This window comes from Gobio gobio (assembly GCF_949357685.1).
Source record: "Gobio gobio genome assembly, chromosome: 5".
Classification (NCBI taxonomy): Eukaryota; Metazoa; Chordata; class Actinopteri; order Cypriniformes; family Gobionidae; genus Gobio; species Gobio gobio.
Genome location: NC_137101.1, coordinates 59,227,058 through 59,371,236, shown reverse-complemented (window position 1 = coordinate 59,371,236; position 144,179 = coordinate 59,227,058). Strand labels below are relative to the sequence as shown.

At 40.4% G+C, this 144,179-nt stretch overlaps 5 protein-coding genes across 6 annotated transcripts; 3 read left to right on the top strand and 2 right to left on the bottom strand.

Annotated features, from left to right (window-relative positions):
• Window positions 1–25,327: 25,327 nt before the first annotated feature.
• Window positions 25,328–46,627, top strand: LOC307127083 (NACHT, LRR and PYD domains-containing protein 3-like). The gene is made up of 9 exons (XM_079818072.1): window positions 25,328–25,446; window positions 29,051–29,326; window positions 29,572–29,634; window positions 34,397–36,182; window positions 36,451–36,624; window positions 36,728–36,901; window positions 39,646–39,819; window positions 44,329–44,375; window positions 44,904–46,627. Exons 2-9 carry the CDS (start codon window positions 29,071–29,073, stop codon window positions 45,443–45,445), a joined length of 3,216 nt encoding a protein of 1,071 aa, XP_079674198.1. The 5' UTR covers window positions 25,328–25,446; window positions 29,051–29,070; the 3' UTR covers window positions 45,446–46,627.
• A 6,023-nt stretch (window positions 46,628–52,650) lies between these two features.
• On the bottom strand, window positions 52,651–82,918 carry LOC307126696 (uncharacterized protein). Of its 2 annotated transcripts, XM_079817340.1 has the most exons (4): window positions 82,862–82,918; window positions 81,074–81,286; window positions 54,466–55,302; window positions 52,651–53,527 (listed from the first exon to the last, which is right to left on the bottom strand). In XM_079817340.1, the coding sequence occupies exons 2-4, from the start codon at window positions 81,231–81,233 to the stop codon at window positions 52,845–52,847; spliced, it is 1,680 nt and encodes a 559-aa protein (XP_079673466.1). In that variant the 5' UTR covers window positions 81,234–81,286; window positions 82,862–82,918; the 3' UTR covers window positions 52,651–52,844. The 2 variants fall into 2 exon arrangements, with proteins under 2 accessions (XP_079673466.1, XP_079673467.1); XM_079817341.1 differs by lacking the exons at window positions 81,074–81,286; window positions 82,862–82,918 and adding an exon at window positions 59,470–59,609.
• Window positions 82,919–84,207: 1,289 nt separating this feature from the next.
• On the top strand, window positions 84,208–97,467 carry LOC307126766 (uncharacterized protein). The gene is made up of 4 exons (XM_079817453.1): window positions 84,208–84,264; window positions 84,498–84,576; window positions 92,703–95,622; window positions 95,737–97,467. The coding sequence occupies exons 2-3, from the start codon at window positions 84,498–84,500 to the stop codon at window positions 94,538–94,540; spliced, it is 1,917 nt and encodes a 638-aa protein (XP_079673579.1). The 5' UTR covers window positions 84,208–84,264; the 3' UTR covers window positions 94,541–95,622; window positions 95,737–97,467.
• A 1,453-nt stretch (window positions 97,468–98,920) lies between these two features.
• On the top strand, window positions 98,921–109,969 carry LOC307127079 (uncharacterized protein). The gene is made up of 5 exons (XM_079818067.1): window positions 98,921–98,984; window positions 99,348–99,461; window positions 106,216–106,584; window positions 107,368–107,847; window positions 108,927–109,969. The coding sequence occupies exons 3-5, from the start codon at window positions 106,263–106,265 to the stop codon at window positions 109,484–109,486; spliced, it is 1,362 nt and encodes a 453-aa protein (XP_079674193.1). The 5' UTR covers window positions 98,921–98,984; window positions 99,348–99,461; window positions 106,216–106,262; the 3' UTR covers window positions 109,487–109,969.
• A 2,042-nt stretch (window positions 109,970–112,011) lies between these two features.
• LOC307126690 (uncharacterized protein) lies at window positions 112,012–118,219 on the bottom strand. Its single transcript, XM_079817333.1, has 3 exons — window positions 118,196–118,219; window positions 117,623–117,823; window positions 112,012–116,261 (listed from the first exon to the last, which is right to left on the bottom strand). Exons 2-3 carry the CDS (start codon window positions 117,780–117,782, stop codon window positions 115,426–115,428), a joined length of 996 nt encoding a protein of 331 aa, XP_079673459.1. The 5' UTR covers window positions 117,783–117,823; window positions 118,196–118,219; the 3' UTR covers window positions 112,012–115,425.
• Between the last annotated feature and the right edge of the window lie 25,960 nt (window positions 118,220–144,179).

Here is a 144,179-nt window from a genome sequence, read left to right as displayed (position 1 = left end):
TAAGATACTTCTTCAAATTATAGTAACTAATTACAGATATTATAAATTATGGCTTTCCTGTAACTCAAACAGTAGAGTGTGGCGCTTGCAACGCCAAGGTCATGGGTTCGATTCCCAGGGAAAGCAAGAACTGACAAAAATGTAAAATGTGTACCTTAAATGCAATGTAAGTTGCTTTGGATAAAAGCGTCTGCCAAATGCATAAATGTAAATTTATAAATGCATATCTGAATTAACATAGGATTAACATAGGTCAGGCTTGGCAACCTAATGTCATTATCTGTACAGATTCTCTCTAGAAGCCAGCACTGGGTGTAAACTGTGTCTTTGAAACCAAAAATCAATCAATGTTTGTTCTTTCCTGTAGGAGTGGCGTTTTGGAAACAAAACGCCAGAAAAATTGTTTCCATCAGTGAAAGCTCTTACAGCGAGCTACAGAGGAGGAGGACTAGGTAATTAGCATTGCATTTACCCAAAAGAAATAGAAATGTCTAACAGATTATTTAAGATTTTACTTGATTTAAAGACCCTGTAAATTGCTCCCAACCTGGTTACCTTAAAAAAGTGAAAATGTGAGAGACAAGGTGTCATTAGGTGTGTTCGACATCGGCTGCGGCTGGAAGCAACTGATCGGCGAGAGTAGCCGCGTGCAGGCGGGGAGGAGCTGCAAACGGAGACGTGAAGTCGGACACTTTCTGCTTCCCGCAGTGACGCTCGCGCTGTGTCTGCACACTTTATCAGCTGAAGTGAAATAAATGCAATATTTGGCAATACACAGATGTTTCAGAGACATTATTGTCATGTAATACTTTATGCACTGCTTAATACAGCGTGTGTTTGTACAAGAATAAAGTTCAACATATAAGCCTACACTATCAATGAAGTGGGGTCTATGTTTTTAATTAGTTATATTTTGATAAACATGACAATATAACATCGCGACTACATGAAATGAGGTTTTACTGTTATAAAAAACAGATTTGTGCGCATTAGTGGAGCTGAAGGTTTTAGAATAAACACGAAACACACGTCATCGCTGTCATGCGGTGAATCTGGCAAATCCTGGAACAGCTGTGTCGTCATCAGAGTCCGTGCAGCCTTGTGCAGCTGCTCTGGAGAAACTGCACGGCTGTAATCGCCGGCTGCTCTCGAATCGCTCTCGCGGCACTTTGTTGACATACGTCACTGTCACGTGGCGTCGGCGCTGCCTCAAGTCGGACAAAATTTCTAACCGGCATGCACTGCTTCAAGTCAGCCGCCGATCGGTCTGCGCATCGCTGGGTGAAGTCGAACAAGCCTACAGTGTCTGGGTTGTCATGTGCTTGTGTTCTAGTTCTGTTTATTGTGAGCACATGGCTTGTCATGTGTTTCCCTTGTGCCATGTGCTCTCCTGTCTATTGTCTAGCCCCTCCCATCTTGTTATTTGATTGTTGGTTAATTTGTCCCACCTGTCCTTCTCGTTACCCTACTTTGTTTGTTCCCCTATTTAGCCTCCTTGTGTTTATAGTCTTGTGCTGGAATAGTAGATATACAGATTTTATTTAGTAGGTCAGAAATTAAATCAATTATTAAAAAGAATATTCTGAAATTATGGCAGCAATATTGGGACAATGAACTAAAAGGTAGACATATGCATCAAATACAGTCAACAGTGGGTAAGGGAAGAATATCAGGTAGGAGTAGGAATGAAGAGAATATGATTACAAGACTAAGATTGGGGCATACAAGATTGAATAGCACATTGCACTTAATAAGTAAGCATCCAACAGGTTTATGTGAGTTATGTGAAGTTAGTGAAACAGTTGAACATGTAATAATGCACTGTAGGAGATGTATGGTTGAAAGGAAAGAGTTGAAGGAGGAATTAAATAATATAGGAGTTAAGTTGAATATTCAAAATGTATTAAAATCAGATAGGACTATAATAAATTTATTGGTAGATTATTTGGGAAGTACTGGGTTAAATAAGCGTATTTAAAATAGGTTTTTATAATTTTTTTTTTTTTTTCCTGTCATGGGGGCTGAGAGTGGACGGAGGAGCTGAACACGCAGCGCCGGATGAAATTCGATGATGTCTCTATGCGGGTAAATAAGGGGAATTTATGTTGGGTATAGAGATATAGGAATGTCAATGGTTCATTTCTGCTATAGGTCGCGGTAATGCACGTATTTGTTTGCGATCCGCCGTAAAATAAGAAGAAGAAGTCTTGTGCTGGTTTCTTTGTCCAAGTTACTTGTTCCTTGTGTTTCCTTCCTGCTTGCTCACAGTGCTTTTTGAGTTTGTACCTTATCTACCTGTCACTAATAAGTTTCCTCTGCATTTGAATTCTCGTCTCAGTTCTGACTATCCAGTGACACAAGGGTGAATTGTTATAATAAACTTACTTTACTTTTCCTTATTTCCCAGTTTCCTAGAAGAGGAAACAAAAGAGAAAATTGAAGAGCTGTTGCTTGCAGCAGAGGAGCTGCCAGCAATTTCACAAGCCTTGCGGGACCTGGGACAATATGCCAGGGACAGAATATCAACTGTGGCCTTGACAGAGGCACAAATCACCTCTGTCAGGGACGCATTCCAGTGCGTCATATGCAGAGGTAAGCTACATGTTAACTCTCTGTTTGCAAATACACTTTTTCATATGTTTTAAGGCAGGTAACAGACTGAACAAACAACTCCCTGGTTCTGCACATAAAGGACAAAAGACACAGCATGCATGTCTTCTCCAACATCCATGCCATGGCGTTGGAAGTGACAGTGTGTAGCTGGAGAGAGCTGTGCAATTTATCTAATTTTAATGACGATTTCTATTTTGTCTTCCAACGATTATAAAAACAAGTTAACCGAGATAAAACAATTAGTGCGGCGCATGCTATTTCGCAGTAACACTCATTTTGTATTGTGTTGTAAATCCAGCGCACCATTTCCTTTACAGTGGCATTCCCCACTCCTCCCTAAAAGCCCAAACTCCATCTCATCCAGGTGGATATGTTTACTTCAGCTGGAGCCAACCCAGCAAACAATATGACGTTGTGACGTCACGTGCTGGTTATTTTGAGTCACGCTTGCGTTAGTATATGACGTCGCCACAACCGTCAAAGTGAAACCCCAAAAGAGGTCGCTACGACCGTCGTGACAACGTCTTCAGTACTTTAAGTTAAACGTTAGTTAATTTTGATTTGATGAATACAATGACTCGACACAACATGCAAGTAGGTTTGATAAAACTTAAATTTTGCTTTCTGTATGAGGACCGCACAGTGATCACTGTTCTGTTATTATTATGAATCTTGCAGATGCCATGAGGAACCCCGTGGCGACTCCATGCTGCCGCAGCGTTATTGGATGCCAACGCTGCATTCAACAATGGCTACTCAATGAGTCCAGCTGCCCGAAATGTAGGGACGGCAGTTTTGCCGAGGGTCATTTTGAAGTGACAGGGATGGGAGATGGAATTAACATTTTAAGGGACACAATTCGGGAGTGAGTTTTCGGTTTTGTTCATACTGAGAAATTGGTAACCTGTTTTAATTAATGTTCAGTGTTTTTTTTTTTTTTTTTTTTTGTATTTCTGCCAGTTTTGGAGTGGGGAATGACTTGATTAAAAATGTTTTGTAATACATGTTGGGATGAAAGGTTCTCACAATTCGGGAGTAAGTTTTGAAGTTACTTTTTTGGGGGCGGGGGGGGGGGGGGGGGGTTTGGTTGTTCATACTGAGAAATTGGTAACCTGTTTTAATTAATGTTCAGCTGTTTTTTTTTTTTTTTTTGTGTATTTCTACCAGTTTTGGAGTGGGGAATGATTTATTAAAAATGTTTGATGAAAGGTAGTGGATTGCGTTTGTTCATGTTTGTATATGTGTTCATTGTTAAAATGTGACTGTTCACATAAAATAACCCAAAGTTTGTGTACTTTTGGTCCTTGAGAAAAGTCTATTACAGATGGCAGCAGGCTTTTAATGGTATACCTCTCTGTATGTTACAATGGTACATAATATAGCTGCTTAATAACACTGATACACAAAAGGATTAGAAAATGGTTTCAGTTTGATAACAAGGCTGTTTTTGTAGCTGATCAGATGTCAGTGATTTAGTTGACCTGTGTGGTTATCCCATTGGTTATACGTTGTCTAATCTTGATTTCTTTTTTACAGTGTTGAAGTCAAACTCTTTAACATGCATAAAATATATACAAGTACACATACATGCGTTCATGTACACAGTGTGATGGAGCATAGTGCAAAGGATGTTGGAATAAGTATTATGTGCAAGTGTTATGTACTTGAGGTAGGTGGGTTTGGTATATACAATATAACAATCTGAACAGCTCTGAAATAGAAAATGATGAATACATTAGTAAACAGGTGGCTGATTAGAGCCAGAGTTACTGGGTTATAGCAAAGGAATTGTTCCTGACACAGAGTCAGCTGTTCATCGGAGCGATGGCTTGTGGGAAGAAACTGTTCCTGAGTCTGTTGGTTTTGACATATAGTGCTCTGTAGCACCTACCAGAGGGGAGAAGCTGAAACAGGTTGTGTCTGGGGTGAGATGGATCTGCAGTGATGCTTCCTGCCCGTTTCCTCAGTAGCAGTTTGGAAATGTATAAGTCCTGAATGGAGGGCAGGTTGGCACCAATGATTTTTGACTAACGGTTTGAGGGGAGTGGTTAAGCGTTTCCCGAACCCAGAGCCATAGAGAGAGAGAGTTGCGACAACGGAAATTCAAAACGCTTGATAGTCACGTGATTCATGTAGACCGCGAATAGTTCCAGGAAGTGCTTTGGCGGGCAATTCAAATTGTTCAGTCACAGTGACAGAACTGCGATTTTTGGTAATTAATAGTCAATAAATGCATTGATTTTCAATAATTTTATTACACATCAACATGTGTATGTAGCATGAGTATGTAGTTACAGCGATGTTGTTTTTAAAATATAAAATGAATAATCTACACAAGCAGGCTTTAATGTACAAGTTATTAAGATTAAGATGTGCTGATAATTTAAAATTATACTGATTAAACGTCTTACCTTTTAAAAGTGCATCACAAACGGTCTGTTCTGCTGTAACTCTATGGCGCGGTTGCTACTTCCGGGAACTATTGAGAGTCTCCACGAGCCGCCATTGCTGTAAAAAAAAACGTTCCATTGGAGTCTATGGAGTTCAGATTTTGATTAAAGATTACGAAGCCAAAAAATTTTTTTGTGTGGATTGACTTGCATGGATGAATTGTTCACCACAAAACGGTCAATTTAGGCAAATAAAGTAAATATGGTCAATTTTGATTTCATGTGGACTTTAACGAAACTCTGTGTATGCCTCACACAGACATGAGAAATACATCAAATACACAAAACTTTAAATGTCTTTAAACGAAATAATTCGAAACGAAAAGAAAAAGGCTACTCTCTGATTATATAATCCATTATGTGCATAATTTATCTCTATGGGCGCGTAACGCGGGTTCACTATATGGTGATCATCAACTTCATCTTTGCAGCTGACACTGTCAGAAAACGCTAGTTTATTCATAAAAATTAATACACGCGTCACCGGATTTAAAAACGTACATCTTGCTTGTAGCATACACACATATTATGTCGAAATAACGAGATATTATGTTTAAATAACATTATCATTAATAATAGCCTACATCTTTTAGAATATTTGATTGAATGCTGAATGTTGTGCTTGTACAATTTAATAAAATTAAATCTTTAATTGTGATCATTAAAATAATTGAATATTAATTATTTAGTGGACAAGTTTTGAGCAGCTCCCCCCGTAAATGATCTAGCACCCCCTCAGCACATGCGTTAAAAATTCAGTGGAGCCGCCCCTGCAGAGAAGCTGTAGGCAGTGTCATTTTTTTTTTTTTTTTGTTCCGTTACCTCCAACCCCCGTTTTGAGTCGCCGGATCCACTACACTACAAGGGGAATGTGTTGCTATCAGGAGGAGGCTGTATTGGCACAATGACATCCTGGCTCTGGCTAAATCTACATCTGTCCACTGCAGAGGCTATAACCACAACCTGGAGGAGGAACTTGTATAAATGTAAAAAAGTACAGGGAGTGCAGAATTATTAGGCAAATGAGTATTTTGACCACATCATCCTCGTTATGCATGTTGTCTTACTCCAAGCTGGATAGGCTGGAAAGCCTACTACCAATTAAGCATATTAGGTGATGTGCATCTCTGTAATGAAAAGGGGTGTGGTCTAATGACATCAACACCCTATATCAGGTGTGCATAATTATTAGGCAACTTCCTTTCCTTTGGCAAAATGGGTCAAAAGAAGGACTTGACAGGCTCAGAAAAGTAAAAAATAGTGAGATATATTGCAGAGGGATGCAGCAGTCTTAAAATAGCCAAGCTTCTGAAGCGTGATCATCGAACAATCAAGCGTTTCATTCAAAATAGTCAACAGGGTCGCAAGAAGCGTGTGGAAAAACCAAGGCGCAAAATAACTGCCCGTGAACTGAGAAAAGTCAAGCGTGCAGCTGCCAAGATGCCACTTGCCACCAGTTTGGCCATATTTCAGAGCTGCAACATCACTGGAGTGCCCAAAAGCACAAGGTGTGCAATACTCAGAGACATGGCCAAGGTAAGAAAGGCAGAAAGTCGACCACCACTGAACAAGACACACAAGCTGAAACGTCAAGACTGGGCCAAGAAATATCTCAAGACTGATTTTTCTAAGGTTTTATGGACTGATGAAATGAGAGTGAGTCTTGATGGGCCAGATGGATGGGCCCGTGGCTGGATTGGTAAAGGGCAGAGAGCTCCAGTCCGACTCAGACGCCAGCAAGGTGGAGGTGAAGTACTGGTTTGGGCTGGTATCATCAAAGATGAGCTTGTGGGGCCTTTTCGGGTTGAGGATGGAGTCAAGCTCAACTCCCAGTCCTACTGCCAGTTTCTGGAAGACACCTTCTTCAAGCAGTGGTACAGGAAGAAGTCTGCATCCTTCAAGAAAAACATGATTTTCATGCAGGACAATGCTCCATCACACGCGTCCAAGTACTCCACAGCGTGGCTGGCAAGAAGGGGTATAAAAGAAGAAAATCTAATGATATGGCCTCCTTGTTCACCTGATCTGAACCCCATTGAGAACCTGTGGTCCATCATCAAATGTGCGATTTACAAGGAGGGAAAACAGTACACCTCTCTGAACAGTGTCTGGGAGGCTGTGGTTGCTGCTGCACGCAATGTTGATGGTGAACAGATCAAAACACTGACAGAATCCATGGATGGCAGGCTTTTGAGTGTCCTTGCAAAGAAAGGTGGCTATATTGGTCACTGATTTGTTTTTGTTTGGTTTTTGAATGTCAGAAATGTATATTTGTGAATGTTGAGATGTTATATTGGTTTCACTAGTTTTTTTGTTAAGTTGCCTAATAATTATGCACAGTAATAGTCACCTGCACACACAGATATCCCCCTAAAATAGCTAAAACCAAAAACCACTTCCAAAAATATTCAGCTTTGATATTAATGAGTTTTGTGTTCATTGACAACATGGTTGTTGTTTAATTATTAATGTTGTAAAATTAATCCTCAAAAATACAACTTGCCTAATAATTCTGCACTCCCTGTATAATATAACCTTAACATTATAACCAGCCACCATAGTCACATGTTTGCCGGGAGCCAGAGCGCCTGACATCAAAGCAAATTTAAAAGTGCTGGCTAATGCTAATCATAAATTCTCTAAGATTATTATTCATGTCGGCACTTATGATGTTCGACTCCGCCAGTCGGAGATCAACACAATTAATATTAAAGAGGTGTGTGAACTTGCAAGTACGATGTCAAGGGCTGTAATTTGCTCTGGCCCCCTTCCTGTTCGCAGGAGTGATGAGATAGTCAGTAGATTGTCTTCGCTTAACGGTTGGCTGTCTAAGTGGTGTCCGCTAAATAATATAGAATTCATAGACAATTGGAAAAGTTTTTGGGGCAAACCTGACCTGTTGAAAAGAGATGGTATTCATCCCTCCTGGGATGGTGCTGCTCTTCTCTCTAGTAATATGGCTCATAGTCTTAGAGCTCAAACATGACAAATTGGGGCTCAGGTCAGGAAGAAGACAGACTGGCTAAACCAACCGTCTGCTAGCTGTCTCGCGTCACCAAAGTCAGATAAATCCCATCACATAGAGCCTCTTTCACCTAGCTATCATCATATAGAGACTGTGTCTGTTCCCCGAACTTGGAAATCCAAAAAACGTTTAAACCCATCTAAGGTAAAACATTTCATTGATGTTCAACAAATAAAAAACATCTATAATACAGATGAGCAAATGCTAAAGTTTGGGTTGCTGAATATTCGATCGCTTACTTCAAAAGCACTCGTTGTTAATGATATGATTTCAGACTATAATCTAGATGTGCTGTGTTTGACAGAAACCTGGCTAAAACCAAACGATTACATTAGTTTAAATGAGTCCACCCCGCAAGATTACTGTTATAAACATGAGCCTCGTCTGAAACGCAAAGGGGGTGGTGTTGCTGTAATTTATAGTAATAGTTTCAAAACCACTAAGAAATCAAGTTTTAAATATAATTCTTTTGAAGCATTGGTGCTTAATGTAAAAATATATAGTGTAAATGATAAATCATGTTTGAGATTTGTGCTGGCTACTGTATACAGGCCACCAGGGCACCATACAGACTTTATCAAAGAATTTGCGGACTTTCTATCAGAATTAATATTGACTGTAGATAAAGTACTAATTGTTGGTGATTTTAATATACACATCGATAATGAAAAGGATGCATTGGGATTGGCATTTAAAGACATTGTAAACTCAATTGGAGTTAGACAACACGTGTCAGGACCTACTCATCGTCGTAATCATACTCTAGATCTAATATTATCACACGGAATAGATGTTGATGCCGTTGAAATTCTGCAGCAGAGCGATGACATCCCAGATCATTACCTAGTCTCGTGTAAATTACATTTAGCCAAGGCTGCAAAGCCGACTCAATTTGAAACTCGTGTTTCAAATATGTTAGAACTATCACTTCTGCCACTAAAGATAGCTTTATTAATAATCTTCCTGATCAGTTTCATCATCTCAGCATCCCAGATAGCTAGAAGAACTAGATATTGCAAAAGAAACGTTTAACTCTCTCTTTTCCAGCACTTTAGACACAGTTGCTCCGTTGCGCTTAAAGACAATTAAAAAAAATGGTCCAACGCCGTGGTACAACGAGCACACTCGGGCCCTTAAGAGAGCAGCCAGAAAAATGGAATGCAACTGGAAGAAAACAAAACTAGAGGTATTTCGCATTTCATGGAAGGAGAGCTCAATTACTTACAGAGAGGCTTTAAAAGCTGCTAGATCTGCTTATTTTTCAACCCTATTAGAAGAAAATAAAAATAATCCTAGGTATTTATTTGAAACGGTGGCTAAACTAACGAAAAATAAAGCTTCAAGCACCGAAGTTTCCAAGCAACACAGCAGTAATGACTTTATGAACTTCTTCAATTATAAGATTGATAATATCAGGGACAAAATTATAACTATGCAACCGTCTACTACAGTATCGCATCAGGCAGTGCATTGTAGTCTCCCTGAGGAAAACTTTTATTCATACATTGCTATAGGAGTGGAAGAATTTACTAAACTCGTTAAATCATGTAAATCTACCACATGTATGTTAGACCCTATACCGACTAAGCTACGGAAAGAGATGCTTCCAGAGGTCATAGATCCTCTTCTTAATATCATTAATTCGTCTTTGTCTCTAGGATACGTACTGTAGCCAAGTCAACAGGGGGCGCTGCTGGGCATATTTGTAAAAGGTACGCTGGGCCTTTAAATACAGCACTTCCTTTGAAGGCTGGTAGCGCCTGAATTGTTTGGCGTGCAGGTGGTGGTTAGTCGCTGGAAGAACAATGTTCTGTTGATTGTAGATGTGTGCTGAACTCCTACTACTAATTAATTTGGGCTGGAAGAGCAGTAGCTGCTGAATGTTTGGTACGAAATATTGCACAGAAGTGTACTTTAGAAGCCCTCACATGTTGAGTCGGATGAGCAGTGGATGTTGAAACAGTGGTTCAGACACCTGTGGCATACAAAGAGTCTCGTGCTGTTGATCACTGTTTTCACTACCTTTTATTTGTGTTAATTTATTTAAAAAAAAAATTTTGGTTTTGTGAAACATTACTCATTTAGTTTCGTATTTTCTGTGTATTGTTTGGTTGGCCCAGTATTAGTCAATTTGTGTTGTATTTACATGGTTTATTTTGTGTTTCGCCGCTAGGCCGTTCTATCTTGGAATAACCAAGAGGGGACATATTCACTTCCACTTATATGAGTGCGGTGTGGAAATGGTGTGTGGTTGAGTTTGTGTATTATTGTGGTGTACAGGACATTGTCTTTTCTTTTGGGGTTGATGTGTATTTTTAGATTGATGTTTTCTTTTTAAGTGTTATGTCACACCCTCTAGTTACTACTACTTCTGTAACATCAGTCGCCTGTTTGAGTGAAACCAAATGAGACCAGAACTTATGTATTTAAATAAAAAAGGTTTTGTTTATAGTAGTTCTGCCTTTGAGTTTATTCATTGAATTGAATAGCCGTGCGGGGAAACCTTTAAGTGATTTGGGGATCTCCTACCCCAGTAAAATTGGAGTGGTGTAGTCAAGAGTAATTTAACGTAAATAAATATTACTTAGCCCCATTACAGTACCAAAAAACTTTAAACTGGCTATGATTAAACCGCTTGGTAAAAAAACGCAACTTGATCCTACAGAATTAGTCAATTACAGGCCGATCTCGAATCTACCTTTTCTGTCAAAGATATTAGAAAAGGCAGTATCCTCACAACTGTGTTCCTTTCTTGAAAGAAATGATATCTGCGAGGATTTTCAGTCCGGATTTAGACCGTACCATAGTACCGAGACGGCTCTCGTTAGACTCACAAATGATTTGCTCTTATCATCTGATCGTGGTTGTGTCTCTCTATTAGTGTTACTCGATCTTAGTGCTGCATTTGACACCATTGACCATAACATTCTTTTAAATAGACTCGAACATTATGTTGGCATTAGGGAAAATGCACCAGCATGGTTTAAATCATACTTATCTGACCGTTATCAGTTTGTAGCAGTAAATGATGAGATGTCTCAGCGATCACAAGTTCAGTATGGCGTACCACAAGGCTCAGTACTAGGACCGCTGCTGTTCACTCTGTACATGCTACCATTAGGAGATATCATTAGGAAACATGGAATAAGCTTTCACTGTTATGCTGACGATACTCAGCTGTATATTTCTTCAAAACCTAGCGAAACTTATCAATTCACAAAATTAATGGAATGCATAGCGGATATAAAAAATTGGATGACTCGTAATTTCCTACTTCTAAATTCTGAAAAAACAGAGTTTCTAATTATTGGGAAAAAACTTCCACACATAATAACCTAGAATACTGTCTAACACTCGATGGCTGCTCTGTTAAGTCTTCGTCGTCGGTTAGGAACCTGGCTGTGCTCTTTGATACCAATCTTTCATTTGAAAGTCACGTGTCTAGTATCTGTAAAACTGCATTTTTCCATCTTAAAAATATATCTAAATTACGACATATGCTCTCATTGACAAATGCGGAACAATTAGTTCATGCGTTCATGACCTCAAAGCTAGATTATTGTACTGCTCTACTGGGTGGTTGCCCTGCTCGCTTAATAAACAAACTACAGCTAGTTCAAAACGCAGCAGCTCGAGTTCTTACCAGAACCAGGAAGTACGACCATATTAGCCCAGTTCTGTCAAAACTGCATTGGCTCCCTATTAAACATCGCATCAATTTTAAAATATTGCTGATTACTTACAAAGCACTGAATGGTTTAGCTCTGCAGTGCTTGAGCGAGCTCTTAACGCATTATAGTCCTTCACGTCTATTGCGATCTCAAAATTCCGGCCAGTTAATAATACCTAGAATATCAAAATTGACTGCTGGCTGTAGATCCTTCTCCTATTTAGCACCAAAACTCTGGAGCAATCTTCCCACCATTGTCTGGGAATCAGACACACTCTGTCAGTTCAAAGCCAGACTAAAGACACATCTCTTTGACCTAGCATTCACATAATACATTTTAGACTTCCATAGGTCAATGTTAGGCTGCATAGATTAGGTCAGCCGGAACCGGGAACACTTCCCATAAATCCTGATGTACTTGTTGCATCATGAGAAGAATGGCATCTTCGCTAATATTAGTGTCTGTGTTTATCCCGAGGTTTTCCTGCAGCCTGCCGGATCCGGGCCGAATCCAGATCTGATGAAGGACCTTTGCCTGGACCCGATGTCAACGCAGTGCTGAAGTGCCAACTAGTCTCTCCCTATGGAGTATCCCTTTACCACTCTACAGATAAGGCGTTGTCGGGAAAATTCGTTTCGCGTTCCTACCCCAAAGCGACAAAATAAAATAAAATTCTTTATCAAAATCTATATGGAAAGACAAGTACTTTGTTTAGGCTTGGCTTGTAGGGAATTCCAAACCTGCGTATATTCAAACGCACATAACTATAGAACACATTCTAAATGCGCATGTGACCGCCATCAGCGTTTCTCACAGGTTCGCGTTTAAAGTCTGTGTAGAGAGAATGGTGTCGTCTTAGCGGCCCCTAATTTAACAACAAATGATCGTTGCGACGGAACCAAATAAATCAAAACTAACTTTAGATGGAAAATAACTTAATTAAAGTTGTTACCTTAAATTATACGCTTTATCTCTGTAAAGCTGCTTTGAAACAATCTACATTGTTAAAAGCGCTATATAAATGAAGATGACTTGACTCGACTATAACATTTACAGTAGGTAAAAAATAAAAAAATTAATTGCAATAAAAAATATTGCAAGAATTAGATACTTTGTTTCCAAACAAGACTTAGAGAAACTTGTTCATGCTTTCATCACTAGCAGGGTGGATTATTGTAATGGACTCCTCACTGGCCTTCCCAAAAAGACCATAAGACAGTTGCAGCTCATACAGAACGCTGCCGCCAGGATTCTGAGCAAAACCAGAAAATATGAACATATCACACCAGTCCTCACGTCTTTACACTGGCTCCCAGTTAAATTAAGGATTGATTTTAAAGTATTATTACTGGTATATAAATCATTCAATGGCCTAGGACCTCAATATATTGCAGATATGCTCACTGAATATAAACCCAGCAGATCACTCAGATCATTAGGATTAAATCAGCTAGAAATACCAAGGGTTCACTCTAAGCATGGCGAGTCTGCTTTTAGCTATTATGCCAGCCGCAGCTGAACCAGCTTACAGAGGAGATCAGACGTGCTCCAACAATAGTCACTTTCAAATCCAGACTCAAAACACATCTGTTTAGCTATGCATTTAATGAATGAGCACTGTGCCAAGGTTCGTCCGACTGTACTGTACTGTATTTTATTTTATTTTTTTCTAAACTGTTTTAATTATTCTTATTTCTTTTTATTATTTTTTAATTTCTTCTATGTAAAGCACTTTGAATTGCCACTGTGTATGAAATGTGCTATATAAATAAACTTGCCTTGCCTTGTCTTGCCTAGATTTTAGTCTTCACTGACCCAATATGCCTGTAAATCATTTAAGGGCATATATGCAAGTGAAAGAGTTGCAATGCAGAGCCCTGCTTCACTGTACCTTTGTACATTATGATGTACATTTGTATTTAAAGACATAAGTTGACATCATCCAATTCCATAAAAGTAGTGCCACAATTCAAAGATGTGGCTTACCATAAACCATGATGTAAATATCTGAAAGTGACAACAAAGGCCCTTTTATGGTGCCGGAGGAAGGAGTGGTGTCCTGCCAGTCCAGCATTTATTTGAAGAGAGAGTGATGGTCGGTGACTGGGGCCAGTCTTGCTACTATCATCAGTCCTTAAACCCAGCACACAGTGCACAGGCTCACATCCTCCAGGTATTGGGGAAACTCTGGGAGGCCCTGACACGAGTACTAGGGTAGTACCAGAGTACCAAAACTAAATAATTTAACTTCACTTTTATTTTACTTTACACAAGTACCAAGAGTGCAGAGCACTGCCTTTCCCTGGTGGTTCATCAAACAGAATTAAACCCAAAAAAGCACTAAAAGATCTGAAAGTCCCAGGGCTAGAGATAATTTTTGACTGAGTAAGGCTAGGTTTCACACACAAGTAGGTCTACATAACTAATGAGAACTACAAGCTGCATAAAAAATATTTCATCTACTTTACTAACATAATAAGTATATTACACTGGAGAAAAATGTGAATGAAAATAAAAGGTATACAACTTTATAGATTTGTTTTGGAAGAGTTTTGTTTTGACACAGAAGGGGTAACAGTAGATGGTGGAAGCTGAGAGTTTTTAACAGCTATAGTGCCATAGAAAGAGGAGCTGGAAGGCACGTGAAGTTCTGCACACCCTTCAAACTCAGTGATTAGCTTCTGTTGGTAGCAGTGCTTGCCTTCTCTTTGATATAAACACAAGTCAAAAGGTCAAACCCTTGTTGCCTGTTGTCCCACAGAAAGAGTCGGTGCGCCGAAGGGGGTAGAGTGACCTCTGCTGGTTGAGCTTCCACATGGCAAGACATATGTTACAAAACTAAAATGTGAATTAAATAATAGAAACTTATAAATAAATAGGCTTCCTGCTATCCTAAGCTACATATAAAATTAGTTCACTTGTCTTAATCTGAAGTTACAGGTCACCAATGTTCTTACAAATGTTTAATTCTCCCTAACAGCCAGAGTTATTATTTTATTAGTTTTAATTTTTATTTCAGTTAACTTAAGTGTTTTTTGTTTTTTTCTCACACCCAGTGCTACTTTAGTGGCACTAAAAAACGTTATAGTTAGTCTACAATCACCTCGTTAACCATAGTTACTTCTATTTTGAAAGTGTTACCGGTTACTTTCACTTCCAAAAAAGGAATAGACCACGTGACTTCCGTTTTTGGTTTATAAACGAAAAACGAATTGACTGAAGTTCAAAACGAAAAACGGACCGTTTTTAATTGGTTTTTCGTTTTTTGATTCTGACACCAAAAACGGTTATTTGGTTTTTCGTTTTGAAACAAAAAACAGAAAAACGGTATTTTCGTTTTATAACTCCAAACGAATTACGGATTATTTTTCGTTTTTTGATTCTGACACCAAAAACGGTTATTTGGTTTTTCGTTTTGAAACAAAAAACAGAATAACGGTATTTTCGTTTTATAACTCCAAACGAATTACGGATTATCCAGAGATCCCCTGACCTTTCTGACAGTTACAGTTGACCTGCTTCTCTTTTGCATGTTTACATGTGAACTGTACATTTCAGACAACACCCAGTTGAAGAAACTAGAACAAGCCATGTTTATTCGACTTAACAAAATGGACCAAAATGGATGGCTGTCAGCCATCGAAACCCTTTTAAGTGTTGACCAGCCAATCTGAGAGTTTCTGCTTAATCCTTGCCATAGCATGCAATAACTGGGGGATTTGTGCTTGAGGATGAAGGACAGAATACAGGACAAAACTGTAAGCAAATTTAACTGCAGATTATAGTTGTGGGGTTTTTTATCACCTGAAATGTGCTGTGACATATACAAGTGCACATAACTATGCACACGCCATATCGGTTTGCATTGCAATGGTTCAATTTAAACTGTTGTACAGTACAGTTTTGAGCATATGAAGGACGCTGTTTTACATGGATGATAAGGATGAAGCCTCATTTACATAAATAATAGTTTAGCAACTAAATGTTACAACATTAAACAAATATTTGGATTCATGCTGAATGAGAGAGGTTTCCAGTTTCAGTTTCACTTTAAATAAATATAATATTTAAAATAAATGTTGTTTATAAAAGACTGCCACTATTTGTCAATTTTATGTTTTTATTTTTCAGTCTTGTTCTATTCTGAATACCTTTAAATGAGAGGAATTAAAATACACATTTACAAACATTACAAACCAGGGCTGTACGTTAACTTTTTTTGCACATTGCACTGGTGCTACAGAGGTTGAAAGTTTTGTAGCACAGCCCACAGAATTGTAGCACATGTATTAAACGTCTGTTACCATGTCTGAAAAATGTAAAAAGTGCTATACAATACAAATATTTAAGAATAAAAATAATAATAACAATTATTATTATTATTATATTTTACAGAAAACATAAATCATTAGAAAGGTTTAAGGATTTATAATAAAATATTAAATTATAATAAAAAATGTGTGACTGTAATGCCTTCATTTTTGTCTTATTTTATCTTATGTAGTCACTGAGAAAGAAAAAAGTACAGTACACGTCTCAACACCGCGAATCACTGTACTACAGAATATTATAAAATAATATAATTTCTGCCTCATTCTGTGATGTGAAGCCTGTCAGATTACAAGAGTAAGTTATTTCAAACACTCGATTAAATGTTCCCTTTTGTTGGACAACAGGTTTGTAAACACTTCTCATTACAAGTTTGGAAAGAGGTTGTTGCTTTTTCTAATACACATTAAGGGCTTTAACACTGGGCGCGTTTGCTGTGGTCATGTCCAAAAGCGATTGTTCCCGGCGCCCCCCGCAGCGCTGGTCTGGTTTCACACTCAACTTGATTCTATCGAACCCTGGTGCACTTGTTCATCATATGTCATCAAAAATGTGCATGGCGGATTAAAACACACTGCCGTAAAAATTTTGTGTTTTTATTAATTTGGTGCGCAGCTGAGTAAAAGACACTTGGGTTTACTGCATGTGCGTCGCGCGAATACACTCGTATCCAAGGTAAATCATCAACACCATCATCCCTTACATGTGTTTTATTGAACTAAATATTCAATATGCTAAACTAATATGCTAAAACACATATGCAGGTTACGTTTCTTCCTGAACAAGTGCGCACCCGAGTCCATGTTGCTTTCACATTCATGTGAATCATGGCACAGTTCGAGTGCCACCTCCTTCAGATAGTCTCGGGTACTCCGATGCGCACAGAGCCCGCGATTAACAGCTTTTACATTAGCAATTTTTCATGCAAACCATGCCCCTTTTCGAACTAAAATGCCAATGACTCCATCTCACAGTGCATACAGAGATAGCAGCATTTATTGCATATATTTATTTATTTAAAAATTGAAGCGATTTTCATAATTTCATAAAGACAAATCTCGATATTGGTTTAATTTCAGTCAATCGTGCAGCCCTAGATTTACCTCACACGAGCACAAAACAAATTCTCCCTTCACTCAAATGAGCTCTGTCTCACATGCTAAACTGTATCGCACGCGTGCTACTGGGGTAAATGTATTCATCGCACAGACCGATTTTTATATGTTGCACTGTACAGCCCTGCAAACGTTACAAAGATGTCACGGTGTGACTTTTCCTGGGGCGGAACCATAGTGGCAGAGATTTGTTCCGCCCGGATCAAACACCACTACTTCCGGGTTCCCGTCCCCGCGCCAAAAATCATAGAGAATCGGCGGCAGGTGCTCCAATAAACAGCGCGATCTCCGGATTGGGTGAAGGGGAGGTAGGAGGAGTACAAAGAGGGCCTCCAGAAGTTAGTCGGGGTCAGTCGTTGCAGCGGTCACACACAGCCGCAGCTGTTAGTTCCGGGTCGGGCTCAAGCTGAGCGTGGTGGTAGCCGCTTCCAGCCGTTGCGGCGAGAGGATCTGGGCAAACAAAGGATAACACGAGGTGGATATTGTGGACTGAGCGATCAAAGATCCGGAGAGCTATAAAGAGAAGAAAAGAGACGAGGCTGAGTATAATACAGACTGAGTTTTGCATTGTGATTCAAGTGTCAAGTGTGTGTCCGATTCTGAGAAGTTACATGCAGGACCATTGCCGGAAGTGCTAATGAGCAAATCCCTTCGGGAGAGAGAGCACAGCGGTCAGGACGCGAGCCAGACACTGGAAGAGAGAACAAGACGAGCACACGGGTTGATCAATGTGTGAGTACCCTGAGAAACGTATACAGTAACAACTTCATCGGAAGTTTATCATCTGTGAGCCTTGTGACATTGAAACTAGGAAAAGGAGTGGCCCCACCGCGGAGAGTGAGCGTGGGAGAGCCAGAGACGGCGGACAGTGAAAGCCGCCGGGGTGGTGTAGCAGCAACGTCCTTTTCGTGGTTCTTCGCTATACCAGCGCTTCAGCGATCTCCCCCTCCCCCGAGATAAACGACGCGGGAAAAGTGGTCTCTGGACCTTAAGTACACCTGGTTAGTGTGTAGAGTGCCGTGGGTGAGTCAGCATCTTGACTTTGAGAGTGTACACTTGGAATCTGCTGTGTTGTGCTGTGTGTGTGCGTGTCGTCCCAGAGACTATTATCCAGGCTGACCCACTCTCTGGGGAAGGTACGATCCCGAAGCTGGCGGAGTAACTAGCCCTAACCATTCATGCTGTGAACCTCACCCTACTCTCTGTCTCTATGGGGGTAGCACGACCGGAGCCAAGTAAGCACTCTCTTGAATAGCCATTGATACGTGCTTGTGTCGGAGGAAATTGTGTGTGCGTGTGCAGGGCCCGAGGAGAGGAGAGGGGAACGCTACATACTCCCGGAGCAAAGTCATACCTACCTGCACTTACCTATGTGAAACCACCTGGAGAAGCGTCCGATCCAGCACCACCGTCGTGGTTAAGCCCCCTTGAGCCACCGCTATCACGGAGCCTGGAGCAAGGAGAGAGAAACGGATGAATCGTGTCTACGGAGTCTGTGAGTGATATCCATTGAGCAAAGTCATACTTACATGCACTTATCTGTGTGAAGCCATCTAGAGAAGCGCCCGATCCAGCACCACCGCCGTGGTCAAGCCCCCTGAGCCACCGCTATCACAGAGCCTGGAACAAGGAGAGAGAAACTGATGAACTGTGTCTACAGTGTCTGTGAGTGATATCCTTTGAGCGAAGTTATACTTACCTGTATGCCAAACAAAAGTCCCAGTATTGACCCAGATCCAGCGGATGCCCCGGAGGTACCGACTTCTATGACACCAGCCCCTTGATCCATTCTGAAAGGAAGCCGTCGGAGCACGCCCGAGAGAGAGAGGTACCCCTGTCGCCCCGTTCCCCTGTACTTACCCGTTCTACCCCTGTGTTCAGGAGAAGGAGCAAGCCGTGGCGTAAATCCCCCGAAAGGTCCGCCCTGGGAAAAAGAAAGAAAGAGACAAGTGAGCACATAGCAGGACATGGAAGCCAAACATTGAGAAAAAGGACGAAACGACTTATCTGAGGTTCTCCTGCGGAGAGAGCCGGCGAGCTCTGAGGCGGTGTCCTCACTCTCCAGTCCTCTTGGATTTTAGCCCCCTCACTTCCCCTTCCCCCCCAATTTTAAGTAAATTGATAAAGACTTGTAATTTTAAACTTTACTCCAGTGTCCTCGTGTGTCTGGTCGTCTGGGGTATCACTGGGAACCTCCCCGAGGTGAAAAATAAGGGAGGAGCGGGACTCACGCGGTCCGCTCCGACCTGTGACAAAAGATTTATATTTTTGTGTTACGGTATTTGGCATTATTTCTGACAAGTAACTTAATAATAAAAGGTAACTTATACAGAGATGTGACTCATCTCTTTGCCATACAATTTTCACCTGGTGCATCTTGTTTTCTTACTAGTCTCAGGCTTACTTTTCAGCAATTTTAAATGCAAGTGTCCACAGTGGTACATGGATTTGGAATGGAAGTATCTATCTGTCCAAAAGTAATAATTGCATTTATTATTTCAGGTCCATCACCTAAACCTTCGTGGAAGCAAAACCCCTGGAGAAGCCATCCGGAGGGTATTGAGAACAACTGGACTCAACAGTGTTTGGCATCAATACAGCATGAAGGGACGGAAGGGGAATTTTTTTTCAGGGCTTTAACATTTGCGGCGTGATAATTCGTAAGTATTACATTTTGTAAGACTCATTGCATTTACGTCTGATATTAAGATGAGTTCTTAGTGAACAGATCGGCCAAGACACATTACCATTTACACCTAGTATTAACATGAATTTCACGCAACGTTTGAGTGAGTAAGAAGCAAATGAAAAGGATAATATTAGTATTATAAATAAATATTATTTAGATAAATATTCCTATTAATTCCTAATATTTTTATTCCACAAATATTGCATTACTAATACATTAATTATATTCAACAATATGTATAGTAGTTTAATTTAGTAATGTCACTGAAACATTTTTTTAATCTTTTAAGTTTGAGAGGAATGAACTTCAAATGAACTACTTTCTCTGGTTTCTTAAAAAATATCTTCATTTGTGTTTTGAAGTTAAATGAAAATCTTATAGGTACATGATAACAGAATTTACATTTTTGAGTGAATTTATTATTATACCTTATACAGTAAGCTGAGCCTTGGATAAAACTAACTCTATATCGCAAATCATATCGTTTACATCAACAATACATATCGTCGCATTTTTATATCTCGATATACAATGTATCGTTACTCCCCTAGTTTTGGTACAACACTGCAAAGTTTTAATCACCTTTTTTGGTGTGATTTCTCTCAAGAAGTTCCAGAACGATGATGTGTTAGATAAGCGGGCAGTAAGTAGGACGAAAGTTTACACTAGACAATGCAAATAAGGCTGCAAAATCGGCAACAAAGTCAAAATCAGATATGTATCACGACATGTGCCGATATACAGTAATAAGATACATCATGATAATGAACATACACTGTATTACGTGGGCACTTCAAAATACAGCGAATAATTCCTAATAAATGATTCAGTACTGAACTGAATATATATTGAGCATATTTTGCTGAAAGAATCTTATTGAGATTTTATATATCAGTAAAATTTCATAATTCTTGGTAACTATTTTGGTACCACAGCAGAAACCAATTAAAAGCGGACAGAAAATGCTAGACCTCACCTATACTGTCATGTGGTTTCAGTGCCACTTTAGGCCCTGTGTACACCTGTATTCAGCAAATGTTAAAGTAATGTGTAAGTAGGGACTAATGTTCATTGGTCCTTTATTGGCCCCACATTATATTAGGTGGCCTTAAGGACTATGTACTTACATCAAAAAATAAGTATAATTTACTTACTGTGTTCAAATTGTACTGGAAAACACCTTTGCTGATATTGAGGTGGAATACGGGTAGGGTTAGGGACAGGTGTGGTGGTATGGGTAAGTTTAAGGGTAGGGTTACACTCTAAAAAAAAAAGGTTCTATATGGCACCAAAAATGGTTCTTGGCTCGTAATCATAGGGGAACCTTTTTTAGTGCTATATAGCACCAATTTTGGTGCTTCAGTGGTTCTTCAGAGGTTCTTCACCGGTTCTTTGACTAAGGTGCTATATAGCACCTCTGAAGAACCGCTGAAGAAGTAATTACAAATGTAACTACAGAAATTAATTATAGACCTAATTACATGCAGGTATTTTTTAAAATGTAAGTACAATGTAAAAACATGTATGTACACAATAAGTGCATTGTATCAAATGATTGATTAAAATGTTAGTACATAGTACTTAAGGCCACCTAATATAAAGTGGGTCCCATTTATTTTCTTTGAGGTTCACATATTGGTTTACCCAACGTTTTTAATGAAGTTTCACTAAATCGAGATGTAAACTTCTTTGCCAAAAGGTGTCTGTGAAGGTGTTTGAAGTATGGAAGCTTCAAATGATCAATTTGCAATGTGTTACCGGTCTCAAGAAGGAAGAATGAGAGATAGTAACTGTAGAAATTATGAGAAACACAGATTAAAGTCTTCAGCGTTCTGGCACTTTCTTTAATGACTTTGCCCTTTTTTTTTCAGGGAATAGTTAAGTATAACATTTAGAACCATAGCTATAAATAATATTCCTTTACAGATCATGCTCTCTAGACAATTCTCAGCATTTTAAATCAGCAAATGTAATACATTTGAACATTTCCCTTCTATATTACTATTTTAAGCTACTTCAATAAACATCTGGATACACTACTCATGTGTCTTGTGTCTTACCATCACCATATTTGCTCACTCAACACTTCAATTGGTCTTTAACATTTCACTTTGTCTATTTTAGATATAGTGAATTTCTATACAAAGAGAAATCAGAATCACTTCAATTCAACAAACATAGTAAATTTGATAGAGTAACCAATTAAGTGTTTAACACTCTCAATTGATGTATATGCAGTTTTAACCCTTATGAGTGTAAATTTTAAGAGAAAACCACCATGTTAAGTTCAACTTTTCCACATAAACAAAATGGAGTGAGTATATATAACACATCACACTATACAGCTCAATCTGAGAAATCTATCAAGATTACAGAGGAAATACAGTTGATTGTTTCACATCTCTTCCTAAAACATTACACTTTTAAGAACATCATGAATTTTGAACTGTTTACTCAACTGGAAATTGCATTGACTGAATCGCAAATAATATATTCATTTGAAAACTCGACAATCACTTTTAAACTGAACAAACATCATCTTGAAACATTTACGAATCTCTCAAGTCTCACTATTGATGAATATTGGCCCATATAAACAACTTTACATGCCTGTAGAAATGATGAGAAACACAGATTAAAGTCTGCAGCGTTCTGGCACTTTCTAATGACTTTGCCCTTTGCCCAGAACGTAAATTCATCATCACTTTAGTGCAATGCGCCCTCTACAGGCATCTTACAGAAGACACTTAAATTACACTCCATGTAAAATTAGAACACCAATTTTTTTGAGACTCTCTTAATGACTTAAAACTGAAGACTGAAAATTAATAATAATTTTGGGGTACCTATTATTACCCAACACTTTTATCTTTCACCATCACATTTCCAGTCCTTCACATTTTTATTATATGTCCCGCAATGAATGTAGCAAAATTCAATGTGGAATTGAAAATGCAATCCGAGCCGATCAAGTCTCCGCCCCGCCCTGTCAATCATCGCATCAAGGCAGGGCCAGTGTTGCAAACATGGCGGCAGCAGAGCTATTAGAGCGAGGCGTTTACTGGCAGATGAAGTGGAGCAAGAACACAGGAGAAGCACTGCCAGAGCCCTACAAAAGGACTTTCATGAGGTTACTGGTGTGCATGCTTCTGACCAAACTGTCAGAAACAGAGTTAATGAGGGTGGCATAAGGGCCTGACGTCCTCTGGGACATGTGTTCACAGCTCAGCACCATGCAGCTCAATTGGCATTTGCAATAGAACACCAGAACTGGCAAGTCCGCCATTGGTGCCCCGTTCACGGATAAGAGCAGGTTCACACTGAGCACATGTGACAGACGTGGAGATGTGGTGGGGAATGTTATGCTGTAAAAATATATTAAAGGTGTGGGAGGGTGGGCGCCTTGGCGGCTGACAAGGTTGTGGCTGTTCACTAGGTTATACTTACTCGAAACCTTTGATTGCAGCATTCCTCTTTCCAGTGAAGAGGGCCACTCTTTATTAGCCACTCTGCGTGTGTGTTCATCGGTCCCTGTAACATCCAAACCAGATTTAAAGTTAGATCTGTCATTTACAAAATGTTGATGTGAATTTTTTGATAGCTGATTTGTTGGCTTGCTTTTCATCCAACACAAATGATCCTGAGGTTGTCAAATGCAATCTAAAAAGGCCAAATGGATGACATTATAGCACACATACAACACCCACACGGTTATTTGATGTGTTTTCATGTAGAAGATGTATTTTTTAGAGTTTCATCTGTCATATTGTCTACTGTTTTATGAAGGCTGAGGATTCAGACATGCTACTCTTTTCACATACTGTTTTCTTCTACCATATAGTAGGCAAGTATTGTAAGTATTGCAAGTATCTTGTGAGAAATAGTAGAAACTTATTTTAAACTAAAAATAAGAAAGTATACTTTCAGTCTCCTTTTTATATACTTCTCAGAAATATACTTTATGTACTTCTCAGAAATATACTTAAAATTACACTTATTTAATTAATTGTATACTTGACCTATACTGAGTCTAAGTATATTTGGCCTATACTTGTACTCAATCTTTTGATCGAGATATGCTTAAAATACAATTAAGTATTCAAAGAATAATTGGATTGTAGTTGTGTTAAATTTTTTTGATTGAGTAGCCTGTTAAATATACTTTTTTCCCCACATAGTTTTACATACAGTCTTATGAAACGTACATTATTTTAAAATATTGATTTGAATATTGTTATAAAACAGATATGTTCCTAATTCTGCGTATCTGAAGATTGCTCATGCTAATGTAAAATAACGCAATCATCAAACATTAAACAGCATATAAATCAAAACTGCCTAATGTTAGTGAATGAAATGTCGAACCCATGAAGAGGAAACGACTGTGAAGCTTTGGGGTTGTTGATAGACTCAATCTACTCCATCTATGTTTTGATCATCATTCTGAAGGCGTTATCATCCAAGGCGTAGTCTTTGACAAAAAATGCAATTTTCTCAACTTTATGAAACTTACCCACATTCAAGTGTTGATAAAAAAGGATGCATGAAGGTAGAATAAAATGTTTAAAAAATGTGTTAAAGTGCCAAAATAATATATACATAGTAAACTATAAGTATAATGTTCACTTACAAGTTTAAAAACTGTAAACTGTATGTAAAACTTACAAGTATACTTAGCAGTATAAACTACTAAACTAGTAGTTTCCTGAGAGTACACTTCAAAGAAGTGTACTTTAATAATTAAAACAAATTTACTACTTGTATTAAAATGCTCTTGTATTCAAACTAAAACATCTTAAGACATGTCTTTTATACAGGCTTATTTATAATATGTTTTATTGAGTCTTGATTGCTTGTGAGGTGACCTTGGGTGTTGGGCGCCATTAAATAAAATGCATTATTATTATTATTATTATTATTATTATTATTATTATTATTATTATTATTATTATTAACTACTATACTATATATACTACTAGTATACTTATAAGTTCATTTGTATTACAGAAGCAGTACACTTAAACGAATACTTGTATATTCTAAAAGTTGGCCAATTTAGCCCCCCAAGCTGTATTGAAATAGTACACTTACAAGTTTCTACAAGTAAACATTTATATTAGTATACTTAAAGTATATTTAAAAATATACTTGAACATTACTTTAGTATACTTCATAAAATCAACTTTTTTGTAAGGGTACTCTTTTATGAAAACTTTCATAAAAGAGTACCCTTTATTAGGACATGCTAATCATATCTGTCCGTTTATCTCTCTCTTTTTACCTGTAATTTCAGATATGTTGTGTGTGGGTGTTTTGATGACAGACAGTGATTATCCACATAAGTTCACTCTTATGTCACGTGTTCTTACGAAAACTGGTTCTATTCGTTTTCTGAGAAAGTCCTGGTATAACAGGTTTACGCTCTGAAGGAAACTCCCCGCTTCCACCGTCCTTTATGAAAACACACATTTAAAGGAGTTTCAAAGTAACTTCTGCTCAAGACAGTTCAAGTTCAGTGGAGGGACAAGAAACATCCACACCGTCATTATTCATGGTAAGTAAATACTACTTCATAAAATACTGACATGTATAGATTTAACAGTGTCATGTATCCATTCACATTGATCTAGACTTAACAAACATCACTGACACATTGTTTATTAACTTTTGTATTGCTAACAAAACTCAAAGCAATGACTTGCTTTGCAGATTTAAACAATACAGCTTTCTGATGCCTCATATGTCTCTGTATCTGTTCTCTCTTCATAAATGGCGACATTCATCTATTAAAATATAGAAGAAACAAATAATACTATCAGTCAAATTAATGTTTATTATATTTATTTATTTAGCCAGTGAATTACACCATTGCATACAAAAGGAAATGCTAACCATTTTTAGCTTAGCACTAACTATAAGTGTATTGTGATTGCCAAAGTCACGTGATTTCAGTAAACAATGCTGTTTTACATCACAACTGTTTCTAAACGTTTTGAAATGTCATTGGTGAGCTGTTGGGGAAGATCTCAGTGAACCAGTGTTTATGGTTTTTACCTAATCTGGGATCAGTTTTATACATTTGTATTTATTTTTAATAAGACATTTGCAGGGTTGCCACGCATTTGGCATGAGACACACGCTTTCAGGCTCTGTCTCAATGTCTCACTCTGCCCAACTTAATCTCACGCCAAAATGCCAAACCTGCTTTTGATATTAAACAAGGTCTAAGCTTTTAACATTTTTTTTTTCGTTTTAATGCAAAATTCAAACAATAAATACCGTTTTGGCGCACTTAAAGGTATAGTTCACCCAAAAATTCTGTCATCATTTACTCACCCTCATGTTGTTCCAAACCTGTATGAGTTTATTTGTTCTGCTGAACACCAAGCAGAGAGAGCAACCATTAACTACCATAGTAGGGGAAAAAATACTATGGTAGTCAATGGTTGCTCTATCTGCTTTGTTACAAACACTCTTCTAAATATCTTCTTTTGTGTTCAGCAGAACAAAGAAACTCATACAGGTTTGGAACAACTTGAGGGTGAGTAAATGATGACAGAATTTTCATTTTTGGGTGAACTATCCCTTTAATGAGGCATAACAGTTAAAGCCAGAGGCGTTGAAAAACAGAGCTGCGACATGCTCTCATCTTGCGGTGGCGCGCGGTCACATGGTTCATGAGCTCTCAATACTTCTAGCGCTGTGTCAATACATTTGAATGGCTTAAGCGGATAGAAAACAGCTTCACTATACAGGTATTTGCACCAAGTTTTGGTAAACAGTACAGCATATTGTGCATTGATTATTACGTCAACCCTGACCGTTTTATTATGGAGACTTGGAGAGTGATGGAGATGCAATATTGTTAAAGGGTTAGTTCACCCAAAAATGAAAATTCTGTCATTAATTACTTACCCTCATGTCGTTCGACACCCGTAAGACCTCCGTTCATCTTCGGAACACAAATTAAGATATTTTAGTTGAAATCTGATGGCTCTGAAAGGCCTCCATTGGCACAATGCACGGTTCACTCTCAAGACCCTTAAAAGGTACTAAAGACGTCGTTACAAAGTCCATCTCACTACAGTGGTTCTACAATAACTTTATGAATCGGCGAGAATAGTTTTTGTGCGCCAAAAAACCCTAAATAACGACTTATATAGTGATGACGATTTCAAAACACGGCCTCATGAAGCGTTATGAATCAGTGAGCCGAATCAGCAGTTTGGATCGCCAAATTTCAGCAGTTTGGCGGTTTGACACGCGATCCGAATCATGATTCGACTTTTTAATTTAAAAAACATGAAAAACTTTTTACATGATTCGACTATTTTAGAACCACTGTAGTGAGATGGACTTTGTAACGACGTCTTTAGTACCTTTTAAGGGTCTTGAGAGTGAACTGTGCATTGTGCCAATGGAGGCCTTTCAGAGCCATCAGATTTAAAATAAAATATCTTAATTTGTGTTCCGAAGATGAACGGAGGTCTTACGGGTGTCGAACGACATGAGGGTAAGTAATTAATGACAGAATTTTCATTTTTGGGTGAACTAACCCTTTAACATTAATGTTAATGTTTTTCTTGTATTTAGCCCTCAGGTATGCCTTACTAATTGGTCACACTCCAACTTTCTTCTAATATTTTTCTTGTTTATATTACAATTAGTGTAATAATTAAGGTTAAAATAGAGAATTCCAATTCAAAGAGGCAAATTAGAGTCATTTTGTGGCTAGAAAATAAAATAATAATCTTCATTTGTAATGCCATTATCCACCAGGTGCCTGTATGGCTCTTTAATAAATATACATGTAGTCTAGTTGCTCAAAAAAGTATTGCAGATCATAACTGCTTACTTATTTTTAGATTTTGCATTAATAACTTAAAACTAACGTTAATAACTTTATTAACTTTATTAAATAACTAACTTTAATAACTTACATTCTACTATTTTTAATGATACTTATATAAGCACACACAAGTGAATATTAACGAATGCGAGCACATATAATTTAACCCAAGAAACATTTAAAATAGTGCTAAGGCAAACTTATTTTTACTTATATGTACAGTAGGCTATATACATATGAACTGATCGAAATCGATATTTGTGCCATTTAATATATTATACTCTCAATAAAACATTTGCAGTGGTTTTCAAAACCTGTTTTTATGTAATGTTTGACAGCATTTTTTTTTTTGTAATTGGTAATGCTTCGAATCCTGCCACACTCTCATTGGGTTATTGTCTGTGAAATGAACCTCAATTTTCCTTTCTTGCTGTGTATAATGCCTCTCCTCGTTGGCTGTTATACACTATACAGGGCCTTATCATCAGACCTGAAGGTGTAGCTGTGCACTTTGAGTAAAGATTGTATCTCACTTATCATCCAGGGTTGTCATTTCTGGTTAGGAAATACCTGAATCTGTTTGTTGACAGTGACACTGTCTGTACAGTTTTTGTTTTTTTCTGTTATCCAACAGTTAAGAGAGAGCTCCCTCGGGCCAAGTGTTCATGGTCTTTTTTTGTGGCTTTGTTTTTCTCCTGAGTGGGGATGAGGAGCAGTGACTGTCCAATGCAAATACTCCAAAATCAAGGCAAGACACAACACAGTGCACAGTGCTCGGGAACCCCATCGCCCAGGAAAAAATATTGAGCCCAGAAATATCCATTGAATTTCTAGGCATTCATTTGGATTCAAGCATTTCCAGGCTGAATTGCCCAAGGAAAAAAATCAACTAAATAATTTGGGGGATTTTATTAAGGATTGGATTGCATCTCCTTGCCCCCCGCCCCCCTCTTGGTTGAAGGACTTATTGTCCTTTCTACACCTGGAAAAAATTAGACACTCAATTAGAGACTCTTTTAACTCATTTTATGAAAAGTGGAACCCTGTTCTTTCCTATGTTTAGACTGTACCTTCATTGGAGATTCGATTTACCCCTCACCCCCTTTTTTCTTTTCTTTTTTTTTTCTTTTTACTTTCTTGGTTTTGCGGGAGAATTTGGGATGGTTAGGGATACATTTCAGGGTATTTGTATAATTTTTCATGCAAAAAAAGTTTGTCATGCACTTATTGTCATTTATGAATCTGCTCAATAAAAAAGTGTTTAAAAAAAGAGTGAAACTACTTTTTTTCTTTTCTTTTTGTCCTGCAGCAGTGAATTGGTGAAGGGCGATGGCATCTGTTAAAGAGCTGCTCGTGAACTCCCTAATGGACCTGGTAAAAGATGATCTGGAGCGGTTTCAATGGCACTTAAAGAATGATAAGCATATATCATATTCTGAAATGGAGAATGCAAATAGGTTAAAAACTGTGGATAAGATGGTAGCACGTTTTGGACCAGAAGAAGCTGTGAAGATTACGGTGGAGATCCTGAGGAAGATGAACCAAAATGAACTAGCCGAGCAGCTGGAGAACGATCATAAACAAGGTAACGTTTAATTCACTGTGACTGTAATGTTATTAACTTAAACTTTCCTCTTGCATTGCTGATGTGTTTGTGTGATTTATGTATCCCAGAGAATTAACCTCTCTCTCTCTCTCTCTCTCACACACACACACACACACACACACACACACACACACACACACACACACACACACACACACACACACACACACACACACACACACACACACACACACACACACACACACACACACACACACACACAGATCAGGCTGAAGGCAATATGAAGGCATCTGCACCTGTTGGAGCTCATTCAAAAGAGAGTTGGGGTAAATTACAATCACTGCCTATACATGGAAACAAAAGAAAAGCAGCAAATACAGATCTTATACAAATAAAGGTGTCCTCAGTGACACCCAGTTTACAGTGGTCATTGTATATTCCGCCAAGATCAAATACATTAACATTGTTGATGATTACCATGCTAAAAAATCTTCAGAGTTGTCATGATAGAACTATATATCATTGGCGTCAAATAAAGTTACTAAAATAATTATGATGCACAAGGTATTTGTCACGGGGTGACAAAACAAACCTAACGGGACTAAGATCCTGGTGAATGCAGTTGTTCAGGATTTTCCAGTGAACACCCGAGGCCTATTGCACAAAACTAGGATAAGGGATTAAGCCGGGATATCTTGGTGATCCTGGCTCAATTTATCCGTGATCCGGTTGCACTAAAGCTGGATAGGGTGGCAGTTGGAAGTTATGGTATAAATTACCATGGAGATTTATTCTGTGGAGCTAGCCTGCTCCAGACCAGGCTAAATTCCAGGATCTATTTAATCTCATCCCTTATGTCAGTCAGCAGTCACCACAAACGGAAACCAATAGTTATTCCACTGCCCACTACACATTGTTATCACATATAACTAGACCCACTGTCATTATTTAAACGTTTGTGATCATAATTTCAATAATTTTGGATAAATTATGATTTTTAGATGATGTTGCTATCATTAGATAATTTACGGTTTCCCATAGACTATAAGGCTATATATAAAAATGATAGAATATTAGGGCCACAGAGGAAAAAAAAGAAAAGTCACAGACTTCGAAAAATTAAGTCATAATATTGTAACCCGTTGTTTTAGAGGAAGACGGTTGTTAAAATGACAGCTGTGGGGCATTTCGTGGAATTGTTCTTCAGTATGGTTTCACAAACAAGGACATACTTAATCTTTTGGCACATCAGCGTCACATTGTCATAAGTATCAGGACTGTAAAAAGAATATGCATCTTTTCCGCAGAAAGAACCAGCCTCATAAATGTATGACTTTTTCCTTCTTCCTCAGTGTGGCCCTAATACTCGGTCGTATAAAATACACATTCCATATAAATATAAAAACACAAAGTGTAACATTAGGTTCCTTTATTGAATAAGGATAAAACAAAGCAGGTAAACCATCAGCTCCTTTCGAAACTGAAGTCACACAGTGACTCAACAATACAACAAAAGGATAAATACACATTCAAAGATAGAGATTATATATACAGTATATATATATATATATATATATATATATATATAAATAAATAAATAAATATATATATATATATATATATATATATATATATATATATATATATATATATATATATATATATATATATATATATATATATATATATATATATATATATATATATATATATATATAATATATATATATATATATATATATATATATATATATATATATATATATATATATATATATATATAAATATATAATATATATATATATATATATATATATATATATATATATATATATATATATATATATATAAAACACACCCCGCTTGTCTGCACACTGCGGTAAATGCAGGACAAATCCATACACATCAACTGAACAGACAAATGAATGGAAGCAGTAGCCTCCCTGCAAGCTTGTATTACACACAGTATACAGCACAAACATCATAAGAGGCCAAAAAAAAAAAAAAAAATCGGTGGACAGCATAAGAAGCAGAGTACAACGGCTAAGATTAAACTGTAGCCTACTACTAAGCGTAGTAATTATGTAAGCCTTTGATAATAATTTATCAAAGCCTTATACAGTGTGATGGGGTTACTTTACACAATTTCACTCATATCTGTTGTCCATTTCAATTAAAAGTTAAACTGTTTCATAATCAGTGTACAACTGCATTTTTGGAGATGTGAATTAACTATTTGGATTGTAATTGTGATGTTTCAGCAGAGCGGTGAGTGTGTAATTGTGCACTACTTACGCATTCAGGAGGTCTGCAATACTTTTTCTCTTTGCTTTATCACTGTGGCGGTGTTGCCTTTCTTCTTAATTATGTCTTTTACCTCCTCGTATGCCTCCATGAGGATTTATGCCTCCAACGGGGAAAAGTACGCCGCTCTAGTTGCCATGGTGAATCAGTGAATCTGTGATCGGTGGCGGGTCTATTTGAGTGAGCCGTGAGCGCGCACCTATCCAAGATTGGTTTAACCTGGCTTGATGAATCCGTGTCTGCTCATCCTGGCTTGGTCTTTGTGCAACCAATTAAGCCTGGATGCACTTGTTTTGGCTTCATTGAGCTCAGCTCAGTCATTTATCCTGGATGTCTTAATTCTACTTTTGTGCAACGGGCCTCCGGTCTATGCCCTGTGAATCTGTTGCCGTGGCGGCGGGGCTGATTGCCTGAGTGACAGCAGGTGTGGGGCAATTATAGAGAACGCTGTGAGAGGGACACCTATTGAGATGAGGCTTTAAAAACAGGGAGAAAACAGACTGTTGGGGTGGATCTCCTCCCGTATGATGCTGTGTTTGTCAGCAGGTTGCTCTTTTTATTGAGGCTGGGCTGTGGAGTGGGGAAGATTGGAGTTGTGGAAGAGGAAGGAAGGAGTGAAGTATTTGGCAGCGAAGACTTGAGGAATATCGTCCGTAGCGAGAAAGACGCAAGTGATGAGTATTTGATCCGTTGTTTATATGCACTAACACTGAAGTGGTGTGGAGAGTTTGGAAAACGTTTGGCACGAGTGAACATTACACCGAGTGAATTAACGATCTGTCTCCAACTTCTGTCCTCTCCTTGCCGAATGTGGTGATCGCTGCATCATTCTTCTGCTTTCCCGGAGCAAAGTCAAGCCCTGATCGAGGACGAGATCCGATCTGGTGGGAGAAAAGACCGGTGGGTGAGTGCTGGCCTGAATGCACGGTGTGCGAGTGGAATTGCAGTGCCTGAAGTGAAGATTTACACGGTTTGTGCTGTGAAGTGAAATTTGTGTGTGGAGAAGTAATAGAAGTCTGCCGTGCACTCCTCTCCTACAGTCTTCCACCCGCTGTCTCTAACGAAGGGTCTTGATAAAGCAACTGCCCAACTTCCGGCTTGAAAAGACCCGGCCCCGCTAGTGCTGAGTGTTTCATATATCATGTACTGTTGAAACTGTGCTGTGTCTGTTCTAGTGCTCAGCCGAAGTGAGCCTCCCGCTCAAAGTGCCCTCCCCGCCTGGTGGTCTCCACACGCCCCTATTGGAAGCCTTTACCCTGTTCAGAAGAAGAAAAGGTATATCAGTTGCAAGCGTCATGTACTGTTGAACCGTTGAAACTGTGCTGTGTCTATCCCAGTGTTCAGCCGAAGTGAACGTCCCGCTCAAAGTGCCCTCCCCGCCTGGTGGTCTCCACACGCCCCTATTGGAAGCCTTTACCCTGTTCAGAAGAAGAAAAGGTATATCAGTTGCAAGCTTCATGTACTGTTGAACCGTTGAAACTGTGCTGTGTCTATCCGACCCGCCTGGTGGTCTCCACACGCCCTTATTGGAAGCCTTGATCCTGTTCAAAGGAGAGAAGGTATATCAGTTGCAAAGCTTCACACACTGTTGAACCGTTGAGACCTTGCTGTACTGTTCCAGTGCTCAGCTGAAGTGGAGTGTTCCGCCCAAAGTATCCTCCCCGCCTGGTGGTCGAGTGTTCCGCCCAAAGTGTCCTTCTCGCCTGGTGGTCTCCACACGCCCCTATTGGAAGCCTTTACCCTGTTCAAAAGGAGAGAAGGTATATCAGTTGAAAAGCTTCCCATACTGTTGAACCGTTGAGACCTTGCTGTACTGTTCCAGTGCTCAGCTGAAGTGGAGCGTTCTGCCCAAAGTGTCCTCCCCGCCTGGTGGTCTCCACACGCCCATATTGGAAGCCCTGACCCCGTTTGAAAGGAGAGAAGGTATATCAGCTGAAAAGCTTCACATACTGTTGAACCGTCGAAACTGTGCTGTGTCTGTCCCAGTGTTCAGCTGACGTGAGCGCCCCGCTCAAAGTGTCCCCCCGCCTGGTGGTCCCCACACGCCCTATTTGGAAGCCTTTACCCTGCTCAGAAGAAGAAGAGAGTGGCTCGCTTGCCCCCACCTCTGAGTACCTCCCTCCGGAGTAACCCCAGTGACTCGCTTCGCCCTCGCATCGGCATACTTACCTGGTTCCAGTCTGAATGGGGTTCGTATGACCACGGCCTCCCCTCTTGAGTCCCGTAGAGGAATACTTACCCGGTGACCTACCTGGACGGTGCGGGGATTCCCCCCTGATTCCCCTCCGGCGAGCCTCCGGTCCGTCCCGAGCGTCCCTCCCCTCCCGTCCCGGGAGGTCTGTAGACTCTTGAACTGTCCTGGTGGCAAGAAGAAGATTTTAATTAGGACTTATCCAATTCATTGACCTTTTAAAATAAATAAACTGTATTATTTAATTCTCTTGTCTGTCTGGTCCTTGACACGTTCCTCGAGGTGGTTCCCGGGTTTTTCAGAGGTGGGTGCAGTCTGGGTTGGCCCGCCCCGACCTGTGACATATTCATGTAACTTGACATGTTGTCAATTTAAACATATTCTGTGTAAGATTGTGCATGTAAACACAGTTGAAGTATGAATGTGATTTATTTGAATGTAGTAGACAGTGTTCAAGTTACCACACATGTATGTTCGGGGTTTTTTGGTAATAGAAATTAAAAACCAGTTTAGAATTTATCTAAACATGTTATTATAATTTTATTAAAATTGATCTCTTGCTCTTTGCTGACTTTTCACCCTCTTTCTCAAAGGCTCAGCTGCAGAGAACAGAAAGGCCGTTCTTCATGAGATTAGCCTCAGACTGAAGGACAAATTGAAACAGGACTACAAGCGGATATTGATCGGTAATTCACAGACGGGTCATCAGAAATACCTGAACGATATATACACTGATTTATATGTGGTGGCGAATGAGACTGGAGGAAGAGTGAATGAACACGAGGTGAGACAGATCGAAATGAATCATGCCAAAGACACACCGATCCAGTGCAATAACATTTTCAAAGTCCATAATGATCAACAAAACAGAAAGGTGCTGACAATGGGGATCGCAGGGGTGGGAAAAACTGTCTCTGTCAATAAATTCATCCTTGACTGGGCTGAAGGAAAGGAAAATCAGGATATCGCCTTCATTTTACCTCTGCCGTTCCGTGAGCTAAATTTGATCACAAAAAACTACAGTCTCGTGGGACTTCTTCATGAATACTTCTTTAGCGGTACTGAAGAAATGCCCTCTCTTCCTGATGGTGATGGTAAGGTCATGTTCATTTTTGATGGGCTGGATGAATGCCGCTTCCCTTTGAGATTTAAAGAGGGTGACAGAGTTACAGATGTTCACAAAATAACAACAGTGAGCAAGATAGTTACAAGCCTGATCAAGAGACACCTGGTTCCTTCTGCTCTCATCTGGATCACATCCAGACCAGCAGCAGCCAGTCTGATACCCCGTGACTACATTGATCAGGTGACAGAGGTGCGTGGATTCAACGATGAGCAGAAAGAGCAATACTTCAACAAAAACGGAAGACCTGAGGTTGCTATAAATCTCATCAGTCACATCAAGAAATTCAGGAGCCTGTACATCATGTGTCACATCCCCATCTTCTGCTGGATCTCTCTTACTGTTCTTCAGCCTCTACTGGCTCGAGAGAGAAATGACAAAACACCTACAACTCTCACAGAAATGTACATAAACTTCTTTCTTACTCAGCAGCAACAAATGCAAACAAAATACAGTCCTGAAACTAAAGCCAATGCATGGTCTTTTGATCAGATCATTCTGAAGCTTGGGAAACTGGCCTTTCAACAGCTGGAGAAAGGAAATCTGATTTTCTACAAAGAAGATCTTGAGGAATGTGGACTAGATGTCAGTGAAGGGTCTGTGTACTCTGGGTTATGCACTCAGATCTTTCAGGAGGAAAAGGCTGTTTCAGCAAGAAGTGTGTTCAGCTTTGTACATCTCAGTGTCCAGGAATTCCTTGCTGCTCTTTATGTGTTTTTGATGGGCAAAGATGAGAAAGCTGACCTATTTCTTCAATCCTGGACAGAAAAACTGACATGGAAACTGTCCAAAAAGCCACTGTTTCAGCTTCACAAGGCTGTGATAAACAAGGCCTTACAAAGCGAGAATGGACACCTGGACCTTTTCCTCCGGTTCTTCCTGGGTCTCTCACTGGAGTCCAATCAGAGTGACCTGAAGGAACTACTGCCAGAACTAGAACTCAAAACAGAGAACATGAAAAACACTGCTGATTATATCAAACAGACAATAGAGAAGGAGAAATCAGTGGAAAGGACCATCAATCTCTTTTACTGTCTGAGTGAACTGAAAGATGACTTTGTGGAGGAAATTCAGAAGAATCTGAGCTCAGGAAATCTTTCAGCACAGAATCTCTCCTCTGCTCAGTGGTCTGGTCTGGTGTTTGTGCTCCTCATGTCAGAAGAGACTCAAGAGATGTTTGAACTGCAGAAATACAGAAGATCTGATGAAGCACTGATGAGACTGCTGCCAGTGATCAAAAACACCAGAAGAGCACTGTAAGAGTCTTCTTTATATTCATTTATATACACTGTTAGTGTTTAATAAATGGGCCTTCATTTTAAATGGGTGACTTGTTGGCCTAGACTGTTCAGAAAAACTACTAAATGTAATGTTTGTGATGTTTTAATACTGGTTTGATGTTTTAAGAAGACAAAATTATTTTAGCTTTGCTTACATCAGTACAGTCAAAGGTTTTTCCAAGCTCAGATTATAAACTCTACCTAATAATCATTACTGTTGCTGTTTGCTTTGTTCTCAACACAGGCTACAGTTCTGTAATCTCACTGCTCAGTCCTGTGAACGTTTGTCTTCAGTTTTACAATCCTCAGACTCTTTCCTGAGAGAGCTGGACCTGAGTAACAATGACCTGCAGGATTCTGGAGTGAAGCTTCTTTCTGATGGACTAAAGAGTTCAAACTGTCAGATGGAAATACTGAGGTTTGAGTTCAAATACTTTATTTTTTTTTAGCTATAATTTAATTATTAAAAATTGCACTGCTAAGATTTATTCTGTATGCAATTACATTGTGTTTTTCGTCAGATTTCCAACATGTAATCTCACTGCTCAGTGTTGTGAGAGTTTGTCTTCAGTTTTACAATCCTCAAACTCTGTCCTGAGAGAGCTGGACCTGAGTAACAATGAACTGCAGGATTCTGGAGTGAAGATTCTTTCTGATGGACTGAAGAGTCCAAACTGTCAGGTTGAGATACTGAGGTGAATGGTTTTAAAATAATGAACTATATGTATGAGGGGGCGCCACTAAGCGCATATCTGGCACTGATGTTTGTGTGTAAAGGGTGTCACGGCCACCCTAAAAAATGTTATTGCCGCCCCCACTAGTTCCCCCACACTATTGGATCAGAGAACTGTCAATCTGACGATTCCTATATGCTACTATCCAAAAAGTTTGCGTTTGGAGCGCTGGCTCAACAACACCATTAGATCAATGAGCTCGGTCAATGCTTTGGCAAGGTAACACTTTTTTTAACCATAAAATAAAGCTAAATTTAAACTAAAGGCCAATTAAAATAACTGGTACAAATATTTATTTTAGGGCAGTATTTGTGGCAGTCTAGAAATCCCGCTGTGAATGGGCAGATAGCATTGCTCATGTGTGTTAGAGGCAAAATATAACTGCACACTTACTTCAGCATTTCATGATTATCAGTTATATTTTGACTCTATAAAGCTTTCTTCTCTTATTGCTCCTCCAAAATGTTTTTGCGCCAATGCATTGTTAAAAGAATCAGTGTGTTTTGTAATTGTCCCATATAAAACTTTCGCGGCCAATTTAAAAATGGTTTAATAAAATGTGCAAATTCACAACATGAATACATCCTTTATTAAATCACGTTGACAAATTTAACGTATCTTTACGGATGGTGTTGAATGCTGAATCGATTCATTCAGTTCTAATAGTGCTTAATGCAAGCAGTGTCGTACACACAGAGGGCAAAGTGTTGCGTTATTTAAAGGGGAAGTTCACGCATCAATGAGTAACAAAAACCACACTGAATCAGTATTTATTCTTATAACTTTCATGTGAAATTTACTAATAACACATAATAATTATGTAGTTATGTTTGAGAACAATTTCTTAATAACTATAGGACTGGCTGTGTGCACCCTTATTATCTCAGCCAGGGTTCAAAATTAACACCACACACCAAATGGCAATTCAATGAAACACCTTCTTGAGAGAATAGGATATGGCTTAGTATGAATATCAAATTGAAAAGGTTGTGATGCAATCATATAAATATACAATATGACTGTAAGGACCAAGTTTAGAACTTGGTTGTGAGTTGTGAAGGCTGAATGTAGGTGAAGGCAACCTGCAAAAGCTTTGAGTTGAACAAGTCATACAGAAAGCCAAGGCCCCAGTAAGAACAGGACAAAAATGGAGAGTTCAGAAAATGATCGATCAGGCCATCAGTCAACTGAAGCATCAGGAGATAGTTGGGTGGTCGCAGCAGTGAACAGAAGTCATCAGAATGGAGGATGAATCTTTGAAAATCAGAGCTGTGAGCCAGTAGAAGCAAGGAAGGTGGACAAATTGGGAGGGCAGTCATCCAGTCAGACCATAACTTGGGTCGACATGTGGAAGGTTCCACAGGCTAGACTAAGCTCCCTTATTAGGTCCACATACACCATTCTTCTAAGCCCCCAGAACATTCAGCTCTGGAATGGCAAAGAAACAACCTCCAGTCTATGCAATGCCAAAAACTGAAAAATCTGTAAAGCTGCTCTCACCCAAGGCTGGTGGCCAATAAAGTAGCCAATAAAGCTAGTCCACCATCTTCCAAACCAAAAATATGCTTCGTCAGGCAAGGAACTGCAGCAGAAAACATCAGCAGGAGAAAGTAGTCCATTCTGAAACCTGGATGCGAGTGGCAGATGAGAGTTGATCTCAACTAGCAGCTCAAGTTTCCATCTGAGATAATAACAACCTCTCTGCGGCCAGACATCATCCTGTGGTTCAACTTTGTACAGTACCATGGGACAGTAATCATGGCAGAGCTCACAGTACCGTGGGAAGAGATGGAGTCTGTATTTGAGAGAAAAAAATTAGAAATATAGAAAACTAGTGGCAGCGTGTACTGAAATGTTGGAATTTATGTATCCTCCCTTCCAAAATCGATGAAAAGCAGTGAAATAATGAAGCTTGATACTTTGTTTTGAGGTGATGGGGCCGTTTACAGGTTAGCGTGGTTCCTGCGTGGACAATTAGCATGTGAAAGGCTCAAATGCGTGTGGGTGTGGTCACATTACAGATAATGAGGTCAGAAGGGGATGATTGTACCTCTCGTTGGTTTCATAGGGATTACATAAATAGAGTATATTTATTTTGGTATTAATTACCTCATTTAAAAGAAGATACTTCAAGCTTTCTAAAGACATCTCTCATGTCTGTGGTTTAGTATTCACTAAGTTACGGTTCATTTTCAGATGTGTTGCAGAATGACGACAGAACTTGCATCCTTTTTTATTGTTTTTGCAAAAAGCACAACACTTAGTTTTTATAGTAGTCACTTGAAATTACTGCAGGTTATTTAAGTCTTTTAAAATAGTTAATAAATAAATAATACCTAATAAAAGGCTGAAATAGGTATAAATGTTCAAATAATTTCTATAATGCAAATAAGTATAAATGTGTCTGATGACTATATTTAGAAAAGTAAATTAATAAATTTTCTCTGGTATACTTCCACAGACACTTTTGCTACTTTTGTGAATGAATCTACAGAAAATAACTGGTGCAAATACAAACTGCACTGGGCTGTACTTCCCAAAAGCATTGTAAGCCTAAGTTAATTGTAGAACATTTGCCACCTATGGTCTCAATGATCAATTTAGGCTTACAATACTTTTGGGAAATGCACCCCAGGTCAGTGTGTGATAGTAATGTCTGATTGCTAAACTAATGTCATGTGGACTGTTGCTGTATGTCTTTGTAGATTGTCTGGCTGTATGGTGACACAAGAAGGCTGTGGTTATGTGTCTTCTGCTCTGAGTTCAAATCCCTCACACCTGAGAGAGCTGGATCTGAGCTACAATAACCCAGGAGATTCAGGAGTCAAGCTGCTCATTGATAAACTCAACCATCCAAACTACAGACTGGAGAAACTCAAGTATGTAGAGCAAAAAGAGTTTTGATTACACAATCTTCACTTATTACAAACAAGTTACACTTTATTTCTTTCATACATTTACAAAAGTTACATCCATATTCCCCATATACATCCATACCCCATATATATATGGGGTGTGTGTGTGTGTTAGGGATTGCACAGACTAATCGACTTGTTGACTATAATGCTCTGCCATGATGTTTGCTGATCTAGACTAGACTTGAATATTTGCTGATCATGTGATTTTGACACCAACATCATGACGCCATGCAAATTGTACTGTTCTGACTTAATGTCCTACATATTAAATGCACTATATATATATATATATATATATATATACACACACAGTGGGGAGAACAAGTATTTGATACACTGCCGATTTTGCAGGTTTTCCTACTTACAAAGCATGTAGAGGTCTGTGCTTTTTATCATAGGTACTCTTCAACTGTGAGAGACGGAATCTAAAACAAAAATCCAGAAAATCACATTGTATGATTTTTAAAGAATTAATTTGCATTTTATTGCATGGCATAAGTATTTGATCACCTACCAACCAGTAAGAATTCCGGCTCTTACAGACCTGTTAGTTTTTTCTTTTAGAAGCCCTCATGTTCTCCACTCATTACCTGTATAAACTGCACCTGTTTGAACTCGTTACCTGTATAAAAGACACCTGTCCACAAACTCAATCAAACAGACTCCAACCTCTTCACAATGGCCAAGAACAGAGAGCAGTGTAAGGACATCAAGGATAAAATTGTAGACCTGCACAAGGCTGGGAAAATGGTCAAGCACCTTGGTGAGAAGGTGAAGGAAAGAAGTTAAAGATGACGGTCAATCTCCCTCGGTCTGGGGCACCATGCAAGATCTCACCTCGTGGGGCATCAATAATCATGAGGAAGGTGAGTGATCAGGGTGAGGTGAGGCCAGCATCCATATCACCCTGTCGCCCAAGACTGGTTTCCCACTGAAGCTAAGCAGGGCTGAGCCTGGTTAGTACCTGCATGGGAGACCAACTGGGAAAACAAGGTTGCTGCTGGTAGAGGTATTAGTGAGGCCAGCAGGGGGTGCTCACCCTGTGTGGGTCCTAGCGCCCCAGTATAGTGATGGGGACACTATACTGTAACACTGCAAATTGACTCTATGTGGTCATTATAAATCCCAGGATGTCCTTCGATAAAGAGTATGGGTGTAACCCTGGCATCCTGGCCAAATTTGCCCACTGGCCCCTGTCCATCATGGCCTCCTATTGATCCCCATATACTGATTGGCTTCAGCACTCTGTCTCCTCTCCACCAATCAGCTGGTGTGTGGTGGGCGTTCTGGCGCAATATGGCTGCCGTCGCATCATCCAGGTGGATGCTGCACATTGGTGGTGGTTGAGGAGATTCCCCCCTTCTATATGCAAAGCTTTGAGTGCCTAGAAAAGCGCTAAATAAATGTAAGAAATTAAATTTAATTAAATCAGCCTAGAACTACATGGCAGGACCTGGTCAATAACCTGAAGAGAGCTGGGACCACAGTCTCAAAGGAAACCATTAGTAACACACTACGCGCTCATGGATTAAAATCCTGCAGCACACGTAAGGTCCCCGTGCTCAAGCCAGCACATGTCCAGGCCCGTCTGTAGTTTGTCAATGACCATCTGGATGATCCAGAGGAGGAATGGGAGAAGGTCATGTGGCTGATGAGACAAAAATAGAGCTTTCTGGTCTAAACTCCACTCGCTGTGTTTGGAGGAAGAAGAAGGATGAGTACAACCCCAAGAAAACCATCCCAACCGTGAAGCATGGAGGTGGAAACATTCTTTGGGGATGCTTTTCTGCAAAGGAGACAGGACGACTACACCGTATTTAGGGGAGGATGAATGGGGCCATACATCGTGAGATCTTGGCCAACAACCTCCTTCCCTCAGCAAGAGCATTGAAGATGGGTCGTAGCTGGGTCTTCCAGCATGACAACGACCCGCAACACACAGCCAGGGCAACTAAGGAGTGGCTCCGTAAGAAGCATCTCAAGGTCCTGGAGTGGCCTAGCCAGTCTCCAGACCTGAACCCAATAGAAAATCTTTGGAGGGAGCTGAAAGTCTGTATTGCCCCAGCAACAGCCCGAAACCTGAAGGATCTGGAGAAGGTCTGTATGGAGGAGTGGGCCAAAATCCCTGCTGCAGTGTGTGCAAACCTGGTCAAGAACTACAGGATACGTATGATCCCTGTAATTGTAAACCAAGGTTTCTGTACCAAATATTAAGTTCTGCTTTTCTGATGTATCAAATACTTATATCATGCAATAAAATGCTTATTAATTACTTAAAAATCATGCAATGTGATTTTCGAGATTTTTGTTTTCGATTCCGTCTCTCACAGTTTAAGAGTACCTATGATAAAAACAGACTTCTACATGCTTTGTAAGTGGGTAAACCTGCAATATCGGCAGTGTATCAAATACTTGTCCTCTCCAATGTGTATATATATATATATATATATATATATATATATATATATATATATATATATATATATATATATATATATATATATATATATATATATTCACCTAAAGGATTATTAGGAACACCATACTAATACTGTGTTTGACCCCATTTCGCCTTCGGAACTGCCTTAATTCTACGTGGCATTGATTCAACAAGGTGCTGAAAGTATTCTTTAGAAATGTTGGCCCATATTGATAGGAGAGCATCTTGCAGTTGATGGAGATTTGTGGGATGCACATCCAGGGCACGAAGCTCCCATTCCACCACATCCCAAAGATGCTCTATTGGGTTGAGATCTGGTGACTGTGGGGGCCATTTTAGTACAGTGAACTCATTGTCATGTTCAAGAAACCAATTTGAAATGATTCGAGCTTTGTGACATGGGGCATTATCCTGCTGGAAGTAACCATCAGAGGATGGGTACATGGTGGTCATAAAGGGATGGACATGGTCAGAAACAATGCTCAGGTAGGCCGTGGCATTTAAACGATGCCCAATTGGCACTAAGGGGCCTAAAGTGTGCCAAGAAAACATCCCCCACACCATTACACCACCACCACCAGCCTGCACAGTGGTAACAAGGCATGATGGATCCATGTTCTCATTCTGTTTACACCAAATTGTGACTCTACCATCTGAATGTCTCAACAGAAATCGAGACTCATCAGACCAGGCAACATTTTTCCAGTCTTCAACTGTCCAATTTTGGTGAGCTTGTGCAAATTGTAGCCTCTTTTTCCTATTTGTAGTGGAGATGAGTGGTACCCGGTGGGGTCTTCTGCTGTTGTAGCCCATCCGCCTCAAGGTTGTGCGTGTTGTGGCTTCACAAATGCTTTGCTGCATACCTTGGTTGTAACGAGTGGTTATTTCAGTCAAAGTTGCTCTTCTATCAGCTTGAATCAGTCGGCCCATTCTCCTCTGACCTCTAGCATCAACAAGGCATTTTGGCCCACAGGACTGCCGCATACTGGATGTTTTTCCCTTTTCACACCATTCTTTGTAAACCCTAGAAATGGTTGTGCGTGAAAATCCCAGTAACTGAGCAGATCGTGAAATACTCAGACCGGCCTGTCTGGCACAAACAACCATGCCACGCTCAAAATTGCTTAAATCACCTTTCTTTCCCATTCTGACATTCAGTTTGGAGTTCAGGAGATTGTCTTGACCAGGACCACACCCCTAAATGCATTGAAGCAACTGCCATGTGATTGGTTCATTAGATAATTGCATTAATGAGAAATTGAACAGGTGTTCCTAATAATCCTTTAGGTGAGCGTATATATATATATTTAATCAATATTGATCAAGTTGATGTATGTTTTAAACAGTTTATTGTACAGGTCAGTTAATGGCCTAAAAAATGATATTCTGCTACATTGTAATATGCACACACACATACAGAGAGTAGCTCGCACATCACAAGCAGATTGAGCACACACAGAAACATTCAGGAGTGCAGAAACTTACTGTCAACAGTCCTGTGATTTATCAATAAAATATTTCTAGCATATATTTCTTTCTGTTTTTGAAATAAATAAAATTCACTAGGTGAGAGGCGCTGCACAGGTATGATTAATTCACACGCAATCGCTCTCGCACTAATGCATTTAAATAAATGTGATCTTACTGTGCTACTTAATCTGTATTTGATATATAAAACAACCTAAAGACAAATTAAAGCATTTGATAAAAATAAGAAAAACTGATAAACAATATGCCAGAGCAATAGAGTGTGTGCAGCGTAATATACCACACAAGTGACCTGAGTTTGAGTCTCAGCTTGAGGGTCAGGCTTCTCAAACCAACATCAAAGATTGTTCACAATCTTAAGCCTCTAGTTGCAAAGCATTCCCATCACTTTTGTTTTTTATAACATCATCAACGATTAGTCAACGCAGACTCAACTTTAACTACATAACTTCTGTTAACTACATAAAAATCTGTTGTTTTTCAACCCCTTGTGTGTGTGTGTGTGCTAACTGATTAACTATGACACTGTGTGTGTTTTGTAGTGTGGATCATGGAGGAGATATCTGGATTACAGCAGGACTACACAAATGTACGTCTACACACTCGCTCACTCACGATTTTAAACACCCTAGTGTTGTTCCCTGTGTCCTTCTTTCTTTTTCGGACCACAAAAGTAGAAATTTGTCCTGCATGTGCGCCTCCATGTAATGGCAGTGAATTAGCAACCAGGTTCAAACTTTTCAAAAAGTATAGAAAAGAATCTCGCAAAGATAAAAATGAACCATATTATTCAGTCAAAATACTGAGCTCAGCCTTTACTCTGTGCGCGTTCCTGAGAGTGTGTGTTGACTGAATAATACGGTTTCTTTCTCGCGAAACCTTATAGCATTTCTCCTGAACACTTTCCATATATGGCACGCATCTCGTATCATTACGCAATACTTTTCCTATCCTTTTTGGTCGCTATTCACTGCCATTATATAGAGGAGAGCGTACAGGACTTTTCTACATTTTTGGTTCGAAAAAGAAAGGGGAGGACACAGGGCATTGAAACAACACTAGGGTGAGTAAAAGATGCCTTTATAATTAACCCCTGATTTGTTTATATCTTCATCAGTTTCCCATCAGTTCACTCCGGACGTGAACACAGTGAATAAATGCCTCCGTCTGTCTGAGAGGAACAGAGTGATTACTAACACTCTCACAGAGCCTCAGCCGTATCCTGATCATCCTGACAGATTTGATTCAGCGAATCAGGTGTTGTGTAGAGAGAGTGTGTGTGGACGCTGTTACTGGGAGATTGAGTGGAGTGGGAGTGTGTCTATATCAGTGTCATATAAGAGCGTCAGCAGGAAGGGAGGGGGTAATGCGTGTTTGTTTGGACGTAATAATCAGTCCTGGAGTTTGTTCTCCTCTTCCTCCTATCACTCATTCATGCACAATTACATAGAGAGTGACATCTATGTAAAGCCCATCAGCAGTAGAATAGGTGTGTATGTGGATCTCAGAGCAGGAACTCTGTCCTTCTACAGCATCTCTGGAGACACAATGAGCCTCATCCACACAGTCCAGACCACATTCACACACACACTCTATCCTGGGTTTGCGGTTTATCCTACGTTTTCTGTTGGTTCTGGATCATCAGTGAAACTGTGTTGATGATAACTGAGCATGATCTGTCACTCGCTGGCTTGACTAGATAACCCAAGATATGAGGCATGATGCAGAAGTTCATGAATACAGAGACATAGAGGTAAGCCTGACAGTAGCAGTGAGATGTTATAGAGTCTCCGGTTGAGTGCTAGAGCCCTATTGGTTGTATTGGTTGAGTGAGGGAAACAAGGTGAAGAGCAAGAAAACCCCAGAAAAACAGGCAAGGATACTAACAGAGACGAGAGAGCATATATGAGACAAAAGAAGATGGAAATACAATGACACTCATTGCAAACATATCTGGATGATACCAGCAAATCCAAGACTTTTAACTCAAAATTTAAGATGTTCAAAGATGATCTCAAATGACATAGACGTTAAGTTAGAAAAAACAAGGAAAGCGATACAGGAACAGAACTTCAAAGTTGAGGGAATTAAGACACGGTTTGTTGATCAATTCCTGTGTAAATACCTGTGTGTGTGTGTTACTTCCTTCAACCATACCTGTGTGTTGTGCTTTATTTTCTGGTTTTATATTCAGTTCAATCCTTTATAATCATTCGTCATGTATGTAGATGTCATTGATTTACGCCATTTATCATTTTATTAATATTGTCAGCGTTATGTTTAGTTTTGTTGTGTTTTTGATCATATGTTTATGTTCCTTGAGTTTCTTTTTGACCTGAATTACTCCCCGTTTCTGATTATTGTTCGCTCGTTTTTTATTTATACTCTGCTTCTGTTCTCAGTTTAGTCAAAGTTTCTGTCAAGGAAAGTCTGTTCACTCGGCAGCCGTATTTGCTCTAACAGCAGCTGCAGTGGTGCAATCATTTTACCGATCAGTGATATCATTCTGAATTGAAACTAGTCTGTGGAAACACTGAGATTCCTTTAAATATACATCTAAATTTATAGAAGAAAAAATGGCATATAAATAATTCTAGAAACTTTTATTTTTAAGTTAATCATCTGACATGTGAGCGAAATGTGTTGTTTGGCTTTAAAATATTGTAAGAGTTATGGGCTAGCTTATAAATGTGTTACTTCTATAAATGTGTTTTACTTATATGCAATCATAAACCACATTTTAAGGTGAAATTTCAACAATATTTTGTTATGATCTCTGTATCTGAAAATACAAAAGCATTATTATGACATTATTGTGAATAAAAGTCTTATTGTGCTTATATATGCTTATATATATATATATATGCTTGTGCTTATATTCTAGATCCATTAGCTTTTTTTGCATTGTTTTCTTTTGAGATTATTATTAATATTTTATGTATTTTTATTTAATATTATTTTTTATTATTAGTAGTAGTAATAGTATTGTATGTATTTATTACTTTTGTTTCGTGAAAATACATACAGAAATTGTACACAATATATATATTGAGACATAACACAAAAAACTACAGAAAGCAACAACAACAACAACAACAAAAAAAAAGGTTGTGAAAAGAGAGATCTTGTAAATAGAATTTGTCTTTTGGGAATATTTGGATGATATCTACTTATCTAGATTAAAAGAAGGGGGGTGAATTGTTTTGTCAATGTGTCCAGTCGTTTTTTTTCTATTGCAGTTTGTCTTTCATAGGTTATATGATTTCTTAATAATTGAGTCCAGTGTGTGGTGGAGATATTTGTTTTGTCTTTCCAGTGTAAGATAATTGTTTTCTTAGCAATGGCTAGAGATAGGAGTAGTGTGTTCTATTGTATTGGGTATTATTGATGTATCACCTAACAGGCATTATGATGGGGAGAAAGGGATGTTACAGTTAAAAACTATTGAAATGGTTTTGATAACTTCCTTCCAGAATGGGCTGACAGACGGACATAACCATAGCGCATTAAGATATGTGTCCGGTGTGTTTAGAGTACAGTGTATGCATTTGTCTGTTTCAGTTATACCCATTTTAAATATTTTTTGTTGAGTTAAATGCGTTCTATGTATTACTTTGTATTAGATTAATTGAATATTTGTATTTATACTGAAGCTAAATGTATTTGTACAGATTGTGTTCCAGAAATTGATATCTGTGTGTATATTGAGATCCTGTTCCCATTTTTTAGCTGGTACCGAGTGTGTATTATCTGCAGAGGTTAATAAATCATATATTTTCCTTATTAGTTTCGATGATTGGCTAATCGTCCCCAGTTTGTCTGGTACTGGTACCTGTTGTAGTTGTATGCGACCGATTTTAGAAGTAATTGCACTCTTTATTTGTAAATAAAAGTAATTATGTTTTTTATCTAGATTGTATTTTTTTGATAGCTCTGCAAATTGTATAAATGTATTGTCCTTATATAGATGATGTAAATATATAACGCCCTTCTCCATCCAGTGTTTATTGACAAGTGGGATTTTATTAATGGTGAAGTCCGGGTTATTCCAGATTGGTGAAAGATTGTGCGGTGATAGAGATTGACCGGTTATTTTATTAGTTTTCCACCTAGCCATTAGTGTAGTCTGGATTGCGGTGTTTAGAAATAGGCTGTGTTTTTTAATGGTATTATTAAAACGTGGTAAGTCGGATATTGGGATTTCTTGGCATGCTGTTTGTTCTAATTGTATCCATGGGCTGTGGTGGTGGTCGTTATTTATCCATTTGGTTAGGTGTTGTATATGTGCTGAAAGATAGTAGTATTGAAAGTTAGGTGCTGATAATCCTCCTTGTTTTTTAGGTTTTAGTAATGTTCGTAATGCAAATTCTAGGTTTCTGATTTTTCCAATAGAAATTGTTTATTGTGCTGTCTAACGTATTAAACCATTTTTTAGAGGGTTGTATAGGGATCATTGTAAAAAGATAGTTTATTTTCGGTAATACAGACATTTTGATTGTGGCTGTTCTTCCTATAATTGATAGCGGTAGGTTCATCCATCTCTTTAAGTCATTTTCTGTCATTTTTAATGCCGGGGTGAAATTGAGATCAAACAGATCTGATATATTTGGGGAGAAGTGTATTCCTAAGTATGTAATGTTACCTATCCAAAACTGATTATTTTTAAAGATAATAGTGCCGAAGTCTTTATATAATGGGAGTATTACTGATTTATCCCAATTTATGGAATAGTCGGATATATTTGAGTAGTTGTTGAAAAGTTTAATGATTTCTGACAATGATTTTTCTGGTTTCTGTATGTATAGTATAATGTCATCTGCATATAATGATATTTTATGTTCAGTATTGTTTGATTTATAATATTTTTATTTTGTCTGATAGTTATTGCCAATGGTTCTATAAATAGTGCAAAAAGTAACGGCGATAGTGGGCATCCCTGCCTGGTGCCTCTCTGTAATTTAAATGGTGATGATATAATGTCATTGGTGATAACTGAAGCTGTTGGTGTACTGTATAACAACTTGATCCAGTGTATGAAATTATTACCAAAGCCATATTTTTCTAATGTATGCCTTTTCGGCGTCAAGTGAGACGATAGCCGTATGTGTTTTTTGTTTAGCAGAACTATTAATTATATTGAATAGTCAACGTGTGTTGTTGGATGAGTGGCGTCCTTTAATAAAGCCTGTTTGATCTGGATGGATAAGAGTTGGAGTGCTTAATTCTAGACGATTTGCTAATGTTTTACTAATTATTTTCACATCTGTGTTTATAAGTGATATTGGACGATAACTAGAGCATATAGTTGGATCTTTATTTGGTTTAAGGAAGACTAATATTAACGCCGTGTTCATATGTTGTGGTACTGTGGATTGTAGTTTGATATCTGTAGTAGCTCTTTGGAATAGTGGTGAGATTATTGGCAAAAAGTGTTTATAAAATTCTGATTGGTAACCATCCATACCTGGGGCTTTATTGTTTTGGAGTGTAAATAGTGCTTTCTTGAATGCATCTATTGTTAGTGGTTCTTCTAATATTTCTATTTGTTTAGGGCTTAATATTGGCATTTTTTTTTATGTTTTTAAAAAATAAGTCAACTTTATTACTTATTATTAGTTCCCTTTCAGTCGGTCACATTCGACGCCTTTCAGTGCTCGGAACCGACCTGGTGGCTCCTCCCTCCTCACTACCCTCGCGATGCAGCTGTGTCCGGCGTCCGCTTCCAACTAGCGTGGTGGCCCGTATCTCCCGTCCAAGGCCTGTAAGTTCTCTTCCGGTCTGACTGCGAAGGCTTACAGGTTACTCCGGGCCTCCACCCCACCGCCGGTCGTAGCACCTCCGGCTGCTCGTCGCCGAGGACGTCCGCACGCCGCCGCCTCTGCTCCCACCAAAGCCCAGCAGCAGCCTCCACCCGGGCGTTGGCGCGGAGACGGCCGTGGGAAGGACGTCCAGCCTGCTCAGGCCCCTGCCAAGCCAGGTAGCAAGCGCCGTCGCAAGCGACCCTGAGACAGGCCGTCCAGAGATAGAGGAAATTGCTCTTCAAATCCTTGTTTCGCCTTTGATTTCTGTTCCGCAGCTGGCCCCAGTGCCAAATTTTCAATAAAAGAGCAGTTTCCAATATCTCTGGGCCCCAAGAGAGCGCACTTGGCGGTGTTCGACGCTCCTCTCCGATTGCCAGCAGGGGGTGCCGGCTGTGGGGACGCACACAAGCGGCCTTCCCACACTTACACACCCCCTCAGCGGAAGCAGGTAAGTGTTGCACAGCACACTCAGACCCCACTTCGGGCTGCTCCCATGCCGTCCGAGTCGGGTCCCTGCACGCCGCTACGCTCCGGGTACGTCTGTGGTGCCGTTGGTTCCGCTTGCGCGGTCGCTGGGGGCCTGGCTAGTACCCCCGGTCCGCCTTGCTGGCTCATCCGCACCATCAGACTCGGCTATGTGATTCAGTTCGCCTGGCACTCCCCCAAGTTCAGGGGCATTCACTTCACCTCTGTGGCGAAGGCAGACACCCCTGTGCTCCGGGCGGAGATCGCAGTCCTGCTGGCAAAGGACACGATAGAGCCGGTCCCTCCAGCTGATATGAAATCTGGGTTCTACAGCCCGTACTTCACTGTACCCAAGAAAGGTGGAGGGGTTACGACCGATCTTGGACCTGCTGTTCTTGAACCAGTCCCTTCACAGGCTACCGTTCAGAATGCTAACGCAGAAACGCATCTTCAGGTGCATCCGTCCTCAAGATTGGTTTGCAGCGATCGACCTGAAGGACACGTACTTTCATGTCTCGATTCTCCCTCGACACAGACCGTTTCTACGGTCCAGTTGGGTCTTCGGGTCAACTGGAAGAAAAGCAAACTCTGCCCCGCGCAGAGGATCTCTTTTCTCAGGATGGAGTTGGATTCGGTCGCCCTGACAGCGTGCCTCACCAAGGAGCGCATCCAGTCGGTGTTGAACTGCTTGAATTCGTTCATATGCAGGACAGCGGTACCACTGAAACATTTCAGAGGCTCCTGGGGCATATGGCATCTGCAATAACGCCGCTCGGATTGCTTCATATGAGACTGCTTCAACGCTGGCTACACGACCGAGTCCCGAGATGGGCGTGGCACAGCGGCTCCCTCCATGTCTCAGTAACACAGGGGTGCCGCCAAACCTTCAGCCCGTGGTCGGACCCTTCATTTCTACGGGCAGGAGTGCCTCTAGAACAAGTGTCCAGGCATGCTGTTGTCTCCACGGCTGCCTCATTCACTGGCTGGGGTGCCACGTACAACGGGCTTGCAGTTTCGGGTCTGTGGACAGGGCTACAAAGGCAATGGCATATCAATTGATTGGAGTTGTTAGCAATTTGTCTTGTGCTGAGCCGGTTCAAAACGCCGCTACAAGGCAAGCACGTTCTAGTCCGTACGGACAACACTGCGGCCATTGCGTACATCAACAAACAAGGTGGTCTACGCTCCCGCCGAGTTGTCCCAACTCGCCCGCCATCTCCTTTTATGGAGTCAGAAGCATCTGAGGTCGCTTCATGCCATTCACATTCTGGGCCTATTATGACGGAAAATGACGTCATAGGGACGTCATAATTTCAATCGAATTGGCTTGAGGCAAGGAATCAGGGAATTTTGTCTCTATCCCTTATGGTTCAAAAGTTATTAGAAGAGTAGTAGTGGTACCACCACACCTGTCCCTAACTTTACCCTTAAACTTACCCATACCACCGCATCTGTACCTAACCCTACCCTTAAACTTACCCATACCACCACACCTGTCCCTAACTTTACCCTTAAACTTACCCATACCACCACACTTTTCCCGAACTTTAACTTTAAACTCACCCATACCACCACACCTTAAACTTACCCATAGCACCACACCTGTCTCTAACTTTACCCTTAAACTTACCCATACCACCACACCTGTCCCTAAAATATGAACACTAAGTACATTTGACTTATTTTTTGATTTAAGTACATAGTAGTTAATTCCACCTAATATAAAGTGAGACCGATTTCTTTTCTGGTTAAATTTTATTTTCCCCTGGCTCTTTGTTGCTGCTCTTTTCTTGTATTTTAGACTTGCATAGGACGTAGTTTCTCTTTGTTGGAACACCTTCAGACCTCTAGATGGGCGTTAACGGTTGCATATGCTGCGCACCAGTATCGGCCCATAAAGACATGGATGAGCGAGTTTGGTGTGGAGGAACTGGACTGGCCTGCACAGAGTCCTGACCTCAACCCGATATAACACCTTTGGGATGAATTAGAGCGGAGACTGCGAGCCAGGCCTTCTCGTCCAACATCAGTGCCTGACCTCACAAATGCGCTTCTAGAAGAATAGTCAAAAATTCCCATAAACACACTCCTAAACCTTGTGGAAAGCGTTCCCTGAATAGTTGAAGGTGTTATAGCTGCAAAGGGTGGGCTGACTCCATATTAAACCCTACACCCTATGAGGTTTATGACTGGATGACCGTTTTATGGTCCTACGCAGATGATATAAATACATTTAGATCACTTAACTTAGTGATTGCTATCAGGATGTGAAGAGACATTCAACCAGCATAACAAATTTTTTTTTTAAGTAAATCACCTACCCTGCCTTTAAGGGATACAATGATAAGACTACAGGGGGACTTAAAAAAACTAGTAAATCAAGAAATAAACCAAACAGATCATTAGTAGTAGTTTAGTTGGTTGATAAGTTATTAGTTGATATATTACTAATCACTTGATGTCAACATTTTTTAGCATCATCTTAAAGAAAAGTTTAATCATGAACAAACCATTAGTAAATGATCATAATCTAATTTATTGATGTATTGTGAAGTTGTAAGCTGGTTCAAAGGCACAAAGATGCTGAAGCAGTGTTTTAAAGAGGAGTAATTTATTTGTTTTCAAGTTAATAAACATTTAAAAATGACATGTAGTCAAGGGATTACAGTGGGTTATGGTAAATAATCTAAAATATAAACTATTCATCACACATAAACATTTCATATCACTTACAGATCTTCTTGTAACAAGTTGTGTGTAACGTGATCTCATGATCATATTAGTACGTAAAGTCAGTCTGGCATACTTGCATTTGAAGAGTGAATTCTCATGTGGATTTTAAGGTTTCCATTTCGACTGAAACTATTTCCACACTGAGGGCATGTGTAAGGCTTCTTTACAGTGTGAATGTTCATGTGTTTTTCAAGGGTTTGTTTCTTACTGAAACCTATTCCACACAATTTGTAGGTCAAATTCTTCTTTCTAGTGTGACTTTTTATGTGGTATTTGAGATGTTCTTTCTGAGTGAAACTCTTTCCACACTGATGGCAGGTGAAAGGCATCTCTCCAGTGTGAGTTCTCATGTGGACTTTAAGGTTTCCTTTTCGACTGAAACTCTTTCCACACTGATGGCAGGTGAAAGGCGTCTCTCCAGTGTGAGTTCTCATGTGGACTTTCAGGTTTCCTTGTTGATCGAAACTCTTTCTACACTGTTGGCAGGGGTAAAGCTTCCTTCCAGTGTGAACTCTCATGTGGACCACAAGGTTTCCATGCTTATTGAATCTTAGTCCACACAGATGACAGGAGAATTTACTGATAGTCCCTGTCTTTCGAGCCCTTTTTTGTGAGGATGTTTTTTCAGTCTGTGAGCAACTAAAAGATTGTTCTTTAGTTTTTACACCACGAAGTGTCTTGAATGGATCTTTCTCTTTCATTTCATTCAGTTCTTCGCTCTCCTCTTTCAACGGAATCAGGTCTAAGGAAACAAAATGACATAAAAGTTAATCCCAGTTTAATGCCACAAAGAAATCATCAGACATCAAAACATTTAGACAGATAAAACATTAAAATAACATGTTTTCTAGATCCCATACATCAGGTGTGCCAAAAAAAAAGCATTGTGGTTGTGTCTAGGTGCAGGTCCACCATCTGATCTGGATACGACTGACTACTTTAAACCTCTGTATAAACAGAGAGACTAACATTAGCGTAGATGCCCTTCTTCTGATGATGCAATGGGTACATCAGGTGTAATGGGAAGTGTTCCCGGTTCATGTAACAGATTTGAAAAATAGAAATTGATAATGTTCTATGTGTATGCCATAGTAAAGAGATTTTAGTCTAGAATTTGGTAACAATGCTAGGAAGACTGTTCCAGAGTTTAGGTGCTAAATAGGAAAAGGATCGACTGCCTGCAGTTGATTTTGATATTTACCAACTGGACAGAGTTTTGAGACTGCAGTGGACGTGATGGAGTATAATGTGTTAAGAGCTCGCTCAAGTATTGGGGAGCTAAACCATTTAGTGCTTTGTAAGTAATAAGCAAGATTTTAAAATGTATGCAATGTTTAATAGGGAGCCAGTGCAGTGTTGACAGAACTGGGCTAATATGGTCATACTTCCTGGTTCTAGTAAGAACTCAAGCTGCATGCGTTTTGGATCAGCTGCAGTTTGTTTATTAAGCGTGCAGAGCAACCACCCAGTAGAGCATTACAATAATCTAGCCTTAACTGTTCAGCATTTTGGATTGAAAGCATGTGTCATAATTTAGATATATTTTTAAGATGGAATAATGCGGCCCCTCTCCTTGAACTGTCACCTTATCGTGGTGGAGGGGTTTACAGATCTTCTTGTAACAAGTTGTGTGTAACGTGATCTCATGATCATATTAGTACGTAAATCAGTCTGGCATACTTGCATTTGAAGAGTGAATTCTCATGTGGATTTTAAGGTTTCCATATTGAGTGAAACTGTCTCCACAGTGAGGGCAGGTGAAAGACTTCTCTCCAGTGTGAATTCTCATGTGGACTTTGAGGTTTCCATCTTGAGTGAAACGGTCTCCACAGTGAGGGCAGCTGAAAGACTTCTCTCCAGTGTGAACGCTCATGTGTTTTTTAAGGTTTCCATTTCGACTGAAACTATTTCCACACTGAGGGCATGTGTAAGGCTTCTTTACAGTGTGAATGTTCATGTGTTTTTTTAGGGTTTGTTTCTTACTGAAACTTATTCCACACAATTTGCAGATACAATTCTTCTCTCTAGTGTGAATTTTTATGTGGTATTTGAGATGTTCTTTCTGAGTGAAACTCTTTCCACACTGATGGCAGGTGAAAGGCGTCTCTCCAGTGTGAGTTCTCATGTGGACTTTAAGGTTTCCTTTTCGACTGAAACTCTTTCCACACTGATGGCAGGTGAAAGGCGTCTCTCCAGTGTGAGTTCTCATGTGGACTTTCAGGTTTCCTTGTTGATCGAAACTCTTTCCACACTGTTGGCAGGGGTAAAGCTTCCTTCCAGTGTGAACTCTCATGTGGACCACAAGGTTTCCATGCTTATTGAATCTTAGTCCACACAGATGGCAGGAGAATTTACTGATAGTCCCTGTCTTTTGAGCCCTTTTTTGTGAGGAAGTTTTTTCAGTCTGTGAGCAACTAAAAGATTGTTCTTCAGTTTTTACATCATGAAGTGTCTTGAATGGATCTTTCTCTTTCATTTCATTCAGTTCTTCGCTTTCCTCTTTCAACGGCATCAGGTCTAAGGAAACAAAATGACATAAAAGTTAATCCCAGTTTAATGCCACAAAGACATCAACAGACATCAAAACATTTGGACACATAAAACATTAAAATAACATGTTTTCTAGATCCCATACATCAGGTGTGCCAAACAAAAAGCATTGTGGTTGTGTCTAGGTGCAGGTCCACCATCTGATCTGGATACGGCTGACTACTTTAAACCTCGGTATAAACAGAGAGACTAACATTAACGTAGATGCCATTCTTCTGATGATGCAACGGGTACATCAGGTGTAATGGGAAGTGTTCCCGGTTCATGTAACAGATTTGAAAAATAGAAATTGATAATGTTCTATGTGTATGCCATAGTAAAGAGATGTGTTTTTAGTCTAGATTTTGGTAAGCAGACAGAGTATGTCTGCTTCCCGAACAATGCTAGGAAGATTGTTCCAGAGTTTAGGTGCTCAATAGGGAAAGGATCGACCGCCTGCAGTTGATTTAGATATTCTCTGTATTATCAACTGGCCAGAGTTTTGAGACTGCAGTAGATGTGATGGAGTATAATGTGTAAGGAGCTCACTCAAGTACTGGGGAGCTAAACTATTTAGTGCTTTGTAAGTAATAAGCAAGATTTTAAAATGTATGCAATGTTTAATAGGGAGCCAGTACAGTGTTGACAAAACTGGGCTAATATGGTCATACTTCCTGGTTCTAGTAAGAACTCGAGCTGCTGCGTTTTGAACCAGCTGCAGTTTGTTTATTAAGCGTGCAGGGCAACCACCCAGTAGAGCATTACAATAATCTAGCCTTAACTGTTCAGCATTTTGGATTGAAAGCATGTGTCATAATTTTGATATATTTTTAAGATGGAATAATGCGGCCCCTCTCCTTGAACTGTCACCTTATCGTGGTGGAGGGGTTTGAGTACCCGAATAATCCTGGGAGCTATGTTGTCTGGGGCTATATGCCCCTGATAGGTCTCCAAAGGCAAACAGGTCCTTGGTGATGGGCCAGACTAAGAACAGTTCATAAACCCTCTATGAGCACAGTTAAAACAAGGGCCGTGACGTCGCCCTGCATGGTGCAGCCGGGGCCCCACCCTGGAACCAGGCCCGGGGTTGGGGCTCGTATGAGAGCGCCTGGTGGCCAGCGTCCACCCATGGGGCCCGGCCGGGCTCAGCCCGAAGGAGTGACATGGGGCTGCCCTCCTGTGGGCTCACCACCTGCAGGAGGGATCATAAGGGACCGGTGCATAGTGGATCGGGCGACAGTCGAAGGCGAGGCCCCCGACAACCCGATCTCTGGACATGGAATCTGGCTTTAGGGACGTGGAATGTCACCTCGTTGGCGGGGAAGGAGCCGGAGCTTGTGCGGGAGGTTGAGAGGTACCGACTAGATAGTCGGGCTCACCTCTACGCACAGCTTGGGCTCTGGAACCACACTTCTTGAGAGAGGATGGACTCTCTACCACTCTGGAGTTGCCCATGGTGAGAGGCGGAGGGCTGGAGTGGGCTTGCTTATAGCCCACCAGCTCAGCAGCCATGTGTTGGAGTTCACCCTGGTGAACAAGAGGGTCGCTTCCCTGCGCCTTCAAGTCAGGGATAGGTCTGTCACTGTCTTTTGTGCCTACGGGCTGAATGGCAGTGCGGAGTAACCGGCCCTCTTGGAGTCTCTGGGAGGGGTGCTGGAAAGTGCTCCGACTGGAGACTCCATCGGTCTACTGTGGGACTTCAACGCTCACGTGGGCAGTGACAGTGACACCTGGAGGGGCGTGATTGGGAGGAACGGCCCCCCTGATCTGAACCCGAGCGGTGTTCTGTTATTGGACTTTTGTGCTAGCCACGGCTTGTCCATAACGAACACCATGTTCAAGCATAAGGGTGTCAATCAGTGCACGTGGCACCAGGACACCCTAGACCAGAGGTCGATGATCGACTTTGTGGTCGTGTCATCAGACCTTCGGCCATATGTCTTGGACACTCGGGTGAAGAGAGGGGCGGAACTGTCAACTGATCACCACCTGGTGGTGAGTTGGATCCAATGGCGGGGGAGGAAGCTGGACAGACTCGGCCGACCCAAACGTACTGTGAGGGTCTGTTGGGAACGTTTGGCCAAGCCCCCTGTCAGAGAAATCTTCAATTCCCACCTCTGGCGGAGCTTCGACCGGATCCCGAGGGAGTCTGGAGATATTGAGTCCAAGTGGACCATGTTCTCCACCTCCATTGTCGACGCGGCTGCTCGGAGCTGTGGCTGTAAGGTCTCCGGTGCCTGTCGAGGTGGCAATCCACGAACCCGGTGGTGGACACCAGAAGTAAGGGATGCCGTCAAGCTGAAGAAGGAGTCTTCAGGAAAACGGCCTGGGAGGAGTTCGGTGAGGCCATGGAGAAAGACTATCGGTTGGCCTCGAAGAGATTCTGGCAAACCGTTGACACCTCAGGAGGGGGAAGCAGTGCCCTACCAACACTGTTTACAGTGGAGATGGGCACCTGTTGACCTCAACTGGGGATATCGTCGGGCGGTGGAAGGAATACTTTGAGGATCTCCTCAATCCCACCGATATGTCTTCCACTGAGGAAACAGGGGCTGAGGGCACAGAGGTGGACTCGTCCATCACCCGGGCTGAAGTCATCGAGGTAGTTAAAAAGCTCCTCGGTGGCAAGGCACCAGGGGTGGATGAGATCCTCAAGTACCTCAAGTCTCTGGATGTTCTGGGGCTGTCTTGGCTGACACGCCTCTGCAGCATCGCGTGGCGGTTCGGGACAGTGCCTCTGGACTGGCAGACTGGGGTGGTAGTCCCTCTTTTCAAGAAGGGGGACCGGAGAGTGTGTTCCAACTACAGGGGGATAGATAGATCGGAAGATATGGCGGAGCTCAGAGACAATCGTGTTCGTCTGTTAAGAGGTAAAATAATAGCATTAATACTGCTCGGTTTCTCGCAGAAACTGATCGTTTCACTAGATAAGACCCTTATTCATCATCTGGTATCGTTTAAAGCCCTTTGAAGCTGCACTGAAACAGTCATTTGGACCTTGAACCGTTTGGAGCCCACTGAAGTCCATTATATGGAGAAAAACCCTGGACTGTTTTCATCCAAAACCTTAATTTCTTTTCGACTACAGAAAGAAAGACATGGACATCTTGGATGACATGGGGGTGAGTAAATTATCAGCAAAAGTTTATTTAAAAGTGAACTAATCCTTTAAAGACACAGATGACCATGTTGTTTCTTGTTTTACAGTTTCTTTAATGTTAACCAATCAACGTTTTTGCATCCATGTAGATTTCGCTATGTCTGCTATTTACGTTTTCACATATAAAGAGAACACATATTAATTCGGTTGCAAGTGTTTCAATGTTTTGCGATCACAAGAATGCATAAAACAACTCAATCAAGGCTTTTAAGTCCAGCTGCTTACACATCTAGAAAAATACAATATACAATGATACAATATATGTTTAAGTCACAGGACCAAGGTATTCAACGGACCAAAAACCCCTGGGAAACCCCCAGAGGAAACCCTGATGAGGCCCAATTAAGCCCAGAAGTGACAGTGGAAACACGACTGGCCCTAGCAAGCTCGCTTTGGGCCCGACAGTGGAAATATAATTAATGTTGTAGCGTACACTGGCTCCAGCACAGACATTGCACACAGTCCAGGACTTGGCGTCCGACTCAGTAGTGCTGACACTGCAGGAGTCATATCTGGTGAGAGGGCATACACTGTATGTAGACAACTGGCACAACAGGGGGCATTCCAGAGAGCAGGTTATGTGACATAACTGGGTATGGTTTAGAGTAAGTAACGGATAACCTCAACTTTTGGTTCCAAAAACAGAGGTAACTTTCAGGGTATGCAAGTAGTCATAGCAACTCACTCTCTGAACATAACCTGCTCCATCCAGTACAGCTCATGATCCAGGATTAGCTTACTTCAGAGGTGTTCAGTGCATGCGTGCCCTATTGACTTGTGACTCGTCGATTCGTTGCTCTGTTGAGAATGTCTTGTAAGTTAACCAGGAACATACTCTGAGTTGGCTGAACTTACTCCCGGACGTGTTTTTGGAACCAGCATACCTTGAGTAAGCAAGGTTTGGGTTAATCAACCAAGAGGTCAGGGTATATGTGACGGTAAGATAACCTTGCTTTCTGGAATTCCCCTCTTCATTTGAGTACATAAACACTTACGACATCAAGGGCGCAAAATCAGTTGTACATATGAACAACTTGTACAAATGTTTACTTTTCTTTATTCTACTTCTCTCCTACTTCGTGTGAATTTTCATGTGTTTCTTAAGGTTTCCATCTTGATTGAAACTCTTTCCACAGTGAGGGCATGTGAAAGGCTTCTTTCCAGTGTGAATGTTCATGTGTTTTTTAAGGTTTCCTTTCTGAATGAAACATATTCCACACCATTGGCAGGTGTAAGGACTCTCTCCAGTGTGAATTCTCATGTGGACTTTAAGGTTTCCTTGGATACTGAAACTCTTTCCACACTGAGAGCAGGTGTAAGGCTTCTCTCCTGTGTGCATTCTCATGTGGACTTTCAGGGTTCCTTGTTGATTGAAAATTACTCCACACTGTTGGCAGGGGTAAAGCTTCCTTCCAGTGTGAACTCTCATGTGGACCTCAAGGTTTCCATGCTTATTGAAACGTAGTCCACACAGATGGCAGGGGAAATTACCAATAGTCCCTGTCTTTTGAGCCCTTTTTTGTAAGGACGTTTTTTCAGTCTGTGAGCAACTAAAAGATTTTTCATGATGTTTCTTGTACTGATCTTTCTCTTCCATCTCATTCAGATCTTGACTCTCCTCTTTCAACGGCATCAAGTCTAAGGCAGAATAAAGACATAAAAGTTAATCCTAGTTAACCCCCGAGTCGGCTGCTTTTTTTTCTTACCAGTGCCAAAGAGACTCAAATAACTGTCATTTTTTTATCTTTCAGGCAAGTTTTATACATCATTATAATCTGTATAAAAGTCACAATAAAACCACACCACAACCACAGTCACAATAAAAACTAAATGTTGTGCTTTTTGCAAAATAAAGAAAACAAACATGATGCGCGATCTGCAGCCTCTCTCTCAATGATGTCTAATCTGATAGTCTATAAACAAATATTCTGTGTTTATGTAATCTGTTTGAAAACAGAGAGATGTCAGTCGTTCGCGAGCCTCTTCATTATCCGCTAATGCGACCACACCCACTTTTACTTCTGTTTTATTCTCAAAGTCTTATAGTCAATCCCTCTAGAAAAACGCGATTATGCGATCGCATGATTTAATGCATAATCAGCCAAAGTCTGCATATTTATGCGGGGGCCGCATTTTTTCAAATGCGCCGCACTTTCACAGCGTAAATTGCCTATTTCCGCGTGCAAAATATGCGGGGCTAGCATGATTTCATAATCCCTGCATTTACGTTGCAAAAAAGTCATATATATTAGCAGAAAGTTTAAAAATATTAGTTTACTTCACACAAGAGCCGCCATTTCCCCCTATTGCCATGGGAACGTTTTGAAGTGACGTAATTACCCGACGTGAACGTCATTGAAAAGCTGCAAACCCCGTGGTGAAACCATGATGAAGCACGCAAATTCCCATTTGCCAACATAAATAACAGCAAAAGACCGCGCAAAGCAGTTTCCCGGTGTGTTGACCGATTTCAAAAAACAGCATCATGAAGCTTCGAAGCGTTATGAATCAGTGAGTCGATTCAGCGGTTTGGAACGCCAAAGTCACGTATTTCAGCAGTTTGACACGTGATGCGAATCATGTATCGAATCGCTGATTTATAACGCTTCGAAGCTTCATGATGCTGTTTTTTTAAATCAGTTATCACTATATAAGTCGTTATTTAGGTTTTAGCACAAAAACTATTCTCGTCACTTCATAAAGTTATTGTAGAACCACTGTAGTGAGATGGACTTTGTAACGACGTCTTTAGTACCTTTTATGGGTCTTGAGAGTGCAAAGTGCATTGTGCCAATGGAGGCCTTTCTGAGCCATCGGATTTCAACTAAAATATCTTCATTTGTGTTCCGAAGATGAACGGAGGTCTTACAGGTGTCCAACGACGGACGTATCGCCTGCGATAATTAATGCGATATGGCTCAGCTTGCCAGTGAACTACGGCTCTGTGTAGTAAATGCCGCTCTATCTGAAAGCAGGTGATGGCGATTTACTACTTATCAAGGAACCGGCTTTACTGATGAGATGCGCCTAACAATGTCATGCAATATATTGCCCAGCCCTAATTGGAAGTACTCAAATGTCTGTTTTGTATAGCTACCTCTGTAAAACAAGAAGTTATTTATTCATTTTTTCAGAAGTTGTAGCATATTCCTTTTGTAAAGCTGCAGAACTTGTTTGACTCAATGTTTTGTAAATTTGAGCCATGTGTTTATTAAGGTCTTCAATAAAACAAGATAAGAACTTAAATATTCCCAGCACTTTCTGTGATGTAGTGCTTTTTTTCTCTTTTTCATTAAAACACAGTTTTTGCAAGTTCCCGCAATTTTATTGCATAAAATTGCATAAATATCCCACATTTTCCATCGCATTTTTTAAGAAAACGTGCCGCATAATCAAGGATTTTCGCCCGCAACAATCACAAAAAAAGCAGCATTTTTCTGGAAGGACTGTATAGTGGCAGTAATTTGTTAATATGTGTCAGGAGTTATGAATATGAAAACCGGTGTCAGTACCTTTTGATTGTAATATGAGCCTCACCTGCTTTCATTCATAAGAAACTCCTCCATGCTCGTCATGAAGACTCGCGACAAAACAACATCCCTCAGGGCTTTTAGTTCAAAAGTGTGCAGATGAGGAGAAATACTGATTGATTCTCACATGTCTGTGTCAAATTTCTATACAGATAAGTATTATTTATTCAATACTTCCCCAAAATGCACAGATGTAATCATAATGAGCGCTGGATACTCTGATGTGTTGTGTTTTCAGTTCATAATGGCAGCCGGAGGGCGTTCCGTGCACATGTAGTCCATATATAGCACAGACCATATATATACCATGTGACATTCCTGGAACTCCCTGACATAAACAAAGGCCCTGTCCCAAATGGCACACTTCACCCCTTTGAGGTCGATATGCGCCCTCGATGCACACTTCTGCAGAGCCCACGCTGGTGCGAGCTACGCAGCGGACTTCTTCCCGGCAGTCAAAGCGGGATTATGTCGTGAAAGTGCGGACTCAGAGGAAGACCGTGAGGGTTTAGGGTGCCATTTGGGAGAGGGCCAAAGCTTCCCGAGATCGCTGTGTTATTTATTTTGCGTGTCGTCAGTAGATCATGCGCAGAACTTTTCACTCCCTTACAGGTCGACAGCATCCCAGGGGCCAAACTACAGCACGCAGCCAACCTAACTGAAAAGGCCACAATTGCAGTACAGCCTGAGAAGATCATCCAATTCTTTGGCTTTAACAATTGACGACAAATGTATAGGATTGTGGCTATAACTGAACTGCAAAAGGCCCACAAGGCTGTTGCCAAAAGACTCCCTAACACGGGAGTGTTCTTTCCACTGATCAATTTTGCTAAAACACTACCACACAATGAGCAAATTATGATCGAACACTTGAATATTCACATAAAGAAAAATACCAGTTATATCCCACCACTCCTCATTGAACAATTTCAGGTCGAAAGTGATTGGATATACTGGAAGGCCCTTACAGCCAAGGCCATGCTACAACACTGGAGAACACATCTAAACTGTTCATCTACGAGAGTCCAAAACAGAAACAAAAGAAACTCATTGTGAATCTTGGTCAAAATCTCGATGGCTGACACATCTCAGCACTAAGACTTACCCATCACAAACACGTAGACATCTGACCCCTCTCTATTACCTAAACTAGGGCTGGTCAATAAAACGATAACGATATGTATCGCGATAGACACGTCATCGATATCAACAAAACATGCCTTCGACCACTACAAATGGCTGTCCCCTCAAATAGTGCCCTATTTAGGGTCTAAGGGACAATTTCGGATTTAGCCTTTGAAACTACATGGAGAGGTACTCTGCATCAGTCACTGCCTTATGACAAAGCATCTAAACGGTAAAAGTTACAAAGAAATAATGGAAGCACTGCACCTTAATGTTAAGAGATATTTGAAATTTTAGACTTGTTTATATTTTAATTATTTGAGTGTTTTCTATAGTTGTGTTGACATTTCTGCCTTTATCACTGAGGGGATTATAATCAGAGGAAGGTTAAGTTTAAAATAAAAATGTTTAAATGTAAAAATATTTTTCTCCTGGTCCTAGGTCATAAAACATATCAATAATTATCGATATCGACCGATATGAAACCCTTATATCGTGATACAGTTTTCAGCCATATCGCCCAGCCCTAACCTAAACCTACCCATTTTAGCCCCTTCTTTACCATCACTGGACTGACCAACACTACACAGGACCCTAAAACCTACCCAAAACAACCATGGCCAAAACGGCCCTATGTAAAATAGCCCACCTCATTACACCCCTGACACTAAAACACTTACAAATAAATTTAGATCATATAATATTACACAAGATTACTCTTCCATTTTCACCTTTTTACCCATTTTTACTGTCTATGGTAGACAGGCTGACCTCTTGATCTTTCAAGTGTTCAGGGTGGATTTAAAAACTACACACAGGTCTCATTAAAATTTGGGGCTAGCTACCTTTGAACCTTAACAGAAATTAGCAAAAATAGTATAGTCCACCAGACACTTTGGGGCCTCCTCCAGGGGCCGTGCAGTCCATGTACCTACCTACACACTTTTAAGGAGGTCTAAATACTTTTAAATACTAGGGGTCATTAGTCTACCAGATTATGGGGTCTCTCCAAGGATTATACATATGGTTGTACACAGATGGAGAGAGAAATAAATAAATAAGTTCATAAATACATACAATTATATAAAATAAAAAAACAAACACTTTTTCTACACTCTGGAGACTTTATTTAATATTTTAAACCATTCTACAAGCCTTTGCAACATGGTTTTCGTTTAAATGTATGGGACAGATGCAGGATGCATTTTCCCATTGGCAGATCATTTTGCTTGTTTTAAGCAAAAACTCACTCTACTCACATATATATTAAGAATTTTTTGATATTTAGACTGGAAACAAGTAAGAAAAGCAGTGTATTGCAGTGTAGTGTGCTGGGTTAGTCTACTCTGAAATATGAGCTAATTTAGTCCCCCCAAAAGACGTTTGTCCAGCTAAAATCATTCCCAGTTTCTGCAGTCAGAACACTCCATAAAGCAGGTAAAGCGGGTACTAAAAAAGTTCCTCTGGTGTGAAAGCACTTATATTTGTTGGAGCAGGGTTGGAACTAAACTCTGCAGGAACTAAGTTTTGCAGCCCTGCCATATGTACTAATCTCAGAACCTCTTCTCAATATTGTTCAAAAACCTTCTCTTTCTTTAGGACACATCTCAAAAATGTTCAAGTCATATATTCTTACTTAATTTACTTAACGTGCTATTGTTACATAAACTTATACACATTTTACCAATTGGGGTTTTCATAAACTATATTGCCAAACTGAAATATGTAAAATCGAGTGACACATTGGATATGACTTATTCACAGTATGACATATACACAGCCAATTCAGGCTTTTTATTACAAATGTCATACGAAGGAAGGAAAGGTGTGCATTTTATGTTCTATAATACACTGCTCAAAAAAAATAAAGGGAACACTTAAACAACACAATGTAACTCCAAGTCAATCACATTTCTGTGAAATCAAACTGCCCACTTAGGAAGCAACACTGATTGACAATCAATTTCACATGTGTAGCAATTGTGGGCGCAGACATATAGATGAATGAATCTTCCAAATGATTCGATCAAATGAACATCCCTTTTTACAAAGCCCAAATTCAGCTCCAGACCCCAGGAAATCGACCATCTATCACGGAGGCTCCATTCTGCCTGGAGCTACTAGTTGTAGATAATAATTAACCGACTTCCTATGGACTTTTGTCCAAAACTTAGACAAAGAGGACAGAGGACTCGTTGTGATCACAAGACAGAGAAACAATCTTTTCAATGACCGATAAATTAACTCCACGTGACACAGCTAAAACTCCAAGCAAACTCACAGAAACTGTTACATATGGAGTGCATCAAATCACTGAATATTGGACTTTCATTCAAATAGCCTTCGACATAGCTTGTTAGTGTGTTACAACTGATACAAATGACTATTATGCATGTATATTACTCCCAAACTATTGAATGAGTGGATGAAAAGGCACCGTGTTTGATACCTTTGTGTTCGTATTGGTATAATCCAACAGATTAGCTGAATGAAATCTTTATAGAATTGATCATGTCCTTATAGTAAGAAATTAGGTCTAAATTTACTCCCTGCTTAAGAGCAGGAAACTAAATTACTATAGATAACCCAATTTTATGGAAGGGGTGGAGACACAGTTACCCCTGAACCCTAATTGGCCAGAACCCATCCAGGGGCTGGGCAAATATTTGAGTTAAATCTCAGAACACGAACGAAGAATCCAGTTCAGAGTTGTTCAGAGTTGACCAGAGTTGAGTTCTGAACGGAGAGCTCCCAGGAGACGATCAGACGATCGTGGCAGACCAAGATCAGAGAAAATGGGTTAAACAACGATTTCATTCAGGCCATCTGCTCTTCTCTCACTTTCCTTTCTTTTACTTAAAGTTTATTTTCTTTCCGTTAAGTTTCGCCGCAAAAGATTCTCAACGAGTCTCCAACAGCGCGCTTCAACTTCAAACAACGCCCACAAGACTTCCAGCCAGCCGCCAACACGCCACGTGATTGGCTTCCCAAGACGTCGATCAAAAGACACGACCAGTCCTTCAGCAAATCAAAGACCCGGGAAAACCCCTTCTCCAGCGGGGAAAGAGAATCCCTTGTCTAAGACCCTCAGAAGACCATCTGCCACCTCATCAGGAGCATGCCCAGGCGTTGTAGGGAGGTCATACAGGCACGTGGAGGCCACATACACTACTGAGCCTCATTTTGACCCGTTTTAAGGACATTACATCAAAGTTGGATCAGCTTGTAGTGTGTTTTTCCACTTAAATTTTGAGTGACTCCAAATCCAGACCTCCATGGGTTAATACATTTGATTTTCATTGATTATTTTTGTGTGATTTTGTTGTCATCACATTCAACTACAGTGGGGCGATTTCGGATTCAGCCCTTGATTACTGTGGAGAATTCAAACTACATGCTGCGCGCGAGAGAGAGCGGTTTCTGCGCGGAGCGCCGTGATGGGTTTAACAACGCCCACCACATATATCATATAGCACTGATATAGACCGGAGCGAGTGCTTTTAAGTTTTTTATGGACATATTTCATATACTATAGTGCTCTAGACATGAACCAGAAGCGTGTATGCGCGCATTTTTCATCAAGTCTTATTAAAATGAAATGTATACACTGATTACACTGATACAACCGTATGTCTGATCACGAACGTGCTGACACGATGGATTATTCTGCTACACAAAAGACAATGATGTAAATTAATAAATAAACTGACAATTCAAGGAAGAATGGGCCAAAAAGTAACTGCTTTATTCTTTCTGTGTTTAAATGATGTGTGTCATTCGTTCAGAGAGTGCTCTTAAATGTATTGCAAATATCCGCGTTTCTCCTCGTTTGGGCAGTTTGTTGTAGGGTTAGATTTTTAAAATGCTTAAGGTGCCCTCAACTCAACTTTTAATATTCAGGTGTCTGTAAGTCTGACTCTGAGAGTGTTGCAGGTCAGTGTTTTATTGGTTGTTGTCTCTCCACAGCATCATTTTGTGGGGCTTTGCACACCTGTATTAACTCTAGTGTGGAATTTTTCTACAATATTCACTCATCATGACAGTAAAACAGGGTATTCTAGTCAATCTCCTGCAGTATTTCCTCTCTTAATCAGTAGAAAATGTGATTAACACCCGGTCATGCATAGGGGAAAAAATACCATCATATACCGTGAAACCGATATAGTTTAGAAAAATACAGTGATATACATTTTTGGTCATACCGCCCAGCACTACCCCATTCATACTTTCCTTTACACGGATCAGTTGTCCTGGTCCCTTTGCAGAAAAAACAGCCCCAAAGCATGTTTCCACCCCCATGCTTCACAGTAGGTATGGTGTTCTTTGGCTGCAACTCAGCATTCTTTCTCCTCCAAACACGACAAGTTGAGTTTTTACCAAAAAGTTATATTTTGGTTTCATCTGACCATATGACATTCTCCCAATCCTCTTCTGGATCATCCAAATGCTCTCTAGCAAACTTCAGACGGGCCCGGACATGTACTGGCTTAAGCAGGGGGACACGTCTGGCACTGCAGGATTTGAGTCCCTGGCGGCGTAGTGTGTTACTGATGGTAGCCTTTGTTACTTTGGTCCCAGCTCTCTGCAGGTCATTCACTAGGCCCCCCTGTGTGGTTCTGGGATTTTTGCTCACTGTTCTTGTGATCATTTTGACCCCACGGGGTGAGATCTTGCGTGGAGCCCCAGATCGAGGGAGATTATCAGTGGTCTTATATGTCTTCAATTTTCTAATAATTGCTCCCACAGTTGATTTCTTCACACCAAGCTGCTTAGGCTACCTATTGCAGATTCAGCCTTCCCAGCCTGGTGCAGGGTACAATTTTGTTTCTGGTGTCCTTTGACAGCTCTTTGGTCTTGGCCATAGTGGAGTTTGGAGTCTGACTGTTTGAGGTTGTGGACAGGTGTCTTTTATACTGATAACGAGTTCAAACAGGTGCCATTAATACAGATAACGAGTGGAGGACAGAGGAGTCTCTTAAAGAAGTTGTTACAGGTCTGTGAGAGCCAGAAATAATATTTTTTGTAGGTGACCATATTTTGCAAATAAATTCTTTAAAAATTAGACAATGTGATTTTCTGGATTTTTTTTCTCATTCTGTCTCTCATAGTTGAAGTGTACCTATGATGAAAATTACAGGCCTCTCTCATCTTTTTAAGTGGGAGAACTTGCACAATCGGTGGCTGACTAAATACTTTTTTGCCCCACTGTATTTCATTCATTCAGATCTAGGATGTGTTGCTTAAGTGTTCCCTTTATTTTTTTGAGCAGTGTATATACTATGGCACAAAAGTAATATGAAACTTTAAACTGTATCATGATGAATGTTAAAGTTTAAGAATGTTTAGACCAGAGACAATAAAACCAACAAAGTTGAATGTAAGTTCAATGACAGTGCTCAGACCAAAGCATATTAGCTACACACTTCAGCATCATAGACGTTTAACAGCGATTGTGGCATTTTGGAACCCAACACTTCAAACAAGTAATGTTGATCAGGGCCGTGCAGAGAGTTCTTCAGAGGCAAGGGCTCAAATGTAAAAAAGGGGCAATATGTAATATATATATTAGGGGTGTAACGGTACACAAAACTGACGGTTCGGTACGTACCTCGGTTTTGAAGTCATGGTTCGGTACGGATTCGGTACAGCAGTTTTACAAAATTGCTTTTTATTAATTTTTATTCAACAGTGGTTTAATAAAAAAAAAAATTGTGTCTGTCCTTAAATTAATTCAGTTATAACTAAAAGTTTCTTAAAGATAATGCTGTAAACTATATAGGGAGCCCTTACATATTAGTATTAAAGATTAACAACAGAGCCCAAACTATTAGCATAAATTAATTTGCTATTTATTTTTAGATATAATAATCAACACTCATAAGCTTCACATAAGGCAGTTTTTGCATTAATATCTAAATCTAATTATTATAATTTTTTCTCCAATTCGTTGTTGAAATATAATCATTTAGTGGCTGTAATTTTCATGACAGGTTTATTTAAACATACATTAAATAAACAAGACATCACTAACAGGCTACGTGGTATATAATGAATATATATAGGCTAATATAACGAATATATAGGCTAATATAGTGCATGTATTCAGTGAAAGAGTTAATCTCTCTAGTGAACTCACAGCTGTGGACACTGAATGACTTCTGAGGTAAATGTGATTCTGACATTGTTTACAAGCTGTTTTATTGTCTTTCCGCGGTTGAAACACAGATGGAACGATTACACAACAAATGATACGTTTCAGTAAGTTGTAATGTATCCTCAACATACCTTTAGATATTAATTTCTTTAGGAAGAGATGATCGCGTTCACTGGCGCTCCCGCTTGAAGTTGAACTGATACGCGTCAATCTGTCACGTCACATAATAGAGCGTTAAAACGGCATTTATCGTTTGAATTTCGTGATAAAATGGACTGAATACTTAATATGTTCGTGTGGGAACTCGGATTGAAGTGTGTTCCGCGCTTTAAACAAGCCGACTGTTAACTGTTATAGATTGCATTCATAACCGTTCGGTACACGCGCGCACCGTACCGAAAGCCCGAAACGTTAGTTCGTCTGTCCATGTAATTTTCAACTGATTTATGAATAAGAACAGAAAATTACCGCTCCACTTCACATGCCCAATGGAATTTGAACTTGCTTTGCCAGATCACGATTGGTTGGTGTATATACATGACAAACGGGCATTGGTGAATTGTGTAATACTTTAAAATATAGATTTGTAATTCAACACATTAGCTCTGATTATGGATGAAAAAAAATACTGGTTTACTTTTTTTCCCGTAAGGCCACACACTTTCTGAAAGGACCATATTTGGCTCGAGAGCCGTTTCCGAACAGTGGAAAATCAGCAGTCAATCAAAACGCACGCAACCCATAGCAACGCGTTATGGCAACGCCTCAACAGAAATTGTCCGACTTTTGAGCCGTTCGTTACTATTGTATACATTGTCATCAATGTCATGTTATAATAATCACATTTATTTAGTTTTATTGACATGAGAGTCAGACACTCTAACAAGGAGGCTAAAGGCTGCAACCTCTAGTGTCAGTCGCTAGAGCGTCTCTTGAGATCAGAGGAGTGAGGTTTACTCGCACAGTAACTACTATCTGGCCTCCATTACACACACCCAATGTTCCCTCTAATTTCTTTCCTCGCTGAGCAAAACTTTTCTCTATTGGGCGGACATTTTGGTCACCTAAGCAAAAACATTCTTTACCTGTACAGGAAGGTTTCATCATGCAGTTATAACTTTTAACTTTAATGTGTCATTTCTATTTTATTTAACCATTGATGTAACTTAGGGATATATTAAATTAAAAAAATATATAAAAAACAGTTAATTCAGAAGTCACTAAATTAAGCACATTTTACAGTGCTGTTAACTGTAGTCTTCTTTACCAAGAAATACTATTAAAATCTCCCCCAGGACAGTTCAATTCTTTATAATATAATATAATATGAAAATAATTAAAGGGTTCTTAAAGGGTAACTAAACCCCAGCTCAGAGCTTAACTCCACCCACTGGCAATTTTTGAAAAATGCAGGAAAAGTGGGCAGTGCCCAGCGGAGACAGAGGGGACGAACCGAGGGCGGGGCTAAGCGGAGGGCGTGCACCTGAGACCCGCAGTGACGGATTGATTGACAGCTGTCTGACTCGCGAGTCGCAGAGATGGAGAATGACTGGAGTGACACCAGTAGCTTTGCAACAGAGCGGTCATTCTCCCCCACCTTCACCTGAAGTGGAGGAGGGTGAATTGTCTGTAGACTAGGGCTGTAATCAACCAAAGAAAATCTTGGTCGACTGAAGTCCTGAAATTTTCGACTAAAAATCGACTAAAAATGACGTTAGGAAAAAAAAAGTTAAATTAATTAGCTGCGCACTGTGCGCAGTACTTGGTAGCCTTGTTGTCTGCATAAATGAATTATAAATAAACATAAACTAGTAGGCTATTTGCAGTATATTCAATCGTTTTTGAGCTGATTATTTTGGACTGAAGTGAGTCTGACACACGAGTCTGTCAGCTCTGACAGCGCTGCATCACGTGCACCTGCGCAATATCATAGCCTATGATTTCCCAAAATATAGTACTATTGTCAACTAGATATCATCACAAGAACTTTTGAGAATTGTTTTTGTCATATGTATTATAATAACTGACAGACAGTATAATTTCAGCCGCTCTGTGCAGCTCGAACAGGAGCTGAGCTCAGCTTCGCGGCTGAGACACGAATAGACTATTAACTTAAAGCTTTTACTCTTAAACACAAAAGGCACGTCCACTTTAATAAAAAATGAATATGTATTAAACAAGCCAGATCAAGAGCAGAAAAAACGCTCTCACAACTAAATAAATAATATAAGTTACAGAAAACTAGCCTTCTTCAATCTGTCTCTCTTCTCCAGTGGGTTGGGCTAATCCAAAAGTGAAAACAATGGGGGTGTTTTGAAGACAGTCTGTTACCTGTGAAACAGGGGTGCTCTGAAAACACCCCCATTAGCAATTAGTGCTTTCCACCTGATGAAGTGAACGCGGCGCGGCAAAACTGATGAAATGAACGCGGCAAAACGGACAGTATACAGATCCACTTTTGCGGCACGACTGAAGCGTGGTGTTGTGACGCTTCCCCTCATGTGTGTGTTGATGGGCGTTCCTCAAGTTTACCGCTATGGGCGTGCGTTTGAGCCAGCGGGGAATGAAAAACAAAGGACCGGCGAGAGACTTCTCTTCGCCAGTTGGTTGGGCTAATCCAAAAGAAGTGAAAACAATGGGGGTGTTCTGAAGACAGACTGTTACCTGTGAAACAGGGGTGCTCTGAAAACACCCCGATTAGCAATTAGTGCTTTCCACCTGATTAAATGAACGCGGCGCAGCAAAACTGATGGCGCAGCAAAACTGATGAAATGAACGTGGCAAAAACTAATGAAATGAACGCGGCAAAAAATCGACCAATCAGAATTTTGGTCGAGCCAGAACGTATCGACCAATAATCGACTAATCGACTGGGAGATTACAGCCCTACTGTAGACACAGACCCGAGCCTTATCAATGCGAGCCGCTGGCTCAAACTGCGTTAACTCCCGAGTCCCGATGCTAGCGAAGCAGCAGCGCAAGAGAGAATGAGACAACTGACTTAAACTATGAACAGTCAAATCCTTATACTGAATGCCACTAAAAATAGATCAGATACATGCAATGTATTTTTATTCAAATTAACTGAATCAATAAGCAGCGCAGGACCAATAAGTTCAAACCTAATAGCCTATTATAAACAGATTTCCTCAAATAAAAGTTAGACTATAGCACGTTATGGTATTGTTGTTCGTTACCGCGGCAACCACTTGTGTGTCAGGGTTTGAAAGTGCGTCTCATGTATGAAACTTATCTGTACCCATGACGGGCGGCAATAATATTGCAAGAAAATCCTGACGTGTACTGACAGCTGCATTATTTAACCACATTTTCTTCATTACAATGTTAAAGAAGTGTCAAGTAAGTTTCATTCATAATGTTTCTACTTCATGTAACATGACAGTTCATACTGGAGTGAAGCCGTTTATTCTAAGTGGCATCACAATTTATGAACATCACAATTTATGAATTCCTAAAATAACATTAGCAGGGCTCCAGATTGCGACTAAAACAGTTGCATTCAGTGGTGTAAAGTAATGAATTACAAATACTCTCGTTACCGTAATTGAGTAGTTTTTCTCAGGAATTGTACTTTATTAAGTAGTTTAAAAACAGTTTAAAAACAGTGTACTTTTACTTTTACTTGAGTACATTTGAAGTGCTGTATCTGTACTTTTCTGCGCTATGAAGTGAACTGCGATATTTTCCCTAAACATGCAGTCACTACATTATGTTTTTTTTTGTCCTGTCAATGTGATTGGCCAAGGCGAATAATAAGTCCTGTCTCCATGCGTCACGCGTGTGACTCCCGTCATATCAACCATAGCGTTAGGGAGTCGCGACCAGCCTAGAGTGAGAGACAAGCACGCTTTATGAAAGGGGGTTGTTGCTGGTTACTGTATGATGACTGAAATCGTGAAATTGCTCCGTGAGCCAACATACATCCTCATCTCAGCCTAGTTTATCAACTGAGCGAGGAGAGAACACGTCCAAAGTTAAGTGTTTCCTAAAGGGGCGGTACACTTCATTACAAATCATGTATAAAACTCCAAAAATATACATACCAGCATAATTAAATCAAAAGACAATCCAATGAAAATCAAAAAATATATTGAAAATAAGAGAATCAGAATTTTTAATAATAAAGAAAAGATTTTGAGTGAAAATTATAATGTTGATTTTACACTCATTACAAGTGCATATTTTAATGTAATGTGTTCTCTCATGGCGATTTAAAATTGTAGTCCATGTATATAGCAAATAACTTTCATAAAACATCAGATTTATATTTAAATCAGGTTTATGTTTTTAATTACAAGCAAAAATAATCAGTGGTGAAAATGGTGAGTTACTCGATTCTGATTTCTGAAGTGTAGCCTATTCTTTTAACAGAGAAAACATCCATTGAAATTAAAGCAGTACAATGAATGCGTCTTGAGAAGAAAGAACTGCTTTTTTAACATAAAATTGTTAATGTACAACGCTTTGCAGCCTTTTTTAATTAACCGCAAGAAAACCTCTACAGACTGGTTGTCATAAATGTTACCAGATTATTGGTTGCTTTCTCAAATATTACATGGCTGTATTTTTAGTGCGAGCAGTCAAAAATAAAACTTGGAGAAATATTGAAATACTGTTGATCACATGTTTTTTTTGTTCTTACTGAGAATCCTCCATAAAAGTGTAAGCTACATTTTTAATTTGCAGGGTATAAGGTGGAATAACATTCAGAGCATAATACTCACTACTCATGAGTACTTTTACAAGGGCTACTTTTTACTCCTACTTTGAGTAGTATTTAGGACAGGTACTTTTACTCTACTTGCACTACATTTTTTGACAAGTAACAGTACTTTTACTTGAGTATGCTTTTTCAGTACTCTTTCCACCACTGGTTGCATTTGTGACCAAAAATATTAATTTGCAAGTGATATTTGCTGAGATCGCTAGATTAGATTAGATTAGAATTTACATTTGTGGTACATTTATAAACAGGCCTGTGTGTGGTTGGGTGAATTATACCTTATAAATAGGCCGACTACAGCAAGTTGAGCCTTGAAAAAAACAACTCTATATCGCGAATCACATCGTTTCCATCAACGATACATATCGTCACATTTTTATATCGCGATATATCGTTTAACGATATATATTGTTACACCCCTACTGCCGATTTACATGTTATGATTAAGAAATTGCGTGCCTTTTTACCTGCATGTTCTGTGATGAGTAGCCCATCACATCTGTTGTTGTGTTGACGTAATAACATGAGAAGACGCGCAGCAAAGTTGCAGTGGAGTTCGAGCGCCAAAATACAAACGGAGACAGCGAGGATCTAGCCTGGGAAAACCCAGACAACTTCCGGCAAATTTAGATTTGCTCTGCAAGTAGTCTGGCAAAGAGCCCATTCAAACCCATTTCTAAACCCCAGAAATCGAGGCACCAATCAGAAACGTTGAGGCAGGCTTTACACGATGACGACAGCGCAGCGACAGTGAAGCAGATTCTGTACACTGACTACAAACTAAAGATGGATGCAGCAGTGGAACATCACTATCAGCTATCGCGGCTGTTTTAAGCGATTTAAACTTTCCCATTCCGTTAAAACCAGAGCAAAGAACAACACTAGAAGCCTTCATATCTAAAAAAAGATGTTATCGCTGTCTTACCGATTGGATTCGGCAAAAGTCTGAAATAAGTTACCAGCTTGCTTGTCTTAGCGAGAGCCCTCTGGTAGTGTTAATGTTTCACAAAATATAGTTTTAAGTCCTTTTCAGGCGAGAATGTAGTTGTTTTTAAAGCTCAAATCTGTGGTTTATTTATAAAGAGAGCGCCTTTTTGAAAATTTGATCTGCCGTTTTTGGAGTTGTGAGCTCCAGTGAACCAGCGGCGCTCAATTGCTCATAAACCCCACCGAGAGGCGCCTTTCCTCGGCCAGTCCTTCTGCCGTCTGCCGCTGGCTCTGATGTGAAGATATGATTCGTCTTGTGTAGATCTAACGGCTGATCTTTGCTCTCATTAATCTATAATTTGTTCCCTGACAGATCGTTTTGTCTGAGGGCAAAGTGAAGTTTCATAACTTTATATTTGTAAGCTATTAAACTTTATCGTTGTAGTCTCATAGCGCTGACTTTCTTTGACTGAATTGCTTTATGTATTGTATAGCTTCTTAAACCTTTTACTTATACTTTTAAAATGGATATTGATCACGCATTAAACTAACATTTAACAAAAAGAGACTGGATTTTGTTTTATGTCATATCTCATTGTATTACAGTGATAATCATAGCCTATATTATGCACACATATTACATGTTTATATTTTTTAATGTAAACGAAAAGAGGCCGGGTTTTTTGAATATTTCGTTTTGTTATATACATGCATTGAAGATAATATGCATTGACTTCACTACATTTGTGATTTTGTGTGGCTATAATATGTTTAATATTAACTATTACCATCATCGGGAGTTCATTCTCCACGCAAGTCAGAAGTTTGCGTACAAAATATGTCATAAAACACCACTGCCTCATTTCATAAAAAAACTAAACAAAAACTTACACATATTAGCCACACACATGTGGTTCAGGCAACGCGTAGATAGGCCTACATTCATTATCTTATATATTTATAATAAAACGAAGTATAAAACACCCTGCCTCTTTTCGTTTACATTTTAAAAATAATTAAACATTAATATGTGGTTTAGGTAAGGTGACCAGATTTCTGAAATGTAAACCGGGGACATTTCCTATTTGAGAACACAAGCACAGACCATAGACAGTGGTACAGACAAGAACGCATATTGAGAAACGGCCAGAGTCTCAGATGTTTCTCCGTCGCTCTGCATACGTCATCTCCCTCATCGCTCTGATTGGTTTTAGGTCTATCCAATTGCGCCCAGAGACATTTGAGCGACGCCCGTTGGTGACGCCCCTTTGGAAATGATTTGTCTATGAAGCTTTGCCAGACCATAACTCAGTCACTACTGAGAATGGTCTGGTTTTAACCAGGCTAGCGAGGATCAGCTTTCAGTGTCAGAAATGCATTAAAAAAAAAAAAATTGTGGGCTTTTTCAAAGTCCTCATCTCTATCGGACTATCCCAACTACAACAGATAAACATGACACCTGTGTGGACACGAAGTAATCGTTAACAATTCTCGTTTTTAATTCCTTTAAAATGTATTTAAATCCTCAAAATCTTTTAATCTTTGCTGTTTTCTGTTACTGCCTGAACGTATTATTTGTAGTGCAGCCATCCATAATCGTAGTAAGATTTGTACTTAATTTTCACCTTTAATATGGCACTTTTAACGTGTTTGTGAATTTTATCATGAAAGACTACAAGCAATAAATGTGGCCTGACAGATCGCCCAATCATCATTTCGACCTTGGAAAGAGCCTGTTGCCTATATCATGTAATGTAACGTCAAATTTACGTCAAAATCATTAAATGTTCAAACTAGTCAGCTAGAAAAATTGCTATAGAAAAAAGCCTTTTGCTAAATATATGCAGTGCATATCACTATGTCATGATTCATGCACTATATGCACTAATCCTTATATTTTTACTTAAAGGAGAACTCCGGGGAATTTTTAAGTTAATCTTGATCGTTATACCTTTGTGAGTACTGTGTATAGAAAAAAAACGAACCGGATTGGTGCTTGCAACACGGAGCTGTTACAGTTAATGCAGACATCTCAAGTCTCCCGGAAGTTCCGGGAGTCTCCCGCATATTTATAGCGGCTCCCTGATGCCCGCAAATTAGTTAAATTCTCCCGCAATCTAGAGCGAGCGAGCAAGAGCGCGCATGCGAGACACAAACTGTGCATGCGCGCACGGCAAAGAGAGAGAGAGAGACCTTGCGTGTGTGTGCTGGTGTGCACCTAATGAAGCGAATGTAAGACGGAGAGCGTCCTGATTGGCCTGTTTCGGTAAATCAACCAATCAATTGTCAGTGTGGGCGGCCTTTTATCTCTTCTCCCGAACAGAATTAATCAGTTCAGTGTATCTAGAAACTGGAGCGCCATGGCAGAGGGAGAGTTCCCCAAAAAACGAAAGTATAAAGTATAAACATAATGACAATCTTGCACGCTGTACAGTTTGTAACTGACATGTTATGGTTGAGTTAAACAAGTTTAATTTCATGTGCATATTTTTCAGGGGCCCGTTCTTCGTACCTCGCTTAATACATCTAAGATGATTTGACAGATCCCAGATCTTTTAATCGTGATAACTGATGTCTGGCTTATTTGGTTCTTCAAACGAATTTGCGGATTGGATTAAAATATCTGGATTAAATGATCTAAGATCACTGCGCGTTCTTTTTTCCCCTGAAGAGGGCAGATGCATCGATACTTGAAACCACGATCAGCAATGCAGCGATTGGCTGGCGTCAAGACAGCAACGTAATGACATCATATAATTAAAAAAGCCACCTGGCAAAAAACTTGACAAATTACACAAAAAAAAACCACGAATTTCTGAACCTTTATAAGGAAACAGCCAAACCACCAAACCAACATACAAGTTATAATAGATAAATGATAAATGTTTTTTTTTTTTTTTTAACATGATTACCAATTATTTATATTCACGATTTTATACAGTATTTGTACACCCTTTACATTTTTATTTCAATGTTGTAATTTAATTTTTAATTCAATTTGAAGCAGATTTGTAACGTGACAGTCAAGATCAAATTATCCTCTATTGCGCTGCATCAAGCCACTCCCATAATATCCGTGATCACTTAATGCATGGCTCAGATTAACTGTACAACATGTGTGTAAACCAATAAAAACAAAATTATATAAAGTAATTATTCCATCACAAATAAATCGCTCAATCAAGTGGCTGTGTCTATAGTATTATACATTCTCATATACATATACAATATAACATTTTTATATTATTATTTAAAATGATTATTATTGCCCCTGGTTCAGTAATGAACTCTTGTAATAAAGTAGCAGTGGCTGGGACAGATTTTAAGTATCACCTCAAGATGCAATCTAATCCTGTTTACATGAAATAAGCTGCTCGCGAGCAGGTTTAAGTTTACGGACCTGTTACTATGAGAGCAAGTCCAGGATGAGCTTCGAAGAACCAAACAATCCGAGATCATGCCAAATCGTCAACAATCAAATCCAGCTAACTGAGTTAGCGACGTACGAAGAACGGGCCCCTGGTCGGCTAGTTGCCAAGGCTTCATGAAAACAACAAAATCCTTAGACCTGTTTAAAGTTGCAATGAAATATAAATAAAAGCAGTTTACTTAAATAGTATAAGCAGCTTATGTAAATAATAAAAGTGATCTACATAATTTTTTATAAATAATTGCATTGGCCTATAGAAATTATATAGAATGACTAAACAAGTAAAGTCATGTTCTGTGGTGAAATTCGGGATACCTTCCCCGGGGGGGGGGGGAGATACCTCCCTGAAATGACTTTTTTCAGGTTGGGATGTCTGGTTAATGCCCAGAGCTCCCACTCAGCTGGGGGCATATACATAAAGAGTGTCTTTGTGCCTCTTAACAGACACAAAAGGCAATTAAAATGTCTGTTTCAGGTCATGAAAAGGAAGATGATGAAAATGTAAATTCTTGTATTTTCGCATTCTGTTGCCACAATTCGGAACGGCACAAACGCAAACCATTTCTTCTTCACTTGTGAGCCAATCATCACTCTTAAAACACACAACGCTCCTCTCACCTGGACTATTTACATTTTTCCGACTACAACTGAGTTCCCACGGGACTTCAGCGCCAGACTACAGCTAGCCGTCTAAAACACTATTTAGGTGAATTTAAACAATGGCTTGCATGTACTCCACAGGAGCTGTAATCTCGTGAGAAATGCGATACCTGGCAAAGGTTCCAACAATGGACAAAGTTAATAAACGCATCTCGTTGTCATGTAAGGGCCCTGTTCATGTTGGACAGACATTTTAATTGCATTTTGTGTCTGTTAAGAAGCACAAAGACACTCTTTATGTATATTAGGGATGCGCGGTATACCGTACTGGGAAAATACCGGTATATATTTAATTTAAAACGGTACGATATCATGATTTTGCTCATTTCGGTATATGCTGCTGTTCCGAAGTTCACCGCTAGGTGGCAGCGCTCTACCCAAACTGACGCGAAACCGGCAAATGTGGCAACAGAACAAAATTAATACAGAAGTTGAATCTCAGTCAACACGCACACAACTCATTAATAAAGAGAGGATTAGACGTGAAATTTGGAATTACTTTGCTTATAAAACTGCTGAAGGACCATCAAACCTTGCCAAGAATCGTCACTTAATTCCAGACTTGTAAGACATTAAGAGATCGACAGGTGAGTGCATCATTCAAATGATCTAATTTAGACATTTATCTTTTAACACTGATCAACACATATTCATAAGATCGTATCATTTAAATATAATGACATCTCCAGCGTTCGTTTCAACCAGTGACGTTTAGACCTCATAATATTTGCACGCATACTATTACACTATTTACATCCGCGAAAGACATAACCAACTGTGCTTATGTGACTTCTCACTAAAGATTGACATTTTTTACATCATTTTGTGTGTATTTGACTAAGGAAAAACAACTTAATTTGGAATGCGAGAGCTCTTTAGGCTTGTGTGTTTGTTGTTGGCATGAGCGCAAAGAAAACTCTCTCTTAAAGATCTCCCATCCCATGTATTGCTATAAAATCGCTTGCATGTTCAAATTGGCGAGGTTTAAAAAGATGTGGGCAGTGATTTCCGTCAGCTGTCCCGAAACGGAAGCGAAAGTGTTGAATCTGAGCGCGCAGATGCTTGTATAGTCCATGCATGATGTCTTTTGAAGCCAGAAGCAATTTGCTCATTTTGAGAGAATGGAGACGCGCAGTAATGCTGAAATTACTTACAAGAAAGTTTCCAAATGACTGATTTATGTGATTATCTTTGTTGATTAATTTAATAATAAAAATTTGCGCTAATTTCCCGCTTCATAAACCCAAAACTTGCGAGAGTGAGTAAAATTTTGCGCAATACCCGCATCAAAATTCAGACCCTGTGTGGTATTGATTTAATATCGGTACTTCGAGATTGATTGGTTTGTAAATGGACGTGCGTCTGACGTCAGCGTCTTTGACAAGAGTGAATGAACGGACGCATATCGTTGCCACTATTGAAGTTAAAGTTTGAGTTAAAAAATATGATTTTTTTCTAACCTAATTGTCTCCATGACTATGGAAAGTGAATGCGTTTCCGTCAGTACGACTGTGGCAGTACGGATAGATTGGTTCCTGAAGTGTGTGTGTGTGTGTGTGTGTGTGTGTGTGTCTCTCATCAGATGTGGTGCTACTGTCTCTGGAGGAGTAAGTAAGTGTGGATCCGGCCATGATTAGCTCCTGTATAAGATTAGCAGACTCCCCTTCAGACTCACTGTTCTTTAAGACTGGGTGCACCCAAAACCTTCTTTTCGGTCTTTTAAATAAAATGAAAAGCTCGTCTTCACTGGATGATGTGAATGGTTTTGACGCAAACTATTCGCACGCAAAATATTAGCTTTTTCGTTACACATCCGATGTGAAAGGGCCGTAAGAGTATACAGCCATCTAATGGTTACACACAGATGATAAATGGTGTATTATTTAGAGGTACATAATTAGTATATTTACTAACTATATTTAAGGGATATTTAGTCAAATTCCCCTTAAAATACAAAATATTAAAGAAATATATTATTGACATTATTCTGTAGCGCTGAACAGTTGAATAAGGATCAAATGAAACCAACCTGTTTGTGTCTCAGTTTCTTCATGTTTCAGACTGAATACATTTTCAATCTTCAGGTCTTCACTCTCTTCTTTCTTTCTTTGTTCCTCAGTTTCTTCATGTCTCAAACTGAATACTTCTTCAATCTTCAGGTCTTCACTCTCCTCTTTAATAAACGCCATCTTTATAATAGTGTGTCATGTGGATCTCAGTTGCGAGGTCACCAGGAGTTTATCTGTGTGTTTAAAATGAGAATAATTAACAGAAATAGAGCCAAACTAAATCTCTGAGTGTGTCTCAACTAATTCTGACTAAAATATACATATTTCTAAAACACTTTACAATAAGGTTTCATTAGTTAACATTAGGTAAGGCATTAACTAACATGAACTAACTATGAGCAGTACATTTGTTACTGTATTTGTTCATCTTTGCTAACGTTAGTTAATCAAATTACAGCTGTTCATGGTTTGTTCATGTTAGTTCACACTGCATTAACTAATGTTAGCAAGATTTTAATAATGCATTAGTAAATGTTGAAATTAACATCAAGATAAATAAATGCTTCATAAGTGCAGTTCATTATTAGTTCATGTTAACTAATGTAGTTAACTAATGAACCTTATTGTAAAGTGTTACCAATATTTGTTGTTGGACAATAAATGTGCCATATGTAGAATTTTAAACCTACAAGTATGTATATTTTTTATGAAAGTGACCATTATAATTGGGTGATCAAATCTAGGCTATTGCTTTTGTTTTTATTTTCATTTTTAGTTCAGTGTATTAAAAAACAAAATTATTAATACATGCCTACATGACATTCACTGTATTTATTTATAGCCTTCAATATCATATTGTTTTTAGGACATCATTGGGCAGGATGTGCAATAAAATTATTATTAAAATAAATACAGATTTTTTTTTTTTTTTATCCAAATAGAAAAACGTAGAAAATACAGCCCTATTAAGTATCCTGATATGCATAGTGTTATGCAGAAACCACATTTAAAAGGCATATTAAAATATTCACTGTATAATGAATAATTTTTTAACCCTGTTAAAACAATAGTGTATCGGCCGATCACCATGGCAAGAAATCGGTACTCGGTATCAGCAGCAAAAATCCGGATCGGAAAAAATGCAACGTTTATTCACTTGAACATGAAGGTTGTATGAATAAATTACTCCACACAGATTATAAAACCAAATCAGTAATGTTCTCCTTAATTTCACAAAGAGTGAATAGTGATAGTTGAAAGAATCGTCTAACCAATTTAAACACACAAGCGATTTTACACTAGTACTTCATACAGTAAAGCCGCATTACAAACAGTTCACGAGTAACACAATTTAGTTCTGTTTTCTGTATTATAGTGCTTTGAGGGTGAAAAAATCCCACAAAATGATGGCGAGTATCCTCATAAACACAGTCGGTTAGGTCCTGAATTCACATAAATAATAGGCTATGTATTTAATTAATATGGGACTAACATACTATCCAGTGTTAAATTACATTTGATTACTTTTTATTCTGTTTCTGTAGTACTTCTGTACCTGAATACTAGTGTCTGTGGACTGATTTAGACATTACACGTTTAAAACTAGCACTACACATTCATAAAAGAACACAAACTATACAGACACTTAATATATTAGACAGTTTATGGCATTAAATGGTTTGTAGAAATTGAGACAGAAACGGAAATAGCAATGCAGTGTGACATTTAATAGTAAATAATTAAACCTGCGTCGCTTGTGAAACGTTGAAGGCGGTTTATATCGGTTTAAACATCTTATAAACACAAACCTTTCCTCAGCCGAATCTCAACGGACGCAGTAGCGCGACGCAGCCTTATGACGTCACACCACCACACCAAAATAAAAGTCCCGTTCACACACTGCTGTGTCTAAAAGTGCATAGAACTGACAACAACAAAAAAATCTGAGTTAAATGTATTGGTGAAAATATATTTAATAACACAATGGTAAGTTAATAATACAGTTCACAGGAGTTTAAAAAAATAACGCAATAACACAATCCAATCACTTCATTTTAGTGTCTTAATGAAGTACTTGTGGTCCTGGACCACAAAACCAGTCGTCTCAGCCAAATATTGTGCTATCCTAACAAACCATGCATCAATGGAAAGCTTATTCAGCTTTCAGATGGTGTATAAACCTCAATTTAAAAAAATGGATCTGTATGACTGGTTTTGTGGTCACTTATTTGTCCAGGCAGAGTAGATATTGTCCTATCCATATTGTCCCATCCTGATATTTTCCGCACATCATTGGACAACATGTATTTTGTTATCCAGGAATGACAAAACAATTTTTTTTCTTTATAATCAGGCACTAACTCAACCATCTTTTCGATCAAATACATCGTTTTTAATATAAATACATTGCAAATGTTTTATTCGTGTTATCCAGAAGGACCAAGTGACCAAAAATGACAAAATATCAGCATTTTAAGAGACGTTTACTGGCCTTTACACGTTTAGGGGCTCCTTCAGGGTCTTCTTTTTGATACAAAATGCATTATGGTTCAAAATGGTGGTCATTGATGTCTGTTATCCAGGAATGACATTAGAGAAATCACAATTTGGAGATAAAAGTCTTTCTGTCATAAAAAAATTAAATAAGCTTAGTAATATCACTATCTTCGTAGGAATCATTGAAAACATCCATACAATTATTCTCAAGTAGATACTTTTATTATGTTTTTTACATTTTTGTCATATTTTTTAATTCAGATTTTAACCCGGAATGACATTTTGGGACTTTTGAGCTCAATTCCCTAAAGATTAATTATTTATAATGAATACTAATAGTCAAGAGGTGGAAGTCGAGTCAATTAATGTAGTGTATTTATAACAAAAAAAAACAAATATATATATATATATATATATATATATATATATATATATATATATATATATATATATATATATATATATATATATTTAATATGCTTTGGACACCAGAATTGACACGCGACCTCATTGAGCCATTTAAATATGTATTTTACCAATACATGCAACTCTGTCATCTCTTTTATTATTTGTATGTTTTGTAATATAAATTTCTATAATTTGTTGTGATTGTAGGCACAGCAGCGTTTGAACAGGACTTTTATTTTGGTCTGCCGGTGTGACATCATAAGGCTGCACCACGCTCGTGCATCTGTTATGATTCTGCAGAAGAAAGGTTTGTGTTTTAAGCATTTCAGGTGTTAAACCTATATAAACTGTTGTATTTAATGTTGTGTGAGCAAAGTAACGTAATAAATAACAACACGAGTAACATTAAAGGTGCGCCTCATCCTGCTCTCTAATACCGTGAATCTGTTTATCATAAACATGAATTCAGTCACAGAGAAACTGAGCTTTTGAAACTCAGTCAATTATTTTTCTTTTCTGTTCATTATTCTCGTCTTAAAGATGGCGTTTATTAAAGAGGAGACTGAAGACCTGATGATTGAAGAAAGAGTGAAACATGAAGAAACTGAGGAACAAACAGGTTGGTTTCATTCTCCTCATTCAGATGTCCAGCTCTACCGAAAAGTCGTGATTAAAGTGATTTTATTTAACATGGAGCGGGTCTTGTGTGGACATATATCCTTAAAATACACTATATATAGATATAAACAGGTCTGTGCCGCAATTTTCATAATGAACCAAAAATATCTTCTTATAATAACACAAAATGTTACTCTAATGTAGTTTTGCACCATTCCTTTATCAAAAGATCTTTCAAATGAACTAAATCGGAAGTAATTTCGATCTCCCACATTTTTGTGGGAAGATGATCACAGCATTTCACAAGGTTTGTAATGAGAAGCGATTGTTTTTACAGAAACAGACAAAATAAAAGCTCAAGGGTTTCTCTTGACGATGTTTGATTTTAGGACAAAGTATTGTAATTTCCCCACTGTAGCGTTAAAATAAAATAACATACTTGTGGAAAACTTTATTGTGATGAGGTTCGGTGTGTATGGGTGAGGAAAGGAAGAAGGCGGGGTCGGCGTGACTGGGACTGCACTTAATTTATTACTCAGAACAGGTTCAAACATAAAGCACGCACGAGGGCGTTCAGCTCAGAACAATCAAAACACTCAATATTCAATATTTCACTCAGTTTCAGCTTCAACACTCTTTCTCCCTCTGGCAGAGCTGCAGTCCCAGTCCAGATCTCTCTCTCCCAACTCTCTCCCCGCTGCAGCTTATATGCAGTCTCTCCATGCCAATTACTGCAATCAGATACAGGTGTTACTCTTCTGCACTTGACCTACTTACTCACCACTCAGCTCGGCTCTCTCTCTCCCGCTACAGACCTTGCAAAACCACGCCCCCGGAGAGGAAGTCAGCCACAGCCATCTGAGCACCCGGCCTGTGGACCACCTTGAATTTAAAAGGCTGTAAAGCTAGATACCAACGGGTGATCCACGCGTTGGTATCCTTCATGCGGTGGAGCCACTGCAAGGGGGCGTGGTCCGAACAGAGGGTGAACTCCCGCCCCAGGAGGTAGTAGCGGAGGGTGAGAACAGCCCACCTGATGGCCAAACACTCCTTCTCTATGGTGCTTTACATCGTCTCTCTCTTAGAGAGCTTTCGACTGATGTACAGCACCGGCCGCTCTTCACCCTCCACCTCCTGGGACAGGACTGCGCCCAGCCCCCTGTCCGAGGCGTCAGTCTGTAGGAGAAAAGGGAGAGAAAAGTTAGGAGCTTGTAAGAGCGGTCCACCACACAGAGCAGCCTTTATCTGAGTAAAAGCCTGCTGGCACCGCTCCGTCCACTGAACCGTATCTGGAACCTCCTTTTTAGTCAGATCAGTCAGCGGGCTAGCGAGGTCCGAATAGTTAGGCACAAACCTCCTGTAATATCCCGGTAGCCCCAGGAACTGTCTAACCTCCTTTTTGGTCTTGGGTCTCGGACAGGTTGCAACAGCTGCAGTCTTGTCAATTTGGGGACGCACCTGACCATGACCCAAGTGGAAGCCCAGATACTTTACTTCCACCCGCCCAATTGCACACTTCTTCGGGTTGGCGGTGAGCCCCGCACTTCTCAGCGACTTCAGGACAGCTCACAAATGCTGCATATGCTGCTGCCAGTCTTCACTGTAGATGATGATATCATCTAGATAGGCAGCGGCATATGCAGCATGCGGCCGGAGAATTCTGTCCATCAGACGCTGGAAGGTCGCAGGAGCCCCGAACAAGCCGAAAGGAAGGGTGACAAATTGGTGTAATCCAAACGGCGTGGTGAAAGCGTTTTTTTCTTTGGACATAGGAGATAAGGGGATCTGCCAATATCCCTTCGTTAAGTCTAGTGTTGAATAAAAACGAGCGGTCCCTAGCTGATCAAGCAACTCGTCAACCCTCGGCATTGGGTAAGCATCAAACTTCGACACCGCGTTTACTTTACGATAGTCCACACAGAACCGGACCGAGCCGTCAGGTTTAGGAACTAAAACAATCGGGCTCGCCCAGTCACTGTTGGACTCTTCTATTACCCCCATGTCTAACATAGCCTCTAATTCTGTCTGAACCACCTTTTTCTTGTGTTCAGGCAAGCGATAAGGCCGGCTGCGAACCACAACCCCCGGCTCTGTCTCAACGTGGTGCTGAATGAGGTCGGTCCGGCCAGGTAGGGGCGAGAACACGTCAGCAAACTCTGCTTGTAACCGTTGTACGTCAGTGAGCTGCGAGGGTGAGAGGTGGTCTCCCCCAGAGGCCAGAGCGAGAGATTGAGGTTTTTGGACCGCCTCTGGCCCGAGATCCTCCTCTCCACTCACTACCGTCGCTAGCATCACTGACTCGGCCTCCAACCATTTTTTTAACAGGTTGAGGTGGTAAATTTGACGTGCCCCGTCCCTATCTGACCGTATCACCTCATAGTTGAGATCTCCAACTCGCCGTGTGACCTCAAAGGGCCCTTGCCACTTTGCGAGTAATTTAGAGCTAGACGTAGGGAGTAATACAAGCACTTTGTCTCCCGGTGAAAATTGACGGAGTCTAGTGCCTCTGTTGTAATGCTGTCTCTGTTTGTCCTGAGCCTGTAACAAATTCTCCATAGACAGCCGCCCCAGAGTGTGGAGTTTTGTTCTCAGGTCCAGGACATACTGAATTTCGTTCTTACTTGCGGAAGGTCTGTCTTCCCAAACCTCTCTAAGGACATCCAGCACCCCCCGAGGCTGGCGTCCATAGAGCAGTTCAAAGGGGGAAAACCCCGTGGAGGCTTGGGGGACCTCGCGGACAGCGAACAACAGAGGCTCTAGCCATTTATCCCAATTTTGGCATCCTCGTGAACGAACTTTCGAATCATGGCTTTTAATGTGCGATTAAAACGCTCGACCAGACCGTCCATTTGTGGGTGATAGACGCTGGTGCGAATCGATTTAATGCCCAACAATTCGTAAAGCTCGCGGATTGTCCGTGACATAAACGCCGTGCCCTGATCGGTGAGAATCTCTTTTGGGATTCCCACCCGGGAGATTAAAGAGAACAGCGCGCTCGCAACACTTTTCGCCGAAATAGTTCCCATTGGTTCCCAAAATTATCGGATGCCGGAGGTGCGGGTTAACTGCAACCTCAACACTATGCGTTTGTCCCCGAAATTGAATATCCACGGGCAACAACGGATAGTTCACCACTTCCCCGTGTACACACCTCACCTTAATCAAGCGGCTATTACCCAACGCCTTAGGCTGAATCAGGCTTTGATGGATGAAGGTCTGGTTACAACCTGAATCCACCAAAGCTTGAAAAGTACCCCCCTTGATACTCACGGGTACCTGGTACAGTCCGGCTTGATCGGGGGCAGCTTGCGGCGCGTCAGGGACCCGGATCAGTGTCCCCACCTCCATCCCTGGACACCGATCAATAAAGTGTCCCGGGTCCCCACAACACCAGCAAGCTGGCCCAGACTTCCCCGCCGCCCTAGTGGCTGGAAGTAGGTCAGAGAATTGCCGTGGAGAGAGTGCCGTTGAAGATGAGGAGGGGAACGGGTCGGTGGTCACTCCCCTTCCCCTGGGCGCCGGTCTGGGAGCTGCCGGTGCCTCGGGCGGAGCACCCGTCCTCCATCTCGGCGCTGGTCTGGACAGCATCCCACCGCGAGACCTGGGAAGGGGGACAGGTTTGGAGAGAGGAGGGGAAGGGGAAGGAGAAGAGAGAGAGAGAGAGAGATGCCGATGGCAGGGGCTCGCCGACCCGATGGCACGCCACCATTTGATCCTCCGCCAGCTGGATGGCCTGGTTCAGCGACGTCAGGCGGTGGCACTGGACCCACTGCACGATCATCCTTGGAAGCCGCGTGACGAACTGCTCCAGCACCACTCGATCTACGATTCCCTCGACGTCACTCCCGTCGGCCATCAGCCACCTGCGACATGAGTCCCGGAGCTGGTGCGCCAAGGCAAAGGGCCGACCGGACTCTTCGAGAGCCAGGGTCCGGAACCACTGGCGATGTTGTCCCTGGGTCCGGCCAACCCGCTGAAGGATGGCACGCTTCAGGCCGTCGTAGACCAGGAGATTCTGGACTGGCAGTTGGTGGGCGGCTACCTGTGCCTCTCCGGACAGCAATGGCAGGAGCCGCATTGGCCAGTCCGCCCTGGGCCATCCCCGTGCCTCAGCGGACCTCTCAAAGAGGTCGACGAAAGCCTCGGGTCGTCGCCTGGACCCATCTTGTTGAGAGGCAGCGCTGCGATGGAGTCTTTGGCGGGGGCGGGGACGGCCCGAATCTCCCGGTCCATCCAGCTCCGGAACAGCTCGCGGTCTTCCTGCTGGGCACGGAGGAGGACCTCGAAGTGTTTCCCCTGCTCCTCCCTCACGGCCAGCAGTTCCTGGTGGTGTTCTTGGTGGAGACTCGCGAGCGATCGTACGATGTCGGCAAGTGGCGTTCCCGGCGGAGATTGCATGGCGGCGGCGATCTTCTTCCTTTCCCGGGTTTCAGCACCAGTGTGATGAGGTTCAGTGTGTATGGGTGAGGAAAGGAAGAAGGCGGGGTCGGCGTGACTGGGACTGCACTTAATTTATTACTCAGAACAGGTTCAAACATAAAGCACGCACGAGGGCGTTCAGTACTTTTACTTGATTACTGTACTTAAGTATTATTTTTGGGGATTTTTACTTTACTTGAGTACGATTAAAAATCAATACTTTTACTTAATTACATTTTTTTTGAAAAAAAAGTACTTTTTACTCCTTACAGTTTTATTTACAGTCAAAAAGTACTAATTTTTTGGAGATCACTTCATTCTATTTCCCCTTGCTTTTACCAAACCAATTGAATTGCGCTGATGCCCAGTTTAATTTAAATGTTGTTTATTCTGCCAATGAGATCAGCTTCTGCTTAAAGGAACGCAGCTTAAAAGGATCCACTTTTTTGAAAATAGGCTAAAACTTGATTCTTCTGTAGTTACATCATGTACTAAGATTGACGGAAAATGAAAAGTTTAGATTTTCTAGGCCAATATGGCTAGGAACTATACTCTCATTCCAGCGTAATAATCAAGAAACTTTGTGCCGTGGGGGCAGCAGCGCAATGATATTACGCAGTGCGGGAAAATATTCCCCAGCAAACTCTCTGTGCAAGCAGGTGGTCACATTGGTTATGTTTACGGAAGTCAGCCTATTGTCAGGCGCTGCGTAATATCATTGTGCCTCCTGCACCCATGGTACGGATTATTACGCAGAGTATAGTTCCTAGCCATATCGGCCAAGAAATTCGTAATTTTTTATTTTTCACTTAGTATAGATACTTTTACTTTTAATTGAGTAAAATTTTCATTCAGTACTTGTACTTTCACTTGAGTAACATTTTTGAGTACTTTTTACACCTCTGTTTATATTTTAATTGTTTGGCTTCCTTGAACACTACATGTCAACTGAGACACTAAATCACAATTAAAAAGAGGGTGGACTCCCCTTTAAAGTTCAATTTGTACACGTCAAAGTCAATGGCAGCGTAAATAATCATTATTTTTAAATATAGTTTGACCATTTAGTTAACTGTAAAGTGTACTCTATTATTCTCCCAGTTCACCAGCCACTTACTTTCAAGTCTTTCAGGAGAAGTGGATGAAATTACATGATGTAAATACGACAGCTCTGATTCTCTGAATCGCAGCGCAAACTAACATGGTTTAAAACTTCATGATTTACTCAACAACTTTAGAAATTGATAGGAAATGATCTGATTTTAATGATAAAACGTTACCTAATTGTGTTTGTATATGAAGTCTCCCTGTATATTCTTCCATTGCAAACATCCTAAACATTCAAATGTTTATTTCTTTAAATTTTCAAATTTTCAAGTAGTGCTCGCTGCAGAGCATCTGGAGCTCAAGGGTGGAGCTTAACCTGTTTAGTGGGTGTAGAGATAGGGTTAGGGTGTGGTTAGGGGGATGCAGCTCCACCCATCATGCCCACAGTATGGTCAAGAGAGGAGGAGCTGGAGCTCCAGAGAGGGCGGGGCTGGAGGTCATGGCTCTGCAGTGAGTAGCCTTTCGAAATTTTCCCTGCTTATTAAAAGTGTGATCAAGTTCTTCATTACAGTAGTGAACATGAGGTCAATGGACAGACGAGACACCTCAACATATGCACTGCTCAAAGCGGTCATTATGAAATCTGAATACAGATTTAATTATTGTTTTGTAAAAAAATCTGAAGAATTTGTTTAAACATTTAACTGAACAGTAGATTTAAAACAAACAACTTTTCTAATGCTAACTTAATTCTACTAATTCTAATTCTACTAAAGCATTTTTTTCACAATTAAAAAATATGTATATTTAAAACAAATCTACTATTGGTCTATTATTTTCAGGAAGTGAAGACAGTTTTAACCACTATAACAAAAATTGCCTACCCTACCTTTAAGCCAACATACACTGAACAAAATTATAAACGCAACACTTTTGTTTTTGCCCCCATTTTTCATGAGCTGAATTCAAAGATCTAAGACTTTTTCTATGTTCACAAAAGGCCTATTTCACTCAAATATTGTTCACAAATCTGTCCAAATCGGTGTTAGTGAGCACTTCTCCTTTGCCGAGATAATCCATCCACCTCACAGGTGTGACATATCAAGATGCTGTTTAGACAACATGATTATTGCACAGGTGTGCCTTAGGCTGGCCACAATAAAAGGACACTCTAAAATGTGCACAATATAATATATCAATATAACATTTAATTCCTTTGCAAACTGTGAAAGGTTTGAAAACTGCTAATAGGTTTTGGTAATGGATAATTGTATACAGAGGACATGTATACAAGGAAGAAAAGCAGAGGACCTAATACCGAGCCCTGTGGCACACCACACTTGTGTTTGATGAGATGTCTCTTCATATTACAAATAGGTAGCAGTCTAATAGGAGTTAAACCAGGCTAATGCTTGTCCACAAATCCAAGAGTGGGTATACTTGGGGTATATGGAAAAATGTATATACCCTGATATTTTACTTTTTCAGTTGCTTATAATTATAGCAATGGCTATATTCTCACTGTACAATGACAACAACAAATGTTTGTATTTTTGAGATCTAGTCACTGAATAAGGCCATACTAAACATTTCATGACTTTTGAGTATTGTACTCATTCACATAACCCTATATTGATTTTACTTTTGTAGAACACTTATGGGCATGGGGGGGGGGGGGGCAATAAACATAACATTTCTCAAGGGCACTTTTAGAAGGGGACACAAATAATACAGGCAAAATTGTACTTTTAAGGATATGTGTGGCTTTTTGGTGGACAGAAAAATTATCTTATCTCCGTTTTTCTTTTCTCTGTCATTATAGTAGTTGCCTGAATTGGCCGTGTAAACATCATATTTCAACATGTCACTCGATTTCACATATTTCAGTTTGACAATATAGTTTATGAAAAGCCCAATTACTCAAATGTGTAGATGTTTATTCAACAATAACACGTAAATAAAGGATAAATAAGAATAAGTTACTTACTAGTCAGAAATGATATCCTCCACTGAATAAAGTCACGTCAGGGTCATGTTCTTCTTCTAACTTTGAAGGGACCAAATGAAACATGATTATGCATTTCAGCTAAGCTAACTACATCAAGCACTTCGTACCATTTAACTGTTTAATAGTTCTATATAATAACGTATTGGGACTGTTAAACAGATCGTAAACTAACCAAGACAGCGAATGGGAGTGCTGTGTGCTCAGGCTCTGGCTTTTAATATAAAAGTCTGCCTTGCTGTCAAAATAACAGTCCTGAGAACAACCAGAGTGGCAGGACCTTAGTGTCGGCTAACCTCACTTCAGACTTCAGAGTGCAACTAGGAAAATGGCCCTAGAGGAAAATTCAGTTCTTGGGGGACTGTCCAGTGGTTAGTTTATATAATTTAATTCTGTTTACTACCCGATGCAAAATTTGCTATACTTGTAGCTGTCGAATAAAACTAAAAGTACTTAAATAGCTGGATCAGGTGCATTTAATTAAAGTTGAAGCTAAACTCTGCAGTGCTGTGGCACCTCAGGTGTATATTAATATCTAGCATACATATTATTTTTTACGTTTTACATGTCTAAATCTTTTAATGTCTGCTGCTTTGTGGTATTAAACTGAGAATAACCTTTATCTTTTTTCACCTTTGACCTGATGCTGTTGAAAGAGGAGAGTCAAGATCTGAATGAAACGAAAGAGCAAGATCAATATGAGACATTTTGTGATGTCATAACTGAAGAAACATCTTTTAGTTGCTCACAGACTGAAAAAACTTCCTCAGGAAAAAGGGCTCAAAAGAAAGTGACTAGAAGTTATTTTACTTGCCAACAGTGTGGAATAAGTTTCAATCAGCATGCAAAGCTTGAAGTCCACATGAGAATTCACACTAGAGAGAAGCCTTTCACATGCCAACAGTGTGGAAAGAGTTTCGATCTACAAGGAAACCTTAAAGTCCACATGAGGATTCACACTGCAGAGAAGCCTTTCACATGCCCTCAGTGTGGAAAGAGTTTCAATCAAGATGGAAACCTTAAAGTCCACATGAGAGTTCACACAGGGGAGAAGCCTTACATATGCTCTCAGTGTGGAAAGAGTTTTAATCTACATGGAAACCTTAAAGTCCACATGAGAATTCACACTGGAGAGAGCCCTTATACCTGCCAACAGTGTGGAGTAAGTTTCACTCAAAAAGGAAACCTGAACAGTCACATGAGAGTTCATTCTGGGGAGAAGCCTTACAAGTGTCAACAGTGTGGAAAGAGTTTCGATCTACAAGGAAACCTTAAAGTCCATATGAGAACTCACACTGGAGAGAGCCCTTACACCTGCCAACAGTGTGGAATAAGTTTTAAACAAAAAGGAATCCTTAACAGGCACATGAGGATTCACACTGGAGAGAAGCCTTTCACATGCCAACAGTGTGGAAAGAGTTTCGATCTACAAGGAAACCTTAAAGTCCACATGAGGATTCACACTGCAGAGAAGCCTTTCACATGCCCTCAGTGTGGAAAGAGTTTCAATCAAGATGGAAACCTTAAAGTCCACATGAGAGTTCACACAGGGGAGAAGCCTTACATATGCTCTCAGTGTGGAAAGAGTTTTAATCTACATGGAAACCTTAAAGTCCACATGAGAATTCACACTGGAGAGAGCCCTTATACCTGCCAACAGTGTGGAGTAAGTTTCACTCAAAAAGGAAACCTGAACAGTCACATGAGAGTTCATTCTGGGGAGAAGCCTTACAAGTGTCAACAGTGTGGAAAGAGTTTCGATCTACAAGGAAACCTTAAAGTCCATATGAGAACTCACACTGGAGAGAGCCCTTACACCTGCCAACAGTGTGGAATAAGTTTTAAACAAAAAGGAATCCTTAACAGGCACATGAGGATTCACACTGGAGAGAAGCCTTTCACATGCCAACAGTGTGGAAAGAGTTTCGATCTACAAGGAAACCTTAAAGTCCACATGAGGATTCACACTGGAGAGAAGCCTTTCACATGCCCTCAGTGTGGAAAGAGTTTCAATCAAGATGGAAACCTTAAAGTCCACATGAGAGTTCACACTGGGGAGAAGCCTTACATATGCTCTCAGTGTGGAAAGAGTTTTGATCTACATGGAAACCTTAAAGTCCACATGAGAATTCACACTGGAGAGAGCCCTTACACCTGCCAACAGTGTGGAGTAAGTTTCACTCAAAAAGGACACCTGAACAGTCACATGAGAGTTCATTCTGGGGAGAGGCCTTACAAGTGTCAACAGTGTGGAAAGAGTTTCGATCTACAAGGAAACCTTAAAGTCCATATGAGAACTCACACTGGAGAGAGCCCTTACACCTGCCAACAGTGTAGAATAAGTTTTAAACAAAAAGGAAGCCTTAACAGGCACATGAGGATTCACACTGGAGAGAAGCCTTTCGCCTGTCAACAGTGTGGAAAGAGTTTTAGCCGAAAAGGAATCCTTAATTACCACATGAGAATTCACACTGGAGAGAAGCCTTTCGCATGACGACAGTGTGGAAAAATGTTTCACTCTACAAGGAGACCTTAAAGTCCATATGGGAATTCACACTAGAGTATGGAAAGAGTTTCAGGCAGGGGCGGAGGTAGGGGATGGCACCCCGCTCACAACTGCTGTTTCTGTCTTTTTTTCTTGACAAGAATTGCATGGATTTAAACACAGAACCATCTCTTTATGACCACAACAAAAGGGAGACTTATCAGATTGCACTCCAACCTCGCCTCAGGGCCAGGAACAAGTTAAACGAGTCTGGAAAAGGTACAGCTGCCAAATGAGCTTCAGCAGAACAACAGTGAACGGCGAACAGTAGATATAGCCCACGTCAATGTTTCTGAACTGGTGGGTTGCAAGACCGTTTTGAGTGGGTCGCATAGTGTGCCGTCAAAGAAACAACAACAATGCCGATGTGTGAAAGCTGCTGGCACTTCTGTCAGATGCTGAGAGAAATGTGTTGTCCTGATTCAGTATCTGCGGTCAGATGAGATGCATGCATGGTCAGGTTGATTTTGAGACAGACCTTACAGTCTAACTCATAATTGTTGAATAGTTCATTGATTACATAAAAGGGACTTTGAGGAGAGGAAAGGTGGCAGAGCAGAGGGAGTATGAGGAGCGACTGAAGAGGGAGGCGAGTCAGGCGAGGGAAGAGGAACTGGCAAGGCAGATGTCGATGCTGTGAGAGCTACAGGAGACCCAAAACTGTTTTTTGGGGCAAGCTCCTATGCCGTATGCCAGCTCCAGCCCCTGACACACCCACACATTATTATGCGTCACCTCGCAATACCTGCTTTAATAAAGCAAGCACATTGGACGGCACACTCACCCCATTGCCGTCGTCTTCATAGAGTGGTGTAGGACAAAAACCCAACAGGATTTCCCCATAGGCTTTTGGATAATCGCTAAAAACAAGCTCTGCTGGGGACTGGCTACAATTGATCTGTATACAATTTCTACACCAGCCCATCAGTATTCCTCCCAAAGATCCCACCGTACGGAGGAGGGTGAAGACGAGCGGGAGGATGGACAGAACTCACTGTACCTATACCTGCTGCAGCGCATGACTACAACAAGTGAGTTGAATTTATTCAGTGGGGTTGTGTACAAAAATTGTGCAAATTAGTTACAATTTTATTCACTTGGTTACGCATTTAGATTTGAAATATGTTCTATTATTTTCCACACAGGTACATGGGAGGAGTTGATGTCACCAATGCCCTTGTCGGGTATTACAAAGTACTCCACTAAAGACCAGGAAATTATACCGCTCGTTTTTCTACCACTTTGTTGGCATCGCAGTGGTAAATGGATTCATCCTGCACCAGCAATTGGCTGCTTCTAATAACCAAAGAGCAAAAACACAGAGGGCATTCCGTGAAGCTTTGGTTATGGAGCTTGCAGACTGGACACCTCAAAGTGAATCTGCTCCTCCTGCCCCAGCCCCAGCACCTCACATGACAAGAAAGCCCTCAGGCTATGCCTGCCACAGGCCAATAAACTGATAAAAGAGTGTGCCATCAGAAAACACTTGTGTTTTGCCAGGGATGTGCAGCATACTTGTGTTTCGAGATTGCTTACAATAACTGGCATGATGTAAATAGTTGGTAATATTCGGAAGTTTTGAAAAGTTGTCATCGTCCGTCATTTCTATATAGTGTATAATAGTTTGTAAATAGTTTATTTAATTGTACTAGTCTTATTCATGTTTCAGTTGTAATTTGTATAGAAAAGTGAAAATGTGAAAAGTTTATAAAAAGAAAAAACAAATCTCTCTCTCTGTGTTTGTGCAGTGGTTTCAGATTTCAGTTCAAGAAACTACTCTAATGGTACGGTTCAGTACTGTCCGATTCGGGACGGTAAACCCTGATCCGGCTTGTGTTTCCACCACCAGCAGTACCCTTACTTGATAGGTGTGGTGGTAGCAATCAACTTGTGGTGGAAAGCCAGTTTAGCTGGCTAGCCAGATATGTTTAAGCTTAGTTTGTGCCAATCCTGGGTTTTAGGTACCTTTAAAGTGGTTTGGCTTTTAGCCGTGTTCATCTCCATAGTAATTTACGCACCACGGCAGGTTATGTTATGGATAAGACATCTCAAACTGAAATTGGACCAATCAGCTGTGAGCAAAGTGACATGATGCAATAAAGTCACTCCCCCTTTTTCTACTCCAAATTAAAGGTTACTACATAGCGAAAGGTTTTTAAAGACTAAAGCGTCTGGCTTTTAACAATTATTATACCCTTAATCAATTACATATGTATCACTTTAGTTAATCAATCATTAATAGGCACTTAGTTAAAATGAATATAAATAGCCTATATAAAGGTCATACAAATAAGCTTTAAAACCAATAAATAAAGCTATAAAAATGACCACATGTGATCTTAAATGTTAAATTCTCTCTATATATCATCGTAACTTTTACTTGCATTGATGTATAAGATATTTATTTAAGTTGTCCTCTTTCATAGACTGCTCTTTTCTTCCTGTCTATTTGTTTAAATTCTTAATAGAGAAATGAATCTCAGTTTCACTGATCCACAGCATGTGATTGGCTGTTCACTACTGATGTCACAGCGAAACTCCTAAACTCAGGATCAGGGCTTAAAAACGGAAAAAAATATCAATCGGTTTACTCCGAGCAGAATCAATATTATAGCGTTTCCGTTTTTGCGTTCCTCAATAAACATTACTGTTCCGAAAACGGTTTGATTTGAAAAAATACCGGTTAATAACGTTATTTTAATTAAGCCTATACTTTAAACAAATATGTATAAATAGACTTATTTTCACTCAATAATAATATAACACATGGTAATTAGATTTTTTCAAAGGGTGGAGAAATGATATGTTAAAAAAAAGAAGTCGGCTAAGTCCTTCAACAGCAGAGCAAATAATATTTTTGAATAAAAATGTTATGTAAAAAATGTGACACATTGTGGCTTTATTTATTTTATTTATCTTCATTTTTCATGACCCAAAAAACCCTATAGTTATTCACAATGAGGAGGCTACAGGTTACAAAACCAAGTTGTCAGACATATGTTAAAAACATTTTTTTTTTTTTTCATGGATTGTCAAGGTTATTTCAGATCAACACATGCAAGTGACCACTAGATGTCGCCGTAGAGATGGGTGTCGGATTGATTCGAAGCTTCGACACAATATGGCACATTTGCTTCAACTATTTCAGGAAGCCTCGGTCTGCTCATCGCTACCTGCTACTCTGGTTCTGTATGTTTTAGGCAAAAATAAAATAAGAAAAAAAATCACAAATGTTTGTAGAAGCGTCTGCATGCCTAGTGCTTGATTTATACACCTGGCGTCCCAATACTTTTGGCAATTTAGGCCCCGTCCACACGGAGACGTGTTTAGCTGTATACGTAAAAAATTTGGATTTGTCGGCGTTTCGTCCACACGGATCCGCCGTTTTAGGAGCCTGAAACTGATATTTTTTTAAACCTGGTCCCAGAGTGGATAAATCTGAAACCGGCATCCCTTGCGTTTTCTTGTGTACAGCCAATCCGTATATTTTGTGAAATGGTGATGTCATCACACCACATACTGTTGTTCGCTGATATTAAAGTTAATAACAAACCTGCCGAGACTTGATCGAAGGTCAGGTTTTCTTTACAGCGATCATACAGACTGTAAATTTACTCACTTGAGCAATGCTGAATGGGTTAGTCCACCCATAAATGAAATTTCTGTCATTAATTCCTCACCCTCATGTCGTTCCAAACCTGTAAGACATTTGTTCATCTTCGGAACACAAATGAAGATATTTTTGATGAAGCGACGATAATACTTTTTGTTCACAAACAAATAAAAATAATAACTTTATTCAACGATTTTTTTTTCTCTTCCCTGTAACTCTTACACTATTCTGAACCCATACGGCCTTCAACCCTCAAACATGAGCTTCTTTTTCTCATGGCATCATGTTTACCATCATTTATCAGTTTATGGCTTTAAAATAGGAAAAAAAGTGAACCAAATGACGTCAATAACTGTTGAAAAATGTATTGAGATTTTATATTATATATTTATTATTAAGAAAATAAATCTACTCTACATCTAAAATCATTAATCGTCATGTTTTAAACATTTTAGATTGACACACACACACACACACACACACACACACCTTGTAAATAGTTTCTTTCTTCCTCAAACAATACAGTTTTAACTTTTAGACAAAGTCTCAGTCTTAACTAGTTTCCTAATATGTTAAGCACATCCTTGAACAAGTATTTAAATATTTATTACACCAATACATTGAACTCTGAATTTCTCTCATCTCTTTTATTATTTGCATATGTGCACTTCTGTGATTGTAGACTGTAGAGTGTGCACTGGACTTTTATTATGGTCTGGTGGTGTGATGTCATAAGGCTGCGCCACAATCCTGCATCTGTTGTGATTCTGCTGAAGAAAGGTTTGTGTTTTAAGCTTTTAAAGTGTTTAAAACTATAGAAACCAGCTTCAAAGTTTTACAGGCAACGCAGATTGAATGATTTATTATTAAATGTAACATTGCATTGCTTTATCTAACACTTATTAACGTTGTGTGGGGAAAGTAACGCAATGAAAACACAGGAGTAACAGAATAAGCATCTCTATATCGTGAATCAGTTCATCATATAAACATGAATTTAGTCGAGTAGAGATGAGAGAATTTTTTGGGAACAAGCTTTTTGGGAACGATTCACTGATTCAACGTGCTCTATTTCAATTTCTGTCTCGATTTCTACAGTCATTAAATAATATGGTGTCTGTATAATTTGTGTTCTTTTATTAGTTTGTAGTACTATTTTGCAGAGATGGAAACTCGAGTCAGCAACTTGGACTCCAGTTGCACAAAAAAAGGACTTGAGACTTGACTTGGACTTGAAGACAGAGTCTTGTGATTTTGGTATGAAAGGCATTCCCAGTTATGTTCTCTCTTCTTTACAAACCCACATGACCGCTTCAAACACCAAATTTTTAAATAATTATTCATCATTTATTCATCAATATGCGCTGCAGCAGCAAATAGAATTAATCTCTAAACACACATTATTTACCATTAGTATTATTAATAATATAGATTAAGTCTGGGTATCGATCCAGATGTTCCGATTCGATTACGATTCACAAGCTCTCAAATAGATTCGATCTCGATTCAACTCCATGAATATAGATTTAATGACGAGCCACAAACCTGTATATTTAACTCTTTTTATTTTAGGTGCACTCGGGTACATTAAAACAGGACACATCTCTATATTTCAAATGCATACAAATATGTTAAATACAATACAATTTTGATTCAACTTTATTAAAAAAAAAAATTATCCTAGAAGTATTTATACAATTTAGCTTTTTTTAATGGATTTTTTGATATAGTTATTCTAAAACATAAAAAGGATATTGGTTAATTTGAGCAATTTTTAGTTTTCTTGCGATTTTTCCACCTGTCATGTGTGCAGCTAGGTTGCAGAAAACCAGAGGGAGATAGCGTTTGCGTATAGAAAATTACATGGATACGGTACAAAATCGTTAGATTTAAAAAGATATAGTTTATAGATTTTTAGATGTTATTTTCAAAATGTTGTCCGCATATTACAATAGTTTGGGCTGAGTATCACCGGCGCTGGTCGGTCAAAACACTTTTTTTTGTATGTGAAGCTGTTTTACGTGAATATTATGACACGAGTGAAGCACAAACATTTATTTCCAAAATAAATATTAGGTTTGCAATTAAATGTTATATCGCAGCCGTGGAAACATATTATATTCATGCCGAACGAGAGAGAGCTTGTGAGGTGAGCCAAATTTAAGCTTTGCCTGCGTTTTGTGATCTGGTCACCCGATTTTCCACGAATTTAACAATAGGCTTACTCCATTTTACTCTACTGGACATGGAATCTCTTATTTATTTTCTAAAATCTTCATTTACGTCTCTCACAGGGGATTATACACGTTTCTTCCTTGTTTGCTTTTAATTAGGAGTTTGCATCATTTACTGTGTTAAAGTAGAAAACAGTGCTAGGACAGATACATTTTTTACTTCAAACTATTTATCACAGTTTGTGCTTGTTATTAGACTTGCGTCAAGTTTATGTGTATAGCACATTTCATACATGCCAGATATTTTTGGTTTGGCTTTCTCTCGCAGCGCATAATCAAACAAAACCTAAAGTTCTCGACCCTGCAGAAGATAATTTCATTCTTCACACCTTTGAATACAATTAAACAACAGGAGAAAACATGAAGATATTAGAAAAGCAATGCTCTCTTTCCTGCTTGTGTACATCCCTTTCCGCGCAAAGCAGTATATGAGCACTTCTGTGGGGAAATATAAAACCTTCTTATAGAATAAAAATATTTAACTTTCTTATATAATTTATATTACCATTATTTACTGATATGTATTTAAACGTTTTACAGGCTGTAGTATTGTTTCACTGATGGAAAATGTAGGCTATAAAGATAGAAAGATAGCCTATAGCCTACATTTTGAAAATAAAAATATCTTAAAGGTCCCATGGCATGAAATTTTCATTTTATGAGGTTCAACATTAATATGAGTTCCCCTAGCCTGAATATTGTCCCCAAGTGGATAGAAATGTTGATCGGTGTAAAGCCGAGTTCTGGCTGTCTTTCTCTGCCTTTGAGAAAATGACAGGCCAGACTAGCCAATCCTGAAGTCTCCTGGTTTGACGTCCAAGCAGGAACGGTTTCCTCCCTTTCCTCCGCCCAGAGAATCTGGCACGCCCATGCAAACGCTCGAGAGATCATTGTTTGTGAACGAGTGAACGCTGGCAGTTTCTCAGTGTTTGGATGTACAAATGAAAACAGAAGTCTTTTTTCAGTTCCTTCTGATCTGTGATCAGTGATTTCTGATGTGTAGCTAATTATTTATTATTCGTGCACACAATGCGGCTTCTCTCTCTCCAGACAGAACGGTGTTTTCGTGTTTTCTATCTTGTGAGTCAGTGTTTTTGTACGTCCTCGTCGCATCTATCGGTTCTAGAATGTGCATACAGTCATGAGTTTCTGCTCAACATCGGCCTCACACACGCCGAGGCTCGGGCTGACCGGTCGGCCTTCATCATCCCCGACCCCCAGTACTGCATCTGGCCCACAGCGGAGGCACCAAACGCGGCGCGAGATTAAGCAGAAGGGGGGTAAGCGTGAGGGTATCCGGGCTAGCCAGCTTTCCCCACAATAAACTGGATTACATTCGATTACTGCTGTTGTGTCTTTGTTTGCGCTGTGTACTCAACGTGCGTCACTGACGCTTTTATTTTATTTGAAAAATAATGCTATTATCAACACTTACTTTTAACTCGTTCATCTCGACAGCTGTAATGGTACTTTGCATGTGTTACAAAGTTGGTAATAATGATGAAGACGGACTCGGCATGACTGGGACTCGTGTTTATTCAGAACTCTCAGATACAAACACAATAAACTCGCGCTGACTGACAGCGCTCTCATAACTCAGTAGTTACTATAAATAACTTTGTTAGCAATCGCATTCGCTGAGGTCCTTCTCCGTGATGTCCGGTTCGCGAACGAATCATTCTTTTGAACCAGTTCTTTTTAGTGAACCGAATCAGTTCACCAAATCGGTCTGAATCGTTCTAAACGGTTCGCGTCTCCAGTCAGCGCTGATCCATAATTTACTAAAGTTACTAACTTTCTGACATGAGTGACAGTCCCTCCGACTAGAAATAAACTAATAACCTGAAGTATATGCTGTAACTACAACAGTTCACTGAACTGAGACTGACAGAACTGATGTGAAGTGAACTCCGGTCCATCCGTCTCTCTGGCAGCAGCTCGTGCCTCGTAGACCTCGTTAAACCACGCCCCCTCCGCTCATTTAAAATGCAAAGATGTCAGCCAATCACAACAGTGGGCGTTTTTACTGAAGTCTCACAGCAGACACGCCTCTTGAAGCAGGGCCTTCAGCCACAGGGCAAACAGCAGTATAGAAAAAATGCCTTTTATTTCTAAATTATGACATTTTATGATGTAAAAGTCATACTAACAATATAAGTACACCTCAGGAAACATTATAAAATAATAGAAAAATGCCATGCCATGGGACCTTTAAACTTTCTCAAATTTCCTTCAAATTTTCATTATTTCCATTCAGTGTCAGCAATTTTATCAAACATTTAATCAAATTGAACTGCTTATATGCTGAGATCATTCAACTGTTGTTATATGTATAGCCTAAAGCATGATTTAAACCAATGTGTTTCATACATTATAACACTTTCCAGATCATCTTTTGCAACCGACATGCGCAGTTAAGGCTGTAAATTGGTCTATTGACTCAGTTGATTTGAATATGTCTATAATGGCTAATGCACGTGCTTAAAGGGTTAGTTCACCCAAAAATGAAAATAATGTAATTTATTACTCACCCTCATGCCATTCCACACCTGTAAGACCTCCGTTCATCTTCAGAACACAAGTTAAGATATTTTTGTTGAAATCCGTAGGCTCAGTGAGGCCTCCATAGCCAGCAATGACATTTACACTTTCAAGATCCATTAATGTACTAAAAACATATTTAAATCAGTTCAAGTGAGTACAGTGGTTCAACATTAATATTATAAATTGAGGAGAATATTTTTGGTGCGCCTCAAAAAATTAAATAACGACTTATATTGTGATAACCGATTTCAAAACACTGCTTCATGAAGCTTTGGAGCGTATCGTATCAGCGAGTCGAATCATGATTTGGATCGCGTGTCAAACCGCCCAGAGCCATAGAAAAAGAGAGTTGCGTCACTTTGATCTCGCCGCCACGTGGTTCATGGAGCTCTCAATAGTTCCAAACAACTCCGCAATGTCAATCTGTTTGAATAGGATTAAGCAGGACCGACAGCAGTTTCACTATATTTGCAGCGATTTCTGGTAAATATTAACACAATATGCGCATCGACTTCCACTAGGCTTTACAGTAACATTTTACTCTGGGGAGAGATAAAGAAGAGATAACGTTAATGTTGTTTTTGAGTGATCTGCTTATTTTATTTGGGTCATGTGAGTGCATGATTTTACAGCGTTGAGTGCTGTAGTCTATCACGGCCATTTCTGTTGAAAATAATGACCAGTCATGTTTCATTTACCAGGAATTAGAATCCATATCGATTAAAACAAGTTTTATATAGTCGCTAAACGCTGAATGAATTTCAACGGATTTCAACACGAATATCTTAATTTGTGTTCCGAAGATGAACAGAGGTCTTACAGGTGTGGAACGACATGAGGGTGAGTAATTAATGACATTATTTTCATTTTTGGGTGAACTATCCCTTTAAGTGAACGCTCAAGTTTAATAGATGATCATAATGCAAGGCAAGCATTCGCATGTATGTGATCTATTTTTAGCGGTTGTGTGCTCGGCTGTAGGGGTGTTGCAACATCTGGGTGATGTCTCATCAAATGGTTCCGCAGATTTGTAGCATTTCACCTCAGCATTACAAACGTCAAATAAGAGGGTGACATCTAGTCGAGAAGACTAGTAATTCGATTTATGTTAATCTTATGTTCAATGTTTGCAGAAATAAATATGAAAAAAATGGTCTCGTGGCCTTTGAGAATCGATTTTGAATCGACCACATTTAAAAAAACGAATAATCGAAAAATATATTTTTTTGCCCAGTCCTAATATAGATTATCACGCATCTGAAGGTACGCGTTTATCACTCATATTGTAAAAGTGCTATTATACAAATGAACAATAACAATATAGCCAGTCTTACCTTGTGATTAATATTCGATCGTGTCATTTAAATTAATCCAAAGAGAAGCTGCACTGTGGTATTACACAGCTGTCAGATGCTTGCTTTCGGTCTATTTTCTAAGTTCAAAAAATACACGCATAGCTTGAAATACATGGCATGTTGTTGTTTTTTCTCATGGTGTGCTGTCTCTGCGTTCCAAGCGTTTTAATCGCCCTCTGTAGGGCACTTTGAAGGGAGTGTAATTCATGCTGTAAGATTGCTTCAAACTGGATTTTTTAAAAAAATTATTCAATTCGAAGTGACCATTATTTTTGAGCGCAACACATTTTAGCCCCGAAAACTCTCACAATGAGTGGTATGTCTTCAAAGGGATTAGGGGTGATCATTTTGAATGAAACACACTAACTGTGTGAATCGTAGAGACAGATTCAGACATGAATGATTGAAAAGAATCGCTCCTGGAACAAACTGCTAAGAGTTCTTTGCTTCAACATAATTGCATCAACTAAACCAGGGCTGTCCAAAGTCGGTCCTGGAGGGCCACTGCCCTGCAGAGTTTAGCTCTTACTTGCCTCAACACCTGTCTGGAAGTTTCTAATATGCCTAATAAGACCTTGATTAGCAGGTACAGGTGTGTTTAATTGGGGTTGGAGCTAAACTCTGCAGGACAGTGGCCCTCCAGGAGCAGGATTGGACACCCCTGAACTAAACCATGCATTCTCAACCCTGGTCCTCGAGGCCCAATGTCCTGTAGTTTAGCTCCAACCCTAATCAAACACACCTGAACCAGCCAATTAAACTCTTCAGGATTACTACAGGCAGGTGAGTTTGATCAAGGTTGGAGCTAAACTCTGTAGGACAGTGGGCCTCGAGGACCAAATTTGAGAACCCCCGAACTAAACTGTCCTCCATCATAACATTTGGTTTCAAAAATCTTCAGTATAATTGCAACAAACGGAATGCTGTATGTAAAACATGTGGCATAAACGTCGAAGACGCTAGTACTACAACATCGAACTTCATCAGACTATTGATGTTTTATCTTTAAATCGAAATTCTATGAAAATTTAAAATGAAACAAATATTTTTGTTTACCGTATTTCTCATAAATATGAAAATATATTTGTATGTCTTGTTGGACTATATAGATCTGCATTTTAGTTTAAATTAAATGGATCAGATGTAATAGTCTAAAAGTAATTGTTCTTTTTTATTGTCTATGTATAAAAAAGTAATGATTTGAGTAACACCTTGTGTGCTTTATTAGACAATTTTGAAAAAAAATTAAGACATTCTATTGAAGTAATCAGTTTTAATATTTACATTTAGCAGACGCTTTTATCCAAAGCGACTTACAAATGAGTGCAATAGAAGCAACTAGGACAGTCAAGGGCAACAGTATGCAAGTGCTGTAACAAGTCTCAATTAATCTAGAACAGAACACATAGAACTTTTTTTTATTGACAAACAGAAAAGGAATAGGGTGATAAGTGCTATTATTGATTGGTCAGGTGCTGCGGGAAAAGATGTGTTTTTAGATGTTTCTTGAAAATGGCTACTGACTCGGCCGCTCTAATTGAGATTGATTTAGCCTCATACACTCCTACAATAACTAGTGGAAAGATTATTGCTAAAACAAAGACTTGAGACTTGACTTGGATTCTACGTCCAAGACTTGAGACTTGACTTGAGACTCGACTTGACTTGAGACTTGACTTGGACTCTACGTCCAAAACTTGAGACTTGACTTGGACCTTAGCGACTTGAGACTTGACTTGGACTTGGACCTTAGCAACTTGAGACTTGACTTGGACTTGGACCTTAGGGACTTGAGACTTGACTTAGACTTAGGACTTGTGAACATCTCTGTTTTGACTCTTTTTCTTTCTGTTAATTATTCTAATCTTAAACACACAGGAACAACTCCTGGTGAAGCGACTGAGATCTGTGACACTATTATAAAGATGGCATCTATAAAAGAGGAGAGTGAAGACCTGAAGATTGAAAATGTATTCAGTTTGAAACATGAAGATACAGAGGAACAAACAACGAACAACGAGAGTGAAGACCTGAAGATTGAAAATGTATTCAGTTTGAAACATGAAGATACAGAGGAACAAACAACGAACAAGGAGAGTGAAGACCTGAAGATTGAAAATGTATTCAGTTTGAAACAAGAAGAAATTGAGACACAAACAACGATGGCGTTTATAAAAGAGGAGAGTGAAGACCTGAAGATTGAAAATGTATTCAATTTGAAACATGAAGAAACTGAGACACAAACAGGTTGGTTTCATTCTCAAAGCTGAACTCACTTATTTGATCTTCGTTTAAATGTCCATCTCTACAGAAATGAGTGATATTTTTGAAGAATGTCTTATGAATGTCCTCAGTGGCCAATATCCCCCTCTTTACGCCCCTTCTGCTTTATTTTGCACCCAGCAAGCTGTGAAGACAAAAAACATGTACAGTCTCCACTCTAGGGCTGCAACTAACGATTATTTTGATAATTGATTAGTTGGCCAATTATTTTTCCGATTAATCAGATAAAAATACCCCCCCCCCCCAAATTGACAAAACACACATCCTGCCCAATGCTGTCCTTCAAACAGCTGAGTGCTATGAACACATGCATAGTGAATATATCTACAATTACATATATTAACCATGGTTTACATTGAATAAAACAAACAAAAATAATAATAAATAAATACCAGGGTTATTGTAGTTATTCAATGGTAACCACAAATTAATCATTGTTTAGCTTCAAATCCATAGTTTAACTATATGGTATTTGTGTGGTTATATAATATAATTATAATTGATTTCTCCCGTACGCTGATCCAACCACTTCAGAAGTGGTTGGATCAGCGTACGGGACAAATCAATTAGGCCCGATATACAGGACGTCCCGGCTAATACGGGACAGTTGGCAACCCTGGTCTATATTAACCCAATTTTGTTGCATAATGTTGGTTTTGATGTATTAATACTTAATATTGTCTGTCTGTAATAAGATGTCTGTTGCTCTGAGCCATTAAACTGTCATTAACTCTTTTTTCACTTTAGATCTGATGGCACTGAAAGAACAGAATCAAGAACTGAAGGAAATAGAAGAGAAAGATCAAAATAAGAGACAAGTTTTCATGGATGTAGAAAAATCCATACAGACTGAAACAACGTCATCACGAAAAATAGTTCAGAAGACCAAATCTAACAGGGACTTCACCTGCTCTCACTGTGGAAAGAGTTTCAACCTAAAAGGAAACCTTGAAAAGCATGTGAAAATTCACACTGGGGAGAAACCTTTCACATGTGATCAGTGTGGAAAGAGGTTTACTCAGAAAGCAGGCCTTAAATCCCACATGAGAACTCACACCGGAGAGAAGCCATTCAAATGTGATCAGTGTGGAGAGTGTTTCAAATTTAAAGAAAGCCTTAATGTCCACATGAGAAATCACACTGGAGAGAAGCCGTTCGCATGTGCTCAGTGTGGAGAGAAATTCAAACATAAAGTAACCCGTGATGCACACATGAATCGTCACACAGGTGAGAGTCCTTACACCAGCAAACTCTGGGATCCACAGCAATTATATTAAAGCGTTATTCACTACTGATTTGACGATATTATCAGTTGGTTGATCTAGCCGCAAAAAAGCTCTGCTAATTCGGACAGTTGTGCAGTTTCATAATGTTGAGGAAATGTAAAACCTTATTTCATTGACAAAACATAAGAGAACTCGGTTACACTTTATTTTGATAGTCCACTTTAAACATTCTACTAACTATAAGTAACTTTGCAACTACATGTCAATAGAGTATTAGTTGACTGTGAGTAGACTGGTAGGTTATGGTTAGGTGTTAGGGTTCGGGTTAGTAAAATAAGTTGAATTGTATTTGCCAAGTTACTTACAGTCAGTAGAATGTCTGTTGGGGGACCAACAAAATAAAGTTTTAGTAAATATTAATCAGACAGTCTACAAATACTCTAATGACAGTTAGTTGACATGTAGTTGCAAAGTTACTTATAGTTAGTAGAATGTCTAAAGTGGACTATCAAAATAAAGTGTTACCGAGAACTCTAATGATAATGTCACTCAGGGACAGCATATATTAGGAGAAAAGCAGAGGACCTAAGACGGAGCCATGTTGCACACCATACTTGTGTTTGATGGAACATCTATTTGTCTACACAAAGTATTAGCAGTTGGATAGATTTGACCTAAACCGTGTTGATGCTTATCGACAAATGACAACATAATTCTCAAGATATCCAAAAGAATGACTTGATCTATGTTGTCAATAGAGCTAATAGTACTAGACAAAAGATGTACCCATGATTAGATGCCAAAAGCAGGTCATGTATCACTTTAATAAATGATGCTGTCATTGGCGTGTAAATCCTGATTGAAATAGTTTACAAGTACCATTGCATAGTGAAGAGGACTCTCTAATGTTTTCTAATATTTTTGACCTGAATGTCAGCTTCAGGACTGGTCTATATTAACCCAGTTTTGTTGCATAATGTTGGTTTTGATGCATTAAAACTTGTCTGTCTGTAATAAGATGTCTGTTGCTCTGAGCCATTAAACTTGTCATTAACTTTTATTTGTCTTTTTTCACTTTAGATCTGATGGCACTGAAAGAACAGAATGAAGAACTGAAGGAAATTGAAGAGAAAGATCAAAATAAGAGACCAGATTTCACGGATTTAGAAAAATCCACACAGACTAAAACGACTTCATCACGAGAATTAGTTCAGGAGACCAAATCTAACAGGGACTTCACCTGCTCTCATTGTGGAAAGAGTTTCAATCAAAAATGCATTCTTAAAAGACACCTGTTAATTCACACTGGGGAGAAGCCTTTCACATGTCAACAGTGTGGAAAGAGCTTCATTCATAAACATAATCTTAATAAACACATGTTAATTCACACTGGAGAGAAGCCGTTCATATGTGATCAGTGTGGAATGAGTTTCAATCAGAAAGTTCACCTCAATTCCCACATGAGAGTTCACACTGGAGAGAAGCTGTTCACGTGCCTTCAGTGTGAGAAGAGTTTCACATATAAAAGGAACCTGAAATGTCACTTGCTAACATGTGGAAGGAAACTGCAGTGCTCTGAGAGTGGAAAGGAGCAATATCAAAAATGTTCAGCGCATTCAATCCGGAGGAAGGCGATTTAATTGTGATCAGTCTAATAAAACATTTCTTTTGCAATCACACTTACAGATACACCTGAAAAGTCATGCAGATGTGAGACTACATTTGTGTTCGTTGTGTGGAAAGAGATTTAAATGGCTCGGCGGTTTAAAATGGCACCAGAAAATCCATAGCTGTGTGAAATTAAGGCTACGTTATTAAGCCGCAGCTGAATGTGTGATTGTCCACCTTCATGCATTTGACGCCTCTTTATAATTTGGACTTTTTTGTCGTTTTATTTTTTTGTCTTGTACACATGAACTCCCGCACCTGACCATCTGCTTTGCTTTAGTTCTTTTTATTTGTCTCAAGGCACACCTTTGTGAATATGAAATTCTTCTTTGAAACTTTTTTGCAGAGTTTCACATTCACAAACAGCTCTATTACACCCTTCTGTCTTTCTGACAAATGCTGCAATGTCATTGAAAGATTATAAATAAAAGTCACATGAGTGAAATATGAACGTTGAACTGCATTATTGGATTCATCATTAGTGAATGCACACATAAACATGTTGTCAAGTGGAGTCAAGAAGACTCATTAAAGGTCCCATGGCATGGCATTTTTCTATTATTTTATAATGTTTCCTGAGGTGTACTTATATTGTTAGTATGACTTTTACATCATAAAATGTCATAATTTAGAAATAAAAGGCATTTTTTATATACTGCTGTTTGCCCTGTGGCTGAATGCCCTGCTTCAAGAGGCGTGTCTGCTGTGAGACTTCAGTAAAAACACCCACTGTTGTGATTGGCTGACATCTTTGCATTTTAAATGAGCGGAGGGGGCGTGGTTTAACTTGGTCTACGAGGCACGAGCTGCTGCCAGAGAGACGGATGGACCTGAGTTCACTTCACATCAGTTCTCAGCATGTCTGAACTGTTGTAGTTACAGCATATACTTCAGGTTATTAGTCTATTTCTAGTCGGAGGGACTGTCACTCATGTCAGAAAGTTAGTAACTTTAGTAAATTATGGATCAGCGCTGACTGGAGACGCGAACCGTTTAGAACGATTCAGTCCGATTTGATGAACTGATTCGGTTCACTAAAAAGAACTGGTTCAAAAGAAAGATCGTTTGCGAACCGGACATCACTAATGTACCAGAGACGGAGCGATTGCTAACAAAATTATTTATAGTAACTACTGAGTTATGAGAGCGCTGTCAGTCAGCGCGAGTTTATTGTGTTTGTATCTGAGAGTTCTGAATAAACACAGGTCCCAGTCACACCGAGTCCGTCTTCATCATTATTACCAACTTTGTAACACATGCAAAGTACCATTACAGCTGTCGAGATGAACGAGTTACGAGTAAGTGTTGATTAAAGCATTATTTTTAAAATAAAATAAAAGCGTCAGTGACGCGCGTTGAGTACACAGCGCAAACAAAGACACAACAGCAGTAATCGAATGTAATCCAGTTTATTGTGGGGCTAGGCTGGCTAGCCCGGATATGCTCACGCTTACCCCCCTTCTGCTTAATCTCACGCCGCGTTTGGTGCCTCCGCTGTGGGCCAGATGCAGTACTGGGGGTCGGGGATGTTGAAGGCCAACGGCCAGTGCAGCCCGAGCTTCGGCGTGTGTGGGGTTTATCTCTAAAGATCTGACTCTGCCGATGTTGAGCAGAAACTCATGACTGTATGCACATTTTAGAACCGATAGACGCGACGAGGACGTACAAAAACACTGACTCACAAGATAGAAAACACCGTTCTGTCGGGAGAGAGAGAAGCCGCTGCGTGTGCATGAATAATAAATAATTAGCTACACATCAGAAATCACTGATCACAGATCAGAAGGAACTGAAAAAAGACTTCTGTTTTCATTTGTACATCCAAACACTGAGAAACTGCAGCGTTCACTCGTTCACAACCCATGATCTCTCGAGTTTGCATGGGCGTGCCAGATTCTCTGGGCGGAGGAAAGGGAGGGAACCGTTCCTGCTTGGACATCAAACCAGGAGACTTCAGGATTGACTCGTCTGGCCTGTCATTTTCTCAAAGGCAGAGAAAGACAGCCAGAACTCGGTTTTACACAGATCAACATTTCTATCCACTTGGGGACAATATTCAGGCAAGGGGAACTCATATTAATGTTGAAAAACCTAATAAAATGAAAATTTCATGCCATGGGACCTTTAAATGTAATTATGATGTTAAATGCTATTATTATGTGTCGTCATTAAATCAGTTGGTCAGTTGTATTTTGAAGCTCTACAACAAAACATTGGGTCATTATTCAGCTCAGTTCAGTTCAGTTATTCAGCTTATGTTCTCATATGAAATTATCAGTGCAGTTTAATTGATAATTTCTGAATATTGTCTTCAGACCCAACTGAGCAGGCCAAAGATATGTGCAAAGATTGCAAGTCAAAATAAACTTTAATTCAGAATACCATGGATTCCGCCTTTCAGCCTTGTAACAAACATTTTTGTTGGAGCATTGCGTTGTGCGTCCTCCAGAGGCTACTTAGGATTGGATTAAAGACAGACTTTACTTTGTTTGGATGCGTTTATTCGAGACTCTGCCAGAGCGCAAGTTGCTTATGTACACACAAGAGATTGGCTCGTTTTTCGTGTATGGGTGGCATCTAAATGTTACACACATATAACTATGATGTAAACACTAGTAAAAATGCTCTCATAAAGTGGCAAGTTGTTTTAAGTTGTTAAGTTAACTTCTGCATTAATTGGTCATAAAGTCACAAGTATAGACAAACACAATGAGCCTCATTTATCAACATAACGTAAAAAAGCACAGAAATCATCTTACGATAGGGTTCTTGTGTAATTCAAGAAACATTCGTATGCCACCAATATGAATGATAGTACGTTGATAAATGTAGTAACTGAAAACAATTGTCATTAAAAATTCAGAGTTAGAAGCCTTGCCCCAAGAGTTTACGACATGGAGAGACATAACCCAGCCAAGAAAAGAAATTATCTCATGAAGGAGAAATTAGAAAATTAGTCTTACTTCAAAAACACCTGTTAACCCCGTAATTATATTGAATAAAATATTAAATACCAGCTAATAACACTAAACCTTAACAGATATTATAAGAACTATAGCCTAGGTTATTTTAGCAACAAATCCTTTATATATTACGGTAGGCCTATTCAGAACAGACCTATTCAGCTCGCAACCCGAACAGGCAAGGCACGTCTTGAGATTAGTACGCCAAGACAATAGCATCCAGAGAAAAGCTAGGGCTGGGTCTGCCTCTTTAGAAGGCAGCGCTGGCAGGTTTACCACCTGGTCCCTGAAGGGAGTGGTAGGAACCTTGGGCACATAAGCTACCCCCTTGATGGAAGCAAATGCAGTTAGAAGTATTGTCTTCAACAACAGAATCCTCAACTCAGCTGACTGCAAAGGTTCAAAGGAAGGACTTTGAAGTGCCATGAGCACTAGAGACAGGTCCCAAAAGGGGAATCGAGATAGGATGAAGAAGATTCAACCTTCTTGCGCCTCTGAGGAACCTGACGATTAGGCTGTGCCTTCCTATGGACTACGGCAACATACACTTTTAGAGTGGAGGTGGACAACCTTCGCTCTAACCCACCTTGCAGGAAAAAGGGAAGAACACCACTCAACGGACAGGTACCACTTCAACACATAGAGGCGCCTCATAGAGGGGGCTCTAGCGGAAGTGATGGTGTCTACCACCGATTGTAGGGCAGGCCACCTAGAACTTCTGCGTCCCGTCCAAGGACTAGATATGGAGTTTCCAGAGAGGAAGCACGATTGAGCACACCAGGGATGCGAGTAGTACAAAGTAACCTCAGATGATTCTGACTCCAGAGAAGATGGTGGGTGGGTTGTAACTTGCGGCGGGAGAGCAGACCACCTTGATGGTTGATGTACGCAGCGGTTGCAGTGCTGTCTGTATGAACAAGTACGTTCGTGCCATGTAGCGCCCCCTTGAGGCGGCCCAACGCAAGACATTCGAGGCAGTCGATATGCCAATACAGTTGGGGCCCCGTCCACAGACCCAAGATTACATGCCCGTTGTAGGTGGCACCCCAGCCGGTGGCAGATGCATCCGTAAATACTACAGCATGCCTAGACACCTTTCAAACTTAGAGTCCGATGAGATAAGAAATGTATTGCGTATGTAGCCCTCTCTCTCTCTCTCTGCATGCTTACTGGTCTCCAGCACTGCCGCTACTACTCTGCACTGTATTGTGTATGTTCGTGGGCGGTGGTAGAGGAAGGGGACAAGGACACAGAGGGGTTCGGGATTGTGGCTTGACCGTTTATTCACAGCACGGCATCGATAGCATTGATAACATGAACTCAGCTTAAGTTTTAAACTATCAAAGTACATTTCAATGCACATGTAACTCAATAGCAAGCTCTCACTGCTTCTATTATAATCAGTGATGGGAATAACGGCGCTATAGATAAACGGCGTTACTAACGGAATAATTTTATTCAGTAACGAGTAATCAAACCAATTACTGTTTCTCCCGTTACAACGCTGTGGTTACTGAGAAAAAAAACGCGTCGTTACTATAATTGAGCTCAATGAAGCGGTTTTCATCCGAACAGGCTCTCTGTCAGTCGGACCTGCAACGTTTTTTTTTTCTCTGGTTGGTGTGTGTGTGCGGGTGTGCATGCCATGCGTGTTGGGGAGTGGGTGGGGTGGTACACATAACTGATGATGATTGGTGGGAGACAAGGTTGAGGTTGATAGGTTGAGTTCACACACACACACACGCATATGCACAGTCACACACACCAAGTCCAACGACTTCAAAGGTAGCTTTCGCTAACTGGAAGTATTAGCGCTACTTTTCCCTCGTTGAGGTGAAATGTAAGAATGTTTATGTAACGTGCAACTTATGCCCAGGAAGAAAGAGTCTCTCCACGTCGGTGGCAAGTAATTCTAATCTAATTAAGCGCCTCACATCATCACATGCCGCCACAAAATTAGAGGCTAAAAACCCAGGTGATAACATGAGCTCCACTACCAAAGGAGTAGTAGCCTATAGTACTGATAATATTTACACTACAGTAGGCCCACTGATAATATTTACAATAATGTATTGAATTTGATAGGTGTCTCTTACATTGTCCCACAGCAACATTACAATAGTGTACATGAATGTACAATGTTTTATAATAATAATTTATTCTATTTAGTGTCCAATTCATTAATTTAACATATTTAATATTGGGGGCATCCAAGTTTTGAAAAACAAAACAAAAAAGTAACGCAGTAGTTACTTTCCCTGGTTATTAGTTACTTTTATAATGATGTAACTCAGTTACTATTTGTAAGAAGTAACTTAAACTAATTACTTTTTTAAAGTAACGTCCCCAACACTGATTATAATAGATAGCTTTGCATTAGCCACCACATATTAATCACATTTAAAAGAAATTACAAACATTTTAACTCTCCATATTTCTCTGCATTTAGGTCTTTAACAATTTAATCACATAATATCTCAATAAACTGAACTTTAGTGTGATAACAACAAAGATATTTTACATTGCACCCTCCACTATCGTTAACATGGCTTACTTATAGTGTTGATAACATGAACTGAAGAGCTTATCAACGCTACTGTAAGGCACTAGAATATGTCTTAACACAACAGCGTTATAGCGACATCTTGTGGACAACACAATACACTGCCTTACACTTACATTGTATCTATTTTTATCCCTGGTTCGAGTCCCGGCTGAGTCAGGAGTTAGCCGGTTCTCTGTGTCAGTGTGGTTTCGCCCAGGTACTCCAGTTCCCACCACAGTTCAAAGACATGCAACAGAGGTACATTAGTGTCTGTATGTAAGCCCAGTGATGGACTGGCCATCCGTTCAGTGAGTTGGCTGGGAGGGCTCTCTCCAGTGTGAATTGCCATGTGGATTTTAAGGTTTTTAAGTAGATCGAAACACTTTCCACACTGTTGGCAGGCCTAAGGCTTCTCTCCAGTGTGAACTCTCATGTGCTTATTAAGGTGTCCTTTTTGCGTGAAACATACTCCACACTGTTTGCAGGTGAAAGGCTTCTCTCCAGTGTGAACTCTCATGTGGACTTTAAGTTTTCCTTTATCAGTGAAGCTCTTTCCACACTGCTGGCAAGTGAAAGGGGTCTCTCCCGTGTGAATTCTCATGTGGGCTTTAAGGTTGACATGATGAGTGAAACTCTTTCCACACTGTTGACATGTAAACGGCTTTTCTCCGGTGTGAATTCTCATGTGGACTTTAAGGTTGGCATGATGACTGAAACTCTTTCCACATTGTTGGCACGTGAAAGACTTTTCTCCAGTGTGAATTCTCATGTGCTTTTCAAGGTTTCCTTTTTCATTGAAACTCTTCCCACACTGTTGGCAGGTGTAAGACTTCTCTCCAGTGTGAATTTTCATGTGGACTGTAAGGTTTCCTTTATGTTTGAAACACTTTCCACATTGTTGGCACTTGTATGGCTTCTCCCCAGTGTGAATTCTCATGTGGACTTTAAGGTTTCCTTTTTGAGTTAAACTCTTTCCACACTGAGGACATGTGTAAGGCTTCTCTCTAGTGTGAACTCTCATGTGGACTTCAAGCTTTGCATGCTGATTGAAACTTATTCCACACTGTTGGCTGGTGTAATAACTTTCAGTCCCTTTCATTTGAGCCCTTTTTCCTGAAGTCTTTTCAGTCTGTGAGCAACTAAAAGATGTTTCTTCCGTTATGACATAATGCCTCTTATATTGATCTTTCTCTTCCATTTCATTCAGATCTTGACTCTCCTCTTTCAATGCCATCAGGTCTAAGGTGAAAAAAAAAAAAAAACACAAACACAAAAACAATATCCAGTTTAGTGCCACAAAGCAACAGACATCAAAACATTTAGACAAGTAAAACATTAAGGGCCAGATTTACTAACAGCTTGCGCCAGCGTAAACCCTCTTGTGGCTTTAATAAACTACTGTCAGGATTTACTAAAGACACGCAGTGATAAATTAGCACTGAAAAGGCGTGGACAGGGTTATTTTTGCAGCTGACCTTATTGCATATGCATTTGTAGGAGTAAACAATCTAAATAAATCTACAACAAAGGCCCTAATATGGAAGCTTGAGGGACTCCAACTGTTAGTTCTGCCTCCCCTGACATAATGCCTTCACAAGTGACATGTTGATATCTACTAGACAGATAATTTTTAAACCATTCAATAACATTTTAAGACATCCCAATTTTAGACAGACATTTTAACAAAATGGTGTGATAAACCATATCAAAAGCTTTTGAGAGATCAATGTAATATATAATACTAATAAAGCTGCACAAGATTCTTTACAATCAATAGCACTATCAATATAATCAACTGCCTTTGTAGCTGCTTGTGATGGTGTTATACCCTTTCCTGAAACCTGATTGAGAAGAAGTAAGAATATTATTTACTGTTAAAAAATCCTTTAACTGATCACAAACTAATGACTCAAAAATGTTGGCTAATACTGAGAGTTTTGAGATAGGATGATAATTGTCCATAATAGTTGTTAAATATTTGGAAATATGAATATAACAACACCCCCTCCTTTGCTCTTCCCAGCTACACGAAATATATTGTAACCATCAATGGCAATTTTAGGCATCAAACTACGGACATTCAAATAAACAACTTTCAAACCAGGACGACTTGAAAACTCGGAAGGAACATACAAACATTCAGGTTTAGGACCTGGATTTGATTGAACATTTCCTGCAATGAGTAACATCAATAATATGAGACGACGTTGGCACACATATTTTTTTCTCAGACAAACATTTCAATGAGTCAAATAACTCATAACACAATTTTTCTGAACAAAAACTCCTGCGTCAGGGGTTACTCTTTCGCTGCAAGTCGACTTGAGTAAAGCTGAACGACGGAAGCAAGTTATTTTAGTCTATAAAGTTTTAAATATGGATATTTTTTTTACACAAACGAGCCACTTCGCTTCAGAAGGCCTTTGTTATCCATATCGCACTTGTTTTTAGTTAATTTGACAGATACTTTGCCAAGAAATGGCGAAAAACAACATTAGATAACTTTTAAGTTATTATATTTATATAAAATTAATTTCTGTAGAGCTGGACATTTGAATAAGGATCAAATGAGTGAGTTCAGCTTTGAGAATTAAACCAACCTGTTTGTTCCTCAGTTTCTTCATGTTCCAAACTGAATACTTCTTCAATCTTCAGGTCTTCACTCTCCTCTTTCATAGTTTGTTCCTCAGTTTCTTCTTCTTTCAAACTGAAGACTTCTTCAATCTTCAGGTCTTCAGTCTCTTCTTTAATAAACGCCATCTTTATTGTCACTTCACCATGAGTTTTTCTGTGTGTTTGTCCTGTTTAAGATGAGAATAAGTCCAAACTAAATCTCTGAGAGCGTCTCAATCACCATGCATCAAACACTCAAAACTAGCACTACAAATTAATAAAGGAACCCAGATTATACAGACATTATATATTTTAGACAGTTTAGGTATTTAATGATTGTAGAAATCGAGAGACTGAATTATAAACTGTGTGACTCACCTTTGCTATTTTCTGGTACTCCTTTTGTGTTTTCATTCTGTTATTTTGCTCACACAACGCAACTAAATGTTAGATAAAGCAATGCAATGTTACATTTAATAATAAATAATCCACTCTGTGTTCCTCTGTGCACTCTGTAAAACTTTAAAGCCGATTTAATGATGAATGCTTAAAACACAAACCTTTCTTCAGCCGAATCACAACAGATGCAGGAGTGCGGCGCAACCTTATGATGTCACACCACCAGACCAAAATAAAAGTCCTGGTCACAAAAATATCTTGCTGCAAAACTGTTAAATATGACTTCTGACTAACCCAGACTGAGCCTGGTTTCTCCCAAGGTTTTTTTCTCCATTATGATGGAGTTTTGGTTCCTTGCCACAGTCGCCTTTGGCTTTGTTGGGGCCAAATCAGTTGGGGGCACTAAATATTCAACTATATTATTACTATATTACCTATACCGATCAGCTCATTTCAATTATCATAAAGTCATAATTAAGAGATAGTTGAAAATATGATTTTAAATGTCCTCATTATTAGATAAAAAGTCAAAAATATGATTTAAAAAGTCATAATAGTGAGATAAAAAGTGACACGCTAAGTCATTGTGAGATGAAAAGTTGAAATTAGGACTTTAAAAATTCAGAGATAAAAATTCTAAATGTAGGATTTAAAGTCAAAATTATGACTTAAAAAAATGTATATTATGATTAAAAGTCCTAATTATGAGATAAAAAGCTGCAATTAGATTTAATAAAGTCTAAATTATGACCCAAACACACACTAAGACATTAAAGGGTTCATGAACTCACTTTTAAGAAAAATTATACTGTTGTCTGAGGTCAACTTATGATGTTTGGGTGGTTTTTACAATGAATAAGTAATAGGCTATTTTCTTCCCTGGTTTTGAGGATCCCTCAAGAAACGCTTGGTTTTTATGGGCGTGTGTAACAGGGAAAAGAAAATTGGGCCCCACTTTATATTAGGTGACCTTAAGTACTATGTACTTACATCAAAAAATAAGTACAATGTACTTACTGTGTTCAAATTGTATTGCAAAACACTTTTGCTGATATTGAGGTGGGATACGGGTAGAGATAGGGACAGGTGTGGTGATATGGGTAAGTTTAAGGGTAGGGTTAGGTGTAAGGGAAGTGCCAACTAAATTACAAATGTAACTACAGAAATTAATTACAGACGTAATTACATGCAGGTATTTTTTAAAATGTAAGTACAATGTAAAAACATGTATGTACACAATAAATGCATTGTATCAAATGATTAATTAAAATGTTAGTACATAGTTGTTAAGGCCACCTAATATAAAGTGGGTCTGAAAATTGTAATGAATTGTGGCAAAATGTTTGTTCATCTTATAATAATTCTAAAATATTTACTTCCAATAGAATGTATTAAGTGCATCTAGAAGAAAGGGGACACCTACAGGCGACTAGGGTAAACTATGATCAGAGTTGGCCATTTTCTCATTTTCTCCTCAGTCGCATTAAGCTGTTGAGGACAACGGTAGGTGTAAAATCTCTGTCTGGTCAAACAAATATAATATTGTCAGAGATTAATTTTTAGATTTATGATCTTTTAGGGTCAAAATTGTTCTTTTAAAAATGTTTTATATCATATTTGAGTTATAAGAGATATAGGGTTGATGGATAATTGATGTTTTATACTGAACTCCCTGTCGAGTGTATTAGGAGCACCTAGTATTTGTTGTGTTTCTGTCTCTGTATTTTCTCATTGCTTAATTTCACATGTGCATTTGTTTCTGGCAGTTGTGTGATATATCTCGTATTTTTGGTGTCATTTCATGTATTTCAGGTATTATGCACTTATGTTTGTATGATGTTACGTTTTCTATGTTCAGAAAAAAAACTGAAAAAGAAATTGAGCTCCTAATTAAGTGAAAACTTGGTTTATTGCTTGTTGAACTGTTGCTTCAGTCACATTAAGCTGTTGAGGAGAACATTGTGTGACCGGATGAGCTGTATATCACGTCTTTTTGGTGTCATTTCATGTATTTCAGTCCAGTAAACACGATGAGTGAGCTCAGCCTACTTCTCCATGTGGTCCTTCTCGGGAGTGTCGAAACAAAAAGAACGAACCAGAAAGAGGGGGTTACACGTGCCGCACTGAAGACTTGGAAGTAAACGCCCATGGCTAGCTTTGGATAAGATTTGCCTATTTTAATGAGCTTGTCAAACAAAATGTCTTTATCAATTAAACAGGAGAGGAGAGAAGACAGAAACACGGCAAGCATGGAGGTGTACAAGCTAGGCTACAGGTTAACACAACAAGACCAGCTATACCAACACTCATGCTGTCAAACGTACGCTCGCAGAATCCCACACCGACCAGGCTCTCTGTCTGTCTCCAGCCGATGTAAGAAAGACCCTATTTAGGATTAACCCATGCAAGGCTGTGGGTCCTGACAACATACCTGGCCATGTACTGAGAGACTGTGCTGCACAGCTGACAGATGTCCTAACAGACATCTTCAACACCTCGCTGAGCCAGGCAGTCATCCCCACGTCTCAAACCCACTACCATCATACCGGTACCAAAGAAATCCTGTCTGAACTACTACCGTCCCATAGCACTGACTCCAATCATGATGAAGTGCTTTGAGAGGTTAGTCATGCACCACATAAAAACCAGCCTCCCCAACACACTCGACCCGCTCCAGTTTGCATACTGTCCAAACCGCTCTACAGATGATGCAATGCAGTGCGAAATGCAGCCCAATATTATGCTGGTTGGATGTGGTGGAGTGCAGGTTGCGCCAAAGTGTACTTACCAGCTTAAGATGAAAGTGTACGAGTATGAAGTCAGTGTACCCACGCTGGTTGTTGCAGGACAACTGGATGAGTTGATTGGGTACCAACATCCTTAAATTCATCGTGAGCCAGTTTAAGCTGGACCCTTCATACTGGCGTGTTGTGAATTGGCCTGAATCGACGGAAGATGCTGAAGCTGAACAGTTCCTTAACATACTTTCTGGTCTTTACAGATGGAGTGGTGATGAGACGCCTGACATCACCGGAGCTGCCAAATTAGTTCAAGCCGTCGTGTTTCTGCCAAAGCAGGAGCACTTGGTGTGGGCCAAGCTCCCTCCTAAAACACCTATTTCAGAGGGTAGTGCGGTGTTTATAGAACCAACTGGGTCACTAACCCATAAGAAGGATGTCATTGCGGGACGTGTGGTGGTTTCCATGACCGCTGATAGGTGGGTGCCAGTTAGGATGATTAACCCATATGACAAGCCCATCACTTTGAGGAAAAGTTCAAAGGTAGTCAGTGTTTCTCCTTGTGTGGCTTTGGAAGACCTGGAAGTGGATGCAAAGCAACCATTCGAGACCGTTAAAGCTCAGAGTCAAACTGTGCATGATGAACCATCCAACTCAGATTTCCATAATATCTTGCAGAAGATCGGACTGAGTGACTTGGGCAGACTCTTGCGAAGTGTCACCTCAATGGAAAAGCCAGTTATTGCCTTTGTGCATAGCATCTGTCTGACAACCAACCTTTCCGGCTACCTTCTCGACGTCATCAGAAGTTATGACAAGTACTGTCAGAGATGGAAGAGCATGACATCATTCGTAAATCCAGCAGTGAGTGGGCCTCTCCCTTGGTTCTTGTGTGGAAGAAGAGTGGGGACCTCCGTATCTGTGTTGATTACCGATGGCTGAATTCACACATCAAACCGATTGCCTTGCTGCCTTGGGAGGGAATGCGTTATTCAGCACAATGGACCTCACGTCTGGGTTCTACAACATCTCCATGTCTGAAACTTACAGCCTTTACCACACCACTAGGACTCTACGAGTTCAACCGTCTTCCGCAAAGACTATGTAATAGCCGAGCAAGTTTCATGTGGCTTATGAGTGTATTTGGCGACCAAAATGTCCTTACCCTGCTGTGTTACTTGGATGATCTCAAAAATTGAGATTACCAGTTACTTGGAAAATCGCAGCTATTACCACAGTCACTGAAAAGGATCTTATGATGGATGATGGGGCCTCACCTTCCCAAAGAAAGATCAAGTCCTTTTTGGGTATGGTCATGTATTACCAGCGATTCATACCTAACTGTTCCAGCATTGCCAAACCACTCTTTTCACTAACAGCTGCTGCCAAAGGGAAAAAGGGTTTCTCAAAAGGTGGTGCTGTTTTCAGTAAACACAGCCCATCGGATTGGACTAGAGAATGTGTTCTATCCTTTGAACAGTTTAAGACGGCCCTTGTGAGGTCCGTAGTGTTTCGCACATCCCGATTTCACTCTGCCATTCATCCTCTCTACAGATGCCTCTTTAGATGGTATAGGAGCAGTACTATCACAAGTCCCTGCAGGAGAGTCCTAGGCATGACCTGCCGCCTTTGCAAGTAAGGCACTTACAAGAGCTCAGTCTAACGACCCTGCACACCACTTTAAGTTTTTGGCATTGAAATGGTCTGTCTGCGATAAATTTAGCCATTGGCTAAAGGGACACTCTTTCACAGTCTGGACAGACAATAATCCATTGACCTACATTTTTACAAAGTCAAAACTAGACGCGTGCGAACAGAGGTGGGTAGCTAAGTTGGCCTTGTACAACATCGACATCCAGTACATACCTGGTACCAAGAATGTGGTTGCAGATGCTCTAAGCCGTCAGTTGCTTGTTCCCAGTCGAATCAGAGATGTGGCAGAGCCTTGTGACCTTCTACTAGAACAGTCTGAAAAGATAAAAGAAGATGCAGAACAGGATTCGTTTAGACTCAGTGCAAATACCCAGTGTGTAGGACATTCATTAGAGAAATATTGCTTGTCTTCCGATCAGGTCTCTGCTGTCTTTGAAGCTCATGATAAGTGAGAAGCGGGAGCAGAAGGGAGAGTCATTTCCTGGCTTGCTCAATAAATACAACAGATGATGCCTTCTGGTCAGAACTCCTTACCTGTCTACTCATTGGAAGAGCTTTGAAAGAAGCAAGAAGATGACCATGTGCTTTCAAGGGTTCGCTTCATTGTGTGCAGAGGTAGGAGACCATCTCAGAGAGAAAGAGCCAAAGAACCTTACAAGGCCTTGAAACTGTTGAAGCAATGGGACAGATTAAATATGTTGGATGGCATACTCTACCGTGTCTGCAAGGATCCAGTGACTACGTTTACACGTTACCAGTTTATTGTTCCTGGTTCGTTGGTAAGTGAAGTCTTGTGTGGCATCCACGATGAGGCAGGCCATAAAGGGCAAGGAAGAACATTGAAGATTTTCATGCACTGTAAAAAAGGATTTGAGGCTTTTGCTACCTCAACTAATTTTCATAAGTCAGTTCAACTAAAATGTTGAGTATACTTAAGATATTAAGTTTACCAGTGCCCAACTACTCCGTTTAATCAGAGTAGTTCGGCCAACATAGATTTCTTAGTTGTATGAGCGGCCCCTGCATAAATACATCGGGAAACCCCGCCGATCTCTCCTACAAGCCCTCCACAGCACGCGCCAGAAACTGCCATTTTGGATCAAGAGTTTCTGAGGTAAGAACGAACTTCTAACTCTCTTATTTTATGAAAATGCTTGCTAAATTGAGTGTAAACTAGATACATATTACACAGGGTTGTTGGTGGCCGCAATAAATATATTTTTGTCTGCATGTCATGTGAAAAACACTAAGTTATAGTGGCCACGAATGTACAACTCGTTCTACGATAATTAAATTGTGTCAACAAATTAAGAATTAATTCACTTAACTTATTATATTCTCATTTTACATGAATTCCGTAGTGGTCTAGTGGTATTGTGGTAGTGCTCATAGTGTCAAAGGTTGAAGATTCTAATCCGCCCTCAAATTTTTTTTCTTCATTAAAATCAAAGATGTTCAATGAATGTATATTAAGAGCATGGACACGTTTGTAGGCATTTTGTTTAGTGATTTCACCGGAAAGAATAGAGTCATGGCATTAAGTGATATATTTAAGTGCTTTGTCTGTGTGAAGGCTGCACGAGACAAGAGAACGAAAACCCCGCCTGCTTTGATTTGATTGGCCATCTCAGTCATTTTTGATATCGACGAGCGCCGAGGCAGAACACACAGAACGCGTTTTTGCAGCGAGAGCCTTTTTTGAATAGATGTCGGTTTGCAGAGAGCGTTATGCGCGCTGCTTTTGCGCGCCTAGAGCTTCGCGCTAGAAGGAGCGCTCTGAGTGCTGAAGTTCCAATGAAATGAATGGAAAGGCGGGTCTTGCGTTGTGGTGACCATTACCTTGATTAGACTGACAGGACAGCGGTTGCCTAGAGACATTAAGGCTGCCTCAATCAGCTCCCTAGTTCAGTAGTCAGGGCACTGATCAGGGATCAGCCCATTGACTTATGTCCTGATCAGTGCCCTGACTACTGAACCAGGGAACTGATTGAGACGCACCCTTCAAAAACTGAGCACACTGCTATTTTCTAAAGGAAAAAAAAAAATAAGTCAACCAAAAAAGGCAGTGCAGTGGGGAAATTCTAAAACGCGAATAATGAAGCATACTATGTGCAAAAAATCAGATGAGCCCGGAATATGAACACAACACATTCAATTACACGTTAAGCGTTTTTTTATAATGGGTTTCTATGGGAGGAAAACGCTTAACGTGTAATTAAATGCGCTGCGTTCATATTCCGGTCTCTTCCGATTTTTTGAACATAGTATACTTCATTATTATTATATTTCCTGAGTTTGGTCTTTTTAATAACACTGTACATTAAGCCACGTTAAGCGTTTTGCAGGGCGCCTCTTTCAAACCTGAAAAACAAGTTCTGTGTGAACGGACCTTAATTAAAAATGTTACTTTTAAACGTTACCACTTAATTTACAAAATCTTAATCTCCAACACATGATCACATGCATCTAACATAATAATGTTACATTTACATTTATGCATTTGGCAGGCGCATTTTATCCAAAGCGACTTGCATTGCATTCAAGGTACACATTAATGTTTTGTATGTTGAACTGTTTTATAAATCAATATTACACATTTCTACAATATTACACCTCCAGCTGTAATGTACAAACTCAAAAGTATGGAGATGTCAGACTGACTTTGATTTTCTTTTTCTTCAGAGTTAGTGGCTGTACTGAGTACTACGGAGCAACCTGTCTTGTAAGTCACATGAACCGGATCTGCAAGTTCTGCACATTTTCTTCTGCCAATCAACGCAGCATTTATATTACCTAAATGAGGATCCCAACAGTTTCATCCGTGTCTGTGAGGTGCGTGAATTGATTGAGTTTATGACATTGTTAACTGTTGTCACAGTAAAAAAAAAAACATTTATCAAAGGGTTAGTTCACCCAAAAATTTAAATTCTATTATTAATGACCCTCATATCATTCCACACCCGTAAGACCTCTGTTTATCTTCAGAACACAAATAAAGATATTTGAGTTGAAATTTGATGGCTCAGTGAGGCCTCCATTGGCACAATGTAATTTGCAATCTCAAGACCCATTAAAGCTAGTAAAGATGTTACAAAGTCCATCTCACTACAGTGGTTCTACAATAACTTTCAAAACATTACATCATGAAGCTTCGAAGGATTCATAACGCATCGAAGCTTCATGATGTAGTGTTTTGAAATCGATCATCACTATACAAGTCGTTATTTAGGGGGTTGTTTTGCGCACAGAAACTAATTCTCATCGCTTCATAAAGTTATTGTAGAACCACTGTAGTGAGATGGACTTTGTAACGACGTCTTTAGTACCTTTTATGGGTCTTGAGCGTGTAATGTACATTGTGCCAATGGAGGCCTTTCTGAGCCATCGGATTTACACTAAAATATCTTCATTTGTGTTCAGAAGATGAACTTCTGGAAGTAGAAACTGGTTCTAAGAAGATGTCTTACGGGTGTCGAACGACATGAGGGTCATGTCATTAAGTCATTAATGACAGAATTTTCATTTTTTGGTGAACTAACCCTTTAAAGGTTTTAGTAAATTTGCTATTAACTTACTCAGCTACAGGTCATCAAAGAAGTAGGTATTTTTTGAACAGTGGTCCTAGGTGATACCAGCTACCGTCACTTCAGAGTAATAAAAAAAAAAACGCATACAGATAAAACAAAACTAATACCTAATATGACAGTAGCCATTGTTTTGAATGAAATGAATCACCAAGGACCATGATTTCAAATAAAAATCTTTACTGTTTGTAAACCTGTAAGACCTTCGCTCATCTTCAGAACACAAATTAAGATATTTTGATAAAATCGGAATAAGAAATTACTGAAAGTTTTGTTTTTTTTGCCCACAAAGTATTCTCGTCACTTCATAACATTAAAGGATTAGTTGACTTTTAAATAAACTTTTGCTGATAATTTACTCAGCCCCATGTCATAATTTAATTACTAAATACTTCATTATGTTCTTTAGACTTCAGGTTCCGAACAAGAGGCAATAAAAGAAGTTGATGTTGGTCTTCTCATCTTCTCGACTGAGGAAGGCAGAAGCAGCCAAGCACTACTGGCAAAGGAGATAGCCGACATTGCAGTTGTGCTGGAAGGGAGCATCGTCATACGTGATCAAGGAGATGTGTCAGATGCCTTTTCTACTCTCGTTGGTCTTTTGTACTGCCTTAATATAGACTATCCCAAGGGACTAAGGTACACATTTGAGATGGTCCAGAAAGTTTTCATGGGCGTCGGCAGTGGCAGCTGTTCTGCAAAGATTCATGGACTCCGCAACAAGCTGCTTCAAAGCAAAGTGTAGGGCAAGTTACAGAAAAAAAAAGTTTAATTGCAGATGTTCTAAAAATGTTAGTAGAATGACTGTTTTGTTAATCTGCAATTTAACTAAAGCACTTAAGGCAGTAAGCTGTTCTATATTTCTATTTTTATATTTCTAAAATCTTCTGAAATTTTATATTTCTATATTTACAATTCTTTTATCTACTATAACTAGTTTGCATATTGCATATTTTTTAAGATAAATGTAAATGTACATGTTATGTAATATCAATTTCCAGCTGCTTACTGTTATCAAAACATTTCAATTTAACTACATCTCTTTTAAAGGGATAGTTCACCCAAAAATGAAAATGAGGTTTTTCTGCTTACCCCCAGGCCATCCAAGATGTAGGTGTGTTTGTTTCTTCAGAAGAACACAAATGAAGATTTTTTTTTTTAACACCAACCGTTGCAGTATCCAGTTGTATAATGCATGTCACTGGGGCCTGTTTAGAGTATGACAACTATGAGAGTAAAACACATAGACATACAAATCCATATTAAACCCTGCGACTTGTGACGACACATGTCTTAAGACACAAAACACCGAGCAGTATTTATGCTATTATTTTACCTCTGATGAGATGAATGTCTGGTCTGGTCTGAAGAGCACCATTACTTCCAGCGAATAAGGTCAAAATACTGCGTGATCATAGTTATATATACATAGTTCCCTTTCGTTCAGTCACTACGACGTAACGTTAGTGACTAACGAATGGGGGTTTCGCTTAGAAGCCTATCAACTTCGAGTTTTGAGAAAACGCCCAATGGCGTGCCAATGCCATGGGGCATGCGGAATTTGCATACGTAGCTCCGCCTCACTGCGTGAGTATATAAGGAAGTACGAGGCAATATCGCATTATGTTTCTGCTTTCGGAGCCAAGAGTACCTACCTCTTCACTCCTACAGCCTTCTGAGACTCTGTCAGCTTCTTCGAGACGAGCAGCTTTCCAGTCGGTGTTGGTGTGACGGCGCGTTCCAGTGATCGCATACTTCCTGCCTGCTGATCTGTGCAGTGGTCTGCATCCAGCTGGTGTGTGTTTCCCTGGGCGCTTCGGCATCGACTGTGAAGTTTCCTCTCATAAAAGAGCTTGCACGTGACGCGTCCTTTTCAGGATGTTCCGTCCGTGCACTTCTGGGTGCGGTAGATCGCTTTTTTCTTTCGACGGGCACGAGCGCTGTGTGACGTGTTTGGGCTTTCAGCACGCTCAGGCAGCGCTCGTGGATGACTCATGTTCTCTCTGCGGGAACCTGGCCATCTCAGTGTTACGATCGAGACTCCGTGAATTCCGTGCTGATGCCGGAACGAGAGTCCCCTCCGTCCCCCCCCAATCTGCGGTCTCCTCTGGAGGCGGCACTTTGGCTGGTGACCAGGGTGATCTGAGGGTGACGGTGTGGAATAAAGCTCCGACGCTAGTTCCTCGGCCCACACCCCCCTCTCAGGCACTTGACCCGGCCCGCGCTCAAGCGTCTACATCGGGGCCGGCTCCTGCTGTCCCGACTGTGGCGTTTGGCGCGGCGGAGGAGGAAGTGATGTCTATCGCCGCATCACAAGGTGGGCTGGAGTCATCTGAGGATGAGGATTCGGCTGTGCTGCCACCTTCGGGTGTCCCAGCATTGCCCGAGTCGGACCCAGAATTGACAGCCATGCTCTCTCGGGCCGCCGCAGCGCTTGGACTGGAGTGGAACCCTCCGCCTCAGCCCGAGCGTTCGCGGTTGGATGATTGGTTTTTGGGGGCGGCGCGTTCGGACACCCGTCCGGCCGCTCCTCCAATACCTTTCTTCCCCGAGGTGCATGAAGAGGTCGCGCGTTCCTGGAAGGCCCCGTTGTCTTCCCGTGAACGTTTGGCGGCCTCTTCCGCCTTCACCTCTCTCGATGGAGCCGCGGCTCATGGGTACACTGGGGTCCCCCCAGTCGAACGTTCTGTTGCGATGCAACTGTGTCCACAGAGCGCTTCGTCCTGGCGTGGTGACCCAAAGCACCCCTCCAAGGCCTGTAGGTTTTCGTCATCTCTGGTGGCGAAGTCCTATAGAGCTGCGGGGCAGGCCGCCGCTTCTTTGCATACCATGGCAACTCTTCAGGCTTACCAAGCCAAGTTGCTGTGCGATATGCACGAGAGAGGGGCTGATCCAGGGCTCAGCAATGAGTTGCGTGCCGCCACCGACCTCGCTCTCCGGGCGACGAAGGTGACCGCGCGCTCCCTGGGTCAGGTGATGTCCACAAATGTGGTCCAGGAGAGACACTTATGGCTCACCCTGTCTGATATGCGCGACGCCGAGCGAACACGTTTCCTCGACGCCCCCATATCACAGGATGGGCTATTCGGCGGAGCGGTCGAGAGCTTCGCCCAACAGTTCTCGGCCGCTCAGAAGCAGACTGAGGCAATAAAATACATCCTGCCCCGGCGGTCAGCTGCTGCCTCCACCCCACCGCCCGCGCAGGTGCCTCAGCCTGCTCGCCGCCGAGGACGTCCTCCCGCGGCTTCCTCCGCCTCTGCGCCACCCAAGCAGCAGCCTCCACCCGGGCCGCGCAGAGGCAGCCGCAGGAAGGCGTCCCAGTCCGCTCCAGCCCCGCAGCCCGCGAAGAAACGCCAGGCTAAGCGGCGCTCCTGATGCGGACGGCTCAGGGATGGGCAGTTCTTTCCAGGAGACGGCGGCAGGGCCGCTCCTTCCCCCGGTGGAGGGCCGGGGGAGAATCTTTTGTTCAGCTGCTGGCCCCCGGGTCAGTAGCACCCTAATGTGGTTAAAGAAAGAACTGACAAACCCATCCCTGAGCCCCCAGAGATCGGTGACGGCAGTGCGCGCCACCCTCGGGTCACGCCACTCTCGTCCCTCTCTGTCGCCAGCCCCCTGGCAGAGCAGACCCCCGTGGAACGCGAGTCCTTCCCTGGTCTCCTCTGTCAGGGCGCAGCCGTTAACCGTGCTCCGACCCGGGGACGCCCAACAGCCTCCCCTGTCCGCGCCGGTAACGCTGCCTCGCTGCCCCACCCGGGGTACGCCTACTGTCCGTATGACCCCGTTGGTGCAGTCTCTGGAAGCCTGGCTTCAGCTTCCGGGGCTGTCCCGCTGGGTTGCCCGGACCGTCAGGCTCGGCTACGCGATTCAGTTCGCGCAGGCTCCTCCCCGTTACAGGGGAGTCCGCTATACCGTGACCGGGGCCCATGCCCCCGTCATGCGTGCGGAGATTGCCACTCTACTGGCGAAGGGTGCGATCGAGCCTGTCCCTCCAGCCGAAATGAGGTCGGGGTTCTACAGCCCCTACTTCATTGTACCCAAGAAAACCGGTGGGTTACGGCCAATCCTGGACCTTCGCATCTTGAACCGATCCCTTCACCGGCTTCCGTTCAAGATGTTGACTGCGAAACGCCTTTTCGAATGCGTTCGTCCGGACGATTGGTTTGCAGCGATCGACCTGAAGGACGCCTACTTCCATGTCTCCATCCTTCCTCGACACAGACCGTTCCTACGGTTTGCTTTCGAGGGGCGGGCATACCAGTACGCAGTTCTCCCATTCGGGTTATCTCTGTCCCCTCGCGTCTTCACGAAGATCGCCGAGGCAGCCCTTGCGCCCCTTTGGCAGCACGGGGTCCGCATCCTGAACTACCTCGACGACTGGCTCATACTAGGCCACTCTCGAGAGCAGGTTTGCGGACACAGAGATCTGGTTCTCCACCACTTAACCCGTCTGGGCCTTCGGGTCAACTGGGAGAAGAGCAAACTCTGCCCAGTGCAGAGGATCTCTTTTCTCGGTATGGAGATCGACTCGGTCGCCATGTACGCGCAGCTTTCGAGCGAGCGCGCGCAGTCTCTGCTGACTTGCCTCCGACAAATCGAGAGCAAGAATGCGGTTCCACTGAAACTTTTTCAGAGGCTCCTGGGGCATATGGCATCTGCAGCCGCGGTAACGCCGCTCGGATTGCTTCATATGAGACCGCTTCAGCACTGGCTTCGCGATCGAGTCCCGAGATGGGCATGGCAGTCTGGCACGCTCCGGATCCAAGTGACTCGGGCCTGCTTACAGACACTCACCCCGTGGTCGAACCTCAGCTTTCTACGGGCCGGTGTGCCCTTAGAACGAGTTTCCAGGCATGTTGTCGTATCGACGGATGCCTCTGCCACGGGCTGGGGTGCCATGTGCAATGGACAAGCAGCCGCGGGCTCCTGGACAGGACCCCAGCGCCTCCTGCATGTCAATTGCCTCGAGTTGCTGGCAGTACGGTTCGCCCTGCACCGCTTCCGAGCGTTGCTGAAGGGTCAACATGTGCTTGTCCGGACAGACAACACGGCCGTAGTAGCGTACATCAACCACCAGGGCGGTCTACGCTCCCGCCGCATGTCTCAACTCGCCCGCCATCTCGTCTTATGGAGTCAGAAGCGCCTGAGGTCCCTTCGTGCTGTCCATATTCCGGGAGTCCTGAACCACGCAGCCGACGAGCTCTCGCGGTTTCAGCCTCTCCCGGGAGAATGGAGACTCCATCCCCGGACGGTTCAGCTGATTTGGGAACAGTTCGGCGACGCACAGGTAGACCTGTTTGCCTCCCACGACTCTTCCCACTGCAGCCTGTATTATTCCCTGACCGAGGGCACGCTCGGCACGGATGCACTGGCGCACAGCTGGCCGCGGGGCCTACGCAAATATGCGTTTCCCCCAGTGAGCCTACTCGCACAGCTTCTGTGCAAGATCAGGGAGGACAAGGAGCAGGTCCTTTTGGTCGCCCCGTACTGGCACGGCCGGACCTGGTTCCCCGAACTCATTCTCCTTGCGACAGCCCCTCCCTGGCCTATTCCTCTGAGACCGGACCTCCTAACTCAGAGACGGGGCACCCATTGGCACCCGCGTCCCGACCTTTGGAACCTCCACGTGTGGCTCCTAGACGGGACCCGGCAGGTTTGAGTGGCCTACCACCTACGGTGGTCGCCACCATCACTTCCGCTAGGGCAGAGTCCACTCGGCATGCCTATGCGTTGAAGTGGAACCTCTTCGTCACCTGGTGCTCTTCCCGCCAAGAAGACCCCTGGAAATGTCCGATCGGGTCCGTGCTTGAGTTTCTCCAAGAGGGGCTGGAGCGAAGGCTGTCTCCCTCCACCCTCAAGGTATATGTGGCCGCAATATCTGCCCACCACGATCTCTTGGAGAACAAAAAGGTAAGTCAGCACGACCTGGTCATCAGGTTCCTGAGGGGAGCTAGGAGACTGAATCCTCCTCGCTCTCCTCTCGTACCCTCTTGGGACCTCGCAGTAGTACTAACTGCTCTGCAGAGACCTCCCTTTGAGCCTTTGCGGTCGGTCGATATTAAGTTTCTGTCTATGAAGACGGCTCTGCTGACCGCATTGGCCTCAGTCAAGAGGGTCGGGGACCTGCAGGCATTTTCGGTTGACGAAGCGTGCCTGGAGTTCGGGCCGGCTAACTCTCACGTGATCCTGAGACCCCGGCCTGGATATGTGCCCAAGGTTCCCACCACTCCGTTCAAGGACCAGGTGGTGAACCTGCAAGCGCTGCCTTTGGAGGAGGCAGACCCAGCCTTGGCATTGCTCTGTCCAGTACGCGCTCTCCGCGCCTACGTAGACATGACGCAGTGTTTCAGGACCTCAGACCAGCTCTTTGTCTGTTATGGTGGAGAGCGGAAGGGAAGTGCTCTCTCAAAGCAAAGGCTGTCTCACTGGATAGTGGACACCATTGCTTTGGCTTACCAGCAGCAAGGCCGACCATGTCCCCTTGGTGTGAGGGCACACTCCACCCGGAGTGTGGCTTCCTCTTGGGCTCTAGCGCATGGCGCCTCGCTAGCAGACATCTGCAGAGCTGCAGGCTGGGCGACACCCAACACATTCGCCAGATTCTACAATCTCCGAGTGGAGCCAGTGTCCGACTATGTACTCGCCCCCCCGAGGGGCCGGTGATGGGCCAGGCTCAGGTGTCTTCGCTTGCTCGCCACTCCACTCCACGGACTGGATACGTGCGATTATTTCCTCAGGTGAGCTCCCCGAGAGCCCTGAGCTCCTCCAGCACTGTCGACGCCGACATCAGTTCAGTCTGCCCTCTCGAGCCCAGACCCTCATGTCCGGCCAGGTGCCCCATGTGCATGGTTCCCTCTGGCGACCCCCACATGTGTATTTCACCGTAAGTCTCCGCAGTGAGCGGGTTTCTTCCCTTGGCGTGTCCCCGCCACCCCTAGGGTTAAAAATCCACCTTCGGCTGGTACCCTAGAGATCTTCCATATGCAACCCCCTCCGGGTCATATGTGTCTCTTAAGTCCTCCCCACGGGTAGGCATCTTGGCATTCCCTCACTGGGATATGCTTCCCAGTGTACCTTGGTAATCCTGTGTTAAGTGGGAGTCCTTCGTCCGTACTAGTCTTACGACAGGGAACTCACACTTACGCAGGGCGCTGGAAGACGGCTGAGTGGCGGGATTATATTGGGACCCCCATTCGTTAGTCACTAACGTTACGTCGTAGTGACTGAACGAAAGGGAACGTCTCGGTTACGGATGTAACCCTCGTTCCCTGAGGAGGGAACGGAGACGTAACGTCCCCTTGCCACATCAGCTGTGTTGCCTGGAACGCAGGAGTTCAGTCTTGGCTCCTCAAGCAGGTAACATAATGCGATATTGCCTCGTACTTCCTTATATACTCACGCAGTGAGGCGGAGCTACGTATGCAAATTCCGCATGCCCCATGGCATTGGCACGCCATTGGGCGTTTTCTCAAAACTCGAAGTTGATAGGCTTCTAAGCGAAACCCCCATTCGTTAGTCACTAACGTTACGTCTCCGTTCCCTCCTCAGGGAACGAGGGTTACATCCGTAACCGAGACGATTCTTCATTCGACCGCTCCACGCAGGCACTAATGAGGAATCTATATATATATATATATATATCTATGATCACGGCAGTATTTTGACCTTATTCGCTGGAAGTAATGGCGGTCTGGAGACCTGATGACATTCGTCTGGTCAGAGGTAAAATAATAACAAATACCGTTCGGTTTCTCACAGGAACCGATGGTTTCGTGTCTTAAGATATCAATGTGTCATCACGAGTCGCAGGGTTTAATATGGATTCGTATGTCTATGTGTTTTTTACTCTCATAGCTCTTATACTCTACTGACACCATTGACATGCATTATACAACTGGATACTGCAACGGTTGGAGTTAAAAATCTTAATTTGTGTTCTCCTAAAGAAACAAAGACACCTACGTCTTGAATGGCCTTGGGGTAAGCAGAAAAAAACCCCCATCACATTTTCATTTTTGGGTGAACTATCCCTTTAAGGCAGTAAGCTGTTCTACGTTAAGGAAGATTTTTTTATTTCTATATTTACAGTTCTTTTGTATACTGAAGCTCATTTGCATACTTTTTTTAGGTAAATGTTCATGTAACGTTATGAAATGGCAATTTTCAGCAGTTAAAAAAAAATGCAATTTAACTACAGCACTTTAGGCTTTTATATTTCACAACAAGAGAAATGTGAATATGAAATGTAATTTTGTATCTATTTTGTCGATTTTTAAATGAAAATAAAAAAGTAAAATAGCATTCTGCTATTATTCAGCAAAGTCTTCTATGTCAATGAATCATTTTTATGTAGTAGTATTAGAAAACAGAAACTTGAGTTGTGTGGGCAAATTTCGCAGTTCAGTCTGTTGCATGAACTTAACATTCCAACTACAACTAACTATTCTTGAAAAAGTAACCTGGCTGCCTTAAAAAAATGAGTTGATTCAACAAAATGCGTAGTTAAGCCAATTTTTACATTGTTGGCACAACTATTAATTATAAATTGACTCAACAAGATACTTAGTTTAAACAACTTAAGATGGCAGAAAAAGTTTGTTGGTGTAACTCATTGTATGTTGCCTCAACTGGGATTTAAGTTTATTGAACTTTTAATGTCTTGTTGGAGTAACTAATAAACTTTTTCATTAAACTTTTAAATTAAAGTTGCTCAGACTATTTTGTCAGCTTCATCTTTGTTATCCCAACGATTAATTTTAAGTTTAAGGAACTCCAATATATGTGCAAACAACTTAAGTTTCTTAGCTAGCTTAACACAAAATTTCAAGGCAGCCAGGTTACAAATTATTTTAAGTTGAATGAACTTGTTCGTTTTTACAGTGTGGGTTGGTCTGGAAAGTCAAGTCAAGTCAAGTCAACTTTATTTATATAGCGCTTTTAACAATGTAGATTGTTTCAAAGCAGCTTTACAGTGTTAAACAGGAAAATAATGCAGCATAATTTTATTCAGCTGTATAGCCATTCTGGAAAAATTTCAAGTATCATACAGTGACAGTGTGGGCTTTAGATCAATAATTTGATCAGTAATTTAGTTTAAATGGTTAATTTAGTTTATTATTTAGATGTATTTCGATGTTTAGTTGAAAAATTTTAGTGTCCCCAACTGAGCACGCCAAGCCAGAGGCAACAGTGGCAAGGAAACCAAAACACCATTAGGTGACCTAATGGAGAAAAATAAACCTTGGGAGAAACCAGGCTCAGTCGGGGTGCCAGTTCTCCTCTGGCCAATTAACAAACAGCGTATTATAATTATTATTCTGGCAGTTTTACAGCTCGGAGGTCATAATAGATCAGAATATTCGAGGGACCGGGGGCAACATGCTGGAGACGGGTTTATTGAGGATGATGTTGATTAAATAATTATTAAAGTGCAATATTCGAATGATCGGAGGCAACACGCTGGAGACGGGTTTATTGAGGATGACATATCGATTTAAGTATTATTTAATTGTAATATTCGAACATTCTGAGTCAACACGCCGGAGACGGGTTTATTGAGATGCCGTGTTGATGAGGCAGTTGCAGGGGGAGTCTAATCACGGTCTCTGCAGACACTTCAGGGTCCTGTGTTGGTCTTCTCTGGGCGCAGGTCCACCATCTGATCTGGATACGGCCCGGATCCGGCTGACTGCAGTAAACCTCGGGATAAAACAGAGAGACTATCATTAGCGTAGATGCCATTCTTCTGATGATGTAACGAGTACATCAGGTGTAATGGGAAGTGTTCCCGGTTCCGGCTGACCTAGTTAATGCAGCCTAACAATCATTTCATTGAAAAAGTGTTTTATGTGTATGCCACAGTAAAGAGATGTGTTTTTAGTCTAGATTTAAACTGACAGAGTGTGTCTGCTTCCCGAACAATGTTAGGAAGACTGTTCCAGAGTTTAGGTGCTAAATAGGAAAACGATCGACCACCTGCAGTTGATTTGGATATTCTCGGTATGATCAACTGGCCAGAATTTTGAGACCGCAGTAGACGTGATGGAGTATAATATGTTAAGAGCTCGCTCAAGTATTGGGTGACACCTGAGAGTATGTGAGATGTTGTCAACGTTGCGTGGTCAGCAAAACCCCTGAACCTGAGGGAAGAGCTCCTTTAGAAAGCATCAGAACCATTGGAATTAGTCTGTATAGACTTCTGGTCAGCCAAGGATTCTTCTGGAAAGAGCGTTGATGTATTAGTGGTGACGGACCAGTTGACCAAAATGGAAAATGCCTTCTTGTGCAAGAACCAGTCAGAATCTGTCACTCATCACTTAAGGGATGAGTTATTTTGTGTCTACGGATTTCCACAAAGAATTCACTCAGACCAAGGAGTGAACTTCGAAAGCAGGTTGAAAAAACTATTGCAGATTGCTGGTGTGCAGAAATCATGAACCACAGCTACCTCACCCGATGGGCAATGGCCAAGTCGAGAGGTTCAATCGCACCTGGGGTAATATGATCAGAGCATTATAGACAGTAAAGAGCCAGCTTTCGATGATTCCAAGTCAGACTGCGAGACTGATGACACCATGATCGACACTACCTTAAATGAGGTTGAGGATGCTGATGATTAAATTGAGGGAACAGTTAATCCTCCAGTTTGTTCAATTAGTATTGGACCAGAATCAGAGCATGTCCTTGATAGAACTGATGCTGAAAGTAAGAATCATGAAGGACTTCTGAATTCCAAACCTGACCCTTCTGATATGAACATTGAGAAAGTTGAACATGACAGAGAAGAGTCAATACCACCTGATAGAGTTCCTGAGAACATGGTTCAGCCTTCGTCTGAAATAGCTCACCCAGTCAAAAAATGGACTGGCAGATTTGTTAAACCAGTTAATAGACTGATTTAAATTATGACCCAGAAAACCCTACTGCGTAGCCCTTCACTCAACCTTCCAAGGTCAAAATCTTCTTAAGTGGGGGTTACAAATTCCCTGTTGGTGTTATTTATCTGGAGTAAAATATAAGTGGTGATCATTTTAAAGTATCTTCTGAAGTAGTGTTTATGACGCTTCTTTTTGCAGGCAGACACTTGAGAGTCTGGCCAACTTTCTTTTGTCGCTCTCCCAGTGAGTTGGGCAACATATATGTTGCACGCAGATACTGTGATTTTCGTCAGTGAGATCATATCCCCAGTGTCATTTTTAGGGGTTCAAGCACGAAGTGCTGAAACCCTATTGTATTTGTGCTGATTAGGGATTCAAGCATGAAATGCTGAAACCCTATTGTAATTGTAAGGATTCGTAAAACGCATCGTGCAGGCCAAACCGTAAGGCCTAGAGACATGAAACCTGGCCAGATGGTAGGCCTCAACTTGGGGACAACCTATCAGAGTATGACCCCAAATGGCCCATAGGTGGCGCTACAGCAACCAAAAGTTCAAAATTGCTCATAACTCTTAGACCAATTGTCCCAGGATCAAGTGTCTTATATCGTTGGAATCCGTGGCTCAAGGCAGACAAAATGGCTATCTCAGATTTTGATGAGTTTTCTGCTATGTCGAATTTTGTCCAAAACCTACTTTTGCAAACTAGTCCCTGTTTTTTTGCCCGATCGGAACCAAACTAGTCTAGGACAATTCTCTGGACTCTCTAGATCAATAATTATTGAAAAAAAGTTGAACTTTTGCATTTGGATGGCTATAACAGGGTCATTTATAAAAGAGGCGTGGCAAAATACACTCAAAAGCCTATAAATCTTAAAGGAAAACTGAAAACTTCACGACAATTGTTATGTATATGTGACATAACATGTTGAAGAAGCATGCATATTTTCATGGAGATCGGACCATAGGTGGCGCTATAACTGTTAAAAAGCTTTGAAAACCATGTATTCCCTATGGTGAATTGCCTGTATTGGCTGTAAATGGTATTTTCTTTCTCTGTAATCAGCGGGGGTTAAAAACATCCACATAATATGCATATATTATGATAGATCTCCTCATACTGAACAGCTTTGCCTCAAGAACCAATACTGTCAATCAAATTGTTATTTAAATATTTACATTTATGTTAAAAACCTCATTTTGCAAACTAGTCCTAGGTTTTTTGCCCAATCGGAACCAAACCACTGCAGTATGATTCTCTGGACTCTCCTGATCAATAGTTATCAAAAATATGTTGAACTTTACACTTTGGGTAGCTATAACAGGGTCATTTAGAGAATAGGTGTGGCAAAACATGCTCAAAAGCCTATTAATCCTGAATGAAAACGAAAGTAGGTGGGCACATACAGCATGTCACTCTAAAGAAGCATGAAACATTTCATGGAGGTCGGGCATTAGATGCCTCTATAACAGTAAAAAATGCTTAAATGCTGTATTACCTAAAATTGCCACCAGATGGCAGCAGAAGACCACTCATTGGTTCATTCTGTCCTTTAAGCACATAAAACTCTAAAAAAAAAAAACCCATTATAATCCCATTGCAAATTACATTTTGTCAGCGTTACCAATTAATTTGTTCATTTGATTAATGTTTTTACAATAATTATTATATTACAAATAAAATAATGCCTGAAAATATGTTTTAAAGGGGAAAACCTGGAATAAGCTATTTGTTACCTGTCATTTATTTCAAATATCTATATCTCCAACTAAATGTGCATGTGAGTTAAGCACGTTTGAAGACATTAACTTGTAAAATGTGCCCATTGAATGAAAAACAGATTTTTAAAATGAAAATGAGCCAATGAGTGGTTCTCTGCTGCCACCTGCTGGGCTTAAATAGTCATTTTGTCATACTATTTACTTATCATGTTGTATAATTCCTATTTAGACATTATAAAGTCACTATTACAATATTTACAATCACATTTTGTCAAAATAATTTATTTCAAATATATCTGCAACAAAATTAAAGTTTAAATAAGTTAAAGCTACACTATGTAACTTTTCCGTCCACTAGAGGTCGCCTGTTCAAAACAAAGGCGTAGTTTGATGACGGCACGTTTGAGCGCAGAATCTCGGGACATGTGGTCTTCACCTCACAGCCGGTGGAAAACAGTCAGGATAGGACTCGGGCAGAAATCATGTTCATGGATGCGATTATTAACATTACTGTAGTGAAGCAGAGCAGGACCGAGTGTTGTGGAGCTGAGCAAGGCCGCAGGAGCGATTGAAGAGCGGGACTGTTATTATTGCCGGCGGCACTTCCTCTTTTCCAGTCATGAGTATGAGGTAACGCAACTCTGTTTATCGTATTAGATATATCTGAGTGTGTTGAAAAGGAAGTTATGACGTTCGCTCGGCGGCTGCTATGACACTTGTTCTCACTGCAGTGAGAGTAAAGCGTTTCACTGAATAAAACCGGAGACCGAGGGTGACGCAGATATGACGCAATCGACAGGCGACTCCCTCACACGCATAGCTCACACGTCCCGGTTCCTTGGTTAAAATAGCAATTTTCTCACGATTTACAAATAGTTGAAAACATTTGGGATATTCTAAGTACTCAACTGAACAAAATATATAACACTGGCCTGGTGGTTTCTTGATATTTTACTGCAAAAATCCTACATAGTTCACCTTTAACATGGAAAATATGGCTATTACATATTCTTTACAGTTACAAAACCACCAGAGGGCAGCAGAAGACCACTCACTGGTTTATTATGCTCACTAATAAAATTATATATTATATTTAAACTGTATAAAATCATTATAATAACACTAGAAATCACATTTTGTCAAAATTTACCATGTTTTTGCAATAATATTATATTGCATTTACAAAAAGACCTGAAAAAATATGTTTTAAAGGGGAAAAACTGGAATAAGTAATTTGTTATCCATCATTTATTTCACATATCTATATCTGCAACAAAATTTAAATATTGATGGATGAGGAGATCTGAATGAATGATATCTATCACTTCAAACTGGTTTGCTTTTGTGCAAAATACTGGTGAAACCAAGTAGTTCAAAATTAAAGTGAGCCCATAAGTGGTCTTCCAGTGCCCTCTGCTGGCATTTTTATTTATTAATAAAGTCTTTTCACATGTGCTTTTGCATTCATATATTTAGACACTATACAATCACTTATATAATAATTACTATTATAACACAATGATATTTTGTCAGAGTTTATCACTTCATTTGTAGTGACCCTTTCACATCAATTGTAGCAATGTGGTAAATCATGGTAAATCTCGCTAGAAACATGGTAAATCATAGTAAATAATACAGATTAAAATGGTTTCAAAATGGTTTTGAAATGTGTTATATTTAGCTTTTTAAATAAAGCTATGGGCTATCCTTAGTAGCATGCATACTGTAAACATTTTTATTCATATTAAAATAACCAAAATTGCACAAAATTGACACACAAACTATTTTACAAACGTGATAATTAATCATTATTTCTCCAAGTATGCACACCATTGGATTAATAGGCCTGGTGGATGCTGGTTATTGCATGTATGTGAACACAAATAAACTGGAGAAAACATCAATGACTGCTTTATGAGTGATGATTTCTATTCAAAATAATGAACGTTACAGATAAATTATTTTGCACTCCTGGCATAAATTAAGAAATGAATGTCACTGCAAACCAATTTAATCATAAACAGTGGTCAAATATGGAAGTCTTAAACCTTTCTACCGATGTTCAGTTTGTCCAGATCAAGTAACAGTGTGATGTTTTAGTAAGTAATGAATTTGAACTATAATAATCTGCGACCGTCTCCGATCTTGTGCTGTGAAACGCTAATATGGAAAATGTGTCATAAAAACAAATACATGGAATCAAACCAAGTCACAGAAAACGAAATGTATCTATGATTTTAATGACAGAATAATACAATATTTCTTTAAAAACAATGCATATGTAAATAAGAAATATGAAATAGTAAGAGAAAATTCATCATTTTATTCATTCAATTTCAATTTGTTGCATATTAAAGTATGTCTCTGTGGTAAAGTTTTATTTATTTATTTATTTTTTAACAATCAAATATTAAATGAAAATCCATAATTGTGAAATATTAAGATTTGAAAAGAAAAAATCTAGAAATAAAATGTCAAGTACTACATATCAAAATTTAAAAAATGTTAAATAGTAATGGAAAAAAAAACAAATTAAATAATAATATTTTTTGAATATTTGAAAAATATCCAATAGTTGTAAATAAATATTCATTCATTCATTCAATTCTTTCTACATATGAAACTACAAGTCTTTATGTTAATATATGTTCAAAACAATATTGCATATCAAATAAGAATAATTTTGAAGTATGAAATAAATTGTCAAATTACAGAATATAAAAATATTTTGAAAGCAAAAATAACATTCAATAAAAAGTATAGTTGTTAAATAGTACATTTAAAGAGGCAATAAAAAGTAAAAGAGAACTCAACATAAAATATGAAATTAAAGAATATAAAAATTAATTTATAAAAACTCAAAATATCAACAACAAAAATAAAACATTAATTCATTCATTCATTCCTTTTGAATGCATTAAAGAAAAACTACATTTTAAAGGAAAAATGATATTCAACAAAAAGTATAATTGTTAAGTAGTGTACGCCTACATAAATAGCAATAAAAACACATAAAACAAACAAGAACTTGGCCAAGTGGTGACAGGGAAAGTCAAACTGAACATGATAATAAAAGTAAACAGAATACTATTGTGAATTAACCTCCAATCACACCACCAAAAATGTTGTGTTCCCTTTCAGTCGGTCACGTTCGACGTACGTCGGAACTGACCGACGAATTGGGATCTGTTTTCAGAGACCGACCTACTTCGAGTAATTAAAAACGAGCCAATAAACATTGGCATGCGATCACGCATTCCACGCACCGCCCCGCGTTGCGGGTATAAATAAGGAAGTGGAACCCAGCCAACATGTATATGTGGGCCCCACGTGGTTTATGCTTGGGCTACATGGGAACCAAGTGGGCATGGTCCAAAAATGGGCATCTTATATGGGGCCCACTCGGGTCAGCTAAGTAGGTCCCATATGGGAGAAAACTGGTGGGCTACCAATGTGGGTCCTAGCTGGGTCACAAATGGGAAATGAGTGCATGGGCTTAAAATGGGCAACACAAATGGGCCCCATATGGGTTTACCAAATGGGGTAGACATGGGCAAACATAATCAGTCCCATATAGGCTGCCTACATGGGCCCAAGATAGTATCCACATAGGTAACCTCTATATGGGTTCTGAATGGGGAAATACATATTGGGCCCGCTTGGGCAAACCATATGGGTCAGACTTGGGCAAACACAATCAGTCCCATATAGGCTGCCCACATGGGCCCATGGTAGAACCCATATAGGTAACCTCTATATGGGTTCTGAATGGGGAAATACATATTGGGCCCGCTTGGGCAAACCATATGGGTCAGACATGGGTAAACACAATCAGTCCCATATAGGCTACCCACATGGGCCCAAGATAGTACCCACATAGGTAACCTCTATATGGGTTCTGAATGGGGAAATACATATTGGGCCCGCTTGGGCAAACCATATGGGTCAGACATGGGCAAACACAATCAGTCCCATATAGGCTGCCCACATGGGCCCATGGTAGAACCCATATAGGTAACCTCTATATGGGTTCTGAATGGGGAAATACATATTGGGCCCGCTTGGGCAAACCATTTGGGTCAGACATGGGCAAACACAATCAGTCCCATATAGGCTGCCCACATGGGCCCATGGTAGAACCCACATAGGTAACCTCTATATGGGTTCTGAATGGGGAAATACATATTGGGCCCGCTTGGGAAAACCAAATGGGTCAGACATGGGTAAACACAATCAGTCCCATATAGGCTACCCACATGGGCCCAAGATAGTACCCACATAGGTAACCTCTATATGGGTTCTGAATGGGGAAATACATATTGGGCCCGCTTGGGCAAACCATATGGGTCAGACATGGGCAAACACAATCAGTCCCATATAGGCTGCCCACATGGGCCCAAGATAGTACCCACATAGGTAACCTCTATATGGGTTCTGAATGGGGAAATACATATTGGGCCCGCTTGGGCAAACCATATGGGTCAGACATGGGCAAACACAATCAGTCCCATATAGGCTGTCCACATGGGCCCATGGTAGAAACCATATAGGTAACCTCTATATGGGTTCTGAATGGGGAAATACATATTGGGCCCGCTTGGGCAAACCATATGGGACAGACATGGGTAAACACAATCAGTCCCATATAGGCTACCCACATGGGCCCAAGATAGTACCCACATAGGTAACCTCTATATGGGTTCTGAATGGGGAAATACATATTGGGCCCGCTTGGGCAAACCATATGGGACAGACATGGGTAAACACAATCAGTCCCATATAGGCTACCCACATGGGCCCAAGATAGTACCCACATAGGTAACCTCTATATGGGTTCTGAATGGGCAAACTCATATGGGGCCCGCTTTGATAAACAATATGGGTGAGACATGGGCAAACACAATCAGTCCCATATAGGCTGCCTACATGGGCCCAAGATAGTACCCACATAGGTAATCTCTATATGGGTTCTGAATGGGCAAACTCATATGGGGCCCGCTTTGATAAACCATATGAGTAGGACACACAATCAGCCCCATATAGGCTGCCTACATGGGTCCAAGGTAGCACCAAGTGGCAACCTTCCAGCTGGCTCCGTCCACTTTGGGCTTTAAAAATGCTCTTCAGAAACCTACTGGAGACGTCATGTTTTATACAGTCTATGGGTAGTACCCACATAGGTAATATTTGGATCAGTGTCAGAATGGAGAAATACATAAGGAGCACTTTTGGACAAACCAAATATGGGCAAACAAGCCAAAAATGGGTGGGTTGGGTAAGAGAATAATGGGGTTAGGAGTGCATTATATGTGAGTATAATATATGCCAGGACTGTTCAGCTCCAGTCCTGGAGGGCTGGTGTCCAGCAGACATTAAAACCAACCCCAAACAAACATACCTGTTTTAACTTACAAGTAATTTGGAACATTGTGATTAGCTTGTTTGGCATGTTTGGTTAAAGCTAGAATTAAACTCAGCAAGAAAAACGATCTTAAAGGCTGTTGATGAGTTCAGAAGTCAGGAGTTGAAGAACCCTGGTAGAGGTAAACTAGGTCAAACCCTGGTGGTGTCAGAA

Excerpts from the sequence above, each read along its gene's own strand:
- LOC307127083 (XM_079818072.1), top strand. The coding sequence starts at position 29,071 with ATGGCATCTGTTAAAGAGCTGCTCGTGAACTCCCTAATGGACCTGGTA. Across the intron at positions 39,820-44,328 it reads TACAGACTGGAGAAACTCAA|TGTGGATCATGGAGGAGATA; the intron begins GTATGTAGAGCA and ends TGTGTTTTGTAG. Across the intron at positions 44,376-44,903 it reads TACAGCAGGACTACACAAAT|TTTCCCATCAGTTCACTCCG; the intron begins GTACGTCTACAC and ends TATCTTCATCAG.
- LOC307126696 (XM_079817340.1), bottom strand. The coding sequence starts at position 81,233 with ATGGCGTTTATTAAAGAGGAGAGTGAAGACCTGAAGATTGAAGAAGTA. Across the intron at positions 55,303-81,073 it reads AGAAACTGAGACACAAACAG|ACCTGATGCCGTTGAAAGAG; the intron begins GTTGGTTTCATT and ends TTGTTTCCTTAG. Across the intron at positions 53,528-54,465 it reads AATTCACTCTTCAAATGCAA|ACCTGATTCCGTTGAAAGAG; the intron begins GTATGCCAGACT and ends TTGTTTCCTTAG.
- LOC307126766 (XM_079817453.1), top strand. The coding sequence starts at position 84,498 with ATGGCGTTTATTAAAGAGGAGACTGAAGACCTGATGATTGAAGAAAGA. Across the intron at positions 84,577-92,702 it reads AGAAACTGAGGAACAAACAG|AGGAGAGTCAAGATCTGAAT; the intron begins GTTGGTTTCATT and ends TGCTGTTGAAAG.
- LOC307127079 (XM_079818067.1), top strand. The coding sequence starts at position 106,263 with ATGGCATCTATAAAAGAGGAGAGTGAAGACCTGAAGATTGAAAATGTA. Across the intron at positions 106,585-107,367 it reads AGAAACTGAGACACAAACAG|ATCTGATGGCACTGAAAGAA; the intron begins GTTGGTTTCATT and ends TTTTCACTTTAG. Across the intron at positions 107,848-108,926 it reads ACACATGAATCGTCACACAG|ATCTGATGGCACTGAAAGAA; the intron begins GTGAGAGTCCTT and ends TTTTCACTTTAG.
- LOC307126690 (XM_079817333.1), bottom strand. The coding sequence starts at position 117,782 with ATGGCGTTTATTAAAGAAGAGACTGAAGACCTGAAGATTGAAGAAGTC. Across the intron at positions 116,262-117,622 it reads AGAAACTGAGGAACAAACAG|ACCTGATGGCATTGAAAGAG; the intron begins GTTGGTTTAATT and ends TTTTCACCTTAG.